The sequence below is a fragment of the Haliotis rufescens genome, unplaced genomic scaffold (genome assembly GCF_023055435.1).
Source record: "Haliotis rufescens isolate VD_foot unplaced genomic scaffold, xgHalRufe1.0.p SCAF_1, whole genome shotgun sequence".
NCBI classification, from domain to species: Eukaryota; Metazoa; Mollusca; class Gastropoda; order Lepetellida; family Haliotidae; genus Haliotis; species Haliotis rufescens.
Genome location: NW_025963779.1, coordinates 34,581,888 through 34,726,066, shown reverse-complemented (window position 1 = coordinate 34,726,066; position 144,179 = coordinate 34,581,888). Strand labels below are relative to the sequence as shown.

The 144,179-nt window shown below is 39.8% G+C and overlaps 6 protein-coding genes across 15 annotated transcripts in view; 2 read left to right on the top strand and 4 right to left on the bottom strand.

The window, feature by feature from the left end:
- Positions 1-16,806, bottom strand: part of LOC124139477 (chitinase-3-like protein 2) — an 18,953-nt gene extending 2,147 nt beyond the window's left edge. The window contains exons 1-9 of the mRNA XM_046506557.2: positions 16,720-16,806; positions 15,268-15,333; positions 10,452-10,637; positions 9,450-9,706; positions 6,344-6,468; positions 3,529-3,652; positions 2,542-2,727; positions 2,080-2,202; positions 157-427 (exon numbers count right to left, since the gene is read on the bottom strand). Of these exons, the coding sequence (XP_046362513.1) occupies positions 157-427; positions 2,080-2,202; positions 2,542-2,727; positions 3,529-3,652; positions 6,344-6,468; positions 9,450-9,706; positions 10,452-10,637; positions 15,268-15,325 (1,330 nt within the window). The 5' untranslated portion in view covers positions 15,326-15,333; positions 16,720-16,806. The remainder of the gene's footprint in view (positions 1-156; positions 428-2,079; positions 2,203-2,541; positions 2,728-3,528; positions 3,653-6,343; positions 6,469-9,449; positions 9,707-10,451; positions 10,638-15,267; positions 15,334-16,719) is intronic.
- Positions 16,807-24,127: 7,321 nt separating this feature from the next.
- On the top strand, positions 24,128-26,869 carry LOC124139518. The gene is made up of 4 exons (XM_046506640.2): positions 24,128-24,301; positions 24,609-24,673; positions 24,988-25,275; positions 25,546-26,869. Exons 1-4 carry the CDS (start codon positions 24,203-24,205, stop codon positions 26,180-26,182), a joined length of 1,089 nt encoding a protein of 362 aa, XP_046362596.1. The 5' UTR covers positions 24,128-24,202; the 3' UTR covers positions 26,183-26,869.
- Positions 26,870-27,902: 1,033 nt separating this feature from the next.
- On the bottom strand, positions 27,903-38,841 carry LOC124139476 (stromal cell-derived factor 2-like). 2 transcript variants are annotated; one of them, XR_006861788.2, is made up of 7 exons: positions 38,544-38,805; positions 37,138-37,250; positions 35,751-35,833; positions 33,997-34,136; positions 32,972-33,053; positions 30,986-31,969; positions 27,903-30,489 (listed from the first exon to the last, which is right to left on the bottom strand). XR_006861788.2 is itself a non-coding variant. In XM_046506556.2 (6 exons), the coding sequence occupies exons 1-6, from the start codon at positions 38,626-38,628 to the stop codon at positions 31,795-31,797; spliced, it is 678 nt and encodes a 225-aa protein (XP_046362512.1). In that variant the 5' UTR covers positions 38,629-38,841; the 3' UTR covers positions 27,903-31,794. The 2 variants fall into 2 exon arrangements, 1 of the variants encoding a protein (XP_046362512.1); XM_046506556.2 differs by having other exon boundaries at positions 27,903-31,969; positions 38,544-38,841.
- Positions 38,842-42,579: 3,738 nt separating this feature from the next.
- LOC124139475 (cartilage acidic protein 1-like) lies at positions 42,580-44,619 on the bottom strand. Its single transcript, XM_046506554.2, has one exon. The coding sequence runs from the start codon at positions 44,530-44,532 to the stop codon at positions 42,742-42,744; it is 1,791 nt and encodes a 596-aa protein (XP_046362510.2). The 5' UTR covers positions 44,533-44,619; the 3' UTR covers positions 42,580-42,741.
- A 1,691-nt stretch (positions 44,620-46,310) lies between these two features.
- On the top strand, positions 46,311-111,864 carry LOC124139473 (calmodulin-regulated spectrin-associated protein 1-like). 8 transcript variants are annotated; one of them, XM_046506553.2, is made up of 20 exons: positions 46,311-46,693; positions 88,153-88,248; positions 89,490-89,595; positions 90,045-90,154; positions 90,744-90,829; positions 91,100-91,244; positions 92,557-92,695; positions 93,780-93,983; positions 95,009-95,141; positions 95,756-95,847; positions 96,105-96,213; positions 96,547-99,418; positions 99,686-99,819; positions 100,875-101,149; positions 103,720-103,788; positions 105,455-105,523; positions 106,812-106,892; positions 107,764-107,882; positions 108,908-109,071; positions 109,200-111,864. In XM_046506553.2, the coding sequence occupies exons 1-20, from the start codon at positions 46,607-46,609 to the stop codon at positions 109,324-109,326; spliced, it is 5,217 nt and encodes a 1,738-aa protein (XP_046362509.2). In that variant the 5' UTR covers positions 46,311-46,606; the 3' UTR covers positions 109,327-111,864. The 8 variants fall into 8 exon arrangements, with proteins under 8 accessions (XP_046362509.2, XP_048251445.1, XP_046362508.2 ...); XM_048395488.1 differs by lacking the exon at positions 46,311-46,693 and adding an exon at positions 55,644-55,712; XM_046506552.2 differs by lacking the exon at positions 46,311-46,693 and adding an exon at positions 63,134-66,897.
- Positions 111,865-114,660: 2,796 nt separating this feature from the next.
- LOC124139472 (zinc finger protein 346-like) lies at positions 114,661-123,881 on the bottom strand. 2 transcript variants are annotated; one of them, XM_046506545.2, is made up of 7 exons: positions 123,796-123,881; positions 122,868-122,989; positions 121,268-121,392; positions 120,078-120,258; positions 118,343-118,435; positions 117,053-117,276; positions 114,661-115,688 (listed from the first exon to the last, which is right to left on the bottom strand). In XM_046506545.2, the coding sequence occupies exons 2-6, from the start codon at positions 122,980-122,982 to the stop codon at positions 117,068-117,070; spliced, it is 723 nt and encodes a 240-aa protein (XP_046362501.1). In that variant the 5' UTR covers positions 122,983-122,989; positions 123,796-123,881; the 3' UTR covers positions 114,661-115,688; positions 117,053-117,067. The 2 variants fall into 2 exon arrangements, with proteins under 2 accessions (XP_046362501.1, XP_046362502.1); XM_046506546.2 differs by having other exon boundaries at positions 121,346-121,392.
- Positions 123,882-144,179: the final 20,298 nt, after the last annotated feature.

Here is a 144,179-nt window from a genome sequence, read left to right as displayed (position 1 = left end):
TGTAGCTCTCTACATAAAGCAAGTCTAGATTTTTCCGCAGGTTCAAGCTGAATCTCACCGAGGCCCCTTTTCATTTTAAATGGATTTTTTTGGGTTTCTATCAAAATTATATATTTCTAGAAACTAAACGTTCGTCCAGAAGTACGGGTAACGTACCAATGCGGTTGATTGAAGGGAACACACCCTCTGGGCGGGGCTTCCTGGTCGGTGGCTTCCTGGTCGGTGGCTTCCAAGCAGGGGGAGCCGTGACTGGTGACGGCTTCTCAATAGGCGGTTCATTCGGGAACTCATTGGCTGGACGGATTATCTCGGAGATCCGTCTAAGCAGTGGATACTTTCCGAGTCCACAGCCGTTCCCTGTGAAGTCGTCCATCTCCACGGACCAGATGAAGGCGCCACCTAGGTTCTGGCTGTTGATGTAGTTTGCCTGGGAGAGGACGCAATAGCCAAGGTGAAGGTCATCGAACGGTAACACCAAATATCATAAGAGCTGACCTATATTTTCAGGTAGGACCTTGAGAGTTCGTTTGAGGTAAATCGTGTGGATGGATGAGTGTACGAGTGTGTAATGTGTGGGCACATGTAGGATTCACGTGTGTGTGAATAATGTATATAGTATGTTGACTTGTGTGTGCGTGCATGTATATATGTAGTCATTCATACGTATGTATCTAGGCATGCATGTGTGTACATGTGTGAGCATGCATACACGTGAGCGTGTGAACATACTGCTATTTATCATACTACTTCAATCGATGTATTATATTGTTTTTTAAATCATTTTTTGATGATCTTCAAGTTAATGTTTTACCAAGTGTCTCATAGGTTAGATCTGCCCGAATAGTGTTCATCTGTACAACCAGTGACACGTTAACAAACAATTTCCTTTCTCGTTATTTTCTTTTCTCTCTAAATGACAAAATAAACGTCACTTAGAATCGGTTCTGTTTATCAGAAAAAACATTCACAAAAACAAAAACTTTAAGCAATAAAAAAAGAATAAGAAAGCCCAAGGTGGCCAACTTTGATGCTTTCGACTTCCACGTGCTCGGTTGGTGCTGAAAGTCAAGAGTCAATACTAGGATTTATACCGGGGCAAAACTTGGATTTAAACCGACAGACAATGAAGGTAAGGGACGCAACTCTGTACAGTGAGATGTGGCGCCTCAGACTATTAACTTTAAAATAAAAACCATTGCTTATCGCAATGAAGGGAAACAATCTTCAAAGTAAGTGAAAAAAATGATTGCGATTTTGTGGCGAATTTCAATTTTCCAGGGTACATTTAGTCAATTTCCGAGAGAGACAAAATCATAATATTCATAGAAAGTACTTAAATGTCCAAGTGAATGTGCTGAAATCACATGCTCCGTAATCGACTTCCAAAACAAACGTATTTGGGGGCGTGGTCTTAAGCTACGGCGCAGCGGCGACAACTGTTCTCTACGTTTGATGCTTTTGGCGCGTTTATCTATCTTATGATTCTCAGCCCGTATTCATATACTACTTCTGCTATTTCTAGTAATCCTACAAAAATAACAACATTGCATACATTGTTGAATGTGTGAAACGAACCTTAATCTTGATATTGTGAATAATTAAAATAACAATTAACAATCGGTAACTTGCGTTTAATTACTGACATCCTGTTGAATAAAAAGAACACCAAGCGGCCCTCGACCCGATTCCACGCAATAAATGCCAGTCAGGCATTATTCCCTGAGTAAACAACTGAAGGCATCACCTACCGAGGACACATAAGTTGTGGACGCAGTAATCAATGATGGTAATCACAGTGAAGGATGAAAAAACCTAGGTAATTTATTAACAAACCAAAGGCAGGAGCGGGCATGCTGGGCGTTGGCCCGATCGGTATAATTGTTGAAATTACGCAGCGCGTCAACACCGGGAACCCAGTTTAACCACAGTAAGGGGAATTCCCTCAGTGGCGATCATTTTGGGGACGCCTGTCGTTTTTGTTTTTTTGGTTTGTAAGAGCAATAATGGTTAACTGTCACTGAGACATCAGTAATTTCATAGTAGTGAATAGTGCTGGATATTAGCCGAAGCGTCGCCCACCTTGATCCCAATGCTGTTGACGTCATCGTATCCCACCCACTGGTCCCCGCCGAAGGCGTATGGGGAGTTCTGCTCCTCGATCCATTCCTTCGTCCACGAGTTGAATCTGATGTTTTCACAGATCTGGAATACAGTGCGGAATACCAATGTGGTGGCAATGTTCCTTATTACCTACTGAGCAGCATCTTCACAGGGAACACAGGGGGAAATAATGATGGAAACTATTGCCATATAAGCCTTTTGAAAAAATCACCCCAAAAAGGTTTATGTTCAGAAAAGAAGTTTAACAAACGAGAAGATGCTGAATGACCAATCATTTTATTTTTAGTTTATTTATTTAAATTCAAAATGGACCCGAATGAACAATCCAGACATGGGTCTAAGAGCATGAAATATCGCTTTGTTTCTGAAGGAAGACTTAATGATAGATGATATAGACCGAGGCTCGTGTCAGTTACCCACCTCATAGTAGGCAAGGATCCCCGGCTCCTTGGTAATCCTGCCCCCTTTGCCTCCCCCAGTGGCGTTCGCCCCGATCCACGTGTTGCTCGGGTTCATGAGGGTGTAGCTCATCCCGTAGGTGGCCAGGCCGAGGATTAGCTTCTCATTGGGCACGCCCTGCTGCTTCCAGAACTGAACTGTCCAATTCTGTAATCAGACATACTGCCGTATACTGTAGCCCGGACATCTGTGAGTTCAGACTATGCTGGAACAGGACATCAGACATACCACCGTATACTGTAGCCCAGATATCTGTGAGTTCAGACTAATACTGGAACAGGACATCAGACATACCACCGTATACTGTAGCCCAGATGTCTGTGAGTTCAGACTAATAATGGAACAGGACATCAGACATACCACCGTATACTGTAGCCCAGACATCTGTGAGTTCAGACTAATACTGGAACAGGACATCAGAGATACTACCGTATACTGTAGCCCAGACATCTGTGAGTTCAGACTAATAATGGAACAGGACATCAGAGATACTACCGTATACTGTAGCCCAGACATCTGTGAGTTCAGACTAATAATGGAACAGGACATCAGAGATACTACCGTATACTGTAGTCCAGACATCTGTGAGTTCAGTCTTATACTGGAACACAGAGAAACTACCATGGGCTGTATAGATCTCAGTATGGTCTACTTACCAGTCTAACGTAACATCTTAACATACGGTATACCTTAGTTGTACCTTGTTTACCTTGTACTACGAATACAGATAGAACGATACTTTTTCAATCCTGAAGTATGATCTTCACAAAGGGTACATACTATTATGAAAATGTCTTCCTTATTTCTTGGCACTGTAAAGAAATAGTGTTTGTTCAGACAAAGAAGTATTTCGTTGTAACTGTCTGCACTTCAGAATTGCATCTCCAATCTTGATAACTGTAAGTTTATTTTATTATTCTCAGAATGTAGCCCACGACGTTGACGCACCTGACACAGACTCTTTCTCTCCCCATCGTCCGCTTTGCTAGGAGTGATGCTGCTATGGTGCCCGATGTTCTTTTCCCACAGCCCATGATAGTTGTACGTCATTAACAGCATATAATCGAGATATCTGAAATAACACGGCGTCACCAACAGCATATAATCGAGATATCTGAAATAACACGGCGTCACCATCAGCATATAATCGAGATATCTGAAATAACACGGCGTCACCAACAGCATATAATCGAGATATCTGAAATAACACGGCGTCATCATCAGCATATAATCGAGATATCTGAAATAACACGTCGTCACCAACAGCATATAATCGAGATATCTGAAATAACACAGCGTCACCAACAGCATATAATCGAGATATCTGAAATAACAGGGCGTCACCAACAGCATATAATCGAGATATCTGAAATAACACGGCGTCACCATCAGCATAAAATCGAGATATCTGAAATAACACGGCGTCACCATCAGCATATAACCGAGATATCTGAAATAACACGGCGTCACCAACAGCATATAATCGAGATATCTGAAATAACACGGCGGCGTCATCAGCATATAATCGAGATATCTGAAATAACACGTCGTCACCAACAGCATATAATCGAGATATCTGAAATAACACAGCGTCACCAACAGCATATATTCGAGATATCTGAAATAACAGGGCGTCACCAACAGCATATAATCGAGATATCTGAAATAACACGGCGTCACCATCAGCATATAATCGAGATATCTGAAATAAAATGGCTTCACCAACAGCATATAATCGAGATATCTGAAATAACACGGCGGCATCACCATCAGCATATAATAGAGATATCTGAAATAACACGTCGTCACCAACAGCATATAATCGAGAAATCTGAAATAACAGGGCGTCACCAACAGCATATAATAGAGATATCTGAAATAACACGGCGGCATCATCATCAGCATATAATCGAGAAATCTGAAATAACAGGGCGTCACCAGCAGCATATAATCGAGATATCTGAAATAACACAGCGTCACCATCAGCATATAATCGAGATATCTGAAATAACACGGCGTCACCAACAGCATATAATCGAGATATCTGAAATAACACGGCGTCACCATCAGCATATAATAGAGATATCTGAAATAACACGGCGGCATCACCATCAGCATATAATCGAGAAATCTGAAGTAACACGGCGTCACCAACAGCATATAATCGAGATATCTGAAATAACACGGCGTCACCATCAGCATATAATCGAGATATCTGAAATAACACAGCGTCACCAACAGCATATAATCGAGATATCTGAAATAACACGGCGTCACCATCAGCATATGATCGAGATATCTGAAATAACATGGCGTCACCAACAGCATATAATCGAGATATCTGAAATAACACGGCGTCACCAACAGCATATATTCGAGATATACTTGGATGAATAGCATAGCGTCACCAACAGCATATATTCGAGATATACTTGGATGAATAGCATAGCGTCACCAACAGCATATATTCGAGATATACTTGGATGAATAGAATAGCGTCATCAACAGCATATGTTCGAGATATCTGTCGCCATGAAAACATCTTCCCGAGGCAAGCGAGTTAACTGGGTATAAAAGTCCAGTTTCCACCCCTGCCGAACTAGACTGGTATTTTGGAGTTACATTTAAGGTGGACTAACGAGTCAATGCACAGTCCAATCAAAATCTCGCAACGAAATCGAAATCCGGTTCGTTAACTGTCGTACAGATTTCGGTCGATTGCAGGATTTGCAAAGCATGTGCACCGCCAACTCGTTGTCAAAAGATATTTTCCAAACCTTTTCATGTTTTTAATCAAGGTTCTCGCATGATCTGATGCACTTCGCGATGTAAGACCCGTTTTATCACAATATAGTTCCAATCTCATTAAAATCAGATCTTAGTTCTCGCTATCGCTAAACAAAGATCTGAGGACATCCCATTACGGGTCACGTCAGAACGCCATTTCGCGAACTTTGACCAACCACTAAAATGACTACCCAGAAGTCGACATCAGCCAATTAGAAAGCACCTTTCTCGAGCTTTACGGCACCCTGGCGACCTGGCGACTTCCATTTCAGACTAGGCTTGAAAAATATCTTGACACAGTTCTCGATTAAAAATTTGAAAATTGAACAAACGAACATTCCGGAATGTCTAATAAATAGTTGAGATTGTATGGCAGTGCTTAATGGTGATGCGGACGGTGCCTGAGAACCAAGATTATTATTTTTTTTAGCCTTATAGGACAATGAGGAATAGGTTATGATTTTAATGAGATTGATTATCGATCAGATCGTCTTGACAGGGCGCCGCCATTTTGTTAGAAACAAATGCAAGTGGTGGAATGGGATTGGTCCATAGGAGAGGTTCAGAAGGGACATAATTCATAATAATTACTGGTGGCGCTACGAGTCAGCGAGCCTGACCACACGATGCCGTTAGTCGCCTTTTACGACAAGCATAGTCGCCTTTTACGGCAAGCATGGATTGCTGAAGGCCTGTTCTACCCCGGGTCGAGTGTGCCTGAGGAAAGCCCGGAGGTCGAAAGCTTGATATATTTATATATTTATTTGAACACAAAAGAAGATAAGTAATGATATATATTTTCAACAACGCAATACAAGGCTCAATAATAGATTGAATTCAGTCTCCTAAACCAACATCTGACGCCATCATATACTCATATCCAACTTGAATTCATTGAATCCTTACCCATAAACAAATGTGTATATGCATAGGATTAATGTTGAATACCACCTTCAACAGTTAATATATAACTCACTTGTGGATTTTCGTCGTTTCGTAGGCGTTGTCAATGAAGAAAAGCCCTGCAGCAGTAGCCAACGTCAGTATCATTTTCTCATTCCCTGTCTGCCTAGCCTCTTCTTGGAGTTTTTCCTGAAACGTCTAAACGAAAAACGTCCATTCACGAATTAGCATCTATCACATACATATACGAGCGTTATAGTTGAAGCCGAAATTTCATACTCAAATGAACAAAACCGATGTTTGTCATATTTTGGAAGAAAATAACGTCCACAGATTTTGGGAAATTTCCCGTCATTTATTCAACGTTATGTTTGCGATTTGTTAATGTTTAACTGATCATGACGAACCATAACATAAAACAGATATGAACTATAAACTGTGAACATGAAAAATCAACCAAATCATTTATTAAACGAGAACATTAATTCATTTTATTCATTTCATTCTCTCTCTTAAATTCCTTTAAATTTATTTCAGATTTCTTTCTTTCTGAAGCTTTACTACTTATTAAAGATTTATAGGAATTCTTGTTTCTCTTACAATTAATCGAATTCGACGGATCACGTTGCGAGATTACCAACAGAGAAGTTAATTTGGTGATTAGGTGTGAAACGCACATGGCCGCCTTTACATCCCGTCAATTTTACGACATTGACAGGTCGGTTTTCGGTAGGTGAGACCTGTTCGCCATGTTTACCGAGCCTCGATCTCATCTTGACCTCTCCCTCACTACCCCGCCCTGAAACGTGACTTTTATAAGAAGGCGCTTGTATCCTCTGTTTGTTTACGGATTTTCCATAGCAATTTGGTTAATTGGATCCAGCTTGACACCAACATTGAGAATAAACTATTTAGCAGGTTTTTGTCAGTTTGTTTTGAAGGATACATGTAGTTTATATTGATGCAGCCGGAAGGTCATGGGATAAAACAAGGCAGCAAGCACTAGATGTGCTCAAACGGTTTATATATGGAAGGAAAGGGCGTTAAATTTCTTATTTGGGAATATACTTACAAAGACATTGTACCTTCAATAAGGTGGTAATCTTGTATTTGTCGGAGGAGACACTAGATATGGACGCGTACCTTCAATAAGGTGGTAATCTTGTATTTGTCGGAGGAGACACTAGATATGGACGCGTACCTTCAACAAGGTGGTAATCTTGTATTTGTCGGAGGAGACACTAGATATGGACGCGTACCTTCAATAAGGTGGTAATCTTGTATTTGTCGGAGGAGACACTAAAAAGGACGCGTACCTTCAATAAGGTGGTAATCTTGTATTTGTCGGAGGAGACACTAGATATTGTCGGAGGAGACACTAGATATGGACGCGTACCTTCAATAAGGTGGTAATCTTGTAATTGTCGGAGGAGACACTAGATATGGACGCGTACCTTCAATAAGGTGGTAATCTTGTATTTGTCGGAGGAGACACTAGATATGGACGCGTACCTTCAATAAGGTGGTAATCTTGTATTGCTCGGAGGAGACACTAGATATGGACGCGTACCTTCAATAAGGTGGTAATCTTGTATTTGTCGGAGGAGACACTAGATATGGACGCGTACCTTCAATAAGGTGGTAATCTTGTATTTGTCGGAGGAGACACTAGATATGGACGCGTACCTTCAATAAGGTGGTAAACTTGTATTTGTCGGAGGAGACACTAGATATGGTGGCGTACCTTCAATAAGGTGGTAATCTTGTATTTGTCGGAGGAGACACTAGATATGGACGCGTACCTTCAATAAGGTGGTAATCTTGTATTTGTCGGAGGAGACACTAGATATGGACGCGTACCTTCAACAAGGTGGTAATCTTGTATTTGTCGGAGGAGACACTAGATATGGACGCGTACCTTCAATAAGGTGGTAATCTTGTATTTGTCGGAGGAGACACTAAAAAGGACGCGTACCTTCAATAAGGTGGTAATCTTGTATTTGTCGGAGGAGACACTAGATATTGTCGGAGGAGACACTAGATATGGACGCGTACCTTCAATAAGGTGGTAATCTTGTAATTGTCGGAGGAGACACTAGATATGGACGCGTACCTTCAATAAGGTGGTAATCTTGTATTTGTCGGAGGAGACACTAGATATGGACGCGTACCTTCAATAAGGTGGTAATCTTGTATTTGTCGGAGGAGACACTAGATATTGTCGGAGGAGACACTAGATATGGACGCGTACCTTCAATAAGGTGGTAATCTTGTAATTGTCGGAGGAGACACTAGATATGGACGCGTACCTTCAATAAGGTGGTAATCTTGTATTGCTCGGAGGAGACACTAGATATGGACGCGTACCTTCAATAAGGTGGTAATCTTGTATTTGTCGGAGGAGACACTAGATATGGACGCGTACCTTCAATAAGGTGGTAATCTTGTATTTGTCGGAGGAGACACTAGAAATGGACGCGTACCTTCAATAAGGTGGTAAACTTGTATTTGTCGGAGGAGACACTAGATATGGTGGCGTACCTTCAATAAGGTGGTAATCTTGTATTTGTCGGAGGAGATACTAGATATGGACGCGTACCTTCAATAAGGAGGTAATCTTGTTTTTGTCGGAGGAGACACTAGATATGGACGTGTACCTTCAATAAGGAGGTAATCTTGTTTTTGTCGGAGGAGACACTAGATATGGACGCGTACCTTCAATAAGGTGGTAATCTTGTATTTGTCGGAGGAGACACTAGATATGGACGCGTACCTTCAATAAGGTGGTAATCTTGTATTTGTCGGAGGAGACACTAGATATGGACGCGTACCTTCAATAAGGTGGTAAACTTGTATTTGTCGGAGGAGACACTAGATATGGACGCGTACCTTCAATAAGGTGGTAATCTTGTATTTGTCGGAGGAGATACTAGATATGGACGCGTACCTTCAATAAGGTGGTAATCTTGTATTTGTCGGAGGAGACACTAGATATGGACGTGTACCTTCAATAAGGAGGTAATCTTGTATTTGTCGGAGAAGACACTAGATATGGACGCGTACCTTCAATAAGGTGGTAATCTTGTATTTGTCGGAGGAGACACTAGATATGGACGTGTACCTTCAATAAGGAGGTAATCTTGTATTTGTCGGAGGAGACACTAGATATGGACGCGTACCTTCAATAAGATGGTAAACTTGTATTTGTCGGCAGGGACGCTGCCTCTGACCCCTGGGAACTCCCAGTCCATGTCCATCCCGTCCAAGTTGTGCTGGCGGAGGAAAGCGACAGCGTTCTCGGCCCACTTGGATATCGTGTTCTCGGTTTCTATGACTTTCTTGAACGGCTTCGATCCTTCCTTCCATCCCCCCACCGCAAGCAACACGCGCAGGTTAGGGTTTCGTTTTTTAAGAGCAGCGGTCTTGGCGTATAATGCTGAAAACATTGAAGTTGGTGTTATTATATGTGACAAAAACACAAAACCACTCTTTTTAGATATTGGATATTGTTTAATCGATCCATGCCGTTAATGTACCGTGACACGCATTCAACCAAATCAACGAGACTGACCACAATATTCATTGAGTCACCTCAATAGAGTGCTGGCGAAAGGAGGCGACTGCCAGGAAAGCCAGTCATATGTTTTTAAGAGAAATTTCTTAGAATGGTCTCTATGATGAAATGAAACATTTTGAAGATGCATAAAAGTACAAAAAACAATGAAAATAACGGACTGACACAACAAGAAAAACACCTGAAGCATTGTTTCCCAAAAAATAATTTGAAGATACGTGTTGCTATTGAAGATGGTGTTCCGAAGATGGTATTTTAGTCCAAATACTCAAATAATCATGGACTACCAATCAGCGAAAGCTTTTCTACGGCCGCATGATGCAATTCGACTTTCGAAACATTCAAACGGGAAATATGTGAATTGCGACAATATGGCGTTCATCGCCAGCCCAGTGCTACACTTTCTATTCGGTACATGTATTATAGTTATTGGTGAATTCCTAATAAGTACCAACTGAAAATATTCAACATCTGTAAATAAAGTTGAAGCAATTGTAGAAGTCGCAGTTGCAGTTGTAGTAGTAGTTGTAGTACTAGGAGAAGAATTATAGTGACAGACATGGTATATATATAATTTACAGAAAATTAAGAGAATTATTTTACTGACCATTCCAGCCACTAGGTTTTTCATCCCCTTCAACGTTGGGTCCTAGTCCCCATGGCAACACCTTTGCGAAAGCCACGATGACGTGTGTACACAGGAAGGGGTCGATGTCGCCCGGTTGGAACCGGCCGTAGTCGCTGCGCCACCTGGCGTCACTGCTGTAGTAGCAGAACATCTTCTTATCCTGTCCTGCAACAACCATTTTATGTATATTATTTATTACATGAAGAATATATGTCGTCGGTCATGTTCTTATTAGTATGGCCATTTCGTATAGTAGATAAACAGCTTGTATAGTATTTTGTTTGTTGTTTTTTTAACGCCGCACTAATACCAGCAATAGTTCCAGCTATATGACGGCGGTTTGTATGTAATCGAGTCTGGACCAGACTATCCAGTGATTTATATCTTGAACCTTGATCTACGCAACTTGGATACGATGACATGCATCAACCAAGTTAGCGAGCGTGACCACCCAATCCCGTTAGTCGCCTCTCACAACAAGCATGGGTTGCTGAAGACCAATTCTAACTCGGATCTTCACGGATGTTTATATAGTTGATAAACATAGCCAGCTGTTTGACATCATGTGCATTTGTTGATGCATGCCACAGACATTTTCAAATTATTGGCTGTTGAGAACACTATATGATACTAGAATCCGAAATATATAAGACGGTCTAAACAAACGCTAAAGCCTAGTTTATATATGCACAACTTTGCCCCAGGAAGTATTTTACTTCCAGGGGTACGAAATGTGCCCCACCTATCGAGTTGGGGTATATAATCCCCTGGGGTAAATTTAAAAAGCATGTTTATATGACGAAATTGTCCCCTCAGGGTACATTTTGCCCCCTGGGTAAATGTGTGCATCTGAGGTAGGATTTGTTTCTATTTTGATAGAAACGAGCACAAACGTTTAAATTGAAAATGACCCTCAGTAACATGGGCTTGCTTCATTTAAAGCTTATAGCATTACAGTAAGGGATGGGCGGAAGGGAAAATATATGGTTCAGGGACTGTGAGACAGACTAAAAGAGATTCGTACATACACAAACCACGAGAACTGATAATTTTAGTAAACACCTTTGAAGAATGTATAGTTTAAAACTTACACTTAAGTCTCAACTGGAACTTCTGGCCTTTGATAGTTTTTGTTGTTGATATGAATACAGTTACAATGTATATTTTACTTCATGAATTATGTCAAGTATCGACATTCTTCTCTTCTGTAAGTCCTTATTTTTTAGTATTCGGTACCTCATCCTTAAATCGAATTTTATAAAATGGTATGGTCCGTGCCGAATGTCTATCGGTCCTATTAAATACCATCGGAACTCCGTTTGTCTCACACTGCTAAAACATACATATTCTACAGTGCAGAGGATTTCGAATTAACGACGTTTTACCAAATCGGATGATCTCACACTCCTTCATCTCCAACTGGGGCCAGAACGGGGATGGAGATGGGATGAGGGTGAGTTGGGGTGTTTCAGCAGGTGACAAGGATAGATGAAAAAACTAAATAGTCTTTGCGGTAATTTAGTTCAACATTTAACCCTCATATTATACGTCTATCACAAGGACATGGTGTATTGGCAGTTCAGGTGGTACCCGCGCTGCGAACATGCTTCTCTGACTTTATGTAGTCAGTAGTCATTGATCCTTTCAATGTAAATACCAGGAATTACGTTGACCATTAAAACAGTCTTTGCTTTGTCCCCTCCATCAACGTGGCGGTCATTCCTGGAGAGAGGGTCAGTGACACCCGACTGGCCAGGCATGTGGGCAAATAGTGACAGCGTGGTCAGTCGGACTACTTAGCATGATTGTACGGTAGTCGTTGGAAAAGTCTTTAAATATATTGCATTTTAATTCTTTTTTGAGAGTAATGTTTAATTTTCATTGTGCCATAACTCTTTACAAATCCAAACTCATTCGATTTCTTTGTGTACAATATTCAATTAAATTTGCAACAAAAACACGGCGATGTGAAATCTTAAACTATCCCCCTTCAGTGGAATAGTATATTATATGCGTTACGAAATTTCGGGGTATCGTTAACAACGCACATTCAGTTCTTTCAACGTCGAGGAAATTACACTTAACATCGAACATGAACAGAAACAATACATTTAAAATATAAGAAGAATGTATATCTTTTTGAGAGTTGAATAAACAAAACATGTGAGTGCAACACTTCGCTTCATGAACCTGATTCTTAAGACTTAAAGGGGAAGTGTACACGCAAAAATCACTTTCTTTCTTTTTCTAAACAAAACGCAATTTTAGAATTAATTAGTATCTGTGTTTGAAAATATACACTCATTTTTTCACAGTGAAAGTAGGAAGCTCACAATAGTGTGAAAATGATATGCCGTTATGAGGCCTTCGTTTTTCGAGCTAAACATGCCTGAGTTATCCCCCTTAGATTATGACGTAATTGGTGCCAATTCAACTGGGTCCCTGTCTATTTTCAACGCAAAAGATATCAAGTACCAGTTTGCGGTAAAACAACATGGCCTACGACACAATCCGGCGCAGTGGTGACTCAGCATAACACTATGCTGGCTGGCATCTGAGACGCTAGAATCACACACCTGGACCTACACCACGTGAAGCGGCTCTAACAAAGCATGATGACGTCATAATGTTTATCAATTGGCACCAATGACGTCATATTGCAAGGGGCATAAGCCATGGTGTTTTTGTTGTGGAAATAGAACACTTGGTAAATGTGAAAAATATAAATCGTTTTAATGCGAAAAATATGTTAATTAATTGTGATATTTTTATATTTTTGTCTTTGACACCTCTAGGTTAACACTTTTAATGTGGAAAAAGTACAAGAAAAATAGGTTCATTTCCGTGTGAACTTGCCCTTTAAGCATCCACGAAAATACTTACCTTTTTCAGCACGAAGGTCCGAAAATGGGCAAACACCTACAAATTAAACTGGGGTGTTTGTGAAAGTTTAATTTAAAAACTCATTGCAGGCTTTAGTACCGTTTAGTCAACATGCCCGCTTGACGTCTTTTGTGCCTGACATAGGTTTTCATTAAACTTAGAAAAGCTGGTACAACTTCAAATGTTACGTGCATGTGGGTCACCCTGATGAAACAGGCGTACCCTCTGTCTGTGCGATGATGATGGTGGTAGTGTATTGAAACGATCACGTCATGGCGTTACCACAACGTTTGCGCTTGCGTGTTGTCGTATAAAACAACGTCAGTGTGACGTAAAGAACAAGCCCCTAAAACGCAATCAGTTTTAACGTATATATGTTTTCTCTGAACGTATACGGATTTTACCATATAAAATGGTATTAATGAATGCGTCTGTGTACGTACAGAGAAAACATCACGTCTTTAGTATCATTTTCTCCCTAGACGTTTTCACCACATTGAACATATAACCATATATGTACGTACAGAGAGCTTTAACTACATATGTACGCACAGAGAAATCATGACGGTTTGAGTGGCATTTAGTGATACACATAAGAAAGAGAATTTATGGAGGTCAACTTCTTTGTTATGAGGAACACAATGCTTTGGAGTTAAGCTTACTCGTCAGGTCATCATTCGCCTGATGTTTTGTTTGTTTATTTGTTGTTTAACGCCGCACTCAGGAATATTACAGCTGTTTGACAGCGGTCTGTAAATAATCGAGTCTGGACCAGACATTCCAGTGATTAATATCATGAGCATCGATCCACGCAATTCGGATCGATAAAATGTCGCCTGATGAAGGAGTAAGCTTAACTCCGAAACATAATTAAGAAGTTGACATCCATAAATTCTCCTTCGTATCACGTTTTAAATATCATTTTCCCTGTGAAGCGTTTTCACCTTATTGCACATAGCTTTTACCTTATAAAAGTGTTAGCAATGAATACATGTATGTGCAATATGGAGAAAACGCTCTAGGCTATAATAACACAATAAACGTAATGGGAAATGAATGACATTTTCGAATAATCCTGGCGACATGTTGCTCGATGGGAGTTTCCTTTCTAGGTTCAAGACATTGATCGCGTAGCTCACATTACAAAAAGCAGAGGTATTGCTGGATGGTGTTCTTACCAAGAGAAGAACGTCGTTAAAGACCCTGTATATAAAGTGCAATGTCGTGAAATAAAACACATTGACCATATGCCTCTTTCTTCCCGCTTTCTTTTTCCTTCAGCTGAGTGAGTGGGTATGGTTTTACGCCGCTTTTAGCAATATTCCAACAATATCAGAAATGGGCTTCACACCTTGTACCCATGTCGGGAATCGAACATGGGTCTTCGGCGTGACGAACGAACGCTTTAACCACTAGGCTACCCGACCGCCCCCCTTCAGATGATGTCACTGATGAATGTCTTAATCAAGATATTTTTGATAATATCGGACCCGTTTCACAAAGCGGTTTCAGCGCTAATACTCTCTACGTTAACGCAGACTTACGATCACGATGAGGCCAGGGTGAATTCATGATATTCTTGTATGTTGTTGTTAAAAAGTTGAACCTGAATATACACGTCTTAAATCTACAGATACATAATTTCAGAACGTTATTTATCAATCGAAAATATGTTTGACATATGTTGCTTTTATTAACTAATTCAACAAACTCTTTTTATACTTTGTTGTGATCTAGTACGTTCTATTTGTCTCTGTAATTTACGGTTCATGTTCACGAAATATTAGCCTTTGACATTGCGATCTGTTTTGACCTAATTATCGGTGAGAAGGAGGTTTAGGGCTGGAGTGTTTCCGAGGTGCGTGTCCAGACGACAGTCGAACGTGAGGAACGTGTTGGTCGCCATGGTTACCTGTCACGTGCAGCGCGAGACACGCCAAGGCCAGGAGCACCAATATGTATGTCCTCATGGTGGAACCTGAAACAAACGTATAGAAAAAAACCGAGAATGAGACAATGCTGTATAATTATCATAATAATTACATTCCCCCGTTAATACAGTGTTAGTTTATAAATGAAAGTGTACAGAGTCGAGAGAATGGTGTGTAAAGGTAGACATGATATTTCATCAACACTCTCAGGACAACAAGCATGAAAACAGCATTTCCAGCAAACGATTTGTTTGTTTGTTGTTTAACACCGCACTCAGCAATATTCCAGCTATATGACGGCGGTCTGTAAATAATTGAGTCTGGACCGGACAATCCAGTGATTGATGTCATGAGCAGTTGCCCTAAGTCATCAACCAAGTCAGCGGGCCTGACCACCGTTGGTCGCCTCTTAATGCCACATTTCATACAACAAACATGGTTACTGGCATTTTGGGAAAGCGTTGAACATAAATGCCACATCCCCCGTACCCCGACTATATAGTTTCAGTCAAATCGTTGCGAGTAGGAGAAAACAAACATAGCCAAAAACTCCATATTAAGGTAAATACAGATAAATGGTAACTGAAAACAGTTATTTACAGCTAATAGTTACAGGAGGAGGGGTTGTATCTGTACAACAACTAATTATATTGGGCTTGACTTATACTAATGTAACAACGGTGCGTAACACGTTTTTGTAACAAACACTGCACGGCGTAAGAAAACTTGTTTAAAAGGTTAAAGTGTTTACGTATATAAGTATACGGGTTAACCCAGTGATTCACTCTCAGAATTCTACAAATTTAAGTTGACATTTGGTCTAAACATTTTCTTTCTGCAACTTTCATCAACGGGTTTCGGGGACACGGGGCCAGTTGGTTTGTGTAACCTTTGTTACATTAACGTACATTATTCAGAGGTAGTTGGACATTTCAACGCGAGGCTTGTGTTAGCAATAATGTATGAGTATGGTTTAAAGCCGCTTTTACCAATTTTCGAGCAATATCACGGCGGGGGATACCAGAAATGGGCTTCACACATTGTACCCAGGTGGGGAATCGAACGAGGGTCTTCGGCGTGTCGAGCGAAAGCGTTAACTACTAGGCTGCCCCACCGCCCCCGAGCAATAATGATATTACAGTGGCTACTTTCCCATTTGATTGAAAATAATAAATATCTGAGTTTATTTGAAATATATCATTTATACCAAGGTACATGTTTTGTCCTACGATAGCTGCATCGGTTTCATATTTACATGGCGATGTGCCTTGTAGCCAAATGGCTTGCATTTATATACCAATTTTGCTATAAGCAATGATAAAAATAATAATCTTGTGATATTTTCATTTCACAAGATTTTGTTTGGTACCGTTGAATAAAAATAATCCAAGTATGTAAAAATAACAAAAATACGTTAAAGCGTGTATTCTTACCTTGTAGCACTTGGTCTTAAACAACAAAACCCACTCCAGTAAACTCCGTCGTTAAAGGTATCCGGGAACTGCGATACTCTTCATTCTGCTTGTCGAGCTATTTAAGCCTATTAAGTACTCTGGAACGTCACGCCCTCTCGACCCTGTCTCAGCCAATCAGATGCAAGATGACAGACACCGTGTGGGGGATTGAAGGGGACAAGCCATTTTTGCGCATCACAGGTATACGAAGTAGTATTTGACGGAATAACGCCTGTGAACTGTTTATCTTTGGTCAGAAAATAGATCATGGAGTTTGAATGACCAGTTGCTTTACAGTTACAATCAGTTACCTCCCTTTGGGATAAAATCTAGACGCCAGTGGTATATACAGTATTGATCGCTCTCATGAGATCTTAACATTAGTACTTATTCTTTCATTTGAATCGTCAAAACTAAAACTCATGTTACTTTTAAAGGTTCATAAACAGTAACATCATTTGATAATGACCCGGGGTGGCCCAGTCGTCTAAGGCGCCGCGATTCGCTGTGTAGAGTTGCGTCCCTTGGGCACGCCAGGAACCTATGATTGTGAGTTCGAATCCCGGTTCACCCCGATTATGTTTCTAGGGTTGTCAGCATCATACCCGTGCTCGTGGGTTTCACTGAAGTGGTAAACGTCTGAGACCTGCATCACTTCGGGCTTTCCTCCCCGAGCCATTATAAGTGAGTGAGTGAATTGGATATAACTGGGATACTGTAAAAAGCGGCGTTAAACCCAACTCACTCACTAATAATGACCCGGGGGCACGGGTGGCCCAGTCGCCTGAGGCGCCGCGATTCGCTATGCAGAGTTGCGACCTTTGGACACGCCAGAAACCTGTGGTCGTTGGTTCGAGTCCCGGTTAGCCCCGACTGTGTTTCTAGGTTTGTCAGCACCATACCTGTGCCCATGGGTTTCACCAAAACTGATAAACGTCTGAGACCTGCATCACTTCGGATTTTCCTCCCACATTGGGCTGACACGCAGTGATATAACTGGAATACTGTGAAAAGCGGCGTTAAACCCAACTCACTCACCAATAATGACCCGTAGAGGATTCAGTTGTTGTCCCGGGTACCAAATGCAAGAATAAAGATCGTATATCAAATCGGCCACTCTTGACTGATTAAACTAGCTACAGAGTGGTTGGGTGAGTGAGTGTGTGGGTATATGTTTTGGTGTGGGTGGGTGTATTGGTGAGCGGGCGGCCGAGCGAGTGAGTGAGTATGTGAGAGAGCCTTTCGCAGCTATTCGCCATGTTTTCATCCGAACAAAGCAAGTAAACAAGTAATACTAATAATGCCGAAATAATCCTTCAAAACTAGAATTTAAATCTGACTATAAATGCTAATCTACATTTACATTGTATTCTGCATAGTAGGTTAGGATGTGTGTCTCAACACTGTTTATGATCGTACCACGGTGGGGAGACCCGTGAAGATCCGGGGTAGATTAGATCTTCAGCAACCCATATTTGCCGTAAAAGACTATGCTTGTCGTAAGAGGTGACTAACGGGATTGGGTGGTCAGGCTCGCTGACTTGGTTGATGCATGTCATCTTCCCAATTGCGTGGATTGATACTCATAATATATATCACTGGATTGTCTGGTCCAGACTCGATTATTTACAGACCTCCGTCATAAAGCTGGAATATTGCCGAGTGCGGCATTAAACAACAAACAAACAAACAAACAAACAAACCACGGTGGTGAGCAACATTCCTCCTACCACCAACTTCCGGTTTGATTGCACCAGACTGATTGACTGCTGGGATACAGCAGAAACACCGCAGGGTAGAACAATGTTCGATGACTCACTAACGATTTGTCAAGTCTCTTGTCCACGGTTTGGAGTATTCAAGTTAGGCGTCGACAAAAACTGCCTAGAGAAAAAGCAGATGTGTTCACGACACCCGGCAAAACACGAGGTTTGGTTTACATCGGGTGTCAAGTCAACACGAATTATGACATCCAAACCGAGCGGTCATGTTTAAAGTGCTTGTCAACCAATATACCCGGGCGAAGTTGCCGCGGAGAAGTTGACACTGCGCCACAGTCAGTCAATTAGTCAACGACCGCCGGACCCTCCCACCCTTCTCGACACCATGTGAAGCTGCGCCAGAATTAAGGCTGAGTTTACCAGTTTCGTCAACTTTTATTGGTATTTGAGGCGGACATCGCATCCTTTCAGGAACGCTCACGACATAATTGTAAATTACCGGGGTCAGTGCGTCCTAATGGTGCCCATGTAACTTGCATTGTTTGACGTCAATCAGGGACGGATCCTGTGCCCCGTTCCTCAAAGCGATCTTAGCGCTAAGGTGATCGTAAGTCCCATACTTTAACTGGGTGAGGAGTCCACTTGCGTCACAAACGCGACATGAAATCCATTATCAATTTTACTTTAACAACCAAATTATCATTTTATCATGTTAGGTAATGGTTTTGCAGCGGACCCCTTACCCTCACCCGACCCTCCTGGATCCGCCACTGTCAATCCAGTCAGTTATGGCATAAGTTTAACATTAGGAAATAAGAGTGGCTTGCATTTAAGCCGGATTAGAATAGGTCAACAGGAACCAATGCTTGTGGTGAGGGGCGCTATAATGTATTGGATGGTCAGACTGGCTTCGTACCTCGAAGGCATGGATTGTTGTCATGTCAGACCACTGCTGCAGTAGACTTCTCTTATGCAGTACACTGGTCTATATAGTTGAAAGGTATACATGTGTTTGGGGTGGGGGTAAAAGGGCATAGGGGTGTGTAACGCATGTCGGGACGAGCATGACCACCCGATCCATTTGGTCGGCCCTTACGACCAGCATAGGTTGGGGCCTATTCTAACCCTGAATTCCCATGGGGACCCTGATAGCTAAAAGACACAATGCTACACACCGTGTTTTGTGTCGCCTTAAACCACTGTGCCACACGTGCCCCAGTTTTCAATACGCTTATTTAATAATGTGAGTTAGTGAGTATGGTTTTATGCCGCTTTAAGCAATATTCCAGCAATATCACGGCGGGGGACACCAGAAATGGGCTTCACACATTGTACCCATGTCTGGAATCGAACCCGGGTCTTCGGCGTGACGAGCGAACGCTTTAACCACTAGGCTACCCGACCGCCCCTATTAACTAATGAACGGGGCTACTATGAATGGGTCTTAAACTGTGCTTCCATCTCTAGTTCGTGTCAATCCAAAGCATGAACCATTGGACCACTCCCACCACTTACGATCAAGGCCTAACTTTTTCCAAGTCAGTACATGTGAAGTTCTGCGTCGCCCTGAAAATATACCAATGGTTTTGCGAACCGTGTTTCGACACCTCAGAGAAGCATTGAAAAATGTCCTAAACCACAGCTCTGATGTGTACAAAAGAACATTGCTGCATACGTAGAACTGCCACATCAATCCACGAACGCTTTAATATTAACCCTGCCAAACAAAACCAATTAATGGTCCAGTGCTATTTTGTACATGTCTAACCCGCTTTGGAAAACAATTCAACTGATTGCATCCAAGTGTCAATCACTCATTGTAGCTTTGCGAACACAAGTGAATGTTCGTCACACAAATCAGGCTTCCGGCAATATAGTGACAATGGAGTTTGGGAGGTCGACAATCCACTCTCACACACTAGCAGTTTTCCTCGTGTTGTCGCTGTTTAACGCTAGACCTATCGTTGTGTTACAACGACGAAATAGGTGTGTTCAGGCCCTAAACAAAGCATTGTGATTAAACTCTTAAATTCAGCCCCTTATAAAGTGGTTTACTAGATCAAGACCTTTCCACGCCTTTAGCAGATGTGTCAAAAGCTAAAAACTTCGTAGACATTGGTTTTAAACTGTTGTTTTGTGCAATAAATAGAAGTTCAAGAAAGGTTGTCGGAAATAATAATTGTTCGCCTTCGACTATGACGTCGAACGTAACCATTCAATGATGTCAATGAGTCGAGATGCAAAGCGCCACAGGTCATGATCATGACTTACTCAAATTAGAAAATTAAATGAAATACAAGTAAAGACTGCTGATATATGCATACATACACTGTACATATAGTATATGTTGTATGTTAGACGTCTAGGCCGTAGGTACCGTCATAGCTTCGGAGTTTGTCGACTTGTACACTATTCAACCTTTTAACCTGAAGGATGGTATAAATCTTTACCCTTCAAGCTAAGACCACCTCCTTCACTTGTTAGTCCACCTAGGGACACAGTATATTAAACTCGGAGAATGTCACGATGCCCTGGTATGTTTGCTGCAGCATTGACGACGTTTGCTGATGGTGATCTCACGTAGTTAGGCGGGTCAGTCGTCCCTCTCCGTCATCTGTAACGGTTCTGCGAGCTGTGTCCACCGACAGTAACATAGAGCGGGGAGAGAAGTGTATAGAGATTTGATGGGCACTTCGTGAAATGCTTGTTGGTGCACTAACAACTCATTCACTCACACACTCCAGACACTTGTGATGTAGTAAATGACTTTCTTGGCACAGGCGGGGTGGAAACCGGATAATATGCAATGTCAGATCCTTGATTCATTTGGTATATTTATAATACTCACTGAGTCACTAACTCACTCACTCTGCAGCCTAGTGGCTAAAAGCGGCGTAAACCCATACTCACTCACTGGGCACGGTACCGACCGGATTAAAGGAGTTTCATTGTTTTTCCACCACTATAAAAAATACTACCACAAACTTGAATTTGGGGGCAGAAAGAATGAGAGACAAACGCAGACCACCCAACCGCTTTGTACAAATACGCGAACCCGTGAACCCTTTCACTATACATATAAAGTAGTCATATTGCTTAAACTGTAGGCAAGTCCTCGATAGTTTGGTACCTACCCTCAACAATCGCCAAGTACCAACCGTGCCAAGCTGGGATCACGACTTTCATCAAAATTTCCACAACGAACAAACGTTAGAAGAAACTCACTGTGTCTATGTAAAGATATCGAGGTGTTGCAAATAGGACGTAATGTGACCAAGGGTTCAGTGTAAATGTTAAATGGAGAGAATGCGGGTCACCGTGTAGTGGGACGTTCAGACAGAGCCGTAAGTGCACCATTAAATATTCGTACCATAATTCCGACTCATACACTCAATGAGACATTAGAATTACTTCCCTTGATATGAATGTGTGACGTAACGTCGATAAAACGGCCGTGACGCTTGTCAAAGATACTTTCGAGGTTGTCCCTAATGTGTGTGTTTTTGCAGCTTGTTAAGTCGTGACAACTTCGTTTGTCGTAGAATCTAGCAGGTCTATGTTAAACTGTATAATTCACTTCGCGGTGGCATTTATCATATTCGCAGGAAAACTCTTTGCGGACATGAAACGCCAAAATCCAATTTCGGAAAATAAAGTCACATATTATTATCTGGTTTTAATTCAATTTTTATCTGTCATAATTTTTCTGTAGTTTCAAGGTGGGCAATCACGTGAAGCCGGTGACGTGAGTCTTAGAGCAGACAAGGAAACAATAGAGATCCGATTAAGACGCCATTTCCGTGATGAATACCCACTCCAAGAACGTGATAGAGCCACGCGCAGATAACGCTGGTTTAGTGTCTAGCTCGTTTTATTTGTGATATACATAGGAAATAGGTCCCTGTTGTACAAAACACCGTGTGCATTTAATGTAAAAGCAGGGATTTTTAAAAAAACGAGAGACAATTAACTTTAATGACATGCACTGAGGAGGACGAGTGATCGAGTGAGTGAATGTTGTTTTACACCACAGTCAGCAATATTGCAACCATGTGATAATGTCAAGATGAATTCAGCCTCAGACCCCCAAGGTCTGATTTATAATCGGATCGGATCGGATATAACATGCATAGGCCTATATATATGGCACCACAATGCACTATTGCACTCCCTGCCTATTTGTGTACAGTAAAAAAAGACCTTTATGTCGAGCCTGACCAACTAAACTCGACTGGAGCTGTTCGTGCACGATATTAGACTGGAGCAAAGTCTAGCTTATTATATCATTAATAAATTGAAAATTATTTCTTAAATTGTCTAAAATAATTTAAAAAATACAAAATACAACAAAAAAACATACAATTGAAAAATATAATACATGAGTTTTGTAACACTGTGTACACGCACAAACACCAAATGCTAACAAATATTACACCTATTGACACACAGGTGTGTGTTTAATTAAGGCCGAGGTGTTATTGATATAAAGAGGTATTAATGGTTTTATGTTTTTATCTTAATTTCGCCATTAACTCCGTTACACTTCCAGGTATATGAAGTGTCGCATGCCACTAACATATAAGCTAAAATGGGTCACGATGTGAATCGAGACACTTTCCACATGTGCATGTGCTCGATTGCAGAAGATCTTGACTTGGTTATTATGATATATATTCCTAGTTTAACGGTTGCTGTATCAGCTTAAAGACGGAAAAAAAAAATTACGTAATGTAGAAATCATGAGAATCGGTTGATTCCGGGAGTAGAATTATTCTATCAACCGTGTCGAGTGATTTTCTGACTTGATCATGTAATGGTTAATACATAATTTCTCCAAATATTTGCATAATGAACTTTCGTTGCGGCAGTTTTACTTGAAAATACTCATTCAGAATGGCCAGTGAATTCCTGGTTCAGAATCAACTGCAAGATCAATACCGTGACGTCATCACAATGGCTTTAAAATGCGTGGAAAAATAAACTATACGGTAATGTTATTTACCTACTTCGAATAACCTTCCAATAAAATTTGGGGGGTTCATCAGTTATGTGTTCCTATACTTTGCTTGAGCGGGACAATATATCTTCATCCTAGTTTGGATGAAGCTCCTGTTCCCCAGTACAGTGAGTAGGACATAGCAGGTACAGTCAATGAGAAAAGAGAAGCGGCTGACCCAACTCACTCACACATTATACAGTAAAATACGTTTATAACGAACACGCTTATAACGAACTGACGGTTATTACGAACTTAATTTTTGGTCCCTGCCACTTGCTGTATAGATGTTGTATATATGCTATTAACGAACTACGGTTATAACGAACTAAAATTAATGGTCCATTTGAGTTCGTTATAACCGTAGATATGTACTTTACAACTGCAACTTTACAAGAATATACTTGGGTTTATTTTCTAATCTACTCTCAGTGGTAGTTTGAATAGATGGCAGTTGTGTAATTGTAATTGACATAGAATATTCAATACGTGAGAGATAAAATACTCTTTGTAAGGAAGTATGTGTAATGTCTCATCGATCGTTCAGTAAAATGGTTAGATCTTTGATAAGAATTCCTTGCACCGTTAGTTACTCTATTGTCGCTGTATGGAGTATGAACAGCCCTTGGTGATGGACACTGATTGGCTGTTCCTCATGACGTCACGCGATTGTTGCCTTGAGTTGCCAAGCGGGACGTTCGATTATGCAGCAGCTCTGACACTGGTAAATCTGTTTCTGGCCTAAATGGCGTGTAAGATCCACATTCCCCAGTCGTACTTCCGGAGACTCAGGAAGTGGTGTTCTCGACAGGCCCGGAGATTCTGGCGTACATCTCGAGTAGCTGTAAGTAATAGTGTGTGTCAGTGTTTTTTCAGTGTTTTGTTGCGCAAATAAGGTCGTGTACACGTTGGCGCGCCGATCACTGGGGCGGTCTTTCTTTTATGATATGGGCTAGGCTTAATAACTTGTAAATAATTAATGTACCAATAGCAATCTGTGATAATCTCTCTTACTGACTGACCCCAGGTTTTTTTTAATCAAACAATCAACAGCACATTAGAAGTGGGGGTACACGTTACACATTACACAGACAGTAAAAATTTATGTATTTTTCTATGTCGTAACTGACGTTAAGCTGATTGATTTGAAGGATGACGAGGTTAACCATTACAAGAAGACACAGAGAAAAGCACTTGCATCAAGCTCTTTCAATGGGTAAGAGGTTAATTATTGTGTGTATGATTATACTTCTGTATGAAACTGGCTAACTATTCGTGCCTTCATTGTCTTATTTGCCATGTTACTCAGCATATTTATTTTCGAGTTTGAGTAAACTGTAAAATTCTTTTTTTATATTTTGGGTAGCAGTTAGAATACAGACAGAAGACAAAAATCGTAGGCCATTCTCCATACCTGACATGTTGTAGTTTCAACAAGAATAGTTCTGGCGTTTTTGTCAGTGTCTGAAGCCGTTCCTTCAGTTTAAGTTCTTGCTTTGGACCTAAATGTTTTTTCTCTTTATATTAAAGGTCACAGAAGCCTACTCTGGACTTAAAGGGCTTCCTTACCCCCACCCCAGGGGATTACAACATAGGCCCTCGAGCTGGAGTGTGTGGGTGTGGTGCCCCGGCCGGGCAACACCCTCTTCTCCCATCAAGGTCTGCACACGCAGCCCAAACCTGTAGTGAACTCCCACCCACGTCTAGCCAGTCAGCTACAGAGGTCAAGGACACGGTGGAAGTGTCCAGTCTGCCTGAATGCAGATACTCTATCCACGGACACTTCCACCAAGGTCATATTCCAGAAGTGTGGAGCCCGTAAGTCGACTGTTATAGCTAAATCATTGTAACTTATAAGAAATACCATCATTTCTAACAGAAACATAGTTGTCATCAGTCATCAGTGATCCATACATACAACTTTCATCACTATTGTTACGGCCAGTAGATTCTGTTTCAAGACATATATATATTTAATGTCATCATTGTATATAGTATTGTAGACATACTGTTATATGTTAAACATGATTCATCTCAAGTTACTTTAAATAAGTTTCAATAGGTTCTTAATTGTGCTGTATCTTTCAGATCAAGGCATGCTGGCACACAATGCACCTCGATGGCATTTACCGCCATTGTTGCCAGTTCGGTTGTCCCTGTGGGTCTCTGGACTCCAGCCACACTGGACAGTGTCCTCGTCATAGGGGACCGTCTTCATGACACCATGCTCGGCACGATGGGAAGTAAGGCTCCTATCAGCAAACATCTGGCAGCAGATGAGATGTTGGAGGAGCCTGAAGACTCCCAGTCGAGATGGCCTGTCCAGTGCAGCCGAGTAAGCGAAATGCAGGGACTACTGTACCCTGGCAACATGGACTCGAACTCCCTAAGGAGCCAGCTGACCTGGGAATGGATGCCAGGTCAGCCCCTCAGGGATTTCGGGGATGCGGTGGGGAGGGTGTTCAATGCCCAGGACTGCCAGGGAGCAGTTATCACCTTTAACGGCAGAAGCTCGGCCTTGCTGCAGAACCCTGCTGGTGGCTGGGTGGTTGTGGACAGCCATGCCAAGGATGTTTTGGGCGCCACTGACGTTGATGGGAAGGCGAGTCTTCTGAGGTTCCCTTCCCTGAGTCACGTGGTGGCCTATTACGGTGGTATGGCCACACGACCCACTCAGTACTCGGTGACAGGGTTCAAGGTCGAGTCGATGTCGCAAGGGGGATAATCTCGCTGGCAGTACCCTCCCCCAGCATTTGGGATGCCATCACCTAGGGCTGCATTTGTCCCTCTGAGTGGCTGAGGAAAGGGCAAGAGATGCTGCTGACTGATCGGGCACCCAAAACACTTCTGTGATAGTGACAGTGTCAGTGACAGGATTGGAGTTTATGCTGGCTGGTGATCACCTGGAGGTGCAGTTGTTCCTTTGCTGGACTTGGACACCCGTTGATGGTATTACACGCCTTGTTGTGATAGTGACATCTGCATGAATGGAAATTTTGTACTGCCACCTGGATGTGCTGGATACAAGAATATAAATAGGATACTACCTGATGGAACACTACTTTCCTTCAAGACTGGGCATGGGGAAACTTACATAAGCTTACATTTGTCAATTTTATGATGAACATTATGCAGTGAAGAAGATGCGAAAGTTTAAATGGAGACCAATCTCTCAAAAATATCTACTTGATTTTAGTTTGCACGTTATACTTTTTTATGATATACAATTACAATATGTAAAAAAAAATCTAATTCTACTAAAATCATAGAAGTTAATGTGGAAATTTTCATGGTGTTATTTCAGAAAAAAAAAGTATTTGTTGTTGCAGTTCATGTTCTGTTTTGTGAATAAAACTTTGTTCAAATAATATCTAGCCCTTTGTGTTGTATATGTTTGTGTCAGACGGAAGAAAGCCCAAGCTTACCACCTGAAACACAGCCAACCCTGCAATTAATTCAAAATGTCGAAATTCTCACTATTCGCTAGAATGATACTAATAGATTATCTATGCTTTGGACAAGAAGTCAGGAACTGGCTACATCCAAATTGAATAAACAAAGGATTAACGTACATTTGACAATATACAAAATGGTTGAGTTGAACAAACTTTGCATGACAGCTCAACATGGAATGAAAGCCAAAGTGTCGCAGGTTATGGCATTTACAATTTTTATCAAACCAATTAACACAAGTGTGGAACTGATAGTTTGCTTATTTTTGTTGTTATATATACCTCCTGTTTTTAATATAAGGGGTATCAAGTTAATCTGCAGAGTAATCGTGATTACCATATTTCCTTGATTAAACAAACATCTAGTCGATGAAACGTCGGGTACTTTTTATACACAGATTTCTCCCCATTATTACCTTTGCGAATAAAAGCCGAGGATGAAGAACGCCCTCCAGTGTCTAATATTAAATCTCCAATATTTGAGATGGGTTTAAGGCTGCTTGAAACAGCCTTTCAGTTATATGGCCTGTCAGTTAATGTGGGAGTGAGGGATTCTGGTTTTACACTGCTTTGAACAGTATCAGGGAGTCTTTATATACTGTTTTAACCTCTTGAACAAATTTGTGATTGTTTTAGCAAGTCTGTAGAGAGGCTCATCCACCCATGACCATAGTAACCAACATATTCAAGGTTTGTTGCAGGTGAGGTGACATGTGGTTTAACATTGCCTTCAAGATCACTGCACTTATCCTCTTAATACCGAGCAAAAGGCAGGGTAACAATATGTACCTTCTTTTAACATCTTTTGGTATGCCACTGTCAGGATCAAACTACTGACTTCCCCTCTCCAGGCAGACATTCTATCCACTAGGCCACCCAGGTCTTGGCTTGTTCGGTACTTGAATCAAAGCACCTCTAAACCACGGGTTGCTGGACCGCTTTTGGTAAGGTACAGAGTACCCTCCACATGGAATGAATGACATTACAAGAAACTTTAAATTACACTTTATTTCACTCACTCTTGCACACCTCTGAATGTTGTTACAACATCAGCAACATATCCTGAACAAGGCTTATCTTCGTCATGTACACATGTATGTACAATAGCAAACATTCTCAACAACAGAAAATGTAAATGACAACAAAATAGACTAAATCCCTATCAACACATAACATGGTAAAACAGGTGATCTGAGGGACAATAAAATGAATGAAGCCAGGATTCAGTTTGATTCACTTCTTGAGGTATACATCTTAAGTTGGGTTTGAACGATGGTTGTAATACCAGGCATGTGTGAAGGAAGCTCAAGATGACACAGGGTGTAACGCTCCGGCAATCTAAGAAACCCCCAAACTGACAGACCAGGGATCACAACATGGCAGATTCTTGAAGTCTGCCTCATGACCAGCAGATCCTGGCAGCCAAGGGATGCAACTCTGCACATCAAGATACAGCTTCACTCATGATGGAGTTAAATTAATGAATGATCATCAGTCTACCTAAATTTGAATATACAGGCCACTGCACAAATGATCCAGAGGCAATTACCGGTAGTTGAAAAGGATTTTCAGGCAGAGGACCTCTTTTCTAAAGTAGATTTAAGATGGAAAGGGTTGCTAACCAGGATCTGAAGTTTTTCATGTTTTTTCCCCCCAAAAAGGATTATCTTGCTTATAATGATGAAGCTTGAGTACCCATGCACAGTCTGGTGGGGGCCTTTATTGGCGATGAATTCCCATGTTCAGTGAATAGAAGTATCATGTTTCCGTTTCATTCAAATCTTCATTCTTTCTTAAAACAGACCTTCTGAAAAGATTCCTCACAACTTTAACAATTAATGAGTTCAAACACAATATTCAAAAGTAGGGCAGTGTCATGTGATGTATCAGCCCCGAACAAGGATAAATAGATTTATACAGAAAAACACTTCGATTGTAGTACCACTTCTACCCTCTGCCCAATTCTGTTACTCACAAATACATTCAACCAACACATTATTAGTTGAAAAGAACAATCATCACCATGATCACTACATAGATATATTTACAGTTGTAACCTTGAAATAAATACACCAGAAAACAAAAGAGGTTAAGAAGCACCAACATCAGATGATACAGGGAAGGTTTCCTCCAAACAATCCTAACATTCACATCCAGCACATGCACCACAAATCCATGGCAACCATGCAGTGTCACACAGCATTCACCCAAGCTTGACCTGTTCACAAAGTCAGCGGAAAATCCGCTAACAACTGAAAATCTGTCACCCAAATTCATACATACTAGTATATCACTTTGTCTTTTTAATACAGTTAAGGAATTCTCATGATTGATGACATTGACAGATACTGACTGAGTGATCATCCTTTTGTATACATGTATGTACTAAAATCTATAATTTGTGTTGGGCATCTGAAATGCCAAATCTGTTGAGGTGAAATTTCAAAATAATTTATGTTGCACAGTGCAAGTTTTGCATTGCAGACAAAACAAGAAATATATATTTGTTATCACCAAGAACCTTCAAGAGCCTTTTACTTTTTGTTGGTTAGTTTACAATGTTTTCGCCCCAAAATTCAATATAGGTAGTTGAAAAGAACAGAAATCAACATCCAAATAAACATACATTTAAAACTGGATGAAAACAACACTTGGCAAGACTGAGTTTCACGTTTCAGTTGTAGTGCCCTAGCTTTCTGGGACGACACAGAGATAGCTGAACAAAATAAGGCCTCTCTAATTTAATTCAGTTTGGTCAGTTTTGTTAACCACCTAATGAAATAAAACAGATAACTAGACTCCTGTATGAGCTGCATCTGTGACTTGCTAATTCCAACCAATATTTTGCCAAAGATGAAATATTCTAATTTTGCTGTGAACTGGATTATCAACTTGAAAACATACGATTGGAAAAGTATACTTTAAAATCAATGTCACTAGTGACATTTACTAGCAAAGTACATAAAGAAGCTTCTGAAATATCAGCCCTTTCGCTTGATAGGTTTCAAAATATACCATGGATGGCATCTATGTATTAACATTACCAATTCTGAAATCCTACTTACCCCGGTATGTTCCACTATAGCTGGGAGTAAAATTAGATACTGAACAGGGCTCACTTGCACAAAGCAATCTTAGTGCTAGGACTATTGTAAGCTTATGTTAAAGTATGGGAGTTACGATCATCTTAGCGCTAAGATCGCTTTGTGCAAGTGGGCCCTGGTCTTAATGTATACACCTCAGTCATAACACCCCAGTCAAAAGTTGTATACCCACTTTTTTTAAATAATAGCATAGATACAAAGATTACATCCTCTCAAGGTGGTACTATTGACTTTTGAGACAATCACTTTTCAAAGAAACAAAGTATAAAGATACTCATGGACACAAAACAAATGAATCTGATGATGATGGAACAACGCCCTCTGACATTTTGTTTGTTAATAGATTAAGTATTAATGAATTAGACTCAACTGTATATTATCAAAATATTCACTAATAAATAAGGCATGTATTGCATTGCGACCTTTAAACATATATCGTATCTCTACCTTATACTGAGATGAATATGTATCACGACCTTAAAACTAAGTTATATATTAATGTAAGGTCAAATATATGGCTGCTTGTACTAGTCCGGACTAATGCCGGTTTAATAGTTCCAGCCCACTGAGAAACTATGCCACAGTTAACATTGATATCCCACTCGGACACTGTATACTGAATCCGCGCCAACCAGTCCTAGTTTCATCCCCTTTTTGCCAAAAGATTGGCAGGGTAACAATAAGTACCATCTTTTAACTTCTTTCAGTATGACACAACTAGAGATCAGACCACAGATCTTCCCCTCTCTGGGCAGACACATATATCAAGATACACATGTATATTGTATGATTTGTATCATGACAAACTGAATTATTACAGGCCTACCTTCAATAAGAGAAGCTGCTAACACAGTACTGTAGTACTGTAACAAGGCAGGGACACAGATTGAGCAGAAACCATTGTAGGGTATGACACCCCAAACCTGTCCTTGATGAACACAGGGAAACACTCAGCTATCCCACAAAATAAACAAATATACTCAATCACAGAATTAAATGTAGACAAATTATATCTCTATAAAAACATGTGCTATCAAAAAAGCAACTGCACCTCTGACAACACTTTGACTGCATTCTTACCAATCTTTCAGTAAAATGCCCTGTTAATGTAACCTTGGTATACTCGTCCAATGTACATATATCTGCCCTTTACCTCTATATATCCACAGGTCAGAGTTCCGGTGTCACAAACAGCAGGATTGATGGAACTAGATTAAGATATGAATACAAACTTTCTAAACCTCAAAATAAATTCACATATGAAATTTAACTAACCCACTGTTCAAAACTGACATAAATCTGCCAGTCTGAGAATAATCCACTTCAGAATGGACTGATGACATTTCCTTTTGGACAACCACTTTGTAGATGATTCTTGTGGACTTGTGAAAATAAAAATTAATTTCTAACCCTGCATCTCATAACACCTTATTTTTTTTAAAGTGCAAGAAACATCACTCAGTGTGGATCTTATTATATTTGTTTCAAAAATAAATACAAATATTGATAAATCAAATCCAGACAACACATTCACTGCAGGACAGAAACAAGCCAATCATGTCCATCAAAGGGAGGTAATCCACAACAATGGGAAACAAGACAGAACGTTTTGTGGCTCAATTCAAAGTATTCGTTCAACAAGAAACTTTCGGTACTTTCTGTAGACGGTTACAAAATATAAAAAACAACAAACATATGAGTCTAATTCATCAACACATTTGTAGATAAACAAATATAGTTATATGGTAATGTACAAAGTTTTGTCCTAATATGGTGTTGTATTAAAGCTCATCATGATCATGCATGAGTTTCCCTGTGTTGGGATCATTGGCCGGCTTGATAAAGATGCCCTCATTGACTATCCAGTAGTTCATCTCGGATGGTGTGGGGTAGCCGCTGACCTCGCGCTGTCCGTGGATCGGACGGCCATAGCTGTCACCGCTCACATGTAAGTAACTGGAATACAAAACACAACACTTAAGGGAGGGCAGTAGTGAAGTTCAAACAATAGAGTATGGTTTGTAGTCTCTCATAGAGATCTTGAAACAATCACATCTGAAATTACCCAGCAGGTCTACAAGACTTTGGCAAGTATAGATTTCCTCAGTTTCCAGAAAATGAAGAGATTCTCTGGGCTCCTTCAACCTTATATATCAAAGACAATTTATCTCATATAACTCTCTACAAAATATTTCATTTCAGAGACTTAATGTGAGCCTGTTTGATTTGTAACATGAAAGAATGACTGAATATGTTATTTATGTTGAGGCTGTCAGTCTGTTAGTTATCAGTGAAAAGGCTGGGATCACATGATTCATGGCATATATGCTCCTGAGTTGACTGAGGCTAACACCATTATCATGATGGCGTCATGCCATTGTTGTAGTTTATTCAGAGCCAGGAATTCATTGACCATTCTGGACATGCAGTTTAACAAGTAAAACTGATGCAAGTATAAGCATGATAAGTCATGCAGATACAGTGTTATTTCATAATATTTACAAACATATTTAATACAAGTGATCAGTTTGTGTATTATAGAATAACTGGAATATCCCTATCAAGAATAATCATTTTGTTTTTCACCATAGTTAGTCAGGCTCAAGTGAGTGAGTGAGTATGGTTTTATGCCGCTTTTAGTAATATTCCAGCAATATCACGGCGGGGGACACCAGAAATGAGCTTCACACATTGTACCCATGTCGGGAATCGAACCCGGGTCTTTGGCGTGACGAGCGAACGCTTTAACCACTAGGCTACCCGACCGCCCCAGTCAGGCTGAAGCAAAGCAGTGGTGGATAGTATGAACAACAATCCATTGAGTGTGGGCATGACGGCCAACAATTTGCAAGGTCAGACATTGTAACCAGCCATTCTGTAATTCAGTGGGCTGTTATGACCAGCATGGGTGTTGGGGGTCTGCTCAAACTCCCCTGGGGGAATGGCTTGAGTACTCACTGCTCTGTGACGACATTCTTGATCCTGATTTTGTCTCTCCTGCTCCAGTGCTTGGTGCTGCACACAATCACCCAGTTGTCACCTGCAGCAGCATGCCCAACAACATATCAATAGCAAGACAAAGAAGGCTTAATAATAAACAAAGGAGTGAAGGCGTTAGTTTTCTGCCACTTGGGAACTTCACAACCATCTCCTGGCATGTTGAACAGTTTAACATGGATACCCCACTCAGGGACAATATACTGACTCCTATCTGACCAATCTTTTTAAATCCCCTTAATACAAAGCAGCACCCAGAAAAACAACAAGTATCTTCAGAAACCCACGCTTGTCGTAAGAGGGAAAAAGAATGGATCTGGTGGTTAGGCTTGCTGACTTGGTTGATGCATGTCATCGTATCCCAATTGCACGGATCAATGCTCATGATATTAATCACTGGATTGTCTGGTCCAGGCTTCATTATTTACAGACCGCCATCATTTACCTGGAATATTTCTGAGTGTGGTGCTAAACAATAAACAAAAAAGGACTATCGTTTAACACCTTTCGGTATCACACGGCCAGATATCGAACCACCAACCTTCCCCTCCCAAGGGAGACACTCTATCCACTAGACCAGGCATGGGATAATCATCTCAGTGATGATTAATGAATGAACCTGACATATTTTACCAGTGTTATGAAACAAACTACGCCGTACTTGGAAGTAATGGTTGTGCTAAGACAATGTCCCCTTCTTAACAAAGAATCAAACCCATATCAATTATTTATGACATATAGCACTACGATCACTCTGTGCATGAAAGTCTAGCACTTCCTGCAAAACTGGCCAACATCCAATCTATTGGGCTGTCATCATCTAAGGGAGTCCATGAATGAGTTTGTTCTAAGGTCACTTTGATCAGTATTTCTGATCTATCAGCGTATCTATATAATGTAGAAGTAAACCCTACGGTGACAGTCATAGAGGGTTTTGATTGGCCATAACTAAATAATGTTATAAACAATTTCCCGCCCGTACTGACCTTCATCGCCCTCTCCTTCCTCCCCAAAGGCACTGACCTCCAGGTTGTGAGACAGAGGAGACTGGAAGTGATGACTGTGTAAATTACGTTTTGTTGATAAGTGCATCAGACGGATTGTCTGGCCACATTTCACCGGACTCCTGCAAAAATAAGACAAGAGTCATCAGAAAGATGACATATCCCCCCGACAGCTGTCTGTAAAGTAACCACTAGTAAATGTGCAATTCTCTATGTAATGAGTTAACAGTTCAATGTTCTTTAAGAAGCAAAAATTGTTTACCCACTGAATGGTTTTCAAATTCTGGCCCGGAAACGAACCCGTTCCCCAATGGAGTCTAGGTCCAACTTCTTTCAATATAAAAATTGTAAAAAATAAAAATTAGAAAAATCCCAAAATATCAAAAGGCACCACTTCGGTATGTGCCTGATAGCTTTGCCAAGTTTCGCTCAAATACACTGAATGGTTTTCGAATACTGCCCCGGAAACGAACCCCATCCCCAATTGAGTCTATGTCCAACTTCATTCCATAAAAATTTAAAAAATTAAAAATTAGAAAAATCCCAAAATATCAAAAGGCACCACTTCAGTATGTGCCTGATAGATTTGCCAAGTTTCGATCAAATACACTGAATGGTTTTGGAATTCTGCCCCGGAAAAGGAAATGATTACGGACGGACAGACGGACAGACTGGCTGATCGCTATATCCCCCAGCAGTATATGCCTGGGGGATAATAAACGACAATGTGGGTTGCTGTTTACTGCATTTACTTTTAATCACAATCAATTTGAAAATACCATTTACAGTCTGCGACCATAACCACTCGTCCAAAGGCCGATTCAAGTAAAATTCTGTTTTGTCCAGAATAGTAGTCCATACATGGCAGATACATTTTATATTGTAATAAAAGATAGCTATGCAATAAATCATGGAGAACAAAGCATGGTTTATTTCACGATAAAACATTGTTCTATCATGAATTTCTGGAAATTCGAAAATGCGCTCACAATTTCATGACATTGTAAATAGGACGATTTTATTTTGAAGAGGGATATCTAGTGAGCTGTTCCCCTATAGATGTAGCTGGGCAGCGTAGATAAACGCAGCTGCCAAACGATCGCATCTAATTGTGGGGTAAAGGTACAGATAATCAGCATGCAAATTGTGAGAATATGCGGGAAATACCAAATTAATTTACTCTGCCCCCTTCCATAAAATGGACTTGTCCGACATTGCCGAGGTCAGATTCTATTCAGGGTGTCATTATTGAAATATGGGTAAATATTTTTAAAGCTTGTATATTTTAATAACATCCTTAAGAGGCTGTACATAATATTTGTATTTCATATAAGAAATGAACGACTTGTGTCATTGTTTATCGAAAATAAAACACTGCAGAGAGAATAAACCACTTGGCACTGCACCCCTCATGGTTTATTCTCCCTGCAGTGTTTCTTTGTACAACTCACACTCGTGGTTTATTTCTTACATACAGTACATAGTCATTAAATAGTTATGCTAAGAGCAAAGTTTGAGCTGGCAGACTCAAAACTTGTGGCACAAGCTGCATTTATACCACATATGAAGAATGAATTTTCACCATGTGATGTTGTGAACAGAAAATAAGGGCTCCTCAGAAAGTTTGTTTCTTTTACACTGCAGAAGTCCTGCCATTTCATTGGAGCCTGTAATTAATCATGTCTAAAACAGTCAAACCAGAAATCATGTCAACCAAGTTGATTGTCTCCCCTTACCCTCGCATACACGTAGCTCCGGTCTTGCCCCGGATCTGCCAGTAGCTGTTGTGATCATCAGATGAGTCGACACCAGTCACCGACTAACAAAACAACAAACAGCATGAAACAGCAGAAAAGGCAGAGACAGAAGACAGGTTAATAGTTTGGGCAAAAATCCTAAGATGGCATTATTTTAATATCAAGTACAACAACAACAACATCTTGAGAAGTATATTTTTTGGAAGGAAAGTTCTCATCAAAAATACATCCATCTAAAAAATTTAATAAGGTAAAGTTGTATTTTCATGAATTTACAAAAAGATTGTTAGGATCAGTGATTAACATTAGTGTGAATGAGTATTTTTCATGCCGCTTTGGCAATTTTCAGGCAATTTCACTTGGACACTGGAAATTGGATTATATTTTATTTCCAAAATTCATTTTATTACCATGATAATAGTCATAAATGATGTTAAACGCTTTGCAGAGGTGACACAGATTCCATCAATAACAGGACAAGTGTACAGTAAGAGGCTTCAAACGCTTAGTTTAAAATTACCGGAAGAGTACTGAATGTAAAAATATCTCTGATTTCCACAAAATAAGAACTTTAAAAGACATCCCAATTTCTAACAAAGTAACTTTTCCCCCAATTTCTGTGTGACAGGCACATATTTTGGAAGCCTATATATATCTCAGACTGGCACCTCCAATGCCCCTGGGGGATATATTCCAACCAGACACATAATATTTTCACCTCAGAGGCTAGAAATTCCAGCATATATTATTCAAGACAAGAGTCAAATAGTGAAGGAGAAAGTTAGGTTAATGCTGTTTTGAACAACATTTCAGTTGAATCACAGCAAGTCAGTTAAATATGAGAGGAAATCCTGAAGATGTGCAGGTCCTAGATAGGCACTTGTGACAAATCAAGAATCCCAGTCAGTATTTTAAACAACAATCATCAAATTCTAGCACAACTAACGGACACAACTTTCCGCAGCAAATGGCCTGACTACCTGTGCCTAGTTTTTAAAAAAAATAAACAATATCAGGCTAAAATCAGAACGCTCAGACTTTATAAGCTGCAGGCCCCGAGGAAACTTGTGAGGCCATCATTTAAAAAACTTAAATCTTAATGCAACAAATAAATAGACATATTACATTGTACTTAACTGCAGGCCATGGGGACCAATAGAACTTTGAAACTACGGGCCCGACACGAGATCTACCAACTACAGGCCAATGGGCAGGCACTTACTTCGAACACTGCCCCAAATAATAAGCTTGGTTTGCATTGCTATACCAACTGCTTTAGGATCATAACTTTTTCAATCAAAGAGTACATAAACATGTATCTCAAATAGCAATAAACAACTTGTGAGAACAGGGGCACCATCTTTACCTGCTGTCCACTTCCCGAGCCATATTTCACGTCATGTGAGTGCAGGCGGACACTGGAGTAGGTGTTGAGCAGCTTCATAGTCGAGCCACATGTCACAAACTCATAGTCCATCTCTGAAACAAGATAGTTTATAGAGCATTCTATTTTACACCAAGGCATTAACATCAGTAACATTCTTTTCATTTACTTCAAGGATTAACTGATGATTAAATGTTGGTTTGCATAAGCAGTATATAACAGCAACATTTCGCCTCAAATTATCAAGTTGTGCAAACCAGGGGTTGATAACATGAGCAATGATACAAGCAATAAGGGTACTATATAGGTAGGGCAAATAATTGATGAACTGTTGATGTATTGACTTATTTATGAGCAAATGTTAATATTGATGCACTGCCACATCATGATATGGTAATTAGAGTAAGTAAATAGAACCTACAGTTAAAAACTGCTGTGTCGAACCTTGTGTTGAACTTGGTCCCTGCATATTCCTTCCTTATTCATTTTTTTCGGTGGAGTCAAACCTCAGTTAACATGATTTATTTACGTATAGGTCCCTTCAACTTCAACAATGATGTTGACTGCACTGGTTATCACAACCTTGTTCACAATAACATTTATTTTGATCCACAAAACACATGCCGTAAAAGGCGACTATGCTTGTTGTAAGAGGCGACACTGGGATCGGGTGGTCAGACTCGCTGACTTGGTTGATGCATGTCATCGATCCCAATTGCGTTGATCGATGCTCATGATGTCAATCACTGGATTGTCTGGTCCAGACTCAATTATTTACAGACCGCCGTCATATAGCTGGAATATTGCTGAGTGCAGCGTTAAACAACAAACAAACAAAAACTAAAATAAACCATGTAAGTTTTGTCTTGCTAAACCTACCATATGTACATACAGAGATCAAGATAGTATTTACAAAGAGTGACTATCTAAATAAAAGACGAGCGAATTAAGTACTTATTTTAAAACAAATGGTAAGCCTATGCAATGATTAATTGAACTACAAATTTACCGAAGAGGGGTTGTTATGATTTTTCCAAAATAAGATTTAAAGCTAAACATTGTAGACTGTCCTTGTAAGACTTGACTATAAACTGGTTTATCCAAAAGGTAGACATAAAACGAGCGTCCTAATATTTTCAATTAATTAAACCCAAATAATTCTATTTTCTTTATTTAATGTCTTCTTGTTCATCCTATACATAAATCATCTACAATACATGTCTCCTTTATTCATTGGCATATACCTGCCCCGAACAGGGATTTATTATCCATGTCGGTGCTAGCGTTTGTCATTAGCAATCTTATCAGAAATCTTGGCAGATAAAGCACACTGAAGGATTATATCACTGACGATATATCAGCAACTATGAAAGATTAAAAGTGTGTACCTCTTGATAAAACATGTTTGATAAATCCGCAGAAAAACAAAAGTGAAGCACCCCAAGTCAGCAACTCCTTTACGAACGCCGCCATGCTGGAAAACTAGACACGTAATGCTCAACTCCACACGTGGTTGGCTGTCATTGGAGAATACAACAAATGGAGTTACTTCCCTTGAACCACTTGTCAAATTTTCCCTTGTTGGTTCTTGTCGTGTTGTTGTTCCTTGTTTTCAGATTGCCCTTTTAGAACAGATATGTTTGGGGTTACATGACAACCTGAAACATGAATTTGCTTTTGTTGGGAATCACGTGTGATTATTATCCTCGATTACCCAGTGTTTCATCAATGGAATGATGACATAGCACGCTGGATGATCGAGGAGCCGACAACACTGGTAAATATGCTAACTGAAAGAAAAAAAGGAACGGATGAAGAAATATTTGCTTGAAATTCCGCTCGTAACCGAAGACGACCAGATAATGTTTGGCAATGCCGTGTCATATCAGACACTAAATTCACACTGTATCGTATTTATGTTTATATGAAGCTGCATCTTTATTCAACGATTTAGTTATTTCATAAGACTTTATAAGTAAGTAATTGTTAAAACCCACATACGCGCTTTACCCGTGGATGCAGTGACCGAGTGAGATGGGTTACTGTTTCGGGTACATCACCGCACGTTTGCTGTGTGAGTAACGTGTGAATACAACGTAAATTTGAGTGGATGAAGCTTTTAATGATATCGCATAAATATGCATATAAACAAAACAATGTCGAAACCAACACCAGGAACATAAAAACATGATTTCCCTACACATTTACATATGACTTAGAATCAATTACTAAACCGACTATTTATTTTTTCCGAGAAAAAACTCATCAGATATAGTTCCTTGCTCTAGAAAGGGAAAATTAATGTAATTTTGTACTTTTGTAATAAGGGTTAAAAAATCTCTTTGAACGGAAGATAATGTCTACGCAAGCAATGGATCTCACGTCCCTCTTTGTACAAGTTTATAATTACATAAAGTGTTATTTCGACAAGTGGACAGTTTGTTCTACAACTCCCGTAAACCAGTAAACGGCCTTGAACAAGTCAGTGCCGGAACGGCGGAATAACAGTGGTTAAAGCGTTGGTTTGTCTCACGTCGGAAACACGGGTTGGAATCCCACATTGCTACAATTGCTACAACTTTCTTGGTGTCCCCATCCTGATTAATGCCGGAATGTATATTTTAAAAAACTGTAAAATCCACTCATAATCCATGTCGCATCACCGAAATAGGAGCAACACTGGGTTTGAATCCATATCCTCTCGCCTAACTGCATAATCGCTGGACCAGGGGTTTTTTTTATTATTAACCTAGCGCGGCCTTAAACCAAACTCGCCTAAAACAAATCATTGCCAATGCAGACACTGGTTCGAGAATGATTCATTTGAAATATATATCGATTATGTTACATTGATTTTATATTTTTACCCGCATGTATAGCACATTTGAATCGTATTTGACTTATCGTGCAATCTTGTGTTATCGTGCAAGTCAGTGTCTCGGCTTCTGTTTACCCCAATTCGATACGCATAACGATGATAGTCTCATGCAGTAAAATTCCGTTTTGGATCTCTCATTATGCAGATTACTTTCGACTTTCCGTCATCTTAATAAATGCTTCATAACGTTCATGGACGCTGTCTGTTTTCACAGCTGCGTTGCTTTCTTAGAGTGAGTGAATTTGGTTTAACACCGCTTTTAACAGTATTCCAGTTATATCGCGGCGTGTCAGCTTAATGTGGGAGGAAAGTCCGAAGTGATGCAGGTCTCAGACGTTTACCACTTCGGTGAAAGCCACGAGCACGGGTATGGTGCAGCTCTGCAAAGCGAATCGCGGCGCGCCTTAGACGACTGGGCCACCCGTGCATTTCACTACCCAAGAATGGGTATAAAAACGTGCGTTACGGGACTCCATATGCATTGTTTAGCATCGTGCTGACAACAACCACTCAGAAAAACATCAAAATTACGCAATTATTCAACATTACGAAATGCCACGCCTGTCCGAAAATGAGCGTCTGCGAGCCATTGAGCGTCTGCGTGCGCCTGCTTGAAGCAGGATCGAGTCAACGTGATGTTGCAAGACAATTTAACGTCCACAGAAACACCATTTGGTGTTTATGGCAACGTTGGCAACAGACGAATGCAGTCAGAGACCATCATCGGAGTGGCAGGCCACGCGTAACCAATAATCGACAAGACAACTGGATTCGAACAATACACCTACGAAATCGATTCCAGCCAGCAACAGTGACTGCAAGAAGCATCCCTGGCCTTCGACGAATATTTACACAAACCGTACGTCGTTACCTCAGATGTGCAGGGATTGTCGCCAGAAGACCCGCCAGACGTCCCATTTTGACAGGAAACCACCGTCAAGCACGTCTACAGTGGTGCAGACAGCGTCTACGCTCGACGGCCATGCAGTGGGGACACGTTCTATTCACTGACGAGTCTCGTTTTCACCTCAGCCACAGCGATGGACGGATTCGAGTGTACCGACGTCAAGGTAAACGTTACGTCAATCATTGTTTCATGGAAGAAGATCGGTTCGGGGGCGGCAGCGTTATGGTATGGGGTGGGATTACAGCAAGACAGAGGACCCGTTTGATAGTGGTAGAGGGAAATCTCAATGGACAGCGCTACCGCGACGAGATAATCGGCCCTGTTGTTCTACCGTTTTTTGCGTCATTGCCCAGGTAGTACCTTTCAACATGACAACGCCCGGCATCATATTGCTCGACCTGTTCAGGAATTCCTTCAACAAAACAAGGCGAATGTCATCCCCTGGCCGGCTCGCTCCCCTGATCTCTCACCAATCGAGCACATGTGGGATGAGATGGATCGGCGCCTTCGACGTCAACCACGTGTTTCTGAGACACTACAGGAACTTCGAAACATGCTTCGAAACAGATATGGACAGATATCCCAGAGAACTTTGTGCGACGCCTGATCAATTCCATGAGACGAAGATGTGTTGCTTGCATCGCATCCAGAGGTGGAACACACGTTAGGGATTTGTAAATTGACATTTTGGCATGTTCATTTTTTTTATGAAATCACGCATTTTCTGAAGTCAGTATGGCAAATTAAAGCATTTGAACACTTACATGAGTCTTTTATCTGTTGCAAACCGAAATTGTTTCAGATTTGGTAAAAAACATAACTTTGCATTAAATCTTATTCAATGTCACAGGTGAGGTGAGGTGAAATTGGGTTTAACGTCGCGTCCAAGATTATTGCACTTATATAGCGACGTGCATGCACGTGTATGTGTCAATGTCACAGGAACTTTTGTTGTTCAGTATATATCATTTAGAATTCCCCATTTTAAAACACTATTTGCATCGTAGTTCACGATAAGACCTCAAACCAAATAAGAACTGTCCAGACCAAGGAATAATGCCAGAATCCCACTGTGATTATCAGGGATGGTAATTGTCATTGCGTGGTCAAACATCACTGAAAATAGACTACTTTTTATAACCGATGATACTATACATATTGCAGTTTATAACATTAATTTATATAAAGCATCACAATATTGGCATCGGGCCAAATCCAGCTCCCTTTCAAATGTCTGCGAACCGAAACTGGCATTTCCGTTCTAAAACAAGTGTCGCCGCATGGGATATATTACGAACACTTCACTCACAGCCATTAGGTATTAAGAGTGATCTCCCCTCGCCCACATAAGATAATCAGTGTGCAATCTCATTAAAATTAGATCTTAGTTCTTGCTGCCGCTAAACAGCGAGTAGCGAGAACTAAGATCTGATTTTAATAAGATTAATCAGTGTGTTGACATGAACCCTCTTATTTCTCCTATTGGCGTACTTGTAGACAAGACACAAGAAGATGTCTTTCAACGTATTTAATCTACTCTCAATCCAGTGTATCCAATCAATATAATCGGACGAAAAGCTGTTTCCAATCAGTCTTATTCATATCATCACGTACGTACGTTGTATAAATGAAAATATAATGATGTGTGTTCAAACTTTAATGCGCATGATAGAATATACACGGGTTTTTTTAATTTGACGGACACGCTGTCTAGTATCATTAAATATTACGTATCGATGCACATATCTATCTTATGTACGTATGGCAAAATGGCGTTACGAAAGTCCTGATAATTTCGCGTTTATAGTTCTTCGTGCGTCTTGGTCTTTGTTAACGTCACATTAACTTTCCTACTCGATACTATATCCGATGTGGGTGGTACAAAGTCTGGGTGATCAATTACATGCGCAGTATTTGAATCATTCTCTGTTAGGTCACGTGATACTCGCCTGCCATCGGGCCACGTCACGTGCATTTTTACAGGTGTGTCTTTTCCAAGTCCGAAATGAGCGACTGGTTCCATTTGACACAGGTATCCAGACCCGCCGTCTATGACAGACAGCTGTTGGTCACCACTTGATGTTTCCATGGAAACTGAAGCACCACGTGCAGGTGCACCAAATTTTGTTCGAGGAACGACCCTTATCCAACTGTTTTTACCGCCAATATTAACACTGTATACCCTCAGTGGCTGGGCACTACTTTCTCCGTGTGACACGAGCAGATCAAGCTGTCCGTCATTGTCAATATCGGCCACGCCAGCTCCAGTGCCACACCCATCCTCTTCTAATGCATCCCCTGGATTCAATGGTGTGATTAAGGGAGATGCATCTTTCCTGGCCTTTACAGTAAATAGACGATTTGGTTGGACTGATGACATTCCGTATATGTTATTGAAAAATATATCGGACGATCTATCATTATCGAAATCAGCAACAATGACTGTTCTTATTAAAGATGGTTCTTCTAAAGCCTCTATGGCGATATTTCTGAATTTGGTTTGCCCAGATGATTTTTCCTGGATAAATACACGATGCTTTCCTTCCCAGTTTCCATAAACGATGTCCACTAGCCCGTCGTGGTTCAGATCAGCAATGGCCACGCCTCTAACGTTCTCATTCTCATCTGAAATGCCAACAACTCCAGCCACATCAACAAAAGAGCCATTTCCGAGATTCTGGAATAGAAAATTTTCTCCTTTGTTATTTAGATGTCTATTCCCTTCATTGCCAAAAAACACATCCGTTCTCCCATCATTATTTAAGATGGGTCCTACTACAATTCCTCTACCACCGGTTGATCGGTCTATTCTGGCGTCCTTAGCAGCGTTCCTAAGAACGACGTAACCAGTTTCTACATTATTATATGGGTGAGATTCATCCATTTCCAAAAGTGCAAAACAACCAGTTCCAGAATCAGAATATGTTGCTATGGCAATTGCATATTTACCAGAGCCAAAGCGATCAACGCACGCTACGGATCGGCCTGCGTAATTTTTAGCTTCCAATCTTCTATTAGGTTCATCTTCAAATAAATTAACATACTGGCCATTTCTGTATTTAAAAAGTTTGTCACCGTAGCTGGACTTCCCTGCATATGCATCATTTGTGTTGAGGAAATATATTTCTTCCCGTCCGTCCCCATCAATGTCGCAAGCACAAACACCTATAGCTCTGCCTTTGGGGTCGAGTAGGCTTTTCAAAGAAATATTTGTCTTGGCGATGTTTTGTAATATATTCAATTCAGCATTGTACTTTAAGACATAATTTGGTCCTGTGAAACCAGCAACAAGCCATTCAATTTGGCCGTCTAAGTCGACATCTGCTGCGGCTACACCATAATTTCTCTGCAAGGGTTCACTCGTACTGATGTTATCCAACCATGGTAGGCGACGAAACATTCCTTCCGACTCTGGGGCAGCAACAGATAAACATTGGGATATAAACACCAAACATATTTGAAAACATGTAGATAATGTTAACAAAACCGTAGTCCACATTATGGCCAGAGAGTATTCTAAACATACAGGTGATTTGTTATGAAATAGTGACCGGCATGTGCGTGGCTTTTGTTTATTAAAAGCAGCCATCATCTTCCGGTAAAAACCTCATTGGTGGGAAGAGGTTTAATGTAAATTGTGAATCATGTAGTGGAATGGGATTTTGGGAACTCTACAAAGAATCCACTTCGTACAAAGTTTGATTTTATAAATATGGTTTGATAAGGTTTATATTGTGAATATCTTCAGTGTCCAAATAACCAAAACAACACAGGATAATTGAAACGATTCAAATACCATTGTTAAAATCAGATGCTTAAAAAGAACAGACCCGTGAAGGTTCCGGTAGATATATAATAGGTCTTCAGCAACCCATGCTTGCTGCAAGAGGAGACTGTGCTTGTCGTATATGAGACGACTAACGGGATCGGGTGGTCAAGCTCACTGTCTTGGTTGATGCTTGTCATCGTGTCCCAGTTGCGTAGGTCGATGCTCATGATTTCAATCACTAGATTGTCTGGACCAGGCTCTATTATTTACAGAAGGCCGTCAAAAATTTGAATATTGCTGAGTTCGGGGTTAAACAACAAACAAAATGTGTGATAACGTTAAAGCCAGTCATTTTGGACATCATGTTGACTCTGTTAGCTACTCGACAAGGTTTTCAATATAGAAGGCACTACTTCTTCAAAAAAAACTAATTAATAATGTGGATAATAAGGTGAGGTGAAAAAGAGTTTAACGTCGCGTTCAATATAATTTCACTTATATAGCGACGTGCATGCACGTGTGTGTCTGCTAGTACTAGTTCGGACTAGTCCGGACTGATTTATAGTGCTAGCCCACTGAGTAACCATGCCGCAGTTGAACATGAATACCCAACTCAGACACAGTATACTAACTCCAAGCCAACCAGTCCTTGTTTTAGTCCCTGAATACCGAGCGCCAGACTGGGTAACAACAAGTACCATCTTTTGGTAGGACTCTCCGGGTGGACGCTCTACCACTAGACCACCGAGGCGGATTGTAGTCAAAACGACCTCGAAACTCAAAAATATGTTTTTCTCTTCTTCATTTTTTTGTGTGGCCGTTGTGACATTTTTGTTTTTGGGGCTGTTCTGACATGAGGCCGATTTGACCTGCTCTGACGGAGGCGGTCTCAACTTTAGATGTTACGGTTAGGGGAGACTACTCTGGGGAAACTCTCGTTAGTGCCCATGGTCAATTGTTTATGTATTATGTCAGTGTGTTCAAAGCTCCAACGCCAAAGGATACTATTATCTTCCGAAAGAGATTCCAGTGCAAGTCCAAGACCAATTTAATTTTCAAAATATATTAAATCAGTGATGACGAGTATTGACAACAGGTGTTCGCGAAACGTGTTCAAGCATGTTCTGCTCTATCAGTACTAGTAGGACCCGCCACTCACATTCACAGTAATATAATAGATATGTTTGAAATTGTGGAAGTGGTCGAATCATAATGCAATTTACATGTTCGAAATATTCTGTTGTAACCCTATATCATTGGCGGGCAAGTTTGTATTTTTGTATAAAAATGCACCTCCATTTTCTTATGGCACATAAACAAGAAAAACGTGTTCACACAAAGAAAACTTGAAAGTGGGAAAATACCATGAAATCTCTCGATACGACAACTCATCATTCAACTACCGAAACATTACGTCAGTGGACAGTGTTCTGTTGGAAAGAATATAGTTGTTTCGGAATAATATCGTTTCGTGATTTGGATTTACCCGACTTTCATATTCAGCTGGTTTTTCAATGCAATCACAAGTCCAATATTGCGCGAAAAGGTAGACTGAAGCCCAGTTTATGTTTTGGCTTTGCCGCGCATGCGTGACATTCTATCATGCGCACTTTAGCGGAAGTGAATATTTCTCAGTCCATAATATTGAAAGGGCCAAGATGACTCAATTTGACAGGAATTTTTCGATAAAGATACATAGTGTGTCATCTTTTCTTTTCTAATTTCAATATTTCTATTTCATGTTCGCGATGACTCGGTAGTTCACATAAGGATACTGATGAAATGTTTGTGGGAGACCGATTTTGTTTGCCTGCAGAATGGCGCTGCTTCCATAAACAATCTGCATAAATTTGGATATGTTGCAGAGGTTCCGAGAACTAAATGAGTGACAGTAATTATGGAATCTTCAAGTGTTCAGAGTGCCGATTACACTGACAACGATGTCATTGAAATCACCCCAACAGCAGAGTATGATTCTCAAAGGGTAAGTGTAAATCGTGGGAATGACAGACGAAAGAATGACATGCATGTGAGACATGTCACCCAATGTTGAGTGTGTAACCAACCAGTTTCAGGTTATTGTGACATTTCATTTTGAATGAATGTCTAGCAAATATCTGTCTGCAGCTTAAATCAGATAATTTCAATGAGTATTTATACATCTTTTGACTATTCATAAGACGATACAGACATCATATAATAGTGTATCCAGTACCTATCCAGACGATCGCAGACCATTCTAAGTACCGGTAACCATTTTGTACCACATTTATTTTGATTTAATTGTTACCCCATGTGGTACAGTATATTTTGATATTATCATGTGATTATACTAGTGTGAAGTGACTTGAAACACAGAAGGAAGCATCAGTTGTGTACATGGTTTGATTATTTTCATCATCTGTGATCTATATGGTATTTTAAAAACTATGCCTAATCATACACATGCTTGACTAATGAAAGCTGTCATATAGTTTTTGGTGTTGTGTGGGTATTGTACTTCTATTTACATCATCATTCGATGAGGTCCTGATGAACTGTTTGTCTTGTTGACTTTTAAACATGTTAAACAACAAAATCACCCATCTGAGGCCAAATCTTAGGCTAGATGTGCTTGGGGTCTGTTTGTGCATTGATTTATCTGTTTAGGTAATTAATATATATAAGATTAAGGAATTAGGCTGAGATATTGTTAATTTCCACACTACATACACTGGTCACTTTGTCTAATTTTTAGGAAATGTGTGTATCACATGTACATGAAATGACAATTTGACATCTAAAACTTTAGAGGAGTCCTTGTGTTTTTTGCGATGATATCCTGATCTAAGGACCTGTTAGATCTGTAATATGTTTTCCTCTGACCTTATAACAAGGACTCCTTCATATATATATATATAGGTTGTATTAACAATAAGGTCCTGTCTGAAGAAAATGTAACCACCACTGTACATAGTACAGATATAGTACAGTCAGTTTATTCCATAAATACAAGCCAATATTATTATGATTGCTGGATGTTAGTATCTACCATGATCTACTGTTTGACTAACTGTTGAGGGCTGGGACGATACACCAACTGTCTGATTTGATAGATATCACAATACTTGCATGTGCTCTTATCTGTGATGCATAAGCCAACTTCTTTTATTGACAAGATGGTCGAATACATGGCACACTGAAGATTAATAATTGGCAGTGTCAGGTATGGCACATTTGATGAAAATATTTACATTTCCACCACTAATTTTCACTACTAATTACTGTATGGTGTGACAGTTATTATGGCAAACGTTTAAGATAAGAATCAATATTTTTAACTTATGTGCAACTGTAATCATGGTAATCAATACATGTTTTTAGAAGTAAAAAATTGCGATCCACCGATTAATTGGTTTATCGTCCCACTTACTATTCCTTATTAGTTACTTTTTTAAAGTTCTAAGTACTCTAAAATTGAATGGTAATAATGTATTTGACAACAGGACACATGTTCAGTATAATATAACTTAATCATGCTAATAGTAATATGTACAGTTATTCTAAATGTTACAAACTACAATACCCCAAGTGCTTCAAAATCAATGCAATGCAGAGGCGGATACAGCTTTTTTGAAAAGGGGGGGTGCACAACTAAGATCTATTTATTGTCTTTGGTGGTAATTTATACAGAAATAAAGATTTTTTTCGAAATAAAAAGGGGGGGTGCGCACCCCCGTCCCCCCCCCCCTCTGTATCCGCCCATGCAATGACTATGACAAAAACCAATGGAAACCATGGTGTGGTATGATTAATACCTAAATTAAGTGAAAATATATATATATTGGCTATTCGTATTCACCCTTATGAAAAATGACTAAGAAACCTGGACTTGCTGATAAAGACTGTTAAACCCTGTATTGGAGAGGGAAAAGTGGGGCAAGGACTAGTTGACACAGAGCGACACACTTATCACTGGATAACCAGTTAACACCAACATTTTGCCGCCATGTTTCCAAAGATTCGTTGTTTGTCGAGACCAATTTAATTACTTGTTTATGGATGTACTTGTTTAACTTCATGAACATGATGAAGGCAGGAAGGAATTAATTACTACAGTACTAATCATGCTAATAACATTCACTTTTTGAGATAAAACTAAATACATGACTATTTTTACTGGTGCTGTTGCCTTGTGCCTAGACATGCACAAGTCTAATTATTAGTTTAAATAATAATTTCTAAATTGTCTGTATAAGAGACTGGCATCCATAGATATACTTATCTTTCAGTACAGCCTCGGATCAAGGCTACCTTGTGCCTAATAGTATGTTTTCTAATGAATATATTACACACTCACCTTTTTGGGGACAATAGAGGCTGGGGCATGTGTCTCGAAGATGGGTCTTTTCCCTTGACACTGTGATACAAGAATTATGAATTGGCTTATATTTGGTAAAAACTGTGTTTTTATTTTTTCAATTAATATTTGCTTTCTGTAGTCATGTATGTTGTGATTTGTAGATTGTAGATTTGTTTCAATGTGTTAATATGGTTAGTGTAATATTGACTCATTTTTAAGATTACTTTGTGTTTCAGTATATTTAATTTGATATAAAAATCCTATCAGTGGAATGTTTATTTCTGTAGTCCAAGCAGTACACTATAAACACCCTGTTGTGTATTGGTGCACTGATCTGTGGTGTTGAAATTGCTTTTGTGGTTAATTGATTCTTAGCGGTCATGACAGCACACATGGTGTGAGACTGTTGTGTATGTATCTGTACACATCCAATTGTTTGTGTAATATGCACATTAATGATTTAAATACTCTCCAAGATGATACCTTGTGAAATTGTATTTTATATTGTACCCATGGCAGGCTAGCACCCCGGAATAGGGGTTTTGGGCTGAGGTTTATAACATATTTGAATTTATCCATTGATGGAAAATTACTTATCGATTTTTTACTTATGTATTTTGATGCTTTTCATTGTATCCCATGTGTATAGATCATTGCTCATGATATCAATCACTGGATTGTCTCTTCAAGACTTGATTATTTACAGAGCGCCGTCATATAGCTGGAATATAGCTTTGTGCGGCATTAAACAACAAACAAACAAACAAAGCCAATGTTTCCCCTGTAACACTGTAAGATACAACAATCCATTCATTGATGATATGTCTGTATTTGTAAACCTACAATACATACGCTAATCAACAACAATGAAGTCAGATGTCTCAGGTGGTAGTAGTAGTAGTGATTGTGAGTTCATGCAAGTGCTTTAACATATGTTGTAACTGTAACCCCATGGCTTCACGACTACAAAATGTGCAAGATGACTGAACACAAGGCGCTAGTTTTCTCCTTTCCTTTATTTAGGGAAAGGTAGGATCATGTTTTTACATGTATACATGTTGTATGCAGGCTAGTGTTCCGGATTCCCTTAGGATAGTATCTTACACAGGGATACATATGTATCTATGAAAGTTGATCAGGTTCTGAGCATGCTCAGAAAGGGAAATATAATTCCGAGATGTAATCTTCTTTTTTTCATATCTCAACCATATTTTCCATTGGTTGTACAGGGATATTGATATGTCTTGGTTATGTCTTTTTGAACCTAGAGGACTCGCAGTACTGAGTATTACCATGATTACAGTGGTAGAAACTAACATTTTTAGTCCACTAGTCCTTATAATGCTAACATATATCAAAACCCTTAAACAATGGCAAATGTTAAAAATGGCAAATTTCTTCTAGTCCTTATTATACCTTAACCATTGGCCAGGACTAGTGCCGGTTTCTATCACTGGAGTAATAAGGTTACCAGGCTTGTGACACATGCACACTTCACTTGATTTCCAAGAAGTGTCAAATCATTGTACACAGCAGTAGAAACTAACATTTTACATCCACTAGTCTTTATAATGATAACACATAGCCAAACTCTTAAAAATGGCAAATTTCCAATTGTCCTTATATATAATACCTTAACTATTTGGCACTTTGACACGGACTACAGAACTAGTGCCAGTTTAATTACTGGTACATGCCCAAAAGATTAATAATATTATCATGATTATGGTGGGGATTGAAGAAAATATAAAAAATATGTTACCCAGCACTTTTATTGTTGCAATTTAATTATTCAACCCCCATTTTCTTTTGTGTCTGACAGGACTTGCAGTGTAAATTATTTGTATCCATTCCCGGTTTGTATGTGTATAGGCTGCAATGTCTGATTATAGAACCCTGTTTATACTGCCATGCCAGTAGCCTGAATTTGGTTTGGACTGTTGACCACATCAACTCAAGCCCTATTCCACAAGGTTGTATGGTGTTGGTAGATAGGAGAGCCAGGTAGCTGGCCCTGTGTGTTGACCTTAATCAATCAAACCGGTAATGTAAGCCATCAACAGGTATTATCCACAGCTAGGTAACAATTCAGGTAGGTGTGGGGTACTGTAATACACACTCTGCAGTTTCTATGCCCAACATACTGAGGGACACTTACATGGGTTGGCTTGATACAACTATTCCTTTCATTGATAGAGGGATAATGTAAGACTAGGCAGCTATAGCAAACTGCTGTCAAATTGTATTTATTATGTTCAGATACTCAACTATTCAATAATGACAAGTGTAATAAACTTTTGGTATATTTGTATGTAGTGTAATTTTGAATGAAAAAAATAGACATGTATATTCACTGACTTTTCTTTACATGTTGTGTGCAGTGTAGTAGGTGCACAGAACAAAGTTCTGTCCTTTTGGCTGGAGTACAGACATGTGATATTCTCTATTTTATTAGGGAAATTAGTCCCTCATGTGGATTTAAGAGTGAAATAGGTCTCTAGTCGCTGGTCATAAGGACAGACGAATGAGGATTGGGTGTTCACAATGCATTGGGGCAGTGGGGTAGTCTAGTGGTTAGAGAGTTCGCTCGTCACACCGAAGATCCAGGTTCGATTCCCCACATGTGTACAATGTGAGAAGCCCATTTCTGGTGTTCCCTGCCGTGATATTGCTGGAATATTGCTAAAAACGGTGTAAAACCACACTCACTCACTTACTCACAACAGTGAAGGCGGCGGTTGGGTAGCCTAGTGGTTAAAGCGTTCGCTCATCACGCCTAAGACCCAGGTTCGATTCCCGACATGGGAATGATGTGTGAAGCCCATTTCTGGTGTCCCCCGCCGTGGTATTGCTGGAATATTGCTAAAAGTGGCGTAAATCCACACTCACTCACTCACTCACTCACTCACTCACTCACTGAAGAAATAATTTTGTAAAAATGGTATATATTCAAATTGTATACTCTGCATGATAGTCAGCATAGTCATAAATTATGAGTTGTATCATACACAAAAAGGCAATGAGTTTGTGTTCTTCAGACGAATGTATAAAATCAGTTAAAGTTGGAAACTCTTCAAAGTTTTCAATTCTCTAATCAAATGCTTCCAGTAATGATATGACTCCCGTAATTCATGAATAATTTACTTGAGACATGCCACAACCTAGCATTTAACACTCGCTCAAACCACAAAGTAGCTACTTTCATGATATGGCAATACATAGCTGTTGATACAATATTCTTGTATTGATTTGCTAAGGCGATTTTCATTCTGTCTGAATCCTGAGTCTATGCTACCTCCATGTTATAATCAAACTTTATTTTTATGATATCCTTCAACTTGCTCATGTTTTATATCTGTCTTAGACTCTTAGAGTTTATGAGTTGGATACTCAAGTGTCACTTTAAAAAAAAATATATAAAAATATATATATATATATAAAGCCAGAAAACCGTCTAGAGATCAAGCAAACTAAACTGAAACTGATTCAAAGGTTTTTAGCATGTTTAGTGGCAAATGTTTGAGGCATGCACAAAACCAAGATGGACAACATTCAAGATTCAATCAAAAAATGTCTGTGTTAATACTTAAACATTACTGTATACCATATTTCATATTGTTGTAAATCTTGACTGACCTCATCATGATGATGCTCATGTATCATGTAGATACAAATAGTAAGGGTATCTCCTAAAGGTTCTATGTGGCAATAGGTGACCCTATCGACACATTCGAGACATTGTCATATGCATGTATAGATGCAGCCATTTTGAGATATATTTTTTTTTTTGATTTTGTTGTTCATGTTGTTTACACAACAAATAAGATTTGACAATATTAGTATTGCTTTTAGATATTTTTTTTCATACCAATAGCTTTAACTGTGGTCAATGAACTCGTCAAAAAGGTTGTCGTTGACAGTTTTGTTGGTGCATCATTCAGTTTTGAAGGGCTTTGCAGTAGAAAGTCAGTACCTTGTCCACTGATAACTGTGATGTAGTGCAAGTCCAGGGGCCTAATGTACCAGGCGGGTCATGCTCTTTTCCACCATGTACCTGTCAGCTTTTTGGCAACTGTGAAACTGGAATTCACATTCTGAAAGCGTGGCCAACTTAATACAGTACGTAATATTTGAACTTACATATCTCACAGCTTTATGAACAAATAAGGTAACATGAGCTGAGGTTTGTGTTGATAGTTCCTGTGACAGCAGAGACACACTGCATTAGTCACAGCATGGATGGGGATGATACCACTTGATGAACTGTATCAACAGTTCAAATAAAGGAGTTTACTGGGCTAGTCGTGACGCAAGTTAAATTACCTGGGCAACACAGGTGCAGGAATTTCTGGTGTTATTGTGAGATGGGTGGGAATTCAGTTGGGGGATGCGTGTCCTCATTTGGTGTTGACAGTTTGCTCTCTGGACATTAATGTTGGAGCAGGATGGACAGACAGCTGGGTAGTGAGGTAGAGATTTCCCTTGTGTTTCGAATGTGTGGTGAACGGTGTAGAATGTATTAAGTGTCCTTAGTCCAATCGGTTCAGTTAACATCTGTGTCTTTCACAGCATTTGTCAGATTTGTTATTGCTGAGCGCAGCATTAAACAACAAACATAAACATGATAAACAAGCATAAATTCAAATTCCATTCATTCAAAACAATGTATCTATATTAGGGCTGGGACAATACACCGACTGTGTGATCTGATATGTATCACAATACTTGCATGTGCTCTTAGTGTAAGCCAACTTTTTCATAGACAGGATGGCCAAATAGCTGGCACACTGACGATTTACATTTGGCAGTGTCAAGTATGGTGCAATTGATGAAAATATTTACGTTTTCACTTCTAATTAGTGTTTCATGTAACTGGTATTACAGCAAACATTTAAGATATGTATCGGTATTTGTTACTTAGTGTGCCACTGTGCTTGATACTTTTATATATTAGAAACAAAATCGCTACCCACTGATGTATCAGTGTATCGTCCCACCACTAACCTTTATGGTCCTAGCAAAACCCTTGAGCTATGGTTTGATTACAGCACTTTGCATGTTCTTGAACTGCTGAAAAAGTTATTTATTTTTCATGGTCCTGAGGACTTAACCATGTTAACTGTACATAACACGCCTATCTGAAAGTAGATGAATACAATACATAGCTACTACTCATGTCATTAAATATTATGAAAGACCAGGTTGAGTGTACAAAGTAGGAAGAAGCTATGACATGAACCTGATCAACTGCTGATGTCAACTAGAATCTGCAAATGACAAGTCGAGATTATATTATATTGAACATGTTGAAAGTGCAAGATATTTGCAGATGAATCATTTCAGTTTTCGGTGATGCTTCACTGCTGTCAGACCTCCATAATCTGTCAGCAGACAGAAGTGCTCGTATTAGCCTTCACATCTGAATTTGGCTGTCTCTGCATCAGCCTTAAACATCTTCCACATCAATAGCTCATGCTTGAACATTTCTCAAAGCTTTTTCAGCGTGAGCATTCATTCCGGATATGAATTTGCCTCTGCTCAATTACAAACTTAATTATATTCAGTTTTAAGTTTGAATAACCATCATGCCATTTTTCATGTTAAATAATTAGAAAAAATGATATGTCAATAATACGCTCTTCTTGTATTGGACAAGACATGTTCCTGTTTAGCAGCATTGCTATCACTGGGTAATCTCAAAGCAGTGCCCCGATGGCATTGGCTGAAAAAGGAATCCATTTAAGCGACAGACACAGGAATATTTGTGTGTTTTTTGTATGAAGATGAGCGTGAGAGACTAGACTGAGGCTGTGCATCACATGGTCCGTCCTCTGAATCATCCTGCCCAGCCAGATGGTTAAAAACTTTTTTGTCTGCTTCCTACACCCTTAGACCTCTGGGAAAGTTTGAAACCTGATCTCCTCTGTTATACAGCGATGTGAAGGAAGGTGCACACATGTGCTTCTTGTGTGAGAATGCATTTCACACGGAGGGACCATCTCATGCTTAGCACTTGTCTAAATATCCAAGAACAGTTTTCAGTACTGTGGTGTTGGTGGCCGATTTGACATTACACAGTTGTGTGTGAATGTGTTCAAAAGATATCCAGGTTGTTGTTTGAAATTCTTATAATGGTCAACAGATTGCGGGAAAAAAATATTATTAAAAGTGTTTTTGTGATGATCCCTTGGTGCCATACATGTTCCTTTCCACTACACATGCACTTTGTGTTCATTAAGCATCCAGTCTTCATATGTGAAGTGACTGAAGGTTACATTATAGTGTAACTAGTCCTGAACTAGAGTGAATTTATGAATTTGAAATGAAATATTATCAGTCTGTTGTATCCTAATCATCAAATTGGTGTCAAATTTCATTTTTGAAGAAGGGGAAGTAACTCATCCAGGTATCAGTCCTTATACTGAGGCACTGTTAGTCATGTAATACTAGCAGGTCTGAGATAAGTTTTATGAGCATCATGCTTAACATCAAAAGTGATGGAGGATCATATTCCTTGTGATGTAGATGTGGTAGACCATTACACTACACAAAACCTCAACTGAGATGGTTTGTTAGCTCTACCATGATCGATGTGGATTATTGATAAATGTCGCCCACAAATAGCCATGTTGATGAAGGAAGCTTGGATCTAGAGTGTCAAGTAAGTCATGCTTTGTGTATTTGTGTGAAGGATGTAGGAAGGTGATGTGTTATGTTTAATTGATTTTATCAGTGATCTTGCTGATATACATTGTAATCTCTCTAAGAGAAAAGATCTTCACAAGATATTTATGTCTTGTTGTATAGCGTGTATGGTGGTAGGGCTGTGAGGAAGATATGTTTGGGTTATTGATAGTGCTATTTAAAGATTTTCTGTTGTGTTATGTTTCAGAGTAATTTTGTCTATAGCCATGATAACTGGAATCCAGGAACTGTATCATGATTATTGTGTTGTGATACAGTGAAACCCTTTTAATCTTGAGCATGTTGAGTAGACCGTTCCTAATGAAATCGTCAGGATTAACACATTTTCTGATTAGTGAGTCCTAATATGTAATAATCATGATAATGGTATACATGGATAGCATATATATACACAGATAGAATTTAACCATGAAAATTTACTAGCCCTCAGGATATCTTTAATGCTAACTTAACTGGTGGGCTAGAGGGCTAGTGCTAATTTCTATCCCTGCATAATATAGATGCTTCCAACTACAGTTGTAGAGACAACAGGGTTTCCTGTTGGAGGGTTCGGACTAAAAAGGCATCAATGGGTATTGAAATGTTGCTTTGTAAATGATCTGTTGTATTTACAGTCACTGTGTTAAGAAGATTCATTGAGAAAAAATGATGCAGATTTGTTCTAACCATGTCAATTTGTTTCTTCATCCCAGTGCCATAGATCGATGCTCATGATGTCAATCACTGGATTGTCTGATCCAGACAGACCACTGTCATTTAGCTGGAAAATTGCTGAGTGTGGCTTTAACAAACAAACATCATGTTAATATTAGAAGTTACAAAAGTGGTTATCTGCCTACCATAATGTACATTACCTAGAGCTAAATATAACTTTGAAATACATTATATATATACACTGGTAACTGGCAAGACTAAGGCAGCACAGGCCCGTATGTATACGAGGCCCCTGGAGATTGGGTCTGACTGTGTCCATGCTGGTATATGGACAATAAGTGTCATCCCCTGGTGATCAGAGGTGTGTGCACAGCCGGACCAGGTTATTAGCTGTGTAGTCCTGTTGTGGGGATACAACTTGGACTGTAAGATGAAGATAATGACAGTTTGTTGTGGAGGGGAAGTGAAGTAAACAGTTCGAGTTATGACTCACTGAAGACATATTTCATAATAAGCTGGGCACAACGTTCAACATGTTTTAGTAGTACTGGTGTAATCCTGGTGACATGTTGTGCCCACAATCTAAAAGTGATTATTAGAATAAACATATTGTTCCATTCTGATAGTTCTATTATATTGTTTAAGTTTCATTCACAATGTGTTTCAAAAGAATGATGCAGGGATAATTCTAGGGTTGGGCCTTGTGCTTTAAGCCCCTAAATTTGAAAAATGGCCCACATTATCAAATACGATGGGGCATTTTAACAGTTGGGGACCTCTGGAATATTTGAAATTTTCACATAAAGGGCCCATGCCAGAAAATGCCAAGAGTGAACCCTGATGATGTATGCATTCAGATTCACTATAAAATCTTAAACTTCTGTAGAAATGAATATTTGGATGATTGTCATTTTATGCACCAGCTCCTCTTTAAAATTTTCTTATCATCTTACAGTGTTAAAAATTAAGCTTGAAATTCCAAGTGTCCTTGCCATAATCCTAATGTTCCCTAATGTTAAAAGAATTATATTTAAAGGGTCCCTAGATTTAATTTCTAAATCAGCTGAAATGAGCGCCCCTTGACCCCTTTGTTTCTAACACTGTCATATAACCTTATTAATAGTTGTACTACATCTTTATCTGTTAAATCAATGACCCCTGATTCACCCTATACCCAAGATGACTCAGTGAGCCATGAGGTGTTCTTTTAGATACAGTAGACATAGGTACATTCCAAGCATTGAGCCATTGATCGTGTTGATTAACCAGAATACCGATGTTGTGTAAACCTTGATTTATACCTACACTGTAAAGTGTGTCACTACCACAGTGTAAACCAACACTGATCAGACACTGAGTGCTTTGATTACACAGGTGAATTTACACCCCTTCCACCTGGGACTGGTTGAGAGATTAACAACAAGATAGGAGATGATCGTTTCCCTGTTTGCCAGAATCATGAAGAAGGCTCCCCCACTTGCACGAGGTAGATATATAAACTCTCAATACAAAACCCTTTTCATCGCATACCTATGCCAACAGAGTGGGTATCACCTGGATTTGGCCGTGTAAACTGAACCAGCGTGTATAAATAGGCAGCAAGTCTTCCACTTATTTAAGGACGATGTGCAAACTTGTTTTATCCCAGACTGTCAACATGAAACGTCTACAAGTATTTCCAGTGTGTAGCCAGTGCATGTGTAACATGGTCACATACTTTGGTCAGTGTGGAGAGATGGGGCAGGCAGCTAGTGATGAATGGAATGTGCTCACTCAAGCGCTTTTTCTACTATTGTGCATTGTGTTCTGTTATGTGCAGAAAATAACACTCTGTGTTAGTTTTCGCAGCTTTCTGCCTAGAAAAATAAAAGTACACCAGAATACATTTTCATGGCATAAGTTGTCTGATACGAGGTATGTGCCTTGGTTTTGCCCAGCTATGCTGTATTGTGGTAACTGGGTACAGAGTAGGTGCCTGGTACTAGATGCAGCTGATTCTCACCAATTGAGGTGCAATGATATAAATCAGAGCCATGTACACCTTGCATTGATTTACTTATTCCAAACTCTGTAAACATCTGCTGTCCTTGAGAGAGTATTTCTGACATGTCATGGTAATCAAGGTCATGGCGGCAATGCTTGGAAGTATTTTATAAGATTGACAAAAATAAAAGCTCAAATGCATCCATGAATTGTGAAACAGTACTTCCAGTTTGACTTTGGTACCAATAATTTTCTAGAAGATTCTTTACAGCCAGACTTGCCTCCGATCTGGTTATCTGGAGTAACCCTCTTTATGCAATCGAAAGCAATGCAGACATGACTGCATATATCCAGTTTTCTATATATCTTCAATTGGAAAGTTTTCCAGCAGTTGTCAATGCAACATTGTATCCATGTCTTACACTTGTATGTGTACTAACATTGAGAGCATATTTCAATATGTTGTTTATCATGGTGATGAGCTGTAACAGGGTGTAGGTGTAGCCATGTCATTCAGGAGTTGGCTAGGCAAGCTGAAGGCCCTGGTTTGATTCCCAGCATGGGTATAGTGTGTGAAGCCTTTTCCCAGTGTTCTCAGTCTTGATGTTGCTGGAATATTGGGTCATAAGACCGAACTCACTCACTAACTTTGAACTGCTTAGTAATACTTTCCACTACTGTGTGTGCTGGATGATACTGTGCACCATGCAGCAGCACTGGGTTCCTCCAAGATATCACAGAACTGCTCCATCTTCATCTGTTGTGAGGGGATTGCCTTGTCAGCCATACATATTTGTCATCAACTAAGTCAAACTTAATTAGTTCTATGCTAGTATGATGAATAATCACACATGTTCCATGCTCTTTAGTTCATGTTGTCAAGTACATGAATAACCTCAGCATTTCAGTAAACTGCATCCTTCTTACAATTTGCTGTTATGATTGAAGATTAGATATGGTTCTTCATGGAACAAAGTCGTTGATGGAGGGGAGCAAACCAGATGGGGAGAAGTTAATCAGACAGAATCTCACTGCTTATTGTGTTGTGAAGGATCACCAACATACACTGGCTTTATTTTGCTGCAAAACTTTCAGAGATTTGTAAACACAGATCAGTTCTGAATGACTGCTATAATTCAAGATAAGTTTTATTACTGGTGTCAGTTGCTTTTGGCTTGCTTCTCTGAACCTCATGCATCAGTGGTCACAATGAAAGCTCAAAATAGACAGCACATATGTTCAAGTTCTCTAAGGTATAAAACCATGTATTATCAATTTGTATGAACCTGTCTGATATTTCTCATAATTGTGACATAGTTTCAGTATTTTAATTTGAGTTAATTTTAAATTCATTGTATTTTCATTAAAACAGTCTCTCTTAGTGCTTAGCATTGGGCTCGATTGAGCTATATAAAACATGCACCAGTGCAACCTGTTATTGAAAGGTGCATCCTGATATTTATGTCTACTTTCACCAAGTGCATGTATTAAAAAAGACAAACAACCCTTATTTGACCACACAACATAGACTTTTGAACACACTCAGTACCTTAATTTACCATACTGCATCCCTGTGTTGGGTAATTTGTGATGCATGCTTTCTTGGGCTTGACATCATTAAAATATTGGTACCGGTACTTCAAAATTATGTGCACATGTTCCTATTACGTTTTACAGCAATACACATTAATTTATGGAAAATCATGACACTGTCATAAGAGGCATCAGATTATATTTATCAAAACTAGTTTATGCATCTGTGTTTCAAATTTTAGAAAATTATGGGACGAGGGTGCATCTTGGTTTTGTCTGGTGCAGCTAGGTAATTATGTTAACATGCACCTGGTGCAAGTTAAATCAGGTTGTTTTTTATGTCTGTCTATCTATGTGACATGAACAAAAAAAACATAGTCATATTCTTGAATTGAAAATCTTATTTAACCTTGTTATTTATTAATTTGACTCAGATTATAGGCAGAAAATAACTTGAACTTATGAGTGTCAGTTGGCAAATTTAGCCACTAGTCCAAAGCCTGAGGCTAGTAGAAATCTTTTTTGATCTAGTAGGCTAAGCTAATAATAGTCCTTATAATAACACTAAAATCTGAAAATGATGCTTTAGAGCAAAGTTCAGGCTATTGGACTGAAAAAGGTCCTTGAACAGATTGTTGTGTTATTGCAAAAATGTTCAGTAAAAGTTTACATTGTAAATTAGTTAGTAAGTAACAATTTCATCAAGTTCATTTAATCATCATCCTACCAAGCTATTCAGAATTAAAGGGAGTCCTTGAGGTTGGCTGCAATAGTATTTGAATCTTGGGACCCTATAAATCTTTAACTTTTAATGTTGGAGTTATGACAAGGACCTGAATAGCCAGAAGGGGCTGAAAATATCCCCCATATTTAAAAGTCTAATACCATATACGTTGAACTGCTTGCTCATCATATGCATTAAGAATAGTTATTGTAGGGGCCATTCATTCAGTGCCCCATCCAAGATAGCTGACATTGATGTCTAACATGAACACATGTCTCTATTATTGATCCTTCATGAGGAACCTGCCAGCCATGCCTACAATGAGAGTGTTTTTATTTATCTCTCCCATCAAAACCTGCAAGTACAAGGAGGCGAGTGTGTTTTTGTCCATCTCTGTTTGTGGCCCAGTAAGGCAAAGACTTGGGATTAAACAGTTCAGTAAAAATCTATTCATGTCGTCATTCCTGACTTGATTTTCATTTTGGATAAGAAACGCTTGTTGCTTCTGCTTGACATGTGTCATTCATGCAAGGAAACTCTGATGACTTGCTTTTTGGGAGCATACAAAGGTGTCCATTCAAATGTTGGGCATCCTGTGAGGCTTTGTGTATTTGAGTAGGGCCTAATTTGAATATTTATTGTTTGTGGTGATGTATAAGGGGAATACAGTGAAGACGTCTCACCTGTAAAGTTGTTGGGGGATGCCACTGACCTCCTGATCTCTAGGCTTTGCTTCAACATGCTGCGTGTCGAAGCTTGTGCGGATTGATGGACAAATACAAACTTTGGTGTGCTCCTAAATGAGTGAACTGTTTGGTTGCATCAGCTATCAATTGGAAAAGGAATATTTTTCATGCATGGATTTTGAAGAATAATCCTTTTACCTGTTTTCAATCTGGCTGTGGTTAGATATTCATGATTAAGAGATTATCTATATTGGTGTGAGGATTTATTATTTGGACGACCACTTAACAGAAGCTATCCATTGTTGGAGTTGCATACATCATGGGATTCTGAGGACTTCCATTCAAGTCATGCTTGTGCACCGATCACAATATCTTGTTGGGAGAAGGTGCCACTGAAGATCTATGAATATATTCAGATTGACCTCAATCTCAACCATATCTACAGTTTGGATCTGTTTGATTGCTTTTTTAATGATGGTTGCCTTTCTGTAAGGTATGTCATGTTTAGGGTGCAAATTCTCAATGTAACCCTTTGATGGGACTTGACATGCTCAACTTTTGTATTGAGGCTCAAAATTGACTTTTGGAAGGTGAGGAAAGGCACTTGGAATGTAAATGCGTGATTGTTGACTTTCTTATTTACTGTCAAGGAGAGACACATTCTTCAGTAAGACATATTTGACTGTCTGCACAATCTGTTTATCATTTCAACATGAACAACTTAGGACACACTTAGCATAGGCTGAGTTGCAAGAAGGTCATCTTGTCTTGTGGAGGAAAATATTACACACAACATTCTGTCTAAGCTTGACTTCAGGTATAAATTTTTCATTTAGTAAAGGCAAAGGTTTTGAAGTAAGCCGGTGTTGCCAAGACAACTAACTTCCTCTCATTATGCTGACTTGAGAGTGTGACAGAATTGGTCATGTGGAAGAAGATGCTCAATAAGTAGCTAAATATCAAATTTTTATCCTATTTAGTTTTCAACTTTTATTTTTCTAAACTATCTACAAGAAGTTCCTTGACCATTACCACCCAGCAGACTCTGGCCTCCTCAGATGGTCTGATGCCTGGAACATTCTTCCAGTATTTATTATTCACAACAGTCTGACCCTACAGCAAGGTATTTGGACGATGACCAAAGTTTCATTGATCTAATTTCATTTTACCCACAGACCTGGAACCTGCGTCTGTGTGAGGTCAGATGGGACGTGGCAACCTCCTGGTGGTAGATGTATTGATCTTGTGCAGGAAATTAATATTGTATTAATGAAAGAATATTCTGCTTTGGCATGATTACATCATTGTCAGACGATGAAGTGCAAACCCATCCACCCCATCGATCTACGTTCATGTTCGGGGAGACACATAATGAGGAGTATATTGGAAGACATTGTGATGCAACGTGGAGACATTTGAGTGACATACCTGTTGGACAAGGAATGGTTGTTTCTCATCTTTCCACCTTAAACCTATTGATCCATATGTGGCAACAGAAAATGTTAGTTCTCGCTGAGTCAGCAAAGTAAGGGCTGTCTGGGACCAGGTTGACTAATCAACATTATCAAGGACCAGATCCTAGAGAGGTTTTCTCTATCTGTGGTGTCTACTAATGGGTTCTTCCTGCTGAGGTCAGTGTGAACTGTAGTGTTATGGGAATGAACAGATAAGTACAATCTATATTACCTGTACTCTTGCCACACTGGAACTATCGTTTGTCACGGAATTGATTGCAGGTCCCATTCTGTGAGCCTGGATGTTTTGTGACCAGTGCATTCTTGTCAAAACGGTGCTACCTGTGTGTTACCTGACTTGTAGAATCATGGGATCAGTAGACATGCCTTGTATGCTAACATGTGTTAACGAGTGACATCATTGACGTTGCTAATGAGCAGGAGGATTGGTGTGGTTTACCCGGCTTCTATATCCAGGTATTGGGAACCAGCCCATGTTGAATGTATAACAGGATTGAAGTGTCAATGAGAACAGAGGATCAGTGTTAAGTAACTTGATGATAATGCTGTAAGTTGAGTGTTTATCCAAGTCTGATGTAACTGCTGTTGCACTGACTGACAGGCAGAGCAGGTATTTGATTTTCTGTTGACATTCTAGCCTGTGAAGTTCTAGTATGTTGTGACATGAAGGTAAATCAATATTGTGGGCACGGAACAGAATGTGAACCATATAGATATTTAAGAATTTCTAATTTCTGAAGTCTTTGTCTTAACGAAGAGTTACTATGCATGATAAAAACAGAGAAACTGATGAAAGTTCGGTGATGGTGCTAGAGACAAATCACAATAGGGCATTTTCGTAATATTGTCAACTTTTGATATGACATTTAAGGTATCATTACCAAATTTGAGATGAAATTCCCAGGACGTTTTGGATTACATTCAGTCAATGTCCTAGAAATTGAAGAGATTTGAAACTCTGATACTAGTGATAGCCTATAATAACCATTGAAAGTGTATTGTGATGCAGATAAGGGATCTGGCTTGGATTATGTTTATCATAAGTGATAAAATAGATCCCCTTTGATGATGATCAGTGATAATGCATAGTATGTGCTGCTCGCCATGTTGACAGAGGGCTGTCTTATCACCTACCTGTGCATGTTCAGGTAGACACTGTGTTGTGAGTGTCCTGATTCACATTCTACAGATAACGGGGATACACACAGGGTCAGAAGGAGTGCAGGCTTTTCAACTGCATCATGGGCATGTGTTGAATGGGAGGTGATCCGTGACATGTTTCTGTCAGGGCATAAGGAGCAGGTTAGACCCTCCTGGTGACAGTAGATGCCTCTTCCATCAAGATAAATCTCCACAGCCGCAGGTGAAGTGGTAAAAAGTAACTATTTACTGGTAGAGACACTTCCAAGGCTTTATAATCAGTGTGACACAGATTTGTTTTTATTGCTTGGCAAAGTGAAGAAAGGGAGGCGCGTGCTACTGAGGACTATCAAGATTCAGTGTTGATATTATCCTTGAAATATTACTGTTTAGTGACGTTGGACATACAAGCTGATGAGCTGTCGATATCGGACCATGCTGTAAAAAATAATCACCTTTGACTTAAGGAACATTTGATAATTTAGCCATTAAAAGTAAGTGATGGCTTCAGACATTCAGTCATGCGTGAAGGAAACTGACGGAAAGTGTTTTGGTTGTCCTGGACAAGTTTAAGGGTGATTGAAAAAAAGGAGTTTTAATGTTATGTGAATATTTGTGATGATTCCAATTACATGCGTCTACATGGCAGACCTTCATACTGCAATATCACAAACTACAATATACAGTGAATGATGTGCTGAAAGCTTCTATCTTTGTCATGTTTGTGTATAGAGCTGGAGGCTATTCAGAAGATACTTTGTGAACAAGGTTTTGTGGTGTTTTGATACGAGAGGTTTATTTGACGCTGCATACTTGCACACCTATCAGACTCATGTGATTTTCCCAAGAGGTACAGCTATCAAGACAATTTTGTGTGTAGCCTCATACACAAGTAAATGTAATGCAGGCATGGGGGCTGCTGAATTATGAAGTCCGGTTTCCAGCATTGTCTCCTGCACTCACCTGAGGTGTTACAGGTTTTGTATGCAAGTGCAAGTTGACAAGGATTGGCTTTTATAGGTTTTTTTGTTGAGTTGAGGATTTGGTGGTCACTCCCAGGTGTATGTGAAGTCTATTCTGAATAGTGGGATGATAATCACGCTGCGCAGGTTAGAGAAGAATATTTTTACAGACTTGTGATCTAGATTTCATGAAGTAGGTGTGTAACATTTCATATCAAAATTAATTACCCGGTACAGAACTGATGGGAGACAGGAGTGTCATCCCACAACTGAATCTGGTTATTGTGAGAACAAACTGTTGAACTGCAGTTGATTTTACACATCTACATGATCTAGTTTAGAAGAAAGAAGATGATTTGCTTTTATATAGGTACATGGACATATTCTCAAGGAAAATTTGCTGTTGAACTAAAGGTTTTGTGAATATCATGGGCAATGATATTTAATGTAAATTTTATCGAACATTTCAAGCGGTGGGTTCTGGATATACTATCCTCTGTACATGAAACAGCTGTAGTCTGACGGAATAGGAGACATGGAGCCGCATGGAGACTGGATATCTGACTATGATGCAGATTCTCTAGGAGGAGACTCAGGGGGAGAGGAGGATGTGGCCGACACTCATGAATATTGCCAAGGAAGCAGGAGCTTGTGCCACGAGAACAATTGCTTTCACAATGAGGGTAACTGCTTCAGTAATTCTTGGAACGAAGAAGACAAGAATGGTGGCAGGTTAAGTGATGACCCAAACTATGGTGAACTTGGGATGAAAATTGGATACTACAATATTGGACAACCTTGTGATGAATCTGGCTCTGGCATTGGAAGTAATTACATAGACATGACTGCTAAGTCGCCTAGGATTTCAGTACAAGGCCAGCCATATCTAGACAGGACTCTAATCAATCAGTTTCATCATGACACTTCCCACAACAACTATCAGGATGTGCATTGTGATATGAGGGATGTGTCCCAGGTGGAGTCTTGTCAAAGTTCTGTCCAGTACAATCTGGCTGATAATCCCCATTATGATTCTTATATTCATCAAAGAAATAACAATTTGCAATCCAGTCGAGGTCCATTTTCTAATACTCGTGAAACCTTCCATACACATTTACATTCCATGGATATGAACAGGTTTAACTCATTGTCAAGTATTGATGAAGAGCAGCCCATGTTGGTGTCATCTGACCGAGGGGGTGACACCTGGAGAGATTCTTTGAACAAGCAGTTTCAACCACTGCAAACCCATAACCGAACTGGGAAACACATGGTGCTACCTCCCACTCCTCAGATGTCCCCTCCGCATCCTCAACCTCAGGCATACCATCTTCATCCTCAACATAAGGCTCATCCTCAACAGCAGCCTGTGTACATTCCAGCTTACTCATCGGAAGGTCATCACTACCAGTTCCATGGTGAAGGTGTTCAACCTTTCCTCATACATCAACAATCACAAGATCGTTTATTTGTAAATCAGTCACCAGTCAACCATTTGTATCATCCAGGTGCTGATGAATCACCTCACCGTGTTCAACCCTACTTTACTCAGGTTCGGTCTGACTGTGAACCTGAATTGGTTCTTGACTGTCAGGAAAGTGTTACGCCAGAAGACGGTTCAGAACCTTCAGAAACATACCTAGATGTGTATGATGAATTTCATCCACTTCCCCAACCAAATATTCAACCATTGCCACAAGATTTGAAAGGATTACAACTTCCTGAAAATCAAATTGGAGCAAACACTTGCCAATCCCTTCATCGTCTTCCACAGTCTTCAAATGGAAATACTTATTACCAATTTGAAGGAAATGTGCAAAGTCAGCCAGTTTATAGTGCTCAGACAGGTTGTCGGTCATATCAGTGTGTTGAGCCACAGGTTGAACCTAACGTCCTACTTTCACCAGAGGATGAGTTTTATGATGCAGTGGATGATCCTACGCAATATGATGCTGAGAGCCAGAACTTGGAGGGTCATTTTTCAGTAAGTTGGCACAGCTCTAACCTCAACACATAATGTCATTATTTACAGTAGATCATATTTAATAACTGTATCACCATGTTTCAACTTAGCAGATATTAATGTATGCATGTGATATAGTAAAAGCTGTGATTCCTAAGCACTTGTAAATGTCTGAACAGGCAACATGGGAACATAATGCAGTCTGCCACTTGTCCGAAGCCTGAGTCTTGTAAATTCTGTTTGGTATAGTAAGCTCTGTAAACAAAACTCAATATACTAAAAACGTTGTTGAAAACCAAGTTTAGGCTAGCAGGCTCAAAACATATTGGCACAGACTGATTATGCTGAGCAATATTCCATATCATGTTATGTTTATCAATCCAACTGTGAAAATATGAATGTTACAGCCAAGTGGTATCTCTAAACAGAGAGACAAAACTTTCTCATTATATCTCGCACAACTATAGACAGTATGAGGAAAATGGGAGAAAATATTTGTGTGTGAAGAAATGCCACTATAACCTGTTCCAGCCTTAAAGGTGGGCTTATATCTTTGAAAAATATTGTCCTGGAGACTCTCCCTCTCCTCTGTTACAGTTACACTGTTTCACAGGGGAAGTGATACTGTTCAAGCAGTGTGATAGAGTAACAGGAAACTTACTGCACCGAGTGTATAATGCTGTCGGTTAGCCAACCTAACTAGGTGTATAATCACTCAGTTGGTGTTCTGTCGACCTCTCACATAGCATGTGATTGAAAGGTTCAGAGGCTAGAGTAGAAGTAGGGTTCTACTATTGTTGCAGCTTTGAAAAGGCAGAACTTTTATTTAAGGCCTGACTGGAAATAATTAGTTTGCTTGGGTTTAAATTCCGAACAGATTGGATATGTTGTTACTCACTCTTAGAGGGTGTAAAGAATCAAATAAGTGTAGCAATTTATGACAGCCTCATAAATCAGATGGATTATGAGTCATTTTATTTAGGACATCAGGTGTTAAAAAATGCATTGCTTTGATATAAATGACCTCACTTACCCTTATATTAAGAACAAAAAATTCAAGTGGACAGGTCTTTTAACTGTTCAAATGAATGTTGTTGAATAGCAAGTTTGCACTATTTTCATTTTTGAAAAATCACATGGATTGATAAAATAGACAACCTTGTTGTCTATTGTCATAATGAAAGTTAAAGGTTGTGTTGAGGTTGAATCAGTCGAGGGCCAAGTGATTTTCCATTTGGAATAATCCTTTAATACTGAATAGTGTATAATCAGAGACACAACAATATGGCATGATATGGTGTTGATCGTGGTAAGTTCAAAAGTGCAACCCCTTTTGTAGGCAAGCAGTCCATGCCAAAACCTTTGAATCTACTAGATGACTGCTCTTTCAGTATCTCTTTCAGTAGATTGTACCTCGTATATGCTGCTAAAAAAGTTAAGGACCACCTGATTCATTCGTATAACTTAATAGTTCATTTGTCATGGCATGACAAATTAACTATAGCAATATGAAAGAATCGTGTGGTCGTTAACTTCTTTTAAGTACTAATATGGGAGGGACGATGGGATAACCTAGTGATAAAGTGTTCTCTCATCAAGCCAAAGGTGCAGGATTATTTCTCCACTTTGGTATGAGGCACATTTCTGGTGTACCCTGCCGTGATATTGCTAGAATATTGCTCAAAGAGGTGTAAGATTACATTCCCTCACGCCTTACATATGAGCTGTCGGAAGCTTAATAAACTGAAAGAAGACTAGGCTCTGGTTCTGACTTGTGGCTGGTCACAGACGGACCAAGTCACTCATTCTCTACCTAGATTAGCATGACTAGACTGGAGTAGTCATCAACTAAGTCAAAATACTCATGTCATGACATATGCTGTGCAATTTAGTGTTGACATCCAGTAATGCTTTTGACACTTTTGCTCACAGAGTGAAACTGGTCATCCTGGCCTGAATCCAAGTGTCAATTCTTTTGTACAGAACTACCTGTTGCTTGGAGGGAGAGACATTGCTATGCCTTTCATGTAGCAGTGAATGAGGGGACAGGGAGGTTCTTGCCTTGTCTAGTTAATAGACAACTTTGTGGTCTATGGAAGTCGAAGGATGTGTTAAGATAAATCAGTGGAGGGTCATGTGGAATAATCCTTTGACACTGAATAGGACCAAGCATCTTTACAAGCATCTTTACTGAAGATATTGGGTTCCTTTTGATAGAAAGTGTAGAATAGTGTCTTTGTTCAGCAGTTTATTGATGTGGACTAAATTGCTTAGGTTTTTGTCAAAGCAGTCAAATCTGAATAACTAACACACATTGACCAATGGTTTTCTCTTTGGCAGTGTTGTTAGCTAATGTCTCTAATACATAATGTGAAATGTCAATATTTGAATCTCCAATCATTTGATGGTAATAATATATTTTCTGCACATACAACATGTACAGGACACCTGGTGATTATTCCAGTGAGTGCTGTTGACAGTGAAAACACTAAGTTCTGTCTCCCCGTGAAGATCCGGGGTAGAATAGGTCTTCAGCAACCCATACTTGCCATAAAAGGCGACTATGCTTGTCGTAAGAGGCAACTAACTGGATCAGGTGGTCAGGCTCACTGACTTGGTTGATGCATGTCATCGTATCCAAACGAGTAGATCAATGCTCATGATGTCAGTCACTGGAATGTCTGGCCCAGACCCAATTATTTACAGACCACTGTCATATAGCTGGAATATTGCCAAGTGCAGCGTTAAACAACAAACAAAGTTCTGTCTCTTTTGCCAACATAACAAGATTTATCCACAACGCAGGTTTCCTGATTAACAAGGTCCAAACTAACAGGGTTTCACTCTATATGTACCACAGCCTGCAATATTTGAACTAACCACTGTCTCATTTATTGAATATAATTATCCTATACAAATCTCATAAGTTGTATATGTTATATGAGCATACTACTGGTACTTGGGTATATATACATTTATGGATATTAATGAGACACATAAATCACCTGCCTGTTACAGCAAGATACTGAAAGCAGGTGAGATGTCATATCCGATGGATTTCACTGAAGGATCGTTTACAGTATCAGTGTTTTTCTAGGGCACAAAGGTATCTATCTGGTCTGTGGGGCAAAGGTGGCTGGTCCAGTGTTGGACAGTATTTACCACAGTGATCATGGTGATATGGGTCATTGCCTACATCAATGGACAGGATACATGTGGTAGCTAGTCCCAACCTGTAGCAAATATTGGTCATCAACATGATCAGTCTCTCAGCATCAACCAGCTGGAGCCATGTTGTGGTGACATTTACAGGGTTCTGTGTTACTATAAGAAAGGAGCTAAAGTGTGAGATGTTTAACTAAACATGAACTGATGAGACGACCAATAGCCGAGATTAGTACTTTTCTCCAACAAGGCTGCCAGCCAAAAGTCATTTAAATGATTCACTGTCCAGCAGCGCGGAAACTGGCACTGAGTCCTCAAATAGTCCTTGCCAAATTGCCCAATAGTTATGGTATCATAAGGACTGGTAGAAGTTTGCCATTTTGATTGCTATATGTTGTTATGACGACTAGTGGACTAAAATGTTTCTATTGCTGTCCAGTGTTTCTGATAAATGCAAACAAAATGGTACCTTTTATTAAACCATAAATGTAAACATTCATTTACCATTAGAAAGGAATGTGAGAGGTTTTGAGGAAATGTGGTATCTGATGTTCTGATCACAAGTGGGTAAGAATAATAATACTTTTAACAAATAGGAATTCTTGTTATTATATACTTTTTTCATTAAGTTTGTATTCATTGTTTTGAATATCAAACTTAACATACTTAATCTCTCAATTGTGAAATTGTAAAATTCAAAATTTTAATTCAGATAAATTAACAAATTTGGTATTTCATTATGATAATTTATGCAGAGAAAAACAGAAAGGAGACTTACATTATTTCCATGATTACTCAACTGTCAAAACATATAAGTGGTTCAGGATAATCTAAGGGCAGACTTTTTGGATGGAGAATAACTGATCCTTTTCTTTTTATTTAGCTTTTCTCTCTGCCTGTTTTCCTCCAGTATATGGATTTTGGATAGAGCCAGGGCAGATATGGTCATTGTCTATGGCCAATAAAGTTGTTGGTCAGTGACATCAGGGTATGATGACACTGTCTCGGCCAGACCTATGTGTCATGGTGATCTCCCAGCCAAGAGCAGTCTGCACTAAGACAGACATACTGAGCAGTCCACAACCTGCATAGTCTAGGGATGCTTACTGTGCATCCCTTTATCAATGATGTGTCATCAGAGAGTCTCTGTATTGACTTGTGCTGTGCACCATACAGTTTCCCAGTCAAGATGCACAACTAATGCATTTGATACAGTCTGGCATTAATGATTGGAGTGCATGCATGGATAGTCTCATTGATGCAGGGTTTGCTTGAAGTATGTTGGAGTTTATGCTGCCTTGTACAGTACAGATCAATAATTCCATGACCATGCCAGCATATTCATCTGCTGTAGATTTGTGTATAGACAATTGGGCGAGGAGGGTCAGATTAGATGTGAGTTAGTGACTGAGCAAATGTATTTTAAGCTGAGGCAGCGTTAGAAACTGGCACTAGTCCTGTAGTCCTTACCAAACTGCCCAATAGTAAAGGTGTCATAAGGACTAGTAGATATTTGCCATTTTTTAGGGGTTTTGCTATATGTTATCCTTATAAGGACTAGTGGACTGAAACGTGATAACTATATGTATTGTTGTGACATATGTTTGTGAAATAGTATCTGCAAGATATCATTGAGTTTGCGTGAAGTCAGCTGTTGGTACCATTGTTGATGGGAATTGCTGAGAGGTGTTGACATTACTTATGTGGCAATTAATGGCATTAGGTGCAGTATTCTGATATATTTAGGTCACATGTATCCACTAAGTGTTGACCGACAACTATAATGGTGTGTGTGATCAACAACACTGTAAATGTCAAAGTAACCTCAGCTCATGTATGTAACAATGCATCATACTAAACAGAAAACTAGCTGATTGAGCATAGTCATTGTCTAATTCTCGTATAACCACTAATGATATTATTTCGCTGACAAACAGTTTAACAAGTTTTAGATGTGAACAGAGGTGAACTTTGCAGCATGGCAGCCATTGACAGGAAGTAGATACACTGTAATTCTTGCGTCCCTTGAACAACAGTAAATGAAGTCTTTCATTGTCCTATAAATTGCTGTTTAGGGATATTCAATTATCCAAAATGTTTTTGATAAATATTACAGGGCTTTATGCATAAAATTGGCAGTTCTTAGACTATTACCAGTATTAGGAGTGAGGATGGTAGAACAGAGGTTTAAGCACTGATGGGAGTTTGCTATTCAATTGGACATTGCTGATATGCTCCAGTGGAAAAGAAGTAATAAAATATGTGCACCCACAAGATCATGCAGAAATATATCGAAGAGCTTATGCACCCTCACTTTTCAACTATAGAGATCTATTTTGTTTGCTATTTGCTGTCATGTGAAATCTCCTAACAATTTTATTGCTTTACCTAGTGCCTTAAACATGTAAAAGGGCAAAAACAACATCTGTATCTATGTTTATAGTTGGAAAATACCAAGTGATCTTGGTCTCATGAATTACATGTGTTGTAAAGTGCTATTTAGCATTATATGTAATGGGTTATTATTATTGTCATCAAGATTGCTAAAACATTTGGTCCCAAGATTAAAATGCTATTGTAGCAAACCTCAATGACACAACCTTAAGTTCTAACACAGCCAAGGAATAAATGTACAAGGAAGCATTATTATATCCTTCTGGAGGAATCTATGAAATTGGCTCTACATACACATGATAAATTACTGACCAAGCAATATTTGCAGTCTCCAAAGAATGTCAACAAATCACTATGTGATAGATCAGTGGCTGAATCACAGAGTATGACCGTCTGATCAGACATATCAATGGGCTGGACTACTGTCAATGTGGGGACAACAGTAGTCTGGGTGTTGGAGCGCCTGCACGTATTGATCGCTGTGTCAGGACAGTGAGCTGTTCCTTAGAGAGCATTTGTATTGATTATACTCTCTTGAACACATTCCAGGGGCTATCAAAGGGAGGTCACTCTGGCTCTGGGTGATGGAGGTGTTGAACAAATTAAGATTGATGGTGCTTGACACATAATGGAGGCAGGTTTGTTTCAGGCCTGTAATTAGGCTACAGAAACCATTATCTCGTAGGATATTAGCTGCAGTCGGTGATTCGAGACTTGATTGTTTAGGGAGGTGTTCCATATTGTGTTGGTTGGTCAACTCAAGATTGTTACATTAGTACATGTACTATGATTACTGTTTGAGTCTGTGATTAAATTCTATTAAGGGAGACTTGGCTTGTGCCCATTAGCAGTCCTAACAAATATATTCAAGTCATTCAAAATCCATTTTGTTTTGTCTATAAATGATATTGTACTCTGTACATCAATCTAGCAGTTGATATACCAATATCACACACAATGTCTCAGATTGGAACATTGGACTAAGTTAGTAATTACGTCTAGACCAAGAAAATTGGAACCAGATCATGGAGCATTGCCCCCCTTTAATTCAACTTGTCCTAACTTGGTCCTAGGCCATCTTGTCAGTTGGTTTTACTCTTAACATATGGGACATCAGTCTGTGCTCAAGACTAGCACACTAGCCCATACTTGGCTGTTAGCATCATTTTCAGTACTTTCTAGTCTTACTAACTGATCTTACTGACTTACAACACCAAACAAAATGTTACTAGACTCAGGCTTCAGACAAGTATCTAAAGTCGCAGACTGCTAACCCAAAAGAAATGATTTATGAACTAGTGACAGACTGAAATCTTACATGGTTGTTTGTGCTTGAAGTGTATTTCTTTTTTCAAGAACTTTCAATCAGTTTAGCATGTTTAGTATCCTCAATTTGCATTGTAAGGTCCAGGCTTATCTGATTTGAAACGCAAGAAATTAAAAGCATAAAATGTGAACAATACCGGTGCAACATTTGGAAAATCAGAAAATAAGGTTTAGGGTCGTGGACTCCAGATTAGGGTCAGTCGTGAAACTAGAAACAATTATATTTTTAACAGAGAGATAGAAAATTGAATAGCAGTTGTCAAGCCAGTCATATTTTGTTCTAGTCACCCCAGGGAAGTGAGGGTGACAGTAGGGTCAGCAATGACAAGTAACATGTCTGTCAACCATATATAGGATGCCTAACAATGGGCATGAGGTGTGAATGTTTTTGTAGTATGTGTTGCTGAAGTAGTTGTTGTAGTTTTAGTTTTATTTAATCGTGCGAATATTTTTTCTCCTGAAATTAAAGCTGCAAGTGTGTGCAAGGTAGTTATGTTATTGTTGTAAATGTTATTCCAACTCTGTTTTTGTCATGACGTAAAAATGAATAGTCTCTTGTTGTATTGATTGTATGCTTTTACTGTGTTTGATTTTAAGGATGTACATTAAGTGGTCCTCATCATGGTGATAATGTGAAATATTTTGGGTCTCCATGAAAATATTGTTGAGCTAACACTGAGCCCTCACATCTGTCGATTTCTAACCCTCACTTTGATTTGGATTTAACACAAGTCAAAATATAGGAAGTACATTTGATACATTGTGCAAACATTGATGGGTGTTTGATGTTTAAGGTTGACTTTACATTGTCATGTCCAGGTATGTGTTGCTGGCATGCACCTGTAAACACAGGGAATATTAATCAGCTGGTTACAGCAGTGAGTAGGTTTGAAGAAACAGGTATGGTCTCAGGTGATACATGGGGTCACGCCTGATAAGGGGAGAAATACGGCTTACTTGACAGGTGGTGCTGTAGGGTCAGGGTGAAATACATTGATTAGGAGCTGTTGTTGCAGTGTTACACCATGATCAAACTGAAGTACTGTTCAAGGCGGCATTAAACCCTGGCCAATAATTACAGATTACTTGTTGTCTGGTCACATGTATTCTAGTGGAGATATTCTAGTCAGCAATGAGTTAGTGGTAGTATTTAACTATGGTATCTGTCCTATATGGAGATTCTAGCTTAAATTTTGACTGGTGGAATGGCTAATGGTATTGAATAAGCTGATTGTTTGATCCCAAGGTCACAGGGTTATAGAGTAAATTAAACCATGAAAACCAAGGAAAGATACCAGCTTGCAAAATATCTCCTGTATCACATGCTGACAAGCACATGCAGCATTTCAATCAGTTATAATGGACATATAGATTGCCAATAGAACATTCAAATGAAATATGCTGGTCCAGAGCTGTACAAATACCATTGAAGTAGGATTAATCTCAGTATAGATCCATGTACCTATCGTCGCTCATTCACATTGCTGAAGAGTTAGTGTGCATTTAATTGTACTGGTGTGTGAAATTGCTCCTCCGAGCCACAGCAATATTACACCTGTAATTACCGGGCAGGTGAACAGGTTGGATTAACACCACGATTCTAAGATTGTTGACTCATTCAGTACAAAGAAACTGCTGATCCAAATGATTGTGCTTCAGTCAGGCTATTTAAGGGAACAGTATTTAGATAATATTAAGGTTAAGAAGTTAATGCTTTTAACCGTGTACATGGCTTTCACTGTCTTGCTGATAACAGACTATTAACAGTCACTTCCAAATCACATTTATGCCTTACACCGGTATGCTACAAAGATCTTTTTTGTGTTTGAAAAGACTTGTTGAAGGTGTATTTCTAGGAAAGGAAAATGGAAGCACTACTGCGAGCATGGCAAGTGGACTATTACCGGTACACACACATATTTGAGATTGTACTAGATAGAAAATTATACCTTATGTTTATGTAGACATTTTTGTATGATCTTGTGTGTAATTATTCATGATTACTGTAATTATCTACAAGTTAAACATGTTAAACCTCATCTTTCTGGATTTCCAGAACATGTTAATTTACATGTTGAGACTACAGTAAACTATGTATATAACGAACACGCTTATAACGAACTGACAGATAAAACAAACTTATTTTTTTTGTCCTGACTATTTGCTGTAGTTATGCTGTATGTATGCTTATAACAAACTACGGTTATAACCATCTGAAACTAGTGGTCCCTTGGAGTTCGTTATAACCATAGTTTACTGTACTTCCATGCACCTATATTAACCCCTTACTCTTGCATGTATGGTGACATTATTAAGCTCTCAGTATGGCTTTACGCATGTGAAAGTGAACTGACAAGCTCATTTTACTTTCTCTATCTAGATGATCAGGACTGTAATAGGGTGATACTTGTATTTAAGAAGTCTCTCTTGACAAAATTACAATATGCATATTTGTGATTTTTTATGAATGTGTTTAACATAGAGGTAGGGCAGCTATTTGAGCTAGTCCAGAAGAGGATGTATCAGTACCTGGGGCTGTTTGTGGTGAAGTATCATGTAGGAGCAAGATACATGGCAGATCAATATATTGTTATGGCCTGACCTTTATACTTTGGTGGGCTTTTCTGTATGTAAGTCCTGAATGGGATCTAGGCCATGAGCACACCACACTGACTGATGTATGAAGAACTGTGTGTATTTACTATTTGATACAAAATTTACTGAATTCATAAGTGCTTAGTAGGATGGAGTCTCACAGCAAGAGAATTGTGGATAATATCAGTTCCATTGGTGTCTGATATGCTTGGTTACTTGTATCCCATATGGGTGAAGGTTGTAAAGTGATGATGAGTTGAGCTTGTGGGTATAGTGTGAACTCAAACTCTATTATTATGCACAGGATGTGTTCTCAACCTTTGACAGGGCTATTGAGTTGTTTCACACACAGTCACAGATACAAACATGAGCAATCAGGTTGCAGTATCATCACTGATGATTGAATGATAGGAATCTCTCTGTTAAAATGTGGGCCTAAATAAATTAATTACCCCTGGTATTTGATTTTCATACCTGATCACTTCACTAACAAACATCCCTCCTCATATCACGTTATTGCCCCCATGTACCTACACTCAAAGAAATTGCTATCCCTTGTATCTTAACTTGATAAATACTACATGTGTTAGTCCTAAGGAACCAAGGATATTTGTCGTATTAGATCCATTCAAACTTCTAGACCAACCTGTAAGTTATCTTCAGTGCCCAGTAGTAAGCCTGAAAATGTACATTACAATCCATATTTTCTTGTGCATATTGCAGATCATTTTGCAGTAAACACATCAGTGTAGAAAGGGTTTGCAACTGTGTAGTAACTGGTATTGAAACTACTGGGATGCTGGGTTACAATTGCTCGGATGGATCGGATGGTCAGGCTCGGTCAGACTTTGTTAATTGTATGTCGTCATACCATGATGGCGTGGATCATTGTTCACAATATCTTTCACTGGATTGTCCGGTCCAGACAGATTATTTGCTGGTGGCCGACATAAAGGTGAAACGAACGAAATATGGCCCCTCTCCACAAAGTATTTGTTTGTTTGTTGTTTAACGCAGCACTCTGCAATATTCCTGCTATATGACGGGCCGTCGGGTAGCCTAGTGGTTAAAGTGTTTTCTCGTCACGCCGAAGACCCGGGTTCGATTCCCGACATGGGTACAATGTGTGAAGCCCATTTCTGGTGTCCCCCGCCATAATATTGCTGGAATATTGCTCAAAGCGGCGTAAAACCGTACTCACTCACTCCTGCTATATGACAGCGGTCTGTAAATAATCAAGTCTGGACCCACAAAGTAGAAAGTGGTGAAAATGCTACAACTATAGTACGTCATGATTTTGATGTATGGGAGGTTTCTAAGCACTATGATAATTTGGTGGAACAGGTTCCTCCTTCATACATGTTTACTTTCATGGTGATGATTAACTCTCATCAAAGGATGAATAACGGAACCCTTCCTACTAACATCTAATGCCGATGTTTCCATTCATCTCAATCTTGACAAGACTACATGCATGCTGATACAGGAAAATAGTGCCAAAATACCTGCCAGCCAGATACCACCTGATGTAGTATAATTACCTGTCAGGTCAGATGTATAACACAGGTGAAGCCTCTCATTCTGATCCTCATATATGCGGGAAGTATATTCAAGAGAGAAGAAGGAAGTCAAATGTTGTCTCAGCAGTATAACTGAAGTGCTAGTTTAGAAAATGTGCTTGAAGCACTTGACAGTTGCCTACCTTCCACTAAGCATAAGTATTACTAGAGCCGGAGCTTCAGCAGTTGCCTACCTTCCACTAAGCATTAGTATTACAAGAACCGGAACTTCAGTGCTAAAGGCCACTAGTACTTTATGGTACCCTTGCTTACTCATCAAATGTAGCTCAGCAGGTAATACGCTTCACACGGTGATGGTAGTATAACTGAAGTGAACCTGCTAGTTTAGACAAATGTACATTGTATGTTGCAGTTTAGAAACCTCCCCCTGGTTCCTATCTCCTGTGTATTGGTATTTTCAGAGGGGCTCCAGTGCTAGAAGCCACCATTACTTTATTGCACACATGCTGTCATGCAACCTGACATCCAACCAACAGTTAATATCCTGCAGGAGTTGATGGTAGTATAACTGAAGTAAAAACAGCCAAACAACTGAGGTGGTATTGGTCACCAGTGTGTTCATCCCTGTGGTTATAACACTGCTGACATTAACATGGGAATCTGAAACAAAACATTAGATGGGGGATGACTGTTTGTGAAAGTGATGACTTTCCTTTTATTGCCGTGATACTGTGGAATTGTTGAGTGAAAGTGTGTGTGCAGTCTGTGTGCATCATCGGTCTGTTCCTATCCCATTCATGTTGAGGGAAGGCCATGTCCAACAGCAGTTGAGTGTTGAGTATGCTTAGACTAAAATCATGATCATGCAGATTACTAACTGATCAAATTAAGTGGGTACTCTCAGTCTTGTCATGTTGTAATCATCTACCCTCTTCACTCACTGGATTCTGTAGTTATCAGAATGGTCACTAAGTTCTAACCCTGCGATACAAGTGCTGCAGATTGGCAGGGGCCTGGGTAATTGACCCATGGAAAACAATATGAGACTCCATTACTGAACAATATGGGCCCATTATGCCTTTAACTCTTGAATAAGGGCTATCATTTTGGACAGCCAATGGTTAAATTTAAAGCTTTATAGTAGTACTGATATTATAGTTGGATATGGGATATTGGTGCCTAAACCCCAGGGAGAGTCTCATGTTAGAATATGTGCACTCTGTTATGAGGAGGTGGCTAAATGGATAGGGTGGCCAGGCTCTGTGCCTTGGTTGGTTGTGTATCATGCCAAGATGGCATGGATGTCCAGACTTTAATAAAAGGTGCCATGATGTAACTGAAATATTGCTGACTTGGGTTTTAAACAACATTCACTTACTCACTGTCACTGCATGGTATTGTAAACTGTGGACTTTTACAGAATGAGAATACCAATCACTCTTGACTGGCAGAAAAGAAACAATTCTGTTTATCTTCCCTTAACCTTGGTGATTAGTAAAAGTAATTTAGATATAGACAGAAGCGTGGTGCTCTAAAGGACTAGTGTTATCTTAAGTATGGAAAATTGGAAGAGGAATTTTGAGCTAAATGATGCTTAATCTGCTATGATGCCACTGTGTCTGCCCTACATGTGGTGTGTAGTGTGTAATACAGGCTGCACTGTGCAGGTGGCCTCTAGGAAGGAAGAGTGCCGAGAACAAGACCATATCAAAATAAACACAGATAAGGCACTGAATGGATAGCTCAGAAGAATCATCTTTTATAATCTAAATGATTGAGAATTGCATGGCATGTACTACATGTTTGCGTGTGGTAGGTTTGGGTACTTTTGATTTGACAATCAACTGAAGATTGTTTGATTCAAGGAGGTGTTTTGCCACTAATCTGATGTAAAAGGCAAAGAGGAGTGATGTTATTGGCCAAGGTTGAAGACACCCTTCACTACTACTTGCTGTACAAGTTATTTGTGAAGGATCAGTTATCCAGCATCACATAGGGCCAATGATGTAGATACATCGAGACATGCTAGAACTGAAGAAGAACAATCAATATTGTTTAAATAAGAGCCAACAAGGCTATGCGTATAAGTGTTAGAAATTAAAGGGGGTCCTGGGGACTCCTTGAGTTTTGCTCCGAATATTGTAATATGTAATTTAAATCTAAATCTAAATCTTTTAACATAAGGGCTATGACAAGGACCCCTTGACATTCATGGTTAATTTTAAACACTGCATATACATCATGTACATGTCAAGATGCTTTCATCCTGTTTCCCCCCTGTCCTATTCAGTGCACCATGAAGCAGTATCATACCAATAGGCATGTGTTTTCCCCAAATAGCTGGTAACCCTGACTTTGTTGCCCAACAGCGATGGATGTTCGAGACGAAGCCTCTTAAATATCCATGAGTTGTATAATCATCAATAAATAAACCATTAAAGCAATATGCGTGTCTTTCCAAAATAGCTTGTACCCTGATAGATTATCTGACTGAGATAGTTGTTTTAGATAAAATGAATAACCTCTTAAACATCTGAGAGTTGAGTGATTGTCAATGAATTAATCACAAGTAATGGCATCATGTGACATTTTGTAAGAGACACCCTTCTTGTCACAGCCTCAGCTTGGCTTCCTTTATTGTTTTTTTAGGACCACAATATATTTTATGAACACCTGCAGCACTGAATACATTCAATAACACAGTAGACAGTGCCTCAATCTGCCTTACCTGACACTCAAGGCAGTGGAATTAGTAAAAGTTTAGAGGGTGTCCTTAATTATTGTGAGTCTGGTACTGTCCTTTTACCCGAGACCAAAATTTAATACTTGTTCATATAAATTGTCACATTTACAGACATTTTGTTTTTAGAAATATCACACTGAGAATATGTATGACTAGTGCTTAACCCTTCCTGTCATTAATGAATTACTTACCCAAGAATAAGTTCCCCTCATTATGCTCATTCTACTGGCAAGGCTAAACCAGTTCACTATTGCAGCATAAGAAGTTCACATCAATCCATATACGTTCACGTAAAAATTACACACAGTAGAAAAGCTTTAGAATTCAACAAGTGCTGAGGTCCTTAAATCCTTTTCCCTTTAGATGCCAGTAACTTGACTGTAATTACTGTACAAGGATATGACACGTAACATTTTTCTGAACATGTTGCTGTTGCTGTTGTTAGTTTTTTCAAGATTGAGATGAATATGTAAATTCAGAGTTATAAGGGAAATACTTCTTTTGGACAAATGGATTTTTGCATATTCTGCTGATCAGTACAGTGGGTCTTAATACAGTTAGAACTTAACACTGTACAAATACCTGTGGGCTGGTAAAAAATTTCCATATTTCTCTATTGTTTTAACATTACAAGGGGTTTTTAAACCTTTGTTTTTGAGTATTAGTTCTAACCCTGGTGTGTAGAATTGTTTGTTTTAATACTGAAAACACCCACCTTAAAAACACTGCCATACACACTATCCTAGTGTCACATTTTTTGTTGACATGTATCCCCCAAAAGCTCATCAACAGTGATGAAGATGGGTGTCCATAGAGGTTTATTCATGGTCTCTTGTCAGTGGGCATATTTCAGTATGTGGAGAAATATATTTTGTGGGAAAAGTTATCATAAGAATAGACAGATAGAGGTATTTTTAATAGATAACTGTTCGTTGCGTTGGGTGTTCCCTTTTGATTAATTTCTCGATAATGTGGTCTGTGGTATTAGTTAATTCTATCAAAGAGAAGCGATAAATATAAATGAAGCAAAGTAAGGAAAATTTGTTACTTTGTCATCACACCTATATATATAAAGTTACAAATAGAGTTCTTGTTTGTCTAATATTGAGAAAAATGAAAACTACAATAAATTTGGCATTGTTGTGATGCTGGCTTGTGTGTGACACATTAGGCCATGTGTTACTAGCTCTACCATTAACACCATTCACTGTTATTTTGTTGACACCATTGTACAACACATCATTTTGTGAGGCCTATAGTGTCAAGTTGTACTTCTCAAGAGGTTATATTTAAGATGGTTATCATGGTTAAGTGTTTCTGAAACTGACCTACCTGAACACGATGTCTTCTCTTCGGTAACCCAGCCATAAGTTTTAACTGTCAATTTTCTATAACCTTTAAACGCTTTCCAGTTTGCCTGACTATAGTCATTGATTATTGGTATTTTGAAGTAGTTCACAATACTCCTCTGCGCATGTCAGCTTCAGAAGTAAAGGATTCTAGTGAAATGTTATTGAAAATCAACAAGGCTAGGGACACCTGTTACAACTGTGTAACACCTAAATACATTGATCAGGTGAGAAAGCTAGCTTCCAATATATTGTGTCCGTCAGTTGTAGGGAGTCATGCACATTTATGTTAGTGGATGCTACAGTCACGACTGCTCAGTAATTATCATGTTGACAGGAGAAAACGCATCAACCTGTGGTGGCAAATAGTGTCCATGATGGATTTCTTTCTTTGAAAATCAACTCCATGTGATGGTACTGGAACGTTTGTTGATTTCTATACCTTTCGAAACATTCATGACATGGAAAGGAAGCTTGAAGTCTCTGTTTTGTGATCCTGAAGTGGATTTCATGGATTAGTATACTTACAAATCATCTCGTGGCTGGCACTTTGCTGGATGTGACCTTGTTCGTGTGAAACATCCTTCTGTTGTTTGTAAGAGACTTGATCATCACAACCATGATGCTGCGAAACAACACTTCAAATTGTCATCACAAGGCGTAATACTGTTGGAATATTTTGTCCTGATATATTTGGAACCATCCTATAATTTAAGGCTATATTACAAATATAATGGGAAATTCTTCAGATCGAGAAAAAGATGAGGTGAGTTGCACAGACATACAAGACAGTAACAAGTTATCTGAAGAAAAGAAAGTGTTAAGTGATGACCTATCTGCAGACAGGACTGATGTCGATAATACGGAGTCTGTTGGCAAGGATGAGTTGGATAGTAAAGAATCTGTTGGCAAGACTATCTTAAACTTTATACAGTCTATTGGCAAATCTGAATCCAATGATAACCAGGCTGAAAGGAAGGCTGAGACAGACAGCTGTCAGAATGTAGGGAAGTCTGAAGCTGACAACAATCAGTCAGGAGGCAAGTCTGAATCAGACAATCAGTCAGGAGGCACGATTGAATATGAAGAGCATTCCAAAGGAGAGACTGATTCAGAAAACTTGCAGCATGTAGAAAATAGCAAGTTGGATGACAAGAACCAACCTGTTATTAAGCCTGCATTTGACAAGAAACACCCAGCAGCTAAGACTCTATCTGACAAGAAGCAACCGATTACTGACACTGCACCTTCCAATAAATATGTTGCCAAGACAACATCCGACAAGAAACAACATGTTGCCAAGACAACATCAGACAAGAAACAACATGTTGATAAGACTGCATCAGACAAGAAAAAAGCAGTTGGCAAGACTGTATCAGATGAGAAACATCCAATTGACAAAACAGCCTCAGATGAAAAACACCCTACTGGCAAAACTACCTCAAACAAGAAACATCCGGTTGATAAACCTGCCTCAGACAAGAAACAACCAGTTGATAAACCTGTCTCAGACAAGAAACAACCAGTTGATAAACCTGCCTCAGATAAGAAACATCCAGTTGACAAAACTGCCACAGACAAGAAACAACCAGTTGATAAACCTGCCTCAGACAAGAAACAACCAGTTGATAAACCTGTCTCAGACAAGAAACAACCAGTTGATAAACCTGCCTCAGATAAGAAACATCCAGTTGACAAAACTGCCACAGACAAGAAACAACCAGTTGATAAACCTGCCTCAGACAAGAAACAACCAGTTTATAAACCTGCCTCAGACAAGAAACATCCCATTGACAAGAGTGCCACAGACAAGAAACAGCCTGTTGACAGGTCTGAATCTGACAAGGATCTATCAGTAGGCAGGAACAAAAGGCAGCAAGACATAAAGCAATCCGAAGGTAAGACTGATGGTGACAAGAAGCTTCAGGTAGCCATAACACAGTCAGACCACAGTCAGACTGCTTCCAAGGGTCAATCAAACATCAAACAATCTGTTGGCAAGGACCAGTCAGAGAGCAAGCAGCCAGTTGGCATCACAAAGTTGAATAACAAGCAGTATGGAGGGAAAAGCCAGACACACAGAACCAAATCTATTGATAATTGTTCTGAAAGGTACTTTAATGCGAACAGTAGACCCAATACTAAACAGCAAATTGTGGGATACATGCATGGAAAAGACATTACAGTGGGTTCAGCTCATCCACAAAACACTGATTTAAACAGAGGACAGAGACATGGATTTAAAAATGCAAGGAAAACAATTTTGAAACATTTTGGAGAAGATTATTCAGAAGTTGGAGCAAGGAATTGTGATAGAACTGGAAATATATTTAAGGGAAACCACACTGTTCACCATCGGGTTAGGTTTCATAATTTGTATCAGGTAAAGGAAGAAGATGAGGACGAGGAAGATGAGAATATCAATGTAAATCCAAAGGCTGGGGATGTGATACATAAGTCTTCCATGGCTGGCGTTAGAACTGGCAAGTGGAAATGTTGTGACACAGCTAGTCAACTCACTACCATTGGATTAGAAGGCGGACTTCCCCTCCTGAGAAAAATGCGATTCATCACCTCTATGAATAGAATGTCTTGCCAGAAACGGATAAATGAAGATGAAGACACTGGGATCAGTGGATGGAAAGATGGTGAAACTGCTCATTCCGGTACCACGCATAGGAGAAACCTGTCTCTTGATACAGTGGCTCAGAAGAAACAGACTCCAAATGATATTGGCATCTGCTTTCTTGGTGACAGAAGACTAGCCACTGTTTGTAAAGAAGGCCCTGCCAGCAAGGAAGGAACTCCTTCAGTTATGGGAGGGTTGCAGTTTGTCACTTCCATGACAAAGATGGCTCATCAAAGACCTAATGCACAGAAAGGCGATATTGGATTGAGTAGGAGGAAAGGTAGTAAGACATTTGGCAACAAAGATACCACAGCTGAAAGTGGCTGTCCAGTTATGGGTGGGTTGCCCTTTGTCTCTTCTGTTCACAAAATGACACAACAGAAACAGTTAAGAGAGGACAATGACACTGTAGACAGAGAAGTAGCTGCTGCTCACACTCCCCCTACAGTTATAGAACCTGCCCATTTATTTGCAAGGGGAAACTTTGTCACATCCATGAATAGATTGACCCGTCAGAAACAGATCAGGGACGAAGACTGTGACCTTCATGGGGACACACGTGAAGGAACTTTCAGCAATGAGGCCGCCATGGTGGATAAAGGTGGTCATTCACTTATGGGAGACCTGAACCTTGTCACTACTCTAAATAAAACAACACAAGAAAAAAGGAAAAGAAGGGTACAATCTGTTCACAAAGAAGGTATCACAAATGATGACGCTGGTTCTTCATTGATGGGAGATTTGCATCTGGTCACTTCCATGTTTAAAATGGCCTGGCAGAAAGAGCCTGAGATTGAAGCCAATGACTTGGGTGAAACTATCCAGAAAGATGATACATCTGCTGGAGTAGGCAATCTTCACTTTTCAGAAGTGCTGAGCTCAACCTTGTGTTCTGATAACATAGCTCAACTTAAAACAAACACTAGCCCTGAGCGGAGCGAGGGTGGCATTCATAACACAGATGTCACAGCTGAAGATGATGACCAGCTTCCTACTAACGGACTGAATTTTGTCACCGCTATTAATGCAATGACCCAACACAAACAGAACAGTGACACGGATCAAAGAGATTGTGACACTGAACTTAGAGGATCAACTTTAGATAATGAAGATGGTCATCTTGATCTTGAAGGATTTCGTTTTGACTCTGATAGTGATAGTGTATCTAGCCAAGCCACTGAGACAAGTTTTCTGAACATTTCTGAAATGGGCGATGATGGTGATAGAGTGATGGATGGAGACATGGAGCTGAAGTTTGTGGTGAACGAAAGTGTGGTCACTCCACAAAGGTATCAGCGGGAGAGGATGAGCTGCTCATTTGATTCCTTGGACATTGACATGTTTTTAGCCAATGAAGCTTACGATGATAATGAGTCTATCTATGTAGACTCCCTGTGTGATCAGACAGATCCATGTACCAAACACGACTTTAATGAAGAGTTCAAAGACTCCCTGGACATGAGTGACTTCAGTTACAGTGACAATGATTCAAGGCGTGTGCAGGAAACTGTTACGGATGTTAATGTTTCAGAGGTAGGGTGAATGATTTTAACAGTTTTCTTTTTTTCACATATATGGGTATCACAGGAATTAACCATAATAAAACAGTTACTACTTTGTAACCAAAGCAATGCATAGTTAAACTGATAAATTAAATTATTTACTGACAACGGTTTAATTAAAACTTTTTTCTTTTTTCCATTTATTTATATCAACCGTTTCAATTCAAATAGAAGGAAGAAAGGGTGAAAATTTGAAATGGATATTTAAATACATGTGAAATAAAATACTTTCTACATTAATATGTTTAGCTAGATTTACAGGTCTTATACTAAAATTGTTCACGAGTATTGTTTTCGTCCTTGTCACTTGTCTAACATGTCTAAAGAACTTTTCTTTATTTCATGATTTTCTACATTTCAATAACCGACAATAATGTTTAGAGCACACACTTTAGGAAGTGCTTTAGATTATTATTTTTCAACTACCATTCCTTCTGTACAAAAGACTAAACCGGTATTTCATGCCTAAGCTCATCCACAAAAGGGATGAAAGCATTAGTCAGTTATGGTTGCTTCAGGATGCATCATTGCTCCTGGTGAGCAATATCTGACACACATATATATAGATATGTATATATAACAACCCATTTAACTCTTGTCTCACCCCACCACACCCTGTATGTGACTGGTGAGTGCTGTGTCAGAGACAGCTGTGTCAGAGACATGGGAGGAGGTAGTGTGTTCCTAGTTAAACACCCACACACAGCTTATTTGTGGAACAGGGTAGACTTACCAATACACGCCAAGAAATGAATACCGACAAGTCACTTGAAAATACTGTGAGACAAGAAAATTAGATGTCTATCCTCACCATTGGGTTGTTGATACTTTGATTTTGTTTTAACTCCAGATTAATTAGAAATTGCATGTCAGCTATATTTGGAACAAATGAACTAGAAAGCCTTTGGTTCACATTGTTGAAAGTAAGGATGGGGTACTAGTCATCTGGTCATAGTCCTAAAGTTAAAAGGGATATATTTAGGCATCCAAACCCTTGAGGACTACAAGGCCCCCTTCATTTCTAACACTGCTACATTTCCAAGCAAAATGTCAAGAGTGATGTCTGTTATGCAAGACCTATGATTGAAGTGTCCTTATCATTCTGATGTTTTCGTGCACACAGATCCCTATGTATTATGAAGGGTTCCAAGTGTTTGCCATTAACCCGTGCAGTGATGCTTTAAAACCATGATCGATACCGGGTGGTGTAAGGCCTTGTCTGGCCTGCAGCTACTGCACATGTTTATTGACTTCACAAGACTGTCAGTGTGACATACAGTCAACAGTCATATCCTTGATCCTGATGTGTCACAAGTTGACATCATTTACAACTTCTGTCTCAGACTGCCCTCCTTCAATTTACGATGTTGCCGATATGGTGGAATGATAAATGACACTTGTTGAATATACATGTATGTTACCTTGATGTATCAGTTTTGCTGATGGCATGCTAAAAGTTGTGAATATAAGCATGATTGACTTTAATGTCAGGGTGTAACCATGTGTATAATACACAGGTTTGACTTAGCTAGGCCTAAGAAATAAATCTGTTTTTGTGATAACAACACAAGGCGAAATGATACAGGGTGACTGTTGTATCTGTCAGGTTTTGATATGTCTTTCTGTCAATAATAATCATAGTTCGAAAGTAACTTGTTCAGAGACTAGTATAATTCAGGAAGGACTGCCTAAAAGTAGAATGACATATCTCCATATCCTTATAAAAAGTTGAATAGAATACTGATACTTTGAAAACTCATATTTGAATTTATGGAAATATTTAGCAAACTTGACACAAAAATAAATTCAAGTTGTTCTGGTTATTTACTCATAAGATAATCAAACACAACAATGTCATACGGGTTCGAATCTCATTCGATGTGTTTCAGTTGAGTTAAAGTTGATTATGTGTTTTCAGTAGATTCATCTTTTAAAAGAAACAAGTGGATGGAGACTGTTTCATACTTATAAACCCGTACATTTTTGTTTGCAGGCCAAGCTGAGAGCTTCACTGTCATGGATTTTACATAAGGCATATCGAGATTCCATACCGGCCGAGTTCAAGGATCCATTTTACGAAACAGATCAGGTATGACTTGCACATGATTTAGAATATTGTCACATTCTTTTGCTTTTCTACCTACTTGCGGGACACATGATCAAGCCATCTCAAGGACAGAGTTGCATGCCTCCCCTTTGCCAGGATCTTCTGGTCATGGATTTCAGATTCAACCTGCTAATGATCACTAGTCTGTCTGCATTCTATTCAGATTTGTCCGTCTATCCAAAGTGGTGAACACTCTCAACCCTCATCACTTTGGACTTTCTCCCACATTCCATGATAAAAGTTCTGAAGTACTGTTCAAAACAGTGTTGAACCTAATTTTGATCATACATTATCATTGTGTGATTGCAGTCCAACAAGTGGATAAGTGGTTTACAATTCTTATATATCATTGCCCTCTAGATATTCTGGTCAAGGCTTGGTGACATTACCTTAAAAAAAAGACTAGACGGTTTGTGAGAGATAGGTGCCAACCCTTTCACCTGATGCTAGTCATATCATTGTTGATGTAATTGAACTTTGGTCTCCATAGCCTGACTCTCTAGCTAATATTGTCAGTCTCCATGCTTCACCTACCCATATATAATTCAAACGGTCCTGCTTGAGCCTTCTTCAGTTCTTCTTTGTGCTTTAAATTGATTTCTTGAGTCAGACATTTGTGGAAAAGTTTGTTGGCAGGGTTTCTATAGTCATCTTTATACTGTATTTTGTGTTTTAATGTGGGTACCATGGTAGAGATTGATTCATATTTTTCACACATGCTTTGAGGAAAGGCAAATGTAATTGTGAGAGCAGCTGATCTAAGTAACTTAGAGTGAAGATTTGGAAATGATCCTATTATGAATCTCTTGTGAGTTCATCTCAACCTTACATGCCACTCTCATTGATTTTGGGTTGTTGTTTTTTTAACGCTGCAATCAGTAATATTCCAGCTGTTTGACAGCAGCCTTTAAATAATTGTGTCTAAACCAGACAGTCCAGTGGTCCATCATGTTTGCAACAATCCACACTGTCTGGGTACGATAACACGCAAATCAACCAGGGACCCAAGTCGAACCACCCAATCCATGTGGTGGCCCTGAATGTGAGCATGGCAAGTCCATAGGTTCCGTCGGGGTCCATAGGTTGCTGGGGACTTATTCTAACCCTTGTGGCCACTGTGGAAGAAGCTGACAGAATGCTGAGTACAGCAAGAATTATACTTCTATCTAATGTTAGACATTTATCTTGTTCATGTAATATCTTTATGTGGTATGTGTTTTCAGGGAGCATGGCAGATGAAACCTCACCTTGTTCGACTTCTGACATCCAGCGAGATTTACTGTCAAGCATGCACCAATATGTTTCCCAACAGATCATCGCAATGGCAGGGTGAGAAAAACTCTTTCACTATACCCCCAGATTCAATGTTGTCCTTGAACACTTGTGTGATGTTGTATTCAGTTATTATATCTGATTATGTTTTTACATATTTTTTTTAAAGTAAAGTGTGTCCTTGAGACTTGCTCCTCTTGAGTTTAAATCTAGGGATCACTTCAGTCTTCAACTTTTGGTGGTAGAAATTGACAAGGACCCCTTGACTTTCAGGCTTAATTTCAAACACTCTTCAGCATCAGCATCAACATCAGCACCATGCATACATGTGCTTGAGTGTTTGGTAAATGTCTCCTACCTCAATAAGCTGATAGGCCGCAATGTGACTGAAATATTATTATGTTCAAAGGGGGGTAAAATCCAACTGAACTTGATTACAGGTGATTGATTGGTTACTCTATACCTATCTTGTCTATGTATTCATGAATTGACTGAATGTTGACCAGGTCACTGGAGCATCATCCAGGTGTTGTCTCGGAAAGGCATCTATGTAACTGGCTCAGACGACTCCACAGTCACTGAAACTGTTCTCATCCAGACAGCCCCATTTAATATGGTAAGTAGTTGTTTACTTACACTCTTTGTAGGGGTTCCAAGGTTAGAGTGATCCTAAGTAAGCTTTGCTTGTTATTGTTACTAGAATGGAATAGGTGTTCAAGCTCCATGATTTAGTGGGACATTGCTATCACTATCTGTCACCCACTAGTTTGTCTGGCCAACACATATTCATGGTGCCAGGATGTAGCTGGATTATTGTTGACTGCGATGTATCACAACAAACAAACCATACAGTCACACATGTTCTTTGACAGTCATTCCCTTTCTAATTTTGTATCAGCAATACCATATGATAAAATTGAGTAAAATCGCTTATAAATAAAAGTGTGATAGTAAATATTACACTAACTTGAACTGCATAATTAGTTTCGCATCAGTGAAATACATGGAGGTTAAGTTATTTAAGAAGTTAATTTAGTTAAGGACACCTGTTTAATATACCTTTCATTGGTGTTAACACTTATGTTAACTGATGTTAAAACAAATTATCTCTTTGAAGTATTTAAAAATTAATTGACATTTTTGTCAAAATGTATCACTGGTTATAATTATGTTTCCATGACACTAAGATGAAGATGTTTGTTCAGGATGCCCATGTGTCGCTGATTACCTCACTCATGGTGGCCTACACATGTGAACAGGTCACAGTTGAAAGGGTCGTGCAGGCAGTAAGGTATGTAACTCAGTTTAAGTGGAGCTGTGTTAATTGTACAACTATCTGAATAGAACAGTGTTTCTGAACCATTTCCATTTTGTATTCTTGTCCAAATATGATTTTGGAAGTAAAGGGTACCTTTTAGTTGTATTGACAAGAGGCACTATAATGGTCGTAGATGAATAATAAGGCTTGTATTTCTTAAAAAGAATTTATCTTTAAATCAAAAGAATTCAAGCTGTATGGGTTGAGATAATGTAGATAATTCAGTAACTTTGCTTTTTCAAGACGACTTACGACATTCAATGCTTCAAGTGAGCTACCGTCAGGTGCTGAGGATACTGTGATGTTCTGGATCAACAAGGTGTGCTCTGTGGCCCAGAGCCGAGACCCCAAGTCTCAGCATGTGCTCCAAGGGGAGACCAGCCAGAAAGTAAGTTTAGGAGCCCACTGGATGTCTTGGTAGAACGGGACCCCTATTGTTTTGTGCCTTCAGAAAGGGCCACCTGGTAGTCATTGTTTGAAAATATCATCCATTGCAATTAGTGCTAGGTTCAACTTTGTTGTATCTGAAGGTGGCTATATCATAACTTGAAAAGTTCACATTTTGAAGCCTAGTGGTTTAGGTTTAAACAAATTACTGAATCTTAAATTTTGAAAAAATTATACCATATTCTTTGATAGAAATCAGCTCAATCTAGCCTGAAAGTCCATTACAATAGTCTCCCTCAACCTCAAACTCCTCAACCAAAAATTTAATGACTATTCAAACCTCATTTGAAGTAAGGAAGAGAATATATGGATGTCAACCTCTTTATTATGAGGAAAACGTTTCGGAGTGAAGGAGTAAGCATATACTCTGAAACGTTGTGTTCCTCATAATAAAGAAGTTGACATCCATATCTTCTCTTCTTTATGTGAATCACTTCTAAATGCCTTTCAAAGACCTCATTTGAAGTATTTTAATTAATTCACATGTACACAATTTCCTAGTTCATCAATACATTGTAACAAAAACAATCATTGAAAGCACACTGAGTTCAGAATTTAACCATTGCTAAACATACACATGAATTATTGTTCTTTGATGATTTGGTAAAATGTGTTCAATTAGCATGATTAGCAATGATCGGCTTTAACAATGATCACAAGATGATCGGGCATTGTGAGGTGCAACCATGATGTTTTCACAATCAGTAACTGCCTGGTGAGGATTAAGCCAATGGCAGATTCTTAGAAAAGACATGGATTAGGTAAACTGAAATCAAGCGGACACGGTCTGTTTTTTCATTAGATCTGGGGTGAATGTAACTCAACTGACACTGACATGGCCGATTGGAAAGGCGTCATGCATCATCAGGTGTTAGTGGATTTTGATCGGCGACTTTTACATTTATGAGTTCCAGTTTTTTTTATGAAAATATGCTATTACATGAAATATAAAATTTTGCATGGTTGTTACTATGTGCTGTGAAGACATCATGGGTGAGGACGGTGAGAATAAGGAATTTGAAAAAAAATATTGGTTACATGTTTTCTATGTGTACCTTGAATCACACGATAGCTCTAACATGAAGGGTTTGTCCCTTCATGTTTGAAATAGAGCAAGTCAAGATTAATGATTAATAGTGATCAGCTTGAAAAATATCTGTAGTATAACTTCAATTGACCCTTTTACCTAACCGAGGGTAACAGCAGCTCTGAAATTCCTTGAAATTATTATTTATAACCTTGCTTACTTGCAGGTGCGTATTGTTAGTCGAACACCTGTGGGAGAGCCAGCACAAGCTCCTGTGATACATGATCTAATGGCTGACCTTAGTGATGGCTGTTCTCTTGCTGTACTGGTCAGCTTCTACTGCCCAAACCTGCTCAGCTATAGTGGTAAGTTCACATACGTCCCTCTTAGAATCCTTGGACAGTGTCCCAGTGTTCCATGCTTGTTGTACAATGGATGTATGTGAAAGACAAGGTTGTCATGTTTACCATCTCATTAAAGTATATCCATGATTGATGTCACAAATGTGGTCAGAAATCAATGACTTTACTCTTCATTTTCTTGTGTTCCATGCTTGTAACAGCTCACGGAAGACCCATGGCTACAATGCATGACCTGACCCACTGCAAAGTAGCTTACGCCGAGTGGGTCATTGCTCATCATATCAACCACTGGTTTTCCTTTGTACTTGGTGCATCCTTACCCCTGTGTGTCCCCTTTTGGATTCCGGGTTAGAACTGGTCCCCAGCAACCTATGCTGGTCGTAATAGGCGACAAATGGTCAGAATTGGTGTTTTTGTTAATAGCATCAGAGACACATTGCTCACAATATCTTTCACCAGATTGTCTGGTCCAGACTTGATTATTTACAGGCGGCCATCATATTGCTGAGTGCAGCATAACCTGGGTATGAATTATGGGGACCTGGGTAGGAATTTATCTCCAGCACTGTATTGCTGGGTGACTAACTTGGGTCAGGCTGTCAGAGACATTGCTCATTCTTTTTGTCTGGTTGCCTTGCACACAGTTTTTTACAGGTTGTACTAAAGGTCACATATGGCTGACTGTTTGTTGTTTAATGCCATACTCAGCATTATTCTACCTGTATGATGGCAGTATGACTGTAAATAATTGATTCCTAGACCAGACTATCCAGTGATTGACATGAGAATCAATCTATGTAATTTGGATATGATGACATGCATCAACCAAGTCAGCGAACCTGACAACCCGATCCCATTTGTAGCCCCTTACGACAAGCATGGATTGCTGAAGACCTATTCTAACCCCGATCTTCATTGGTTTATTGCTTACTGCAGCACAAAACAACATTCACTCAGTACATGCCTTTTCACAAAACAATAGAGCCAAACTGCACCCAGTGTTTTAAGCTCACACAAAAATAGAGCTACACATATCAGTGAAATCATGAAAATATATTTATTTCTTCCCATTCCATTGTTTATTCAGATATTTGCCTGAAGGAGAACCTGGGTATTGCGGACTCACTGTACAACTTGCGACTGGTGAAGACGTTCTGTGAACACAACATGCCGGCTGGGTGCTTCCCCTTCACCTATGAAGATCTCCTATATACACCCCACACACTTCGAGAAAACATCCTAGCCTTTCTTGGAGAACTCTTCTACTGGTTTGAAATACAAAAGTTTGATGGTAATTGTCAGTACTCGTACATTGCATGATGTAAATGTTCTGACTCATTTTTGTATTCTCTCTTCTTTTTCCCCACCCCACGATATGGCTTATGGCTTATAATGTGAGGGGATGTGGTGCCTTTTGTTATTGTGGGGGTTGGGAGTTATTTGTCATCTTCTGAAGGACTCTTGTTTACCATGTGGGAACTTAGTTATGCATGTACTGGGGAAATGTCTAAGTTACCCTAAAGACCGCCTCCCTGGAGAGCAGAAGGTCAGGGGTTCAATCCCCGTCCGCGTCATACCAAAAGATTAAAAGATGGTACTTGTTGTTACCCTGTCTGGCGCTCGGCATTAAGGGGCTAAAACAAGGACTGGTCTGCTCGGAGTCGGTATACTGTGACTGGATGGGGTATTCATGTTAAATTGCGGCATGGTATCTCAGTGTGCTAGCACTATAAATCGGCATCAGTCTGGACTAGTACAAGCCGCCACACAGACCCACGTGCATGCACGTCGCGATATAAGTGCAATAATCTTGGACGCGACGTTAAACCCAATTTCACCTCGTCTCACCTCACCTCACCTCACCTCACCTCACCTCACCTCACCTCACCTCACCAGTTACTATAAAGTAAGTGCCTGATTTATACAAATGAAGAATTTGATTTGAATAGCATAATGAAGCAAAAGATCTACCCTTATACCGATTGACTGATCACTGTATAACTCCGTATTGTTCTGTTATTAATTCCACCTTTAGCAATTCCAGGGCCAAAAAAAGTTCCGTAGTACCTCCATAGTACCTGTCAGAATAGCCCACTGATGGAAGGGATCATTGATCCTGCTGTCAAGGGCTGGTTCGCAGGCCCAAACTTGATTAAATACAGGATCCCATCATATAGCTGCAATATTGCTTACGTTCACTCACTTTGATTAATGTCAGTGGTAGGTTGTTGAAACTAAACAGTATTGCAACTAAGTTGTGAGTGTGTGAGTGTGAGTGTGGACTAAAGTGGATGTGCTTGTCTCCCCCTTGTCCAGGATCCCGGCCCAGCACTGGCCAGGCTCTGGCAGGTGTGCCACAAGTCAGCAACGCAACCAAGCGCAGCTTCCACCAGGCAGAGGATACACAGTTAACCAGTACCCCGGAGCTCAACAAAGCCACAAGTCCATCGTGAGTCATGCAGTTTGTATTGGAGACAATTTGCCTCAGACAATCTTAACAAAGAAAAAGGAATCGTGGATGTTCCTTAAGTTTGGGGTTTGTGGGAGAATTTAATAAAAGTATAATTTATTGTTCTTTGGAATTGGGAGGATTGAGATCAAGAGAGCAAGCTGTGAGATATTATGGATTTGCCCTCCCTGCTGAATTAATGGTGTAAAACCCAAGCCTTGGATCTTGATTGCTTTTATTGCTTCATGAGGAAGAGAAAATTTAAGCTTCTAGTTATTGATTTTATTACATTAGATGAATATTAAGTGCAGTTTGGAAAGAAAAACTAACCAAAAAGGTCAACTTTCTGGCACCAGGTTCCTGAGGATGTGCTGCACACAGTGATATCAAAGCTGGGACAGCACGACGGTCAAGTGTCAGAATATATCATCACACAGAGTACTGGGACATAACAAAAGCTTGTAAACTATTTGGAAAAGTTCATGAACTGTGAGAAGTAGAACATTCATTTCTGCTGACATTACCCTCTATCACCTGAAACAATCTGACTAACTTTACCAGGGGTAGAATGTTTTGATTGAAGAAATACCAGATGCCATTTCTACTGTTTCTAGATCGGGAATTCCACCAAGACAGGGACCATTGTTACACAAGCGACACCAAGGCAAGACAGGTGTCAATGAAGAAGAACCTGTTCGATACTTAGGTTTGTTTCATTTTTCAGTTGAGAAAATATAATAAGTAAGGATTCAGGATGGTAACAAACCAAGACCAATTTAATTTCTTGTTTCATAGAAATTTCCGCATGTCGAGAAACAGGCGACAAGCATTGTTTAAAGTGGCATTTAATGATTATTTTTTTTAATTCTTGTCTTAATTATGTGTTACTTTTTCATGATCGTAGGCAGTCTGGCCCAAGCTGGAACAAATTGATGTTATGTTTATGTAATTACTGCTATATAGAACCACCGAAACACCCTCGTAGAGCACACTCCCTTAGCTCACCCCAGGAGAGAGACACCATCCGACAGTCTGTGATAGCCTGGGAGGAGCCTGCGTCCCCAACACACAGGTAGGCTGGACGTGTAATATATTGTAGTTGGGGATTAGCATCAGTCATGTCAGCTTAGTCAAATAGTTCAATAATGTATTCAACATTTTTCCAGCTATTCTTCGTTTACTACCTCTCAGCCATTTTAAATAAAAATTGTTAAGCGTGCCCAGAGCCTCAATGTGATGTATTGTAAAGATGTACCCTATTATCTTTTTGATTTCACGTTTCCAATCATTCTCTTGATTTAGCCAATTTCACAGTTTACCAACATTGTAACAAGGCATGATGACCTGTAGAACAACAACATAGTTCTATTATCAATTTAATATTTTAATACTGTTGTGTTTGCAGGCAACAAGGCATGAAGACACCAGTTAACCAGAGTCAGGACAGTCAAAGTAGTGCACTCCTGGCAAATGTCAGCATTGACTCTGAACTCAATGAAAGCTTTACCGATGACCAGCTTGGTAGCATGAATTTTGACTTGGACAAAAGTCAGTCGCCACAGCCAACATTTAGTGATCGACAAACTGTGCCATCAAACCTGCTTGATCCAAGTCACCCTGATTATTTAGAGATAGAGAGTGTCAACTCGCGTCAGTCAAATATGAACAGTTCTAGGAGTGAAAAGCTGGAACCTTTAATGCCAGCTATTATTCGTCCTGCAAAAGAAAAACATTCAAATCACACCAAAGCCCAAGAAAGAGGTGATCCTTTTCTAAGAAAGAAATCAACATCACCAACAAAGCCAAGAAAGTCCCGTAGTTCGCCTGTCAGCAGCTCGGTGACACCCAGTCAAGGGGACATAACTGTTGAAGCTGTGGTTACTCTTCCAGGAGATAGTAGTCAAGTGATGAGTAGTGATGAAACTGTTGTGACTCCTCTCCCTGACGACCTGCTGACAGCTCGGTCAGGGGATGGGGACTGTGATAGCCCTGACTCTCAGCAGAAAGGTTTCGAAGCATTCTATATAAATCCAGAGATCTCTGTGGAGGTTTCATTGCCTCCTGTGTCAAGTCAGTCTCCCAGGGCACTTAGCGCAGGTTCGCACTCGGACGAAAGTGAGGTGACTGCTAGTTACACAATTGACCAAACTCATACGTTAGAAACTGCTAGAGCAGCTGGGATTCCTGTTGTTCAGAGTGGAGATGGTGTTCATATTCGGAGGACAACCTCTCGGGATGGTTCAGTGTCGAGCAGTAGAAGCTCAGGGGACTTCTCGGATCATGAATCACATAAGATACATCTTGATCATAAAGCTAGAGAGACAGCTGACTTGAAAACCTCTCTTTCGTTTCCTTCACGAAATCGTCAATCCCCAGACGTTGTAGACACCCAAAAACCTAAACTTGTGATCACTGACCAACTGCCAAAGACATTGGCTCAAACACTGGCTAACAAAGATAAACGGCCTCTTACTACAAACTTTGCTGAAATCAAACGAATTAAGGAGACTTATGGAAATATTGATAATTCTGGTTTGGTGTATATGCAGAATGGCCAAGAACCAAAAGGCAACGGAAATACAAATACGCTCAAATCAGCTTTTTATAGGAAACAAAATGAACCAGGGGGAAAGAAAACAACTTTTGCAACACTGCCAAATGAAACCACATGGATAGCCCAGAGAGCATCGCAGGCCTCAGCAGCTCAAGCTCAGAGCAATGGAGCTGAATCCCAGCCTGTGTCATCCGAACTCTCTCAGCTGAGGATGAAGCTGGATGAGAAGAGGAAGGAGATTGAGAAGAAAAAACAGAGAATGGAGATGCAACAAAACAAGATGAGACGGAGGCTGGGGAAGGATGCGTTCTACAGGGTAGTGTCACGGCACATGGATGATGTACCTGATGGCACAACAGCTCAAGCGGTTCCTGGTGATAGAACTGCATCTGAGATCGGGGAGATGCTCGGACATCAAGTCCCTGGGGCCACTGATGCTCACAGGCCAACATCTTTTGTAGAGCCTTCCTCACATGCTGCTCAGAGGTCAAGGCCATTTTCACGAGAGGGAATTCAACAAACTATAGACAATGTTCGAAAGAAGTGGTTCAAGGAGGATGATTTAGTTGGTGGGGCAAAACCTCCAGATGATGAGTGTATGACTTTAAGCCAAGAGGAAAAACTGGGCCCACTTTTACATGTACAATCTCAGCCAGTTCCTTCTCCTCCCTCACAGGCAATGACAGATAGTCAGCATAGCACTAGTAGTCAACACAGCACAGGCAGCCAACCTGAGTCATTTGAAGTTTACGATTCATCTCTGGATAAGCTCAATAAGAGTTTAACAGATCTCCAGGGTGAAATAGCAAGGCTGTCATTACAACAGGAGCAGATAAAATTCCTTCAGTCGCCCCAGGGCTATGCCCAAGCCGACATGCAGATGCACCTACAAGGTGGACCCATGACAAATGTTTCCAACATCCCACCCCAGTCTTTTCCCAAACAGACTGGTTACACCACGCCTCCTCAGCAAGTCACACAGATGGGGCAGGGAGGACCTCATCAGCCATATGCGACCAGTCAGAACCAGTTTGTGCCAGGAGCTGGTAGTCAAGGGTTCCCTGCTCCTGCAACGTCTCAGATGTACGTAACCCAGTCAGCTTCACAGAAACATGTGCCATACCAGCCTTCTCAGACACTTCCATATGCCAGTCCCATCATGGCGGCTACGAGCTACCAACCGGTTACCCAACCCACCTCCAGCCATCATATTCCTCAGTACTCGACAATGGGATCTCAAATGCCCACTTCTACCCACCATCCTTTGCCTACTTCTACCCCCATCCCACCCTCGGCACTGTCGACAGAGCGAAAGATCCCCACCCCTCCTGGTTATACTCTCCCCCCTCACTCTCCAGATGCCCAGCCCAATGCTGACACTGCCTCAGAAGATAGCTCTTCCACCCAGGACACCATGGCCAATGGGAATGGATTCTTTGTTTCATTTGGGGATGAGACACCTAAGAGAGCAAAACCCAAACTTGGCAAGGACAGGACAAAGAAGGAGCAAAAACCGGAAACACCTGTTTCCAATCCAGCATCAGCAGCGCCTCAAGCAGCAGCAGCACCTGCAGCATTGGCATCTTCTTCCTTGCCAGCCTCTGCCTCACCGTCTTTCTCCAATACCAGCGCACCATCACAGCCGCCACCCAGTGTGCATACAAACCATCACACTGCAAATACTGGCTTTGTGATTGAAGAACGGGAACTCACTCCAGATAAGGTAAGCGTAGTTGTCCATGCAGTACAGTATGATAAAGTTTATCAGTAGTTCAGGTGAATGAATGCTACCATTATATAAATAGATAATAGTTGGTATTTACATGAGTTACATGATTGAATGTTGCAATAATTAAAATATTTTACATCACTGTACTCTAATTTTCCCAATGACAGTTTAGTAACGTGCAGTGACAATGTCCTATAAGTTTGCTGGTTAGGCAAAGTAAGTTCTGGCACCAGTCTGTACATATGAATTTGACTGTCTCAGGTTCAGAACTCTGATGATGAAATGGCAAAGAAGAGGGAGCGGATCCTGCAGATGCAAGTGAAGAGGAAGGAGGAGCAGGAGAGGAAGAGGCTTGAGAAGGAGGATGAAGCTGCCAAACAGCGGGAAGCACTGAGGTGAGCAAATGTGACCACAGTCAGTTCCGTCAGGTGGGTGGGCATGAAGTATAGCCCGACAGCAGGAAGTACTGAGTTCAGTAGATCTACACCACTGTCAGTTCCGTCAGATGGGTGGGAACAGTAAGGAGCACTGAGTTCAGTAGATCTACACCACTGTCAGTTCTGTCAGGTGGGTGGGAACAGTAAGGAGCACTGAGTTCAGTAGATCTACACCACTGTCAGTTCCGTCAGATGGGTGGGAACAGTAAGGAGCACTGAGTTCAGTAGATCTACACCACTGTCAGTTCCGTCAGATGGGTGGGAACAGTAAGGAGCACTGAGTTCAGTAGATCTACACCACTGTCAGTTCTGTCAGATGGGTGGGAACAGTAAGGAGCACTGAGTTCAGTAGATCTACACCACTGTCAGTTCCGTCAGATGGGTGGGAACAGTAAGGAGCACTGAGTTCAGTAGATCTACCCCACTGTCAGTTCCGTCAGATGGGTGGGAACAGTAAGGAGCACTGAGTTCAGTAGATCTACACCACTGTCAGTTCTGTCAGGTGGGTGGGAACAGTAAGGAGCACTGAGTTCAGTAGATCTACACCACTGTCAGTTCCGTCAGGTGGGTGGGAACAGTAAGGAGCACTGAGTTCAGTAGATCTACACCACTGTCAGTTCTGTCAGGTGGGTGGGCAGGAAATATAGCCTGAAAGCATGAAACACATGACACACAACAGCGTTAGAAATTGGCACTATTCCTAGAGTCCTTGCCAAGCTGCCTAATAGTTAAGGTATCATAAGGACTAGTATAAATTTGCCAGTTTTAAGGGTTTCACTATGTGTTATCATTATAAGGACTAGTGGACTAAAGTGTTAGTTCTATCGCTGCACATAGGCCAGGAGACATACTCTGCTTGTCAGTCCAGTCATGTTGGGGGGCATGAAGTTTAGCCAATCAGACAGGTTGTTGGAGCATGAGGTATAGCCGGTCAACATGTTTAACACACAGGACAGTTGATACACATCACCTTGTCAGTTCAGAAAAATACCTATTGTGATATGTGTACATAGATTGAAGCAAGAGGAAGCCGAGAGGAAGAAGGCAGAAGAAAAGGCGCGGAGGGACCAGATCTACCAACAATATCTACATCGGAAACAACATCAGGAAGATGAGGAGAATGGTATAGAAAGACCCCAAGAGAGACCAGCCAAGTCCAAACCACGCCCCAAGTCCATGTTCGTGAAAGCCACCAACTCACCCCCTCATGATGACGAAGGTTTGGTTTGCTCGCTGGACGATCTCTCTGCTCGAGCCTTTGTTATCCCTTCTTCAGGTGGTGCTGCCTGTAAGTGTGTGCACGCTGTTGCTTCTTTTGGGTTCTGTGTTCTTGTGCATCTAGCAAACACATCGCAGCAACTTGATTTAAAGGAAGAGATTTTGACCTGATGAATACATTGATTCACAATGGTGTATAATACATTTGGAACAAACTTCTTGGTGGTTTTTTTAATGTCAAGGCAGATTTATAAAGATAGTACCATTTTTTTAAATGATTCCCTTCTGTGGTTCAGATATATATCAAAAAGAAATTATGGCTTCATAGTTACATGTGTTTGCTAAGATGCATGTGTTATTTTGTTCTAATTTGTCATTGGAATAAATGAGTTAATAAATTATATTGATTGATTTTTCATAAGTATAAAAATTTAGAAACAAATATATTGTTTTGTCTGAAAATTTCAAAAGTTAGGCTAAGCTTCTCAATTTGCAATGAGAGACAATATTGACTCTGTCTAGGACATTTGGCCACCTTTTCAATTAATGATACTTTCTTTCATTTGATTTGAAATTCAATCAATACTGATACGGAAATTATTCTGATCAATGTAAAAATACAGTATTAACATTATACTGAAATTATTTTATGAGCATGGACTTAATATGCCATTCCTTAGAAAGCATGCAGTTAATGTTTGTTCAATACTAAATATCTCCATAATGAGACAAAGGTAAGTGAAACATTTCTATGCGGTTTTATAGCTTAATTTGATTCTCTTTTTTTGCAGCTAATTCTTTTACATTTTTTGTTAGTTGAGCTTAGAGTATCCATCTTGGCTGGTTTGATATATGAATGTTGCTTTGGATATATGAAGAATGCTTTAGTGACGGTATGTACAATATACTGCTAGATGTATGCTGGTGCGATGTCTGCCACAGAGCCTGTACATGGACATAACTTCCCTGTATCAAGAGTGATTGTGTGTTGGCAGGTGTAGTGCCCAGGTACCTGTGTTTTCAAAGTGTATCATCCCAACAAAAGCATATTTGAGATACCCACATGCTTCAATAAAACATAAAACAAAATCAACTAAATACAAACCGCCCTTCAAATGATAATCCACGTACCACGGTGTTAATACTGTACTTCACATGTGGTCTTAACTGTCTAAACTGTCAGAGAATTGATACATTGGTCACAGCTTGACTGCCTATGTGTCAGTATTTGCAGATGAAAACAGTTTGCATTTAAGGTAGATTTATGATTGTAAGAAATTTGAGAAGTTTAGCTGTAAGGCTTTTAAGTTTCAGGATTAGTATTTGAAAACACTCATGTATCTAGGTAGAAAACAAAATATGACCTGCCTGTTTGTATCTCCAGTGATACACTGCCTGTACCACTATCTCTATAATCTGTAACATGCAAGTGTAGTGTCTTGTCTGTCTCCCTTTGCCAAAGTCTGCTTGAAGAATGCAGTGCATTGTGATTTGGTGGTGGAATGCGTCCAGCATCTGCCACAGTGGCTCTGGCTTACAGACCTTGTTCCCACAGTGTAGAACTGTTAGGCTGTCCTTGAGATTGTGGACCTTTTGGATCCTCTTGCATTAGATGCAATCAAATTAACCATGCTGAATAAGATGCTGAACAAGCTATGAAGCTGTATTTATCTATCCTGACTAACGCTAGCAGCGCTTACGTCTATTGGTGCTGAAGATCAACATTTGTTAATGAAAACCAAGAGAGTGACTTATCAGTGGATAGTGCTTGGGGCCACAACAACAACTTGGTGTTGATGTTGGATGACCCAGCTGTGGGGACAACATGCTACAGTCTTTGCAATATTACTTCAGGAATTTCCTGTTACTTCTTGGTTTTGTGTTTATCTATCTGTATCAATTACCCTATTGTAAAGGTGATTAGTATGCCTGCAAGATTGCTTGAAACATCAGTAACACCTTATGATTTTTATCTGCTATTTATGATGGAGGGTGTGCTGTTTCCTTCCTTCAAGGGGGAATTCATTGCCCAATTTGGCAAGTACAACACTGTGTTGTGTGGATAAGGCATTAACATGATTAAGATGAGCATGATGATCAGATGCTTGGAACTGCACAACCTTCAACAGCATGAAAGCCTTATTCTTGTTTTTGTTTTCAGTCTTTTAGCTTAGACTGCATATGAGAAATGTTGCTGTGTTTTTATTTGTTTTAAAGTTTCACAACTTTTAAGTTTATGCTCTATTTTGTATCATGGAAAGTGTAATCTGTGTTTGTTGAATATTTGGCTGAAATGTTTTTGCTCATTTTGGATTTATATGTTGACAAATCTGTATTACAAGTTGACATTTCAAGTTGCCTGTCTTAATGTGATTGTTAACAATTGCCTTGAAGAAATGGAAAGAAAACTTTGAAATTTCTTTTTAATAAGCGCTGTAATTAAAAGGCTTTATTCACTGGAAATTCATATCTAAAATTTAGGAGCAATTGCCACAGCAATATTTGCCCCCATGCACTAACAAGTAGAATAGATTCTATTGGAAGCTTGTTTACTCCTATTTGATTGGTTGGGAGCTGGCCGGTGGCGCCCTCTAGTTATGTTTTGTTGCATCATTCCCACATCCAGTTTGCTTTTTTCAGCCTCAGCCTCCTCTTCTCCTCGCCCCACTCTTCATATTCCCCATACACGAGGAAAGTTGAGAAAAGCAGGTCTGTACTACTAACCCCTGAGTCCCGTAATTCAAAACTTTGTGCCCTGATACACCTAATACTTGCCACAGTTTCACAAAGAGACATTAGGGTGGTGACTAAATCTTTTGACACAGTCATTGAGTCAATAGCAACACTGTGATTGCTCAGTGAAATGTACCTTATGGCTCTTCCACCAACAGCTCATGTTGCTACAGCTATTGTACCTCCTGTGCTGTGATAGATTCCCCCAGGTGGTACAATTAATTAAGGTCTATTGGAAAAACAAGAAATGCATTTTCTCTCTATCAATTTTTTCCCTACATGTTCAAAATAACTAATTAGGGTAACAGTGAAAACTGAAAATTGATCAGGGAAATGTTCTTGAACATGTATCAATCAGTTTGAAAGCTGCAGGGATATACTGCCCTATCAGGTCCACTGTACACAGCACGTCACCCGAGTGTTCTTTGACCCACTCTCACAGTAATATATGTGTACACAAGAAGTGATTTCAGTTTACATGCACAAAGTTTTGAATTGGATCACAAATTAATGCTGTAGCTTCATGTTGTACGATCCAGTCATGTCATCTGTATATCCACCAAAGTATCTGAATAGGCCCACTTAAAAGAACCGCAGCTGTTTTTGCAAGAAAATGTGGATTTTCACAGCAGGAGACGGTGGTAATAGTTTGCAATAGCAAGATTTGATTTGGTGATGGGAACCTGCAATACTGCACTGCCAGCTTATTGATCAAACCTTTGCCCAGGGTAACTAAATGGTTATTAACCTTAAACAACAAGACAGCAGTTTTTGTGTGGAGACATTTGCAGACTCTTAATATTCATGGACCAGCCATTGTCTTCTTAAGATCAGAATCTTATTTTATTGTGAAGTCAATTTCTTTGAATTATTGTGTATTTATGTGCAATAGTTAAATGAAATGAAGACCACATATTTACAACTTAGACATTCCAGAAAAGAATATTTAGAAATCAATAAAAGAAATATTAGAAAACAACTCACTACCCCATTTCCCATGACCTGATGTCTAGCTTTAGATTAAGTTTGGAGAAGTTTCTCAAACCCTTTTTATACCAAAGATATATTATAAAAAAGAAAATAATAACTATTTTGAGCCACGAGTACAGAAAATGTAACTGTTTTAGCATATAACATTTAGTGTTTACAAGTTAATCAGTATGTAACTTGTGTATCAGTAACTGTAAGCTCATTCCAACTTACCATTACTTTGATCTCTCAGTAGTCTCACAGAAAACATTAAACCTATTCAGGCAATCCTTGCTATGACTTATATTCAAAAGCAGCTTGAATTCAGTTTAGTCAGTAAGGCATAGAAAACGAATTTTCTCGGTTACATCCCTTTTTCATACAAACTATTGTTATAGGATACTGTGAACAGTGAACTAACTGCATCCATGTGCATTGTGATTGTAGAGATGACCATAGACGTCATGGCTGCCTTGTGCTCATGACAAGCTTGTGAATGCCCTAGAAATCAGCCGATCGGCTTGTGAATGTTCTCCTTAGGAATCTCTTCTGGATGAGCTCTATCCTATTCTGAATGCCCTCTTGATATGGAATTGTCTTGTTAACCGATGCCTAAATTACTGACACACAGTGTGTGGACGTTTGCCATAATGCATCATTTCTCCCTACACAGTCTCTTGCAACACTCTAACACAAAATGGCCGCCCGGGAGGAATGACTTATCGGAGACCCCCCTCACCAGGTGGGTACTGGAACAGCGTTCACGTTACAGTGTAATCACGAATGTCATGTTGACGTCTTATATCCTGTGTGGTATTACAAGACAGATGGATGTTGTACTGTTACTGCAAGAGATGTAAACTTTCTATGTAACCATGGTAACATGTTTCTATGTTTTGACCTGTGGTAATCAGAAGTGAAGGTCACTCGTCGGCGTCGGCGCTGTCATTGTCAGAATGACTTGTTCAGAATAGTTGGCAATATTAATTTGATAATACATTCAAATATTAGTTCAAAGAAATTTAGAATCCCAGACCTACTACCAGTGGAAGTAGAATTATGTTTGAAAATCCTTTATCATAATGGAATTTAACATCTGAAAAAAGGTGTGTTTTAAAATATCAAAATATTATTTGCGAAAAAATATCTTTCTTGAATTGAAAATTTGCTTTCATCTTTGTCATTAATCTTCCAGAGGAAAAATGCAAAATAGTTGCACTGATATCAATTGTGAATTTTGGTTTGATGACTGAAGGCAGCTATGGCCATTTTCTTGAATTACACCATGGTCCAATAGGTTACAAGTAGCCATTGATTAACATCATTCAGTATTGTTACCCACGAGACCTTACTGATGTGTGCCCTGCAATAATACATCCGGAGTGATTTAATACACTAACACGTTGCCAGGTACAGTGAATGTAGTTGTTTTAGAAACATGTTGTACAGTAGGTTGGTGGTATCAATGTCCCCTTCCAACATCTTCGCCAGCTTGCTCATTTGCAGTGTGAAACTTTGTGTGGTGATTCTTGTTTGCTAGTAGCACAGCTCTCATCTGTCTTCCTGACAACTAGTCTGGTTTACACACAAACAAGCTACATTCCATGCAACTTGTTTTTATTAGTGTCTATTATGAAAGTTTCTCTTGATTTTATTGTGTTGAGACGACTGAATTTCAATAATGTTTTTCTTTTCAGCATTAAATGATCATTTTTTTTGTACTGCTAGTGAGATTGAAAGTCTGATTCATCGGAGTTTGACATATACACAATTTGCATATATATGCCATTTCATGGCATTTTCATTCAATAAAATGACATGGACCAGATTTTGGTATCACAGTAACAAGTAACATATATGGATATATATAGACATGGATTAACTCTCCAGATAGTTCCAGGTAATGAAAGTCTGTAGTTGAGAGTGAAAAACATGATCCTCAGATATCTGTCTCCAACAGTTTATTACTTCCATCAATGCCACAATCGTCATTGATTCAGTTGTAATGTATCTAGCCTGTGTTCCTCTAGATTTGTACCGACTGCAGCAGCGGCGTAACCGTAGCAACGACAGCAGTGAGACAGGATCTAATGCAGGATCGGACTATACTGGTGAGAACTATTCAAGATTATTCTTTCAAAAAGAGATCAGAAAATTATATATTTGCACCAGCTTATTTCTTCTTCTAATACTTGAGTCCTTTTGATATTGACAAACAAATATTTGACATGTAACACTCATTATCCTGCTCTGCATAAAGATCTAAAGGGTAATCTCAGCCAAATGAAAATAGATTAGTTGAAGAACTTGAAGTACATAAAGAAGAAAGAAGTGTATCTGTTCTATCTGTACAGGGTTTAAGTCAGATCGATACAAAAGTAACAAAACTAATCCCTGACCAGTGGTTCACTTCAGTGGATGAGGATGAGTTTGAATTCCTTGTTGTAATACCTTTAAAAAAACAAATCAATTATGTAGAAAAATCACCTTGAAATATGGCCTTTTCTGATGTTGCACTGACATGTTGGTAATGCAGATAACCTTCAGTTATACTGAAGGTGTCAACTGTATTTGTGAGTTCAGTGATGTGTGTTAGGATCGCTTGTACACAGCAATATTCCAGCTATATTACAGCGGTCTGTAAATAATCAAATCTGGGCCAGTCATTGATATCATGAACATCCACATGATTGGGATACAATGACATGAAATAAAACATGTCACCAAGCGTGACCGCCCAATAAATTTGGTCGCCTCTGACATGCAATGATTGCTGGGGACATATATTTTTGCCCAGACTCTCTACAAGGACATACTGATATAGTTATAGGATGCCACTCTGCACACTTATTTCAATGTGTAATGTAATTAAAAGCTTATAATTAAAAGCATCAAAATGAATGACTGAACAGTTATCTCTCGCTAGTCAATGCAATATAAGTGTTGAAGGGGACGTGTCTCTCATATTAATTTCTATCACAGGTCCCAAGTTGTTTGTGAAGCCCAGTTCGAAATCTAACCGCAACATCATCATGAACGCCATCAGTCACTGTTGTCTGGCCGGCTGCGTCAACACCGACACGAAGAACAAAGTCTTGGAGGTATGGATGAATAAACATGAACCTTTATCACAGATATTAAACCCCGCCAACATCTGAATGTTTCCATAGGGCCATGTTACAGTTATAAAGCACAGTTTTAAGCTTGTTTGAAATATTTGGAATACTTGCATTGTTTGTTAGTGTTACTCAAAATAAAATCCAGCTATTTGATTGGTCAGTTGCTATCTTGCAAACTCCCATTTAAGTAGGCCTCTGTACTTGTGACACATGTTACAAACTTATCATAATGTGTTCACAAGTAGGGTGTATGGGCTTTAATGAGCTGAGTGTGTACACCCCTCAACCTATGGTGTTCAAGCTCATTCAGCTCGTAAAATACTGTACACCCCATAGTGACACATGCAGCTCATATTCTTGAACCACTCAGGTAAGATCAACTTCGACATTTAAACTCGGATACCAGAGATATTGTAATGTTTGCTTACAACATCCTTTATTCAGGTGTTTCTCGTGACATAAGTTCCTGTCATTGAAAGAATTTAAGCTACTACCAAAGTTACCAATGTGAGATTTGCTGACAAACATCTGTTATGTAGTTACTTTTCCTTACCTACGACCCAGTCATTAAGCATAGATCATCTGAATAAGTCTGTTACAACAGTTAAGTTCGGCTAAACATGTGCAAGTAGTCACTAAAGTAGTTAAGGGTACTTGTTGTTAACCTGCCTGTGGTCTGACCTACCAAAGACATTAAGAGATGGTACTTGTTGTTAACCTGCCTGGTGCTGGGCATGAAGGGGACAAAACAAGGACTGGTTGGTTCAGAGTCAGTATAGTGTGTTTGAGTGGGGTGTCAATGTTAAATTGGAGCATAGTATGTCAGTGAGCTGCACCATAAAACCGGCTGAAGTGCAGACTTGTACAAGCAGATACGAAGATTTGCATGCATGTCGCTGTATGGATGAAATGATCTCGTACCCAACATTTGACCCCATGTCACCTCCCATCACCTGTAGCGTGTAGTTTGGAGTTGAGTTTGATGTTTCTCACTTGTGCTCCTCTAGATCATCTCCCAGAGTGATGCCAAGCACTTCCTCATCCTGTTCCGAGACGGAGGCTGTCAGTTCAAGGGCCTGTACACCTATGCACCAGAAATAGAAGAAATTTTCAAAATACATGGAGTCGGACCAAAGCAAATCACCAACAAAATGGTGGAAAAGTTTTATAAGTAAGTCAAATAATCATTTATAGGAAGTAAGACCCCAGTATTGCCCCAATTAAAAGACAAAGGTTGTCCAAGACTGAAGTACATGCGTGATATTACTGACACTTGACGATTATGTAATTATTTTACAGATACAATTCAGGTGCCAAAAGCTTCACTGAGGTCAAGTCGACCAAGCATATATCTGTGTCTATTGATGCTGTTGTTGTGCACAATGCATTGTGGAAGACAAGCAAACCCGGCGCTGCCAAGAAATAGTTCTGGTGTTGTCACTGATCTCCGACTCCTGACAGAGAGGAGGACACAGATAGCCATCATTGTAGCAAGTCACAAACAGTCATCTGGATTGCAGATAGTCATCCCCTGGCACAGAGCTGTGCTTCAAATGTTATGACAGTTGTGTGAATTATTATTTCGGTCTGGGAAGTTTCTCAGCTTTTGTGGTAATGGCAAGTTGACTATGCTCTCTTCTATATGGACCATTCTATGCTGCTTTGAAGCCCTATTTCAATAATTGGAATTAGGACGTTTAATGTTATGATTCACTGATATGAATATTAATTTTAGCCCAATTAGACACCTGAGAAAACTATTTAGTGGTCATGGTTCATTTTCATGAATAACGTTTAAATTTGTATTGAGGGCATTCAGTACTTTCTCCATTGTAACCAAAGATTCAGTGTGATTGATCGATTTGAATTATGGTTTAAAGTAATATATTTTCAACAAATCGCATGATGTCATTTCTATAAAAAGGTTACATGGTGTCAAGAATGACAATACATTTAGAAATATGATTTACAGGCAATTGCTGTTGACACTTCCCAGATCCAGTCCCAGTCTGATATAGATTTTGTATAAACTGCTAATATATAGGACATGTTCCGATGAGCTTGAGTCTGCCGTCACAGTAAGACGAAATATGTCAAGCAATATCCCAGCCAACAGTCCCAGTAAGTAGAAACAACATCGGCCATTACTCTGATCATCCAGTATAGGACCTGCTTTGTTGAAATGTGAATTATGCAAGTCTTCTAATATGCTGCTTGGTAGCCTATACACAGTGGCTGATGCCAAACTAGTTAATTTGTTAAATTATTTTAATATATTACACTACATATTACCATGATTACTACTGCTGTTCTATATGTGTATGAACCACGATAGTGGCACGTGTAGGACATTTTATCTGATTCAAATTGAAATGTTAGTGAAAGGTTTGTATTTGAGATGGTTCAGAATTTTTTAATTGGTTTTAACAATTATTTACTGTTGATGGAGACCTTGTCTTGTTTCTTCAATTTTAATTAAAATAAACATGAATATATATCATTGTATATATAGTGTCATGAAATGGCAAGGACAACACCATGCATTTGTCACACACCTCTAATTGTAGAATCTGCATCATCATATCCCAGAGTACACAGATAGAAATGTGCTGGTGTTACTAGTTGAGCAAACTGTATGAACACACTACAAGACATGGCCAGATTGATTTTGCTGGTTACACTGAGAATAAGTATACTCGAGTAAGTAGTAGGGAAAGTAGGAATGAGAAAGAGGACTAAGGTATTTTGTGATGGAATTTATGGTTGTATGTGAAGAGTTGTGAATATGTAGATTTTGACCTAATTTATGTGTATAAACCCTAGATGTAGAGTTGAAGATATGCCAGTGAGGCCCAGGCTAATGCTCCCAGTACAGCTGTGGGTCTTTCAGAGTTTAGCTGTAAAGCTTCCTGTCTGTCACAGCTGTTTCCATTTAACACTCCTGCGATGACCAATGCTTTTGTAACAAATATTTATTGTAAAAATGTACATTGTTTTCTACACTTCATTGTTGTGATCTAGCTAGTGCTTCAGTTGCACTGGATCCTGTTGTTGTCGTCATATTGGATCCTATATTGTCATATTGGATCTTGTTGTGTCCTTCTGGATCCTATTGTGTCATATTGGATCTTGTTGTGTCATACTGGATTCTATTGTGTGTCATATTGCATCCTGTTGTGTGACACAATGTTTTCATTATTCAGATCAAATAGTGCTTATCTCCGAGTTACATCTCAAAGAGTGCTTGTAAAATAAATGTTTTATAACTATTTGCATAAATATGCATTTATTTGTGTAAATGTTTCATTCACATCAAGATCATTTCATGGAAAAAAGATATTAAACTACAGTCATGTCATTCTCATAAGTCATTCTTTCCGACATCATTATTCATTCATTTGTTGCATTTATTTCTTCTGACAGTTATCAAAACATTTGTTGTCAATAGGTGTGCAGATTCCAAACAGGTTCGCCAATAGACTGTGACAATGACCTTCCTTCTATCTCAAGTAGCAATGAACCTATTTATGCATAATTCTGCTCTGCGCAGCTGTTAGTTCAAATTGGAGTGGCAAGATATATACAGCCAGGTCATGAAGCTATAATGGTGCCAGAGTTATGTCCCTTTAGATGACTTGCCCTCCCAGACGGCAATATTACCTAAATAAGAATGGTCTTTTAAGTGTCCCTTATTTAGATTTTAGAGACAATTGATTTCATTATGTATTTCTAATTCCTCGTGGTAGTAGTTTGGATACCATTCATTACAAAGATTCAACATTTTAATTGTTAATTGTCGAGAAAATGGTAAAGAGTCATCTTGCTACTCCAAGTTGTATGTGCAGCCAGCAAGTACAATATTATTTATGTGAGAAAGCCTGTGATACTATTGGCCTTACAACTTTCAATATGTTGCTGTGACAGTGTGCATCTAAATGACAAATAAATGTTTGTTGCCAGCTAATTCTAGTTTTGTTATCAGTGGTAATGGAACAGTCAGTAGAGATTGACGAGGTTTTGAACAGTATTTCAAGTCACATCACAGTGTAATGTATGAACTTTGAGACATTTTCTTTCTATTTGCACAGATGTCCATGTTGTATAGGTAGACACATCAACTGTATGGAACAGATCTTGTCGGTCTCCATACCACTGCAAGTGATAGTTCATCCTCAAGTACCCAGTGTGTATATTTAGATATCCATTTTGTTATGATAATCACCTTGGACCCAATTGCCACCATAGCTACTTACACATCCAACCAAATGACACAGTTATCGCAAATTTACTGATAACCGATGGAAAAAGAAGTGTTGCTAATGGGTCCAGGTACTTATCATGACAGAATGGTGACAATACGCTGGATAGTTGAGGTTTGACCTGCTCCTTTTGTCTAGTCTGTCCATCTGCAAGTGGTAAATGACATGAGCATGTCAAAATCTTACTCAACCACGATCCAATCAGTCTTAAAAAATACACCAATCTGGATAAATTTGGTTTATTTCTCTTCATCATGTTCATGAGATTATTTATCTGATACATATTTCCTTTCCTTATTAATACACTATTAATGCTATAAAGTGTAACAATGATTTAGGTGTCTGGGAAGCTTCAAGAATACAAGCATCTTAACAAGACACAAGATTAGGGCAAATGTCAAGGGAATAGAACTTCACAGAATACTACAACGATAGTCTACTACCGGGTACTCTTTCTCAAGTACACATTCTTTTATCTCAATAACCAAGTAACCATGGTAACAACTATCTATTGTACACAATATCTGACATTGTAACAATACATCCATGCATATATTGTAGTCTTAGCTATAAGATACCATAGAAGAGTAAGTGGTGCAGAATGTCATCAACAGATGAATGCATTTAGTTACAGTATATCAATGCAGGACATGAGAACTGATGTTGATGATGTCAATCTCAGCACAATGTATAAAGGGTAAACTTACGCAACACATACACCGTAGGATCTTATGCATGATTCTAAAAAGTCATGGAAAAGATAAGTTGTCATGACATGAACGCTTGGAGTGAGTGAGATGGGTTTAATGCCGCTGTGAAGAGTTGTCCAGTTATAATATGGCGTGTCAGATTAATGTTGGAGGAAAGCCTGAAGTGATGCAGGACGTTTACCACTCTGGTGAAACCCACCAGCATGGTATGGTGCTGACAAACCCAGAAACATAATCAGGCAAACCAGGATTCAAACCCACGATCATAGGTTTCTGGCATGCCCAAGGGACGCAGCTCTGCACAGGGAATTGTGGCACTTTAAGACTACCGGGCCCCGTTCCACAAAACAATCTTAGTGCTAAGATGATCGTAATTCCCATACTTTAACATGGGCTTACGACAATCATAGCGCTAAGATTGCTTTGTGGAACAGGCCCCTGGGCCTCCCGTGCCTCCCATCATCACAATGAAGTCTTGGGGAGTATGTGTTGTAAAGTCTTGGAACACTTGGAAGAAGGTATGATCTGCATTACTGACATAACTGTGAGACACGTGAGGGAATGATGCTCAATGCTGCAGTCAGCAATATTCCGGCTATATATTAACTGTGGCCTGTAAATGATCAGTCTAACTATTGTTTGATGCAAGCAATCAGGGCTAATGGTGAGCAATCAGCACTGGACTATTTTAGTCAACTCTTACAAGCTTGGGTTAACAGGAATAAATTCTCACCACAAATCCCCACAGAGATGTACTATATATATATATAAACCACTAGCAAAGGCAGTCAATGTAGTTGTTCATATAAAAGATGTGCATGGTTTCAAAATGTCTTCTTGAAATATGGAGGTAAAACTGGTAATAAATTAATAATTATATAACCAATTACAAACGAGGATCTTGCTCCTTATACAACATACAAGAAGTAATGTTCAGTCAAAAAAGCTTGTCATCACAATTAAGACACCATCCTTCTCATGCTTCTGGCGCTGAAAGACCCTCCACAGATAGTAAATGTATTTATCAGGTTTACAGTTCTTAGTCAAATAACATTCATTCTGAAGGAATATGATGGCAAAATATAAAAAATCCATCCACTGGTTTGTGAATGTTAAAACAATTCTCTTCCATTAAGATGCAGCTGATTGTCAGCAACAAGTTTGGATAAATCAATGTTATCAGGGATCGGAAGTTTCCTGGGTGTTGTGAGTTTGTTCTAATGCTGTTCCAGTAGTAACCAAGAGTGCCAGGTGTGTCCAAATTAATGCAGGTTGGAGACCATGGAGACATGTTCCCCTTCCATCAAACCCGCGAGCAGCATCTGTCAAGGCTGATAAACCTGTGAGCAGCAGCGGTCGAGGCGGATAAACCCGTGAGCAGCAGCGGTCGAGGCTGATAAACCCACGAGCAGCAGCGGTCAAGACTGATAAACCCACGAGCAGCCGTGGTCGAGGCTGATAAACCCGCGAGCTGATAATCAGATGACTATCCCCACGATGAAGGTGACATGAGAATACTGTCAGAATGGAAGGAGCTGCAGATGCTGACAGAGCCATCAGTATTGTCTTTCGCAAGGTCGGAACAATGGGGGTCTTTGCTTATTGATCAGTCTCAAAACTTTCGCAAGTCCAAGAAAACAAAATACATTTTAGATTGAATTTGTTTAACCAACAATCCTGATAAATGTGTTTTTTCAAATGGAACTATGTCTTTGTCACACTTTCAAGCTGGCACAACAAATGAGCACAACAAGAAATAAAACTTGCATGATACATTAATGAAAGGACAAACAAGTTTAATTTCTTGCTTTATTACAGAACTTGGTGTAGACCATGTAGACAGCAGGTAAAATCTTTAAAATGTTGTAAGAGGTGGTTTGTAGTTATTTCCCTAAAACGAAAACTCTTGTATAAAGAGTGTTTACACTTATACAAAACACCTTGTTCTAAAATTCACAAACTTAAGGGCAAACTTATGCACAGAACAAAAAATGAACAAATGCGTCATAAAAAGTATAAATCATATTTTTTCTAAACATGCTAAATGCAGTGTCTGACACCATCCAGAATATGTCACTTTAAAAATATAACTGATCTTGCTAGCCCTGACCAAAACGTGTTAATACTGATTATCAAAACTTCTACATTCTTATTCCACAAAGTTCAATGCTTACCGACTTATAAAATGAAAATAAAATTATTACAGGAAAACCAGTGAGCGCCAGATTCCCATCTCTATGAAAACTAATCCATAGTACCCCACAAATAACAGTAGATCACCAGGCCAGCATTTAATTAATTCCACTGGGCCTTGAGAAACTTAACATGATTGCATTTCGAACCCTCAATGGTTTCTGGCATGTCCAAGGGATGCAACTCTTGCAATTTCAGTGCCTTAGATGACTTGTTCAACAAACCAGCCTTATGCACTAATCATCTATTACAGAGGGTGGTGGGCCGGTGAGATTGAGAGGGGGTTCATGAAAAACTGACACAGCGACATGATACTTCAAAGAAATCTTGTTCTAAGATCAAAATATAAAGATGGAGAGATACCATCAGACAAGAAGGTCGTCTGGTACCCTAGAGAACTACCACAGTCTGTGTGGCCCCATGACTAGCTGGGTAACTGTTGTCTCGGAGGTTGAAGGTATCTGTGGTTACTGGGTTTCCTGGGATCTTGTGCACACTCTTCATGTGGTGTCTTCATGTTAACTGCCTTGGTTAGCCATTTGGAACTTGTCACTGACATCAAAATTTTGCAGGAATGGCACGATCAAAGTCTTGTTTGAGTCAATATATATCACAATCTTGCAAATCTGGAAAGGAGAAGAGTTGATCTGTATGGAACCATAATTATGACAAGAGGTAGGGATTGTACATGGGAAAACTATTTAATAAGAATCTTAAAATAAACTGGTGAACCCACGAGTCTCGTCTTTCCTTCTTATCAACAATTCATAAAAACCTATATCTTTTAAAACTAGAATATTCCAAAAAGCAACCAGAAAACCACAATCAAATCAACCATTGTAATTTACCAGAATACAAATAGGGATCACAATGTAGATATTGATGGCCATGGAGGCAAGGGGACATGAAATGGGGTTTAAAGTTACATTCAAGACTATTGCACCTATATAGTGATGTGCACGCATGAGTGGTGTGTAGTGTGGTGTGGTATTTTTGCTTGTGATAATTTTGACTAATGTCAGTTTTATAGCGCTAACCCACTGAGATACCATGCTGCTTGTTAAAATGAATACCCCAATAAGACACAGTGTACTGTGTCCGAGCCAACCAGTCCTTCTTTTAGCCCCTTAATTCCGAGCGCCAGGCAGGGTAACAACAAGTACCATCTTTCAGAGACTTTTGGTATGGCACAGCTGGGGATCGAACCACCAACCTTCCACTCAATCCACTACACCACAGAAGTGGTCTGATGGCATTGGAAACAATGGGTGAACATGGTATTGTAAGTACTGATGAGATCAATCAAGGCTATACTAGCTTGTATAAAACGGACTATCAATGATTCAGGAATGATCAAACTCACATTAAGTAATGTCTCCTGTAAGAACAGATGGAAGTCTCAAGTGAAACAACAAGTCAGTCGCACTATCACTGCCACAACAAAACTACAGCTGGAGTGATAGGGTTTTGTGATGGTGATTTGACAGTGTTTCAGTTTCAGTTGTCAGCCTATGGGAAGTGACCCAGGTCAGGGACTTCTTCCAGCCTGGGAAAAATATTTGCTGATGGACAGAGGACTCTTACATGTCTAACCATGTCAACTGTAGCACTTAGACTCTCGTAAGTCTGTGTTAAAGTATAGGAGTTCCGATCATCGTGGTCCTAGGATCAGTTTGTGAAAGGGGGTTCTTGTTTTTAGTTCAGTCTTCATCTACAAACCTGGCAGTTTACAAACTAGCAGCCATCTTGAAAAAGCCATCTCAGTTCTACAGCTCTCGTTAGGTACAGGAAGTACGACAGTCAGTGCTTACACAGTGAAATGAGGTCCCTGCTGATTTAGGCACACAACCGTAGAACCAGTACAAACCCAGCTGTTTACAAACTGGAGGCAATCTTGAAAAAGCCATCTTAGTTTTACAGCCCTCGTAAGGTACAGGACATACGACAGTCTCAGTGCTCTGGCAGTGAAATGACACAACATAGTACAAACCTCGCTGCCGCAGGTTCAACTTTTAAGGTAGGAGTCAAGAGATGGCATACTGGACTTGGTCTGATCCTTGGCCTTCACAAAGGTTGTAGAGAGATATGTTTCAAAAGATGGTAATGTCATCGGGATGTCACTTTCCTTGACAGCAGTAGGGTCCGGCGTCGCTTTCCCCTTCTTAATTGGAGCCACTGTCTTTAACTTTTCAAGGTTTTTCTTGTGTTTGGCGCCTGCAGGATAAAGTTATCTTGTCTGTTAAGGCAGGATCAAGGTCTAAATTGTGTCCATTTCTTTACTTTTGTTTGTTACTTAATGCCGCACTCAGCAATATTCCAGCTATATGACGGCGGTCTGTAAATAATTGAGTCTGGACCAGAAAATCCAGTGATTAATATCATGAGCATCGATCCACTCAATTGGGATCGATGACATGCATCAACCAAGTCGGCGAGCCTGACCACCTGATCCTGTTCTTCGCCTCTTATGACAAGCATCGTCGCCTTTTACAGCAGGCATGGGTTGCTGAAGACGGGTGTCTATTTCAAGAAATGAGTGAGTGAATGTTGTTTAATGCCCTAGTCAGCAATATTTTAGCTGTTTCACAGATGATTGAATAGATTGAAATGATTGAAAACATTAGCAACATTCCAAACGCATCAGACAGGTCACCGGCCCTGACTACCCCTCTTACAACCGCAATGGGGTGGAGGCCACCTATTCTAACCCGGCCCCAGGGGGTGTACTTTAATCATTCATGTCCAATGACTGAAAATAAGGAAAACCTATTCATTAATCATGTTCTCGGTCCCCCTCCCCTCACGTGGAATCATCTTACCTCTTGAAGAGAAGGGGGCACGAGTGGCTAAGTCATCGCAAAGGCATTGTGTCCCTTGGGCACACCAGAAACCTAGGATTGTGGGTTTGAATCCCGATTTGCCCAAATTATGTTTCTAGGTTTGTCAGCACCAAAAAGTTTTAAACGTCTGCATCACTTCTGGCTTCACTCCCACATTAAGTTGACACACCGTGATATAACTGAAATACTGTTCAAAGCGGCGTTAAACATCACTCACTCACTCACTCACTCTGAGAGATAAATACAATGCCTGACCCTGGTTGCACTAAACAAACAAATTTGCCACCATACACAAACATCTTAAACTTCATTGCCCAAGAGCCAATTATTTGTTAGTATAACAGAATAGAATGCTACCATTTTACAGGTGTACAGGACTTGGGAGACCAGATTGATTGCGTGGGACATTAACAATACATGTGCAGCTTGCTGCTCCCCACCTTCTCTGTGTTTGTCTAGCTGCTCCTGGGAGTTGACCTGTATCTTGCAGAAGCCACAGTATAACATGCCGCTCGTCTTGGTAGACACAGCTTCTGCAACACCAGACACGGGTACATGTATGATTCAGGGCACTATCAACATATTTCTACTCTTACAATAGTCATGATCATGACAGTCAAAAACACTAACTATATCATCAGTTGTAGAAGTGTTCACCAGGCTTTTACCAAGGGACTTGCAAGTATGCATTTTTGCCTCTGTAAACTTCTCTGAAATTGCCAGAATGTGGGAGGTGAACTTTGACACGTATGTTTCTTATGGTCACTATGATGTTAATGTTAGTCCTCAGCATTTAGTCAGAACATATTAGAACATCAGTGCTGACAACAACATTTTTGTCTTTATATTCTAATTTGATGACAGGTGAGCTATAGTGCCATGGTACTCTTCTTTGGAAAGTCTGTTGAACCATACCACATGTCACCAGCCTGGGACCCCCATGTTCAGGCCTTGGACCCCCCAGAAATAAATTTTAAAGAAATTAAGAGAATGGTCTAAACACACTAAACAAGATCAAAACTGTAAATAATGCAAAAAGAAAACAGAATATGTGATAAATCCAACAACTAACTAAACAAATACCAAATTCCATAAACTGAAGAAAAATGAGTGAAAATGTCCATAAACATACAAATTTGTGAAAAATGTGGGTGTCATCATTGGTGGGTACAAGCATGTCAACTGTCAGATTCACTGCTCAAGAGATTTCTGAGCAGACGATGTTTCCATGTGAGGAAATTCATTTGAGATACTTGAGGCATGTTAGGATCAAAGCTGAAGTGCCAAGTTCAAAGATGTAGCCAATGTAGCCAATGTAATGAGCCCAACTACTTACTATAAAGAGACTAAATTTCATGAAATTTTTAAACCAAATGTCTGAGTAAAGGCCATATGAAGTATCCGATTTCAGTATGGCTCAGTGCAATGGTCAAGTCAAGGTAAAAAGGGCCCCACTCCGAGATACACATGTTCTAATTTTCATTATATTTTGAATGGCTATGAATACTTTTCAAAATGGCTGCCATGGTGGCCATATTTGAAAATAGGATTAAACACATCTTTTGAACATATTGCAGTATCATCATTGTTGGGAACAATCATATCACATTACAGCTTCAACTGGTTTCTGACTAGATGATGTACAATGTGAGCAGTGTTCGACACCTACACTGGTCTGCTGGTCCGAGTCTAGTGTATTTACTTAAGGACCAGTAAAATTAAATAATTGCTAGTCTAGTGTTGTTTTGGGGACGAACAAAGTAATCAAAGTTTGTACAGCTTTTGAAAACCGTACAAAGAAATGACATCAAGATAGAACAATGTGTTATTATGAAACAAAGCACACTTCATTCTTCATTGTTCTTTGCGATTTATCACATACCTATCTTACATACATGCATATACTGTATCATGATGTATATATAATACACAAGTAATTCTTCATGATATGACTAATTTTTAAGTACTTGTGTCATAAACTTGACAAGTCTGTAGCACAGTATAAAAGTATATGGTTATTTGTATTCCTCATCATTAAATGTGTAGATGGTCTTGTTAATCCAACCATGTTTACCTGAGTTGTTACTCTGTACATGCTGAACATGTTTGTGAACCAGCTAGATTTTCAGTTCAACTGTATTTTCAACAAAGTTATTGCACGGTTTTATCCCTTACCACCACTGCCGTCTTCCTGTGTTTTCTCTACGTTGCCATGGACGATCTTCATCCTCTTGAAGTGTTTGCTGCCGCTGTAGTGTTGCTGGGCCTGCACGGTGGAATTGAAGACGATGTTGCAGAGAGAACACATCCCTGCCTCTGCCCCCTCTGTAGACTTCCGCTTCTTCACACTGCCCGACTATTAGTGAAATAATAAGTCACACCACAGCATTACAAAGTGAGCAAGTGAATAGGATCCTATGATACTTTTAGAAATATTCCAGCAATATCACAACAGGGGACACCAGAAATGTGCTTCACATATTGTACCAATGTGGTTAATTGAAGCCAGGCCTTTCGAGTGATGAGTGGAAAGGTAGGTTATTCCACGTCCCACCATAAGGAGTACTTTTGACCAGAAGTTAGCATCTTACCGAGGCAAGGGAGTTAACTGACTATATAAAAGTCCAGCTTCAACCCTTGCCGAATAAGGCTGGAATTATGGAGTCTAACGAGTCTATGCATAGTCCAATCAAATTCGCGTAACAAAATCGACATCCGGTTCGTAAGCTGACGTGTATATTTGGTCAATTGCAGGATTTGAAAAACATGTGTACCACCAAATCAGTGTCAACAGATATATACCAGATCTTTTCATGTTTTTAATCAAGGTGCTCAAGTGATCAGAAGCATTTCACTAAGTAAGACCTGTTTCAACACAATACAGATTTTGATCACAATCAGATCGTCTTGACTGGGCGCTGCCATTTCGTTTGAAGCAAATGCAAGCGATGTGAGAAATTGAATCTGATCTTAGTCAGTAGAAGGGACATAGAAGGGAACTCGTAATAGCCATGGGTGGCGCTATGATTGAGCCCATAAATTCCAGTTTGGTTCAGCAAGGGTGGAAACTGGATGTATATACTCAGTAAAATCCCTGGCTGGGAAGATGGCAGTTAGAAACATTCACTAGCCCTAGTAAATGGGAACTATCCCTTACTGTACTTACATATATAAAGTGACGTTTGAAGGTTTAGCTGGTGAGAAATACTGTGGCAGTGATATAGATAAGGCTTCACTTTCAGTATAAAGAAGCCACTATTGACAACAACACAGTCACTTTTAGCAAGTGTTAGTGCTTGAATGCTTAAGACCCTGTGTCTTGTGAAAGGCCATCACATCTTCAACCCTCCTAAAGTTAAACTTACTCCATTAGTACCGGTAAGAGAGTCGCCCTGCAATACTTGTGTGGGCGGAACTCCATTGCTGCTATCGGGGAGGCTCACCTCTTGTCCCTGTGAAACTGCGCCTACTGCTGCTGCACTTGTCGGTCCTAGAAACAATATCAAAGCTTTAGAAACATGTACTGATCACGACCGCCATCTTGGAAAACGACAATTATTAAATAATGTCGACAACCTTGAGCATGTTCAGCTGTAATGTCGTTTCTTGTGTGATGTAATTCAAACCTTATGTCAGAATAAGATTCGAATGACGTCAAAAATGATGTCCGGATTACAAGCACAATACGCTGAAGCGTGTGAACTGATATTTGCACTAGTGCACACACGACTTGATTATTAATAACCCTACAGGTAATGATGCTGTATCTGACCCCACCTCATGACTCTGCCCTACTTCATCCATGTACTGAATTGGAAATGGGATGACTGTTACGGATATACCAAAGCAACAGAGTACTCTGCCAAGAAAACAGTGAATGAGGGAGTGAATTTTGATTTACACCAGTCAGCGATATTACAAGGAGACCATTTCTGGTGTCCCCTGCCTTGATATTGCTGGAATATTGCTAAAAGCAGGGTAAAATCAAACTCACTCACTCACTCACTGTAGGGAGACATCTTCAAGGTGTTGAAAATGGGGTTCAACAATGACTCAAAATGATTTCACTCACATAGCGATGTGCATGTGTGTGTGTGTGCAGCTGCTTGTACTAGTTCCGACTTATGTTGTTTTTCTACTAGCCCACTGAGATTCCATGCCGCAGTTTAACATGAATACCTCATGCTTACACCTATTATAGTGACTTCGAGCCACACAGTCCATGCTTTATCCCCAGGCAGGGTAACAGCAAGTACCATCTTAAAGTCTTTTGTTATGAGACCAGGGGTTCAGTCAAACCACCGAGCTCTATCTACTACACCACGGAGTCGGTCAGCAGCAGACTCTAGATAAGCAAAGATAAGAGTACTGGGAACTCTTACAACCAGTATGGGATACTGGGGCCCATTCATCCCCACAATTCCTGAGGGGCACAGCACAAGGTTCTGCCAAGACAACAATGCTAGACCAGTGTCCTGAAGAACTGCATGCCTGAGGCTGGTAACTTGACATGCTGCATGACATTTTCTCCATCTGCCAGACTGTTTGGTAGATAATTTTAAGACTACTTATGTATTCAGTTTTATTCAGATATATTATAGTCATCATCTTGTCTGTTTGTATTTCCTTTCTGGAGCCTAACTTGAAAACTGTGAAAGATTTTTCATCCAAACTTGGTACATGTATTAACCAGAGGCTAAAATGGTACCTTTTGCTATTGTCATGATTGTAGGGGCCGGGGGGATTTCTGATGATGTTATTCTCAAGTAGTTGTTTGCATTATTTCAACTGAATCAAGACACAATTTGTCTCATTTTTTTTCGATTTTTCAATATTCATAATGTCTGTAGGCAGGTAACTTTGAAGATGGGCAGGCAACACTTATGGGTCACCTGCCCTACCATGCCTACTGTCTTGATAGATCTTAAAACTGTTTCAAACACTGCGCTAGGCAACTGATCTTACCCTCTTCAGACACTCCTGCAGCCATCATCTTCTTCTTGTGAGCCTTTCCTTTCATGTGCTGCTGCAGCTGTTCCGGTGAATTGACAGTGAGATTGCACACTAAACAAGTCGACATTGTGCTCCTGGAAACAGCAACATTGGAAAACAAATAATTCAGAGTCCACTTGCACAAAGCGATCTTAACGCTACGACAATCGTAACTCCCATACTTTAACATAGACATACGATAGTCACAGCTCTTTATTATGTGCTCTCAAATGTAGCAGCTGATAAAGATGAATGCATCTGCCTGGACTGATTTCCCGCTAATATTTCAGCATGATTGTGTTCAAAGATCCGTTTGATTTGTGTGTTTGTTCTTCAGGAAAAAAATAATTTCTGTACTTAGTTAGTAACGAAATCAGAGAAAGACTTTGTGATTATGAAATCTGTGACAGGACAAATAGTAGACATTGCAGTCTGGTCAGTTGGTAGATCATGAAGATTGTAACAATGGTAACAGTAATTTTGGTAAGATGTGTTTTGTCGCCTTGGACACAGCATACACTTTTTCCGAATATGATTATGTTATCAAACTCTTCCAAACGGAATTAATATTTTAAATAGCCTTATAATTATAATAATTGTAGTGTTAGTGTGTATAATGCTGAACAAAATACACCTCTAAATCAGCTGGTATCACCGACCTGAAATACTACAAGTGACATCCTGTATTTGCCCACACTGTATGGACTAGGAATGGGGTGACAAAAATGATATAAACCAAATTCTAAAATACCAAAAATGACACCATCAACTCAAGATCTCACTGCGGTGGCCAGAATAACCCGAAACAATTTAACCTTAACCACAGTAACAGATCCACACCAACAGACACAAGTACATGATTATAACAAACGAGGGAAAAATAAATCATGTCAGAACAAACCGTAAAAACGTCAGTTTAGGCGGCTTTTGATAAATATTCTCCTAGCATGTGTTGATGTCCGGAAGTCAATACCGGCCTCGTTGCAGCGCGGAGATAATGGTTTGCTTAACTCCCATTGGTTCATATTTATTTCATTTGTACTTACCGATACTTATAAATTCTAAGTAGCTTTATGATTAAAATATGCATAACAATTAAAAAAATAGGTCAAAGACTATAAAATAACGATCGATGTAGTCCCTTTAAACCTTTAGTTGAATGTTAGTCTAACAAAGAGTAACATTCACTCCAAGAGGGTGTGTGTGTGTGTGTGTGTGTGTGTGAGCGTGCGCCCAGAATCATAGACGTACATATATCAAAGACGTTATAAGACTGAATTAATTTGTAGAATAGTTTCGAGTATGCTATTCTACTCTTTTCTTAGTTATCTACTGTTGTAACGACGTCATATAAAATCGTTTTATGAACAATAGATGACGTTATTTTCAATTATTTGCGACATGACTTCATGTTGCTAAGGGCCGCTTCGAGAGCAATCTAAAAAAAATAACAAATTGGTTGCCAAGCGTGAAGCAAGGGCGAGATTACCCAAAATAACCTCAAATCTATCCGTGCCCCCGGCCAACTGATGATATACATATTATTCGTGCCATCACCACGACCTTGCTGTATATAGGCGTGTCGATCTGTGGTACACATTATAAATAAAATGTCATGTTTTGTTTTAAAAAAACAAAAAACAAAACAGTTCAAATTTACGTTGGGATGCCAAGGTAACATAGGACTTCAACACCTCATGCTTGTCGTAATAGTCGACTGAAATGAGTGAGTGAGTGAGTTGGGTTTAACGCCGCCTTGAACGGTATTCCAGTTATGCCACCCCGTGTCAGCTTAATGCGAGAGGAAAGGCAGAAGTGATGCAGGTCTTCGACGTTTACCACGTTAATGAAACCCACGAGCACGGGTATGGTGCTGACAAACCTAGAAACATAATCGTAGCGGACCGGGATTCGAACCAACATGCAATCATACGGTTTCTGGTGTGCCAAAGGGATCAACTGTGCTAAGCGAATTACGCAACCTTAGTAGACGACTGGGCCACCCGTGTCCCCTCGGTTGATATGAAGATCGGCAGGTTACACTGTGTGACCTGACTGTATGTCATCGCACCCTGACGGCTGTGGTAGTTGCCCGTGCTGTTAACAACTGAATTGCATGGCAGGACGGATTGTTTACAGGAATCCCTACGAGAGCTGGAATATATTGCTACGTAAGTTAAACAATCCGTATTTCCTTATTTCAAACATGTACAAAATCACTCAAAATAATTTTTCGAACGAAATGAATGTTTTGTTTTTTTGTTCATATACACAGACAGTACTGAGACTGCAGTGTCAGCGAAAATCAAATAGGTAGGTTCTCCGTGCATGCACATAAATGTATTTATCCAAACTACACTTCAATGAGACTTCATGTTCTAATTGTTTATAAAAACAAAAGAGCACAAACAACAAACACTTCTACGTAGATGTCGTCAACGATAGGCAGACAGTGACAATAATTTATTACAGTGACGGTACAGGCAAACAACGTAGTTTTGACAACTGGTGTAAACCGCGACTGACGATCCGAGCGACCCCACGTCAGTGACTAATCTCAACACTCGTCCGGCCCAGTCTGGCCCAGTCCGACCTAGTCCGACCCAGCACTCTATACTATACATCAGAACTGAAGTGCTAAGTTGTAACAAATGAAATGTTGAATTACCCTGATCAACGCTCTGACACTCTGCGATTTACACGACTGAGTATTGGAATGATGAATACAGTATTTTACGCATGATGAATAGGTACCATAATGACAGCCGAGCGGCCCACATTGGACGAATTGACCGACCAGGGTCTCACAACAGTCTGAGTGGACAGTCCACCGGCTTAAAATGCCTGAGTCGACATTCCATCGGCCTACAACAGATGAGTGGACATTCCACCGGCCTACAACAGATGAGTGGCCAGTCCACCGGCCTACAACAGATGAGTGGACATTCCACCGGCCTACAATGTCTGTGTAGACAGTCTACCGGCCTACAATGTCTGAGTGGACATTCAGCCGGCCTACAACAGATGAGTGGCCAGTCCACCGGCCTACAATGTCTGAGTGGACAGTCCACCGGCCTACAACAGATGAGTGGCCAGTCCACCGGCCTACAACAGATGAGTGGACATTCCACCGGCCTACAATGTCTGAGTGGACATTCCACCGACCTACAACATATGAGTGGACAGTCCACCGGCCTACAACAGATAAGTGGACATTCCACCGGCCTACAATGTCTGTGTAGACAGTCCACCGGCCTACAACAGATGAGTGGACATTCCACCGGCCTACAACAGACAAGTGGACAGTCCGACGGCCTACAACAGAGTGGACATTCCACCGGCCTACAACATATGAGTGGACAGTCCACCGGCCTACAACAGATGAGTGGACATTCCACCGGCCTACAATGTCTGTGTAGACAGTCCACCGGCCTACAACAGATGAGTGGACATTCCACCGGCCTACAACAGACAAGTGGACAGTCCGACGGCCTACAACAGATAAGTGGACAGTCCACCGGCCTACAATGTCTGAGTAGACAGTCCACCGGCCTACAATGTCTGAGTAGACAGTCCACCGGCCTACAATGTCTGAGTGGACGGTCCACCGGCCTACAACAGATGAATGGACAGTCCACCGGCCTACAACAGACAAGTGGACAGTCCACCGGCCTACAACAGATGAGTGGACAGTCCACCGGCCTACAACAGATGAGTGGCCAGTCCACCGGCCTACAACAGATGAGTGGACATTCCACCGGCCTACAATGTCTGTGTAGACAGTCCACCGGCCTACAATGTCTGAGTGGACATTCAGCCGGCCTACAACCGATAAGTAGACAGTCCACCGGCCTACAATGTCTGAGTGGACATTCCACCGGCCTACAACAGATGAGTGGACAGTCCACCGGCCTACAACAGATGAGTGGACAGTCCACCGGCCTACAACAGATAAGTGGACAGTCCACCGGCCTACAACAGATGAGCGGACAGTCCACCGGCCTACAATGTCTGAGTGAAGATTCCGCCGGTCTACAATGTCTGAGTGGACATTCCACCGGCCTACAACATATGAGTGGCCAGTCCACCGGCCTACAACAGATGAGTGGACATTCCACCGGCCTACAATGTCTGAGTGAAGATTCCGCCGGTCTACAATGTCTGAGTGGACATTCCACCGGCCTACAACATATGAGTGGACAGTCCACCGGCCTACAACAGATGAGTGGACATTCCACCGGCCTACAATGTCTGTGTAGACAGTCCACCGGCCTACAACAGATGAGTGGACATTCCACCGGCCTACAACAGACAAGTGGACAGTCCGACGGCCTACAACAGATAAGTGGACAGTCCACCGGCCTACAATGTCTGAGTAGACAGTCCACCGGCCTACAATGTCTGAGTAGACAGTCCACCGGCCTACAATGTCTGAGTGGACGGTCCACCGGCCTACAACAGATGAATGGACAGTCCACCGACCTACAACAGATAAGTAGACAGTCCATCGGCCTACACTGTCTGAGTGGACATTTAGCCGGTCTACAACAGATAGGTGGACATTCCACCGGCCTACAATGTCTGAGTGGACAGTACACCGGCCTACAATGTCTGAGTGGATATTCCACCGGCCTAAAATGTCTGAGTGGACAGTCCACCGGCCTACAACAGATGAGTGGACATTCCACCGGCCTACAACAGATGAGCGGACATTCCACCGGCCTACAATGTCTGAGTGGACATTCAGCCGGCCTACAACAGATGAGTGGACATTCCACCGGCCTACAACAGATGAGTGGACAGTCCACCGGCCTACAACAGATAAGTGGACAGTCCACCGGCCTACAATGTCTGAGTAGACAGTCCACCGGCCTACAATGTCTGAGTAGACAGTCCACCGGCCTACAATGTCTGAGTGGACAGTCCACCGGCCTACAACAGATGAGTGGACATTCCACCGGCCTACAACAGACAAGTGGACAGTCCACCGGCCTACAATGTCTGAGTGGACAGTCCACCGGCCTACAACAGACAAGTGGGGTCCATCGGCCTACAATGTCTGAATTGACATTTCACCGGCCTACAACACAGAAGTGGACACTCAGCCGGCCTACAACAGATAAGTAGACAGTCCACCGGCCTACAACAGATAAGTAGACAGTCCACCGGCCTACAATGTCTGAGTGGACAGTCCACCGGCCTACAACAGATGAGTGGACATTCCACCGGCCTACAATGTCTGAGTGGACATTTAGCCGGTCTACAACAGATAGGTGGACATTCCATCGGCCTACAATGTCTGAGTGGACATTCCACCGGCCTACACTGTCTGAGTGGACAGTCCACCGGCCTACAACAGACAAGTGAACAGTCCACCGGCCTACAATGTCTGAATGGACATTTCACCGGCCTACAACACATAAGTGGACACTCAGCCGGCCTACAACAGATGAGTGGACATTCCACCGGCCTACAATGTCCGAGTGGACATTCAGCCGGTCTACAACAGACAAGTGGGGTCCACCGGCCTACAATGTCTGAGTGGACAGTACACCGGCCTACAACAGATGAGTTTTCTAAAACTTTAATGCCGTTCTGCTTAATAAACAGATATATGAAAATAGACATCATTGCATTTGAACATTGCATAACAAGAACTGACGGAACTGGGAAATCAAGAAGAATGAAGACAGTGCTTCACGTCCCAACTATTGAACAGTACAACGAACAATTCTGGAGCACAAGACAGTTATGGTTCAGAGTAAATATCATCCCAAGAACTCCAGCTGCTTGTCTGGTGTGCACGAATAACATACATATTTATCTGTAAAACATGAAAATAATTCTAAACATTGCTTGATAATCGAATATGCTTTCCATGATAGCAAGTCCCCTGCGTTACTCTGCGAAATCCAATTACCGTGGTACCGGTACAGGTTGATATATCAGTCATATAATCGATAGAATCAGCCATAAAATCACTTTAAGAACATGCGATGGTGTGGACAAATGTATGTTGTACTATCAAGCAACGTGAGCAAGTCGCTCGTTTCCCTTTCAGGGTCTTGGTCGAGAACACCCAGGACGCTGCTCCCTGCACACGGACTGCCCACTCTATGGACGCCACATGTTTCGGACCAGGTCCACCAATCTCTTGTCCCGTCGGAGGTAATCAGGGCAGAACCCACCCGGTGTGAACCAGGCAGAGAGGCCCCCGCTGAAACATTCTCAATGGCTTCGTCCGATACACAGAAGCAGTCACGTCTGCTGGTGTACTTCTTCCCTTTTCCGCCTGATATTGTAACCACAGTCTACCCGGCCTCTCGTAGTCGCAGCAGAGTTTGTTTGTGTTTGTTTGTTTGTTGTTGGTCCTGTTGGATCTCTACAAGACAAAATAAGGTTTTAAATTGTAGATACTTTATCATGTCCATACAACAAGTGAGCGCGTGTGATTAGAATGAGAAACCAGTCAAGAAGGTAACCACTACACCACACACATTGTTTAGGTTACTGGTTTAGCTAAGAGATAAGAGTCGATATATCGCTGATTTCAAAAGCCGTACAAACTTAGATTACTTTGTTTGTCCCCAAAACGACACTTTACCTCTAGCATTTATTTAATTTTACTAGTCCTTATGGAAATAAACCAGACTCGGACCAGCGGATGAGTGTTAGTGTCGAACACTACACTTTCTCAATTAAATAAGGGGAATAGCTGTGAACACCATCTTTGGCACATTGATGCTTAGGCACAATTTAGAGAGAGAGAGAGAGAGAGAGAGACATTGTTGAGGCAAGAATCACATTACACTGATACTCTCTCACCAAGTTTATTTCCACTTTTCGTCTGTAAAAAATGGTGCGTTGTAGGGTTACAGCGTTATTATTACAAAGATGGTGTATCGTTGAATACTAATTCATGGTAGCTGATTATAAGGTTCAGAAAAATACAAATAGAAACAAAATCTTTGCATGGTACACAAATATCCAAATTGTCTAAATTAACAATTACTTCAAACGAATATGTTGTGTTTTAGAACATGTGTTTATTGAAACAGTATGGATGTAAAGAATACATCACATCTCTGTGTTCTGCCACATGAAGTAAACCGTGAGGTCTGGACCAAACATGGAGGCTTCTGCCCCACCGTCATCATGTGATCTGGTCATGTGATCAGATGCCAGGATGTGGCTTTTACAAAAAAGCTGCAAACTATTGGTCAGCAAACTGGTTTTACACCCTGACCCACAGTACTGTTAAATGATTAATTTCTCTGTCCAAGTTTATGTACGTTTCACTAAAGAGTCTTGCTTAGACTTCAGTTTACCATTTTAAAGTATTATAATTACCAGTAACTGCCGTTTTAATTGATTTGAAATGTTAAACTAAGCGTTCTGCACTTCCAACCATGATGGGACCCGTGATGATCCGGGGTAGAATAGGTCTTCAGCATCACCATGCTTGCCGTAGGAGGCGACTAACGGGATCGGGTGGTCAGGCTCGCTGACTTGGTTGATGCATGTCATCGATCTCAATTGCGTGGATCGATGCTCATGATATTAATCACTGGATTGTCTGGTCCAGACTCGATTAGTTTCAGACCGCCGTCATATAGCTGGAATATTGCTGAGTGCGGCGTTAAACAACAAACCAACCAACCAACCATGATGGTGAATTGACCGAAGTTAAAGGACACAATTATTACCGACAGTTATTACAATGCCTAAATACACGCCGGAATGTTCAGGGTAAAGGCGAGATGTCCTGGCAGTTTCGTAAAAATAATCTTTTCAATGTCCATATTAATTCCTGTGGTTAAGAAAAGTAATTGATATGTAATGTCAGTTTTAAACATATTCTCAATATCGAAAGGCCAATGCTGAAGACAATGACGTCTTATTTCATCGTATTTTCAATACAGAATAATCAATGTTGAAAATAAATGTCAGATTTTAACATATTTTCAAATATCCATAGGCCACTTTTTAATGAATGTTGAAAGCAATAATTATGTCAGATATCAACATATTTTCAGTATCGAACATCCAATGTCAGAATTCACCATATTTTCAAACATCAAAAGGCCACTGTTGAAGCAATGTTGACGGCAATGTCAGATTTCCACATACATGTTTTTTTCAAATATCTATCAGCCATGATGTAAACAATGTCAGATTTCAACACATTTATAAATATCGAAAGACCAAATTGAATCAATGTTGTAAACAATATCAGATTTCAACATAGTTACATATATGGAAAGGTCAATGTTAAAGTAATAATGAAGCTGGAATGTTTTTTAAACCAAATTTCAACCCTGAAACAATGTCATGTGCCTACTGGGCACGTTTGACAAAAATACATTTCTCCTGCCACACGACAGGAACTTACCTGTATACCCAATCAAAATATTATTTGATTTTTAAGAAAGCAACTCTAAGTGTTTTATGTTACCTTGTAAAGCTCGACAACTTGTGTGTTTATTTCATTCAGCTTTTCTAAAGGTAGTAATAATGAAATTCGGTAAATCATGTACAAAACCTTCGTAAACGACTACACATGTCATTGCTAATCCTTTTGACAGATTACACCTTAGGCAAAATGGTTCTCATCTCTTCATTTCCGGCGTTTAAGGATTTTTGCCAATCCCGCTTCCCTATGATTACCACTGGAAATTAGGACTTGGCGAACAAACCGCGATCCACATGTTACTATACAAGGCATCATGACGGTAGACAACCTGCATTACAATACACTTCCCCATACACATGACACGTGTCACGTTATCTATGTTCACATGTCAAAAGTAAACGACTACACGTGTAGCGATTTCAACTGTAATGTACTACACAAGATGTCCACTCTTTGAGGAATATATTGACACACATAATCTGATAACCCCACAAAAAAAGGTTCTAACTGACAGTTGAAAGACTTGAAAAGCCTTGAATTGTCGTGTTGAATATGTGTATTAACTTTGAGTATTTACATGTCCTTGAAGAAGTGACGATGTGTGTTATCAAGATTGTATAGTGTATTACATGCCCGTGAAGTATTGACGATGTGTGTGATCAAAAATGTATAGTGTATTACATGCCCGTGAAGTATTGACGATGTGTGTGATCAAAAATGTATAGTGTATTACATGCCCGGGAAGTATTGACGATGTATATGATGAAGAATGTATAGTGTATTACATCCCCGTGAAGTATTGACGATGTGTGTGATCAAAAATGTACAGTGTATTACATGCCCGTGAAGTATTGACGATGTGTGTGATCAAGAATGTAAAGTGTATTACATGCCCGTGAAGTATTGACGATGTATATGATCAAGAATGTATAGTGTATTACATGCCCGTGAAGTATTGACGATGTATATGATCAAGAATGTATAGTGTATTACATGCCCGTGAAGTATTGACGATGTGTGTGATCAAGAATGTAAAGTGTATTACATGCCCGTGAAGTATTGACGATGTATATGATCAAGAATGTATAGTGTATTACATGCTAGTGAAGTATTGACGATGTGTGTGATCAAGAATGTATAGTGTATTACATGCCCGTGAAGTATTGACGATGTGTGTGATTCAAAAATGTATAGTGTATTACATGCCCGGGAAGAATTGACGATGTATATGATCAAGAATGTATAGTGTATTGCATGCTAGTGAAGTATTGACGATGTGTGTGATCAAGAATGTAAAGTGTATTACATGCCCGTGAAGTATTGACGATGTGTGTGATCAAGAATGTCTAGTGTATTACATGCCCATGAAGTATTGACGATGTATACGATGAAGAATGTATAGTGTATTACATGCCCGTGAAGTATTGACGATGTGTGTGATCAAAAATGTATAGTGTAGATCATATACATCGTCAATACTTGGCGGGCATGTAATACACTATACATTCTTGATCACACACATCGTCAATACTTCACGGGCATGTAATACACTATACATTCTTGATCACACACATCGTCAATACTTCACTAGCATGAAATACACTATACATTTTTGGTGATATACATCGTCAATACTTCACGGGCATGTAATACACTATACATTCTTGATCACACACATCGTCAATACTTCACAGGCATGTAATATACTATACATAATTGATCACACACATCGTCAATACTTCACGGGCATGTAATACACTATACATTCTTGATCACACACATCGTCAATACTTCACTAGCATGTAATATACTATACATTCTTGATCACACACATCGTCAATACTTGGCGGGCATGTAATACACTATACATTCTTGATCATATACATCGTCAATACTTCACGGGCATGTAATACACTATACATTCTTGCTCAGTTTATTAGACAGCCACAGAATCCTATATATAATCAGTCAACAATAGAATGTTTACGATCAATTATTAGAGAAGATTTACAATCAGTTATAGAGGTACATATATGTGAAGAACATTAGATGAACATGATATGGAATCATTACACAAGATATATACATGTACAACATTAGTCACGATACATATTCCAAGGTACACACGTAATACAACAGTTTACATATGAATGAATATAGTATACCCGACATACTCTAGCTAATAGATTACCATAGTGGGCATTCACACAAGATCAGTTCAGCCACAATACATATTCCAAACGGTAAACAATGTAATACAGTCAACAGAATTGTCATACTATACACAGAAGTAGAACAAGGGGATATCTAAGATATACACTCAAGTATGACATTTTCAGCTACCAATTAAACTTGCAGGTTTTGCCAAGGGTAATATCATATAGTTAAAAATTAACATAGTACAAGATAGTAATGTTTCTTACCTAAGTGAATAAAATGTCAGTTTATTAGACAGCCACAGAATGATTTGTGACTGCCTGTCGTCAGTATTTATACCTATTCCAGCTAGTGAAGATCATCTCATTGACTGAATAAACTGACGATAAAGTTGTTATTGCGAACTTTGGTGGCGCTTTCTAGACAGAATTATGTAATTTAGTTTGACCGAGGCATTGATGATAAAGGTGTTAATGAGTGAAGTTTAGAAAGAATTAAAATTTACCAGTTGCTAGCATGCAACGATTGTATACGTGGTATGGGTGATTTGATAAGGGTGGATGAAAAAGGTATTAACGTCTTATATTTGGTTGCCTAACTCTATCAGGCCAGCACCATGAGAGATGCGGGTCGTGTCCGATAGGCGTTATCGGGTTGATCCTTGGCAGTCTCAAGATAATGGGACGTAGTCGTTAGTTGTAATATTCCCTTATTTCACAATTTCCAATTCTTAATATGTGGCATTAAACGTGATAACATATTTGTTCAATTTCCCCATGTTAATATGTGTGATCAAGAATGAATAGTGTATACAAGTCCGTGAAGTATTGACGATGTGTGTGATCAAGAATGAATAGTGTATACAAGTCCGTGAAGTATTGACGATGTGTGTGATCAAGAATGTATAGTGTATACAAGTCTGTATAATTAATGTACAGACATCGATGCCACCACCCCACATCTCCCACACCCACCCGTATTCCCAACCTCACTCCCATGTCGGACCCTCGGTTGGTTCCACGTTGCCTTGTGTTCCAAGCGCCAGTTTGAAATAAATCCATTGATTTGACAACAGGGAGATTATATGCGAGGGATTAAAATCCCCACAGGATACGAAATTTCTTAAGGGCAATCCAGTTAGTACTTGCGAGTTGGTACTGGAAGATATAGAGACTAAAGTTTTCTCCAACACTGCAAATAAATATGTATCTTCATGTAACACTTCGCCCCCTTCCAAACACGTTACTGCTGTGATGGTGAGAGCTATCGCCTATACAGCGCAGTACGTGATCACAGTTAAAGTGCATATGTAGTGTTGAGGCACTCGCGCCCTTAAGTCAACACGAACAATTGTTGAAAGCATGGACATTTACGCAGGCGTATGCATATTGTGACAGCTACACCACTGACCACATTTCACTTTTCACGAACTGTTCCTACAGAAGGTTATTGATATGACTATAACCGTTGACAAATACGAGAATGGCAACATCACAGGCCACGCAACCGCGTGCACAGGCCATAACCAAGCTATGCACAATCCCTTCTATAATGTTATATACTAGTATTCCGAACGTTTATATAACTTGGAAATATCTAGACATGACATTGGACGTTTATGTTTACTCATAAGCAGAAAACTCTATGCACCAGTACACACATCAAACGTAATTCAAACTTAATATAATCTGTTTTAGTTTGAACAAAATCAGAAAATGTGTTATGGTGTCACCAGATTGTCTGGTCGGGATTCGATTGTTCACAGTCCAACGGCGTGTGGCAGGATAGAGGACAAGCACTCGCTTTTTTATTCAAGTTGAGAGTGTGGCGGGCGCTGTCGGTGGGTCGGGGCGTGCTTGCCGTTTTCGCGAACACCTGGTGTCATCACTTCGGCAGTCTTTTCGTGTGGTCTTCACTGCTTTTCCCCCTAGTGGTGTCTGTTTTGGTGGATTGTCCAGACTGATTATTCTGTCATTGGCGTTTTACATCATATTGATCTTATTTTGATAAACATGTTAGATCCACTAACAAGATTTGTTCGTTTGTTTGTGTGTTGTTTAACGCCGCACTCAGCAATATTCTAGCTGTATGACGCAATGTGCGCTTCTCATATTTCCAGTGTTATCATGTGACTATTTACGAGTAGTATTTCCAAAATCCATGATAGCAAACATATTAAAATCCTAGTTTTAACATACCAGATCGATGATTCGTATGTGGATAGTTATGTAAAGGAGTGCGGTTAAAGGGTTTATATGCCAAGAAGCTGACTAGCCACAAACATATATAAAATACATGCTTGATAAAAACATAGATGCAGAAATATAAGAATGGAAGCTTTCTGTCGGGTTAAATCTAAAAAAACCTTGACTCAACGTCTATCAAATATTTACTGGTATTTAACACCAATGTTTCATACGCTAGTGTCGCGAAAAGCTGCAAGATTTATGACGTGCTGATTGTCACTCACTCGCTCACTCATAAATCAGTATTGATATCGGTTAATCTTGGTGTTGTTTCAAAAGCTGTCAAATCATTCATGTTTTTGCGTTTTTATATAGCTAATTTACAGCTTCGTTTATATGGTACGTTTATCGATGAATATGGTATTTATTAATATTGATATGCACTTCTATAGTGAAGTTTGAGCGACCTAAATATTGTATGCACTTGTACTAAAACCTATGATACAGCGATACCCACACTGGATGTGGTTATACTTTCAAATTTGCATTTCGATCAAAATATCTTTCTCTGGTGAAAAATGGATAATATTATCAAGATTTCATAGTGGTGACTGTTATAACGTCAAATTCGTAAAGTAGCGGAAACAGAGCGGGTTGATCCTACCGTAAACTCTTTACTAATTGCCAAAGAGTTCAATGTTTTGCATATTTCGTCACGATGTTGCAGGGTACGACTCAAAAGAAATCTGTTTAAACGTAAAAAGTAGTAGAGTATATTGATGTCAGAAGAAATAGTTTTGAAAAATTAAATCTTACTCCGATCAACCTCCAATAGGAGATATCTTGAGCAATAACTCCCGTGGCCGTCAGTAGGAGGTTAGTATTGGTATTCTAGATTTATATTGGTGGTATCTTTTCATAGAAATCTGTAAATGACAAAGATTGTTTTGCTTAACATTTATTACAAAATTATTACTTAAGTCTGATATCTTGAGATCTCCATATTCTTGAAGTAAGAATTCATATTTATATTAAGTTAAAAGATGGTACTTGTTGTTACCCTGACCGTGCTCGGCATTTACGGGCTAAACAAGGACTGGTCGCTCGGTGTAAAACTGGGGCATGGTATCTCAGTGGGCTAGCATTATGAAATCGGCAATAGTCCAGGCTAGTACAAGCAGCCACACACACATGCACGTCGCTATATGAGTACAATGCTAGTAATCATGGACGCGACGATTAATCTTTGTTAAACAGTATTTCATCTCACCTCACCCATTCTTGAACGCTTATAAGTATCGTAGTGAGCGAGTATGGTTTAACGTCGCAATATTCCAGCAATATCACGGCGGGGGGCACCTGAAATGGGCTTCACACATTGTACCCATGTCGGGAATCGAACCCGGGTCTTCGGCGTGACGAGCGAACGCTTTAACCACTAGGCTACCCGCATCGTAATGCTAGGTATGTGTGTACTACCACTACCAGCGGATCCTGTTGCGGCCAAATATTGATCAATACACCAATGGGACAACCATGGACCCACAAAGGTTGTAAATATGTAATGGCAATGTCATAATGATGCGAACAAAACGTCTTTAAACTCAGGTGCAATGTGCACGTACGTCAGACCGGAGACTATTAAGATAATCACAGAAACATGCCATTGTTGATAGGCTACTCAATAGATACACATGTCCTTTAAATGTAAATTTACTTTGTCCTCCTATATAGCACTATGCTTGGTTTAACACGACGCACAGCCATTTGGGTTGGTTTGTTTACGATGACGTTAGATCCGCATATTAACATGCCTGGTTGCCTTCCAAATAAAGGATTTTTTTGTCAACACAGCACATACAGAATACGAGAATGAACATAGTATTGACTGTATGGAGAGACAGGGTACCTCGCTGCAACAGGGGACGGTCTTACAGCTATAATTGAACACGCTTGAATGTTCTGGCGACGTCTGGGAAACGAATTGGATTCAACAATATTGTATTGACAATCATAAGGGTTTGAAAAAACCTCCAGGGCCCCGTTCCGCAAAGCAATCTTAGCGCTAAGGTGATCGTAAGTCCCATACCTAAACATAGGCTTACGATCATTGTAGCGCTAAGATCGCTTTGAGGAACGAGGCCCAGGATCGTTCCTTTTCAGATGTACGGAATGATCAATTAATCAATACTAACAATAGAATTATTTGCATCAGACATAATTGAAGACAAATATATAACGTCAACACTAGAGAAGAGCCATTCTCGATAAGTCTCGAAACAAATTCCCCTGGGCCTAAAAGGCAAAATAGCTGTGAAAATTAATGGAATGGATCACTGAAAATCACTGTCATCTGAGTTTGTAGGTGTGTCTGCTTTTACTAATGATTGAAGTTGATTCAATCTGTAGCTGGGATCATATATTAAATATCTACAACTTAATGGTAACCTTTCTGTTTCACAATATAAATTAACGTTAGAAGAACATTTTGGAAGACCTACAGCGACTCTCGACCATAGTTAATTCTACAGCGCAACCATCCCAAGCTTCAGATGAACATTCCAGACATTTATACGAAGTATGTAATTGAGCTTTCTATGGAAGACAGCATTTTACATGTCGGTAGTATCACAACATGAACATGATAAGGTAAGGTTTCGGTGACTAAATATTACGCACTTGTACTCAGGATGGAACCCCACCAGTTATTTCTGTCACCAGTCTTCCAGCTGAGTTGAGGTCTTCATAGATAATGTATACACTTAATGCAGCAACACCGATAGATCATCGGCAAACAGTCACATTAGACAGGGTATTAACTGAGTTATATATGTACACCAGGCACAGTTCCAAGACATACCATTGGGGCATAATGTTTAAGTTTGTGAATTAACATTTAATCGGCATTAAATGTTAATTCATAAACTTAAACATTATGCCCCAATGGTATGTCTTGGAACTGTGTCTGGTGTACATTGTCTGCAAGAAGCATTTGATATATCATGGAATACCATACAAAAATGTTAGTAATTATCCAAAGTTGTAAAAATGTTATAAAAAAACTTCAATTAATTGAAAAGTTTAAGAATTGACTTTCACTTTGAGTGAGTTCATTGGAGTGTGAACCTTCGTATAAACGTCGGAGCTTGCTTGTTTTCATCGTTTTGTTCTCTAGATTGGGTTGTGGCGAGACGATCCTTGAACGGGCATGCAGTCGAACTCTCTCACTTATCCCAATGTATGCCAAAACACCAAATATTAAAGGGTCTAAATGATAAGAAACAACGCTTCTGTATTTATTCGTGCTCGTGAATTCCCAGGGTTTTCCCCAAGAATGTTGAAGTAGTCCGCACGTGTTTACGTCATTTCAAGAAATACATTCTCGTGAAAAACGTAGGAAAGTCAAAATGTGTTTTGTTTGCAACTGAGGTATAAATCTGTTTCATAGCTCTATGACCACCACGCCTGCTAACTTTATCAGCTAGGAAACATGAAATTGTGTCAGTTATTGCACTTTCTATTGACATTAAATGAGTAATACCATGTTCACAACGATTACCATATAAGTGTAGCCATCATCAACACTAGAAACATACACACATTTGCCAGCATTTGCTTCAGCAGTCTGCACATCTACAAACGCTGCGTACATGAGGAGGAATTCATAGACATAGAAGGTATGCGTGATAGTAAGATACTGTAGAAATGTGTATTATCCATACTGTGAAGAAGGACATTTATTTAAAGTGCCCTCCTTTGGATCATATTAATAACTTTCTTTGGGTTTTTTTTGGTTGTAATACAAATGTCTGATGTTTTTAATGTTCGACACGCCTTTTCACAAAGTCAATGTCTTTTCGTAATTTAAGTTACTATCAAACCAATGCTTATCATTAAACCTTGTCGTAACATATTTTGAAGGAATACAATGATCCATGTATTCTCTTAATATTGAGGTGAAGATATTCAGTATTCTCAGAGTTCGTAAAAACTTCCTTCAAATTTGTTTCTGTAATAATTTCATTTAATAATCAAAACCCCTTGTTTATAGAAGACCTTGTGTCGTCACTTTTTGGCAGTGATTTATAATAATTAAAGTGACAAAACCCTTTCCATATCCAATAGAAATATCTGCATAAAGCATTGTGCAATTCCCACTATATCATGAGCATGTGTTTATGAATCACTATAAAATAGTAATGATACCGGGTGTTCTCGAAAAGATGAACGTATCCTGTCCCACCGGTGGCACCCGTCACAAACACATGCAAAGGCAAAACATGGAAACATACGTTACAAGTCAAAATAGGGAATTGCATCGGACATCGTTTTTGTAACTGATGCGTCAAATTGGATAAACACGTGCTCATGAAATAGTCTGAATCGTTCAAATGACTCTGTTTATGGAAGAAATTTCTTATGAATATTGAATTGATTTTATCGTTTTTATTTATAGAGCAATATCCTTCGTAAATGGGATTTGCTACAATTGATATACTTTCATAAAGTGAGTTGCTTTCCGGGGGAAAATCAAGAACGCTTACATGTTTATATGTACAATGTTCTGATACAATAATACCGCCTCCGTGGTCTAATGGTAGAGCGTCCACCCGGAGACCGGAGGTCGGGTGGTTGATCCCCGTCCGTGTCATACCAAAAGACGTTAAAAGATGGTACGTGTTGTTACCCTGCCTGGCGCTGATACAATAGTAGGATCAACCAAAGTGAAACATAAAAGTGCAACTCTAGTTCAGTGATATTTTTCTGTAGAAGTATGTTCTTTAAGTTATGGACATCTGGGTTTGATAAGTCCTGATTAAAATCACCATAATTATGAAGACACATAAGGAGAAATAGCAAGTGCTAAATCTAAAACTTCATCCAATTGCTCCCAGTAACGTGGTCTAGAATAAAATGGCTAACGGCTTCACCAACTGAAACCAGAACATTTCACAAAATTCTTGGCGGTGTCTTTTTTAAACATGAATATAATCAGAAAAATGTATACAATTATTCCTCCTCAAAACAATCTCTGTCCCGCCAGTAAGGAAGATGTACAGTATCTAACAATACTTCACAAGATGATACGTTATCACCAAGATGCGGCTCTGTGAAACGTTAGACGTCAAAATGTGAGATGTCATCAATTAAAGTTGATAGTGTAAATCTATTACCACTGTTTGCGAGAATTAAATGGCCTAAGGTTTGGCTGTACGTCGCCGGATATGACGAGTAAGAACATGATAGTGACAAAGGCATGAACCAATGGTCGCAGAGAATGTAGAACAATAACGCATTTGAACAACGCCTTGTACTGAAAATATAAACCAGTTTACAACCTGACAGAAATTAAATTCAGAATTAAACATTTCTTTGTCTTTGCTGTCTATATTTCAAAGATGGCGGTGGGGAAGCCTGGTGGTTCCCTCGTCATGGCGAAGAACCGGGTTCGATTCCCCACATGGGTACAATGTGTGAAGTCCATTTTGGTGTCGCCCGTGATATTGCTGGAATATTGCTAAAAGCGTTGTAAAACCATACTCACTCACTGCATTTCAAAACCTTCAAGGTACAATTTAGCATACTCTTTCCACAGAGATTATACTGTTACGGGAGCCCCCGATGGGACAGTATACGCTTACCATTTCGCTAATACCTAGTATATTTGATAGCGATTCTAAGCAGATGCTTATGATATAATGGAATTCGTACAGTGGAAATTTCTTAATGAATAATGAATAGGGTTTTGTCGCTTTCAGTTTCTAAAGATTGAACATTTGCGCATCTATCAAAGTGATGAGTAGCTAGGGAAACAGATCTAGTTAGGTGAGAATACAATAAAATATCTGTCTGTCTGTCTGTCTGTCTGTCTGTCTGTCTGTCTGTCTGTCTGTCTGTCTGTCTGTCTATCTATCTGTCTGTCTAGGGACTGGGTCCAGAGTTGCCAAGGTGTGAATAGGTATGGAGGTGGCGAGTGAGTTAAAAAATGTGAATGATTTGTTTGTTTGTTTGTGTGTTGTTTAACGCCGCACTCAGCAATATTCCAGCTATATGATGGCGGTCTGTAAATAATCGAGTCTGGACCAGACAATCCAGTGATTGACATAATGAGCATCGATCCACGTAATTGGGATACGATGACATGTATCAACCAAGTCAGCGAGCCTGACCACCCGATCCCGTTAGTCGCCTCTTACGACAAGCATGGTCGCCTTTTATTGCAAGCACGGGTTGCTGAAGACCTGTTCTACCCCGGATCTTGTGAATGAAAAAGATACATCAATCCAGCATGTTTGCGTTTTATTAGGGATGTAATTTCCACCGTGACTTATGGTAAGGGGTGAAAAATGTAAAACGCTAGATTGCTGAGTTAAAGCTGCCTGATAAATTCCAGTGAGCGTGTGAGTTAGTTGGGTTTAACGCCGCTTTTAACAGTATTCCAGTTATATCGCGGCGTGTCAGCTTAATGTGGAAAGAAAGCCCGAAGTGATGCAGGTCTCAGACGTTTACCACTTCGGTGAAACCCACGAGCACGGGTATGGTGCTGACAAACCTAGAAGCATAATCGGGGCGAACCGGGATTCGAGCCCACGATCATAGGTTTCTGGCGTGTCCAAGGGACGCAACTCTGCACAGCGAATCGCGGCGCCTTAGACGGCTGGGCCACCTGTGCCCCCGATAAATTCCAGTGGAGCAAGTCGTAGAACCAAGACAGTAGTAGTGATTTGTGTTGGGTTAACGCCGCCTTGAACAGTATTTCAGTTACATCACAGCGCGTCAGCTCTTGTTTTGGGAGCCCGAAGTGATGCAGGCATTAGACTTTTACCATTTTTGTGAAACCCACGAGCACGGGTATAGTGCTTGGTAAACACTGTTATTGTATGCATTTTGACTGTGTCAATATACAGTGCACCGTAGGCGACAATATCCGACCATGATGTCACAACTGTTGAATGATTCTTAAAAAATAGTTCTTATCGTGTCTTTTATCTAATCTCAGAAATGAAAACACCCTTTAGTGTAGTTCAATATCGAAAGCGAAGTAACCCTTGAATTGTGATTAAAAAACTTTACATTTATCTTAACATTTCTTTTAAAGTAAAGCAAAAACAAAAAACAAAAAAGACTTTCCACGGCCATAAGGAGTCAGTCGTACGATTCCGACTATGTCATGAGCATGTGTTTATGAATCACTAAATATCGTTAACTTTGTTTATGCATCACTATCAAATAGTACCTTTATAAAATCGAAATTAATTTGTATTTGTACTACCGATCCTTTGTTTAAAATATATTCTGAAACAATTACATGTAATCTGTGTGTTGTGTATTCTTGTATCATAGTAATTATAAGAGATGGACGGTGGAAGGTCAGCGGTTGTTTGTCACGCAGCAGAGATGGGTCATGGTCACGCGGTCATTAGCGTTCCCCGGCCGTATGGGTAGAGTGAGCGATCACTAACACTATCAGATAGTGGGGGATTAGCACTCATAGTACCATGTACTTTGAACAATATCTGCCCCGTGTTAATGACTCTGTCACATTCATCTTGGGGACAGTGCAGTGGTGCATGTGCATAGTCATACAACCTTGATGTGATGTGGCAGATATGGCAGCTATGTCCCAGGTGACCACTGTCCACTCCACTTAGACATCACCTGGCTGCGGCGCCACAAAGTGACATTAGCGCTAGCCCTGTCGCAACTGCCATACTTTAACACAATACTTACGAAAGTCGAAGTTTTGTGAAACGGGACCCTGCTCCTGAATCATTGACCGTGTATCAGTCTATTTTAGCTCAGCCATATCTCCATGTCGATCAGAGTTTAAACATGGCCGCCATGTCAGCCATATTGAAAACAAAACCATTATTGGGTTGTAACAGTACCATGCCAAACATACCCTTTGTCGGTATAGAGGAACACCAAGGGTGTTCTCGGATGATCAATTATCATAGGAATATCAAAGTACGACTTTCCTGGGGAAAGCTTGACCATGCCAAACATACCCTTTGTCGGTATAGAGGAACACCAAGAGTGTTCTCGGATGATCAATTATCATAGGAATATCAAAGTACGACTATCCTGGGGAAAGTTTGACCATGTCAAACATACCCTTTGTCGGTATAGAGGAACACCAAGGGTGTTGTCGGATGATCAATTATCATAGGAATATCAAAGTACGACTATCCTGGGGAAAGTTTGACCATCAAACATAAATAGATCATATAGAAATAAAAGCGACAAAACCATTTCCATAATCAGAAGAAATCTCTGCAAAATCAAAGTCCATTGTACAATTGCGACTACATCATTAGCGGGTGTTTATGAATCATCATTTAATAGTGGTGATACCAGGTGCGTGCCAATGGTGAGCGTATCCTGCCCCACCGATGACACCAGTCACAAACACATGCAAATGCAAGAAAATTATCCAATGTATGTAGTTGTTGGCACATGTGGTTTATATTGTTCTGCATGGCAATATTCCTCCCAGGGAGTTAACGCTATTATAAACAAGTGAGTGAG

Coding starts and splice junctions, on each gene's coding strand:
- LOC124139518 (XM_046506640.2), top strand. CDS start 24,203: ATGGCGTGTAAGATCCACATTCCCCAGTCGTACTTCCGGAGACTCAGG. Junction 24,674..24,987: donor GCATCAAGCTCTTTCAATGG/GTAAGAGGTTAA, acceptor TTTATATTAAAG/GTCACAGAAGCCTACTCTGG. Junction 25,276..25,545: donor ATTCCAGAAGTGTGGAGCCC/GTAAGTCGACTG, acceptor TGTATCTTTCAG/ATCAAGGCATGCTGGCACAC.
- LOC124139472 (XM_046506545.2), bottom strand. CDS start 122,982: ATGTCGACTTGTTTAGTGTGCAATCTCACTGTCAATTCACCGGAACAG. Junction 120,259..121,267: donor CTCTTACCGGTACTAATGGA/GTAAGTTTAACT, acceptor TTTCACTAATAG/TCGGGCAGTGTGAAGAAGCG. Junction 118,436..120,077: donor ACAGGAAGACGGCAGTGGTG/GTAAGGGATAAA, acceptor CTGGTGTTGCAG/AAGCTGTGTCTACCAAGACG.
- LOC124139473 (XM_046506547.2), top strand. CDS start 82,702: ATGGGAAATTCTTCAGATCGAGAAAAAGATGAGGTGAGTTGCACAGAC. Junction 86,131..88,152: donor CGGATGTTAATGTTTCAGAG/GTAGGGTGAATG, acceptor TTTTGTTTGCAG/GCCAAGCTGAGAGCTTCACT. Junction 95,848..96,104: donor AGAACCTGTTCGATACTTAG/GTTTGTTTCATT, acceptor ACTGCTATATAG/AACCACCGAAACACCCTCGT.
- LOC124139476 (XM_046506556.2), bottom strand. CDS start 38,628: ATGGCGGCGTTCGTAAAGGAGTTGCTGACTTGGGGTGCTTCACTTTTG. Junction 35,834..37,137: donor GCTCGGGAAGTGGACAGCAG/GTAAAGATGGTG, acceptor TTGTTTTGTTAG/TCGGTGACTGGTGTCGACTC. Junction 33,054..33,996: donor GGAAGGAGAGGGCGATGAAG/GTCAGTACGGGC, acceptor ATGCTGCTGCAG/GTGACAACTGGGTGATTGTG.
- LOC124139475 (XM_046506554.2), bottom strand. CDS start 44,532: ATGATGGCTGCTTTTAATAAACAAAAGCCACGCACATGCCGGTCACTA.